The following is a 144,179-nucleotide window of genomic DNA, read 5'->3' as shown; positions in this document are numbered from 1 at the left end:
TTTTTTGTCACAAGTTAGCGGAAAATTATGTTTTTTTTTTTTTTTTTTCTTACAAAGTCTCATATTCCACTAACTTGTGACAAAAAATAAAAACTTCCATGAACTCACTATGCCCATCACGAAATACCTTGGGGTGTCTTCTTTTCAAAATCGGGTCACTTTTGGGGTAGTTATACTGCCCTGGCATTTTAGGGGCCGAATGCGTGAGAAGTGGTTTGAAATCAAAATTTGTAAAAAATGGCCGGTGAAATCCGAAAGGTGCTCTTTGGAATGAGGGCCCCTTTGCCCACCTAGGCTGCAAAAAAGTGTCACACATGTGGTATCGCTGTACTCAGGAGAAGTTGGGCAATGTGTTTTGGGGTGTCATTTTACATATACCCATGCTGGGTGAGAGAAATATCTTGGCAGAAGACAACTTTTCCCATTTTTTTATACAAAGTTGGCATTTGACCAAGATATTTATCTCACCCAGCATGGGTATATGTAAAATGACACCCAAAAACACATTGCCCAACTTCTCCTGAGTATGGAGATACCACATGTGTGACACTTTTTAGCAGCCTAGGTGGGCAAAGGGGCCCACATTCCAAAGAGCACCTTTCGGATTTCACCGGCCATTTTTTACAGATTTTGATTTCAAACTACTTACCACACATTTGGGCCCCTAGAATGCCAGGGCAGTATAACTACCCCACAAGTGACCCCATTTTGGAAAGAAGACACCCCAAGGTATTCGCTGATGGGCATAGTGAGTTCATGGAAGTTTTTATTTTTTGTCACAAGTTAGTGGAATATGAGACTTTGTAAGGAAAAAAAAAAAATCATAATTTTCCGCTGACTTGTGACAAAAAATAAAAAGTTCTATGAACTCACTATGCCCATCAGCGAATACCTTAGGGTGTCTACTTTCCGAAATGGGGTCATTTGTGGGGTGTTTGTACTGTCTGGCCATTGTAGAACCTCAGGAAACATGACAGGTGCTCAGAAAGTCAGAGCTGCTTCAAAAAGCGGAAATTCACATTTTTGTACCATAGTTTGTAAACGCTATAACTTTTACCCAAACCATTTTTCTTTTACCCAAACATTTTTTTTTTATCAAAGACATGTAGAACAATAAATTTAGAGAAAAATTTATATATGTATTTCGGTTTTCTTGCAAAATTTTACAACTGAAAGTGAAAAATGTCATTTTTTTGCAAAAAAATCGTTAAATTTCGATTAATAACAAAAAAAAGTAAAAATGTCAGCAGCAATGAAATACCACCAAATGAAAGCTCTATTAGTGAGAAGAAAAGGAGGTAAAATTCATTTGGGTGGTAAGTTGCATGACCGAGCAATAAACGGTGAAAGAAGGGTAGGTCAGAAGTGTAAAGTGGCCTGGTCTTTCAGGGTGTTTAAGCTATAGGGGCTGAGGTGGTTAAAATGCAATGCACTATCCCTATAGTGCATTGCATTTTAATGGCAATGCTATTCTAACATTGACCAGCAGACTGCGCCAGAAAAGCGCAGCCTGCTGGAAATTACTGAAGGCTGGTCTGTGGCCTACATCAGACCCCACGCAGCCTTCACATACATTGGCACCCCGCGATCGCATTGGCGGGGTGCCGATGGGAGACAGAGTCTGCTCCCTCTGTCAGCACTTTACATGTGTCGGGCGCCATTGCACCGAGCATGTAAAGTGTTAAACAGCCCGGATCGGCACTTCTGCCGGTCCGGGCTGTTAGAGCAGGGCTGCAGCTCTCATGTGAAAAAATCGGCGGCCCAGCCTAAGGCTTCTTAGTGACAGCAGTAAAAACACGTATGGGTGGTCACCAAGGGGTTAAAGGTATATTCCTTTAATTGATGAAAAATTTAAAGGGCATCTGTCGCAGATTTGTACTTATGAAACTAGCTGACCTAATACATGTGCACTTGGCAGCTGGAGTTATCCGTGTTGGTCCCATGTTCATATGTGCCCTCATTGCTGAGCATAATGAAGTTTTAATATATGCAAATGAGCCTCTGGAAGCAACGGCGGCAAATGAGCCTCTGGAAGCAATGGCGGTGTCATTACACCTAGAGGTTCTACTCTCTTTGGTTGACAGGGCCAGATGTGATGACGTTTACAGTGCCTTGTCCTGTCAATCAAAGTGCACAGTACACAGCAGTTGCAGAGAGAGCTGAGCCTCTAGGAGTAAGGGCAACGCCCCCGTTGCTCCTGGAGGCTCATTTGCATATATTAAAACATTTTTCTCAGCAATGCGGGCACATATGAACATGGGACCAACACAGATGCCTTCAGCTGCCAAGAGCACATGTAACAGGTCAGCCAGTTTCATAGGCATAGATTCCCTTTAAAAGCAGATATCATATAGTACATGACAGTATCTTTCTAACAAAGATAGAACTAGCCGGTACTTCACATGGATCCAGAGCTACTCCCATTCATTGCTCCAGTTGCTCTTCTAGATTCTCTTCAAACTGACAGAAAACACAACGTAAATCCACAAGAGACAAAGCATCTCAGTTTAAGGGTGCATTCATACGACTGCATGTATTTTGCGATCCGCAAAAAGTATGGATGAAATCCGTGTGACGTCTGCATTATTTTTTTTGTAGATCCATTATAACAATCCCTATTCTGGTCCACAAAACGGACAAAAATAGGACATGGTCTATCTCTTTTGCTGAACTGTGGGATGGACATATGGATGCGGACAGCACACAGTGTTCAGTCCGTTTTTTTTGTGGGCCTGTAGAAATAAATAGGTCTGCATGCAATTGGCAAAAAAAAAGCAGATGTGGACCAAAAATACGGTCGTGTGACTGGGGCCTTATGAACACTGGTTCAGCTGACAGGTCTACAGTCCTGCAGGGTTATCACATTTTTCTGTTATATCAGTGGAGCTTATCTAATAGGTATATGTTACGGAATTACTTTTTGTGCAATAACTAATCAGTGATACACAATTTGACTGCTCTTGATTTCACCAAGTACCATATAAAAGAGGGTGCCCATACACGGTGCAGCCTGGTAAATAGTGAAGACCCTGTGGCCAGGCCACGTACAGGTGGAGCCCAGCAATTAGCAGTAATTCACATGTGGACTTCGTGGCTGGGCAGTGCCATGTGCCCGCACCCTGAAACACATTAAATGAGAGCATTTAATTCCAATTTAAGTAAATATTATGTAACAGTACCATGATCTATAGAGATGAAGCACCACCCAGACACCATCTTTGGCCTTTGTGACTTCCTTTACATACAGGTTTCCAGAAATGTCATTGAGCTCTCCATATTTTTGTGTTTTCTGTAGAGTTTGCAGTTCTTTTATGCGCTTTTTCCTAAAAATATAAGTCAAATATCTTTATTTATTATTAAAAGAGGCAATTGTTCGCTTGTTCCCATAGAAATTCATTATTCCCGGGCAGCAGATTGCCGTTTAGACAGCATGATCTGCTGTGCAAGAACATTGGCTTTTTGTGCTGAACGACACCACCACCTGACGGAGGAGCGTTTGCTTGTTCATCAGGTGATCGCCGACACCTTTCACACAGGCCAATTATGGGAAACGGGCATTTATACAAATGCTTATCCCTGATAATTGGTCTGATTTATTGGTCCATGTAAAAGGACCTTAACATTGCTGCTTTGCAGACTGATCTGTTCCCTGTTTGTATAGAGAACTAACTGGGTAGTGATAGTATAAATCCAACTAAAATACTTTTTATTAAAAAGTTAGATTATCCAGGAAAAGATATTTATGACTTATCCTCAGGATAGCTCTTCAGTATCAGATATGCAGGGGCACCGTCCTTGGAAAACTGCCAGGAGACTGCATTGCCCACCATAGCTGCGGACGGTGTGCTCAGCGGCTCCCTGAAACTGATCGGCAAGGGTGCCGGGACTTGGACTCCCACTGATGTGATATGATAGCCTATCCTGAGGTTAAGTTATAACTGTCTTTTCCAGGATAGCCCCTTTAAGATTTTCACATTCATGCTGTTGAAACTCGAGGTAAATGTGCAGTACATTTTTTTAGCACTAGGTGGCATTACAGCATAAGCTGAACAGGGACAGCAACCCATCATACTAACTAAAAAAGGTATTTTATCACACTGCTTAGAGATAATCGATTTGTGTCATCAGCAGGACATCTTTACCTGTGAGGGGCTGTCCCCACAGGTGACAAAACACCCACCTGCCGCAGGATTGACAGGGGTGGGACATTTAGCCCAGTTTTGACAATTTCTAGCCTGCACCACTGCTCCGATTAGCAGAGAAGGCAGAGGTTCTGCTTCAGCTTCGCCACAGTTCCCCTCAGGTGAACAAACCCTGCTGATGAATCCAGTCGATTCGCTCATTTCTAAAACGTCTTTTAAAGGGACTAACCCATGAAAAATATTATATTTAAAGTTAATGAACATGTGAAATTAAATGGCTTGTGCTAAGATGAAAACATAACCTATCCACTGGATAGGGGATAAGCATCTAATTGGTGGGGGTCTGACCTCTGCGACCCCATCGATCCTGAGAACAGAGGGTTCTCTGCATGAATGAATGGGGTGGTGATCGGCATAGCGGCCCTGCTCCATTCATTCTCTATGGGGCTGCCAGATAGATTAGCCCTGCTCTATTCATTCAGGCGAATCTGGCCCCATGTTCTTGTAATCAATGGATACAGGATAAGTTTTGATCTCTTTCATCTCTCAAACTTTTTAAGCACATTTGAAATATACCGTATTTTTCGGATTGTAAGATGCACTCCCCCCCCCCCAAAAAAAAATGGGGAAAGTGGCAGTGCGTCTTATAGTCTGAATTCTACTGACCGCTTTCATTTTGGAAGCAGTCATTAGCATTCGGAAGGTACGGGGAGGTGAGGGCAGCTCTGTGCTGGCTATACTCACCTTCCCTAGTCTTTTCCTGGGTCCCTCTGTGGTACCCTGCTCACGCACAGTGCAGGACGTAGTGGACGTAGTCGTACACTATGACCTGAGGCTGTGTGCCATCAGGTCACAGTACACAGCAGGACCCGGAAGAAGCAATGGGGCAGTGTGTCCTGGATCTGCGTCTTCGTCTGGCGCAAGCAAGGAAAGATTTTTTAAAATTTGTTTGTAATGTCTGATTTGAGGTCTGATGTGGCCTGGGGTGTGCAATCTGGGGCTGATGGGGGCTGGGGGGTCCGATCTGAGGCTGGGGGGTGCGATATGAGTCTGATGGGGCTGATTTGAGTGACCTGAGGGGTCCGATCTGAGGCTGATGGGGGCTGGGGGGTCCAATCTGAGGCTGGCTGATTGGGTTTGATCTGAGCCTGAAATGGCACCATATTGTGTCAACGTCAAACGGATCCGTCCCCATTGACTTGCATTGTAATTCAGGACGGATCCGTTTGGCTCCGCACGGCCAGGCGGACACCAAAACGACTTTTTTTTCATGTCTGTGGATCCTCCAAAAATCAAGGAAGATCCACGGACGAAAAAACGGTCACGGATCACGGACCAACGTAACCCCGTTTTGCGGACCGTGAAAAAATACGGTCGTGTGCATGAGGCCTTACCTGTACAACTCTATTGCTTTCTCATTTTCTTCCTGGAATGCGTCCTCAACTTCCTTTAATCCAGCTAGGGACATTTTTTCAGAGGGTTTCACTGAAATAACAATTTCAAATACATGATAATGTGAAATAATCTGCAGACAGCATGTTATAGAGTAGGAGGAGCTGGGCAGATTGATATAGTTTTATAGGAAAAGATTCAGTATAACTTGTATTTCATTCATTTATATTCCTGCCCATTCTGGGCTTTGAAGTCCAGGAGGCGGTCCTATCAGTGATTGACAGCTATCTGTGTATACACAGTCATAGAGGGAAGGTTGTCAATCACTGATAGGACCGCCTCCTGGACTTTAAAGCCCCGAATGAGCAGGAATTTAAACATATAAAAATTTTAACATAGCTGAATCTTTTCTCATAAAACTATATATCAATCTGCTCAGTTCCTCCTATCCTATTACATGGTGCCCGCAGCTCAGACATCATGTTCAATGTGACAGGTTCCCTTTAAAACTTGTATTTTACTACTTTTGGTTCCCACAAACTTTGGTGTGCTGATATTTAGGAATCAAAGGGTTTGTCGCATTTGAGAAATTGGTGGCATATCCAGTATGGGACCCCCAAAGTCAGCGGAGTGCAGCTGCGCATGCTCAGCCACCCTTCCTTCATTTCTATTGGACTGCCAAAACTAGCCGAGAGCTGGCTAGGCTATCTCCGGCATTTCTATAGAAGTAAATGGAGCATTGGCTGCACTTGCGTGGTGTGCACTACATTCATTTCTATGGGACTACTGAAAATATCCAAGTGCGCTCATCTATTTTCGGAACGCCCATAAAATTGAACGGAGTGCATGCCGCACATGTGCTCTGTGCTCTCATTCGCTTTTGGGGGCCTATTTTAGAGATAATTTCACGTCTCAGAGGTGGGACCCGCACCTATCTGACTTTGATGGCATATCCTAGTCCCAAAGGAACCAATCCCTTTAAATCTATTAGACGTTGTCATTGTAATCAGTAAGAATGTGCTGGTGTGAGTTACATGTCACAATCATGACAATTGCAATGATTGCAGATGACTGTCCAAGAAGAGTTCATCTACAGCAGTTTTCTATTTTATGAAGTTGATTGAAAGAAATGCAACACATTCCAGTAATCATATTAAGAAGAAGCTCTGTAAGTGTCAAAAAAGCTTCAATTTATAACAGCAATAGTCTACAAACAGAACAAATCTGACAAGTAGCACAAATAATGAGCTTGGCACCACTCCTAACATGTCAGTTTTACTAAATAATTGTATTCCCTGTGGATGGATGGACCTGTGCTTCCCTGTGGATTCCCTACATTTTGGATGGTTTATTAATTAAGGTACATCTCCAGGGTCCGGGCCCTCACGGAAGCAAGCGCGAATGCGCCAGCTGTCTGTCGGAAAGAGCGAAGTGCGCAGACAGCTGGCGCATTCGCGCTTGCTTCCGTGAGTCTGCTGCCAGGACACATCACTGGCCCGGACCAGTGTAACCAGGGCACGAGATTGCGCGAGATTACAGTGCACTAGAAACAAAAAAAAAGCAAGGAGAGGAGTGAATAATTAACAGAGGGGCGGTGCTGGGCTCCGAGATACTGGGCGCGGCTGGGCTCCAACGGACAGAGGGACAGCCCCTTGGGCTCCTTATAGAGGTAATTTGCATATTAATAAAAGCGATTTTTACCCTAAATGACAAGACAGATGGGGGTAAGACTAGTATATTTTAAACTAAATCGTGGAGACTGATGTGATGATGTGAAAATCTCTGTAGCTAAAATCCAGGTGACAGAATCCCTTTAAAATAGGGGAGGAGGTATCGAGAAGGAGGAAAGGATTAGGATGAGAAATAGGATGTATAGACAGTGTCTGCAAGTAACAAAACAATAACAATAATGGTTCGCCGCGGGCATCCTCCATTGTATGCATTTTGCTGGGGATTGCCATTAGCAACGGGCCACAAGTGCAGGATTTGCTCCCCTATATATATGCACAACTGCATGTGGGTTTGAAGCACCTCCTGCTAATGCCAACCTGTCTTCTTAGTTTGTATATATAGATTTCTGGAGGTGTATAAACTCCTATTTAAATGTGCCTGTTTTCCATCTACAGGCCACATTTAGGTGCACCTGTGAGGCCTGGGACATATCAGCAAGTCTTGAGTGGGACTCACAGACTCCTCCCTCCTCCCATTGCAAGCATGGCCACATGCTGGAGGTAACTGGTGAGTTGTTTGTGAGTCGGCCTTATGCTCCTGTAATTTGCCCACTGGCTCCTGGTATTGCCCATACGGCTCAGGTAGGAGAGTGTAGGGTCCCGGGCTACTTGAGAAACCTTGTCGTGGTGTCCGGGCTTAGACATGTTCTACACCGTAGGACATGTTGACTAATCTCTCAATTTTAAAATCAGTTTGAGGATTTAGTGATTCTGCAGCGTGCACCTGTGTTTGTTATTTTGTTATATTGTTATATTAATTATTACATCCGCACTTGTTACCTTGTGTAGGATGTCTATTGTGGTACTTGTGGTTCGCCGCGGGCATCCTCCATTGTATGCATTTTGCTGGGGATTGCCATTAGCAACGGGCCACAAGTGCAGGATTTGCTCCCCTATATATATGCACAACTGCATGTGGGTTTGAAGCACCTCCTGCTAATGCCAACCTGTCTTCTTAGTTTGTATATATAGATTTCTGGAGGTGTATAAACTCCTATTTAAATGTGCCTGTTTTACATCTACAGGCCACATTTAGGTGCACCTGTGAGGCCTGGGACATATCAGCAAGTCTTGAGTGGGACTCACAGACTCCTCCCATTGCAAGCATGGCCACATGCTGGAGGTAACTGGTGAGTTGTTTGTGAGTCGGCCTTATGCTCCTGTAATTTGCCCACTGGCTCCTGGTATTGCCCATACGGCTCAGGTAGGAGAGTGTAGGGTCCCGGGCTACTTGAGAAACCTTGTCGTGGTGTCCGGGCTTAGACATGTTCTACACCGTAGGACATGTTGACTAATCTCTCAATTTTAAAATCAGTTTGAGGATTTAGTGATTCTGCAGCGTGCACCTGTGTTTGTTATTGTTTTGTTATATTGTTATATTAATTATTACATCCGCACTTGTTACCTTGTGTAGGATGTCTATTGTGGTACTTGTGGTTCGCCGCGGGCATCCTCCATTGTATGCATTTTGCTGGGGATTGCCATTAGCAACGGGCCACAAGTGCAGGATTTGCTCCCCTATATATATGCACAACTGCATGTGGGTTTGAAGCACCTCCTGCTAATGCCAACCTCTCTTCTTAGTTTGTATATATAGATTTCTGGAGGTGTATAAACTCCTATTTAAATGTGCCTGTTTTACATCTACAGGCCACATTTAGGTGCACCTGTGAGGCCTGGGACATATCAGCAAGTCTTGAGTGGGACTCACAGACTCCTCCCTCCTCCCATTGCAAGCATGGCCACATGCTGGAGGTAACTGGTGAGTTGTTTGTGAGTCGGCCTTATGCTCCTGTAATTTGCCCACTGGCTCCTGGTATTGCCCATACGGCTCAGGTAGGAGAGTGTAGGGTCCCGGGTTACTTGAGAAACCTTGTCGTGGTGTCCGGGCTTAGACATGTTCTACACCGTAGGACATGTTGACTAATCTCTCAATTTTAAAATCAGTTTGAGGATTTAGTGATTCTGCAGAGTGCACCTGTGTTTGTTATTGTTTTGTTATATTGTTATATTAATTATTACATCCGCACTTGTTACCTTGTGTAGGATGTCTATTGTAGTACTTGTGGTTCGCCGCGGGCATCCTCCATTGTATGCATTTTGCTGGGGATTGCCATTAGCAACGGGCCACAAGTGCAGGATTTGCTCCCCTATATATATGCACAACTGCATGTGGGTTTGAAGCACCTCCTGCTAATGCCAACCTGTCTTCTTAGTTTGTATATATAGTGTCTGCAAGTAGTTATACAGGTGCATCTCAATAAATTAGAATATCATCGAAAAGTTAAAGGGGATATCCAACCTCCATAATGACCCCCCCCCCCCCCTAATGCCCAGGCCCCTCAGATAGGTTATACTTACCCTGGAACCCGCTTTGCTTTTGATGCCTGCACGGCTGCAGCTGCATCTCCCCGTTGCACGGATCAAAACATCTGGCGAATGGGGGAGGGGGGTTGTGGCAGCCAAAAGCAGGCCACGACGAGGACGAGCCTTCCTAGCATCATCCGCGATGCTAGGGAGGCTTGTCCCCAACGCAGCCTGCTATTGGCTGACCCCAACACCTCCCGCCACGCACGATAGGGAGATGCAGCGGCGGCCGTGCAGGCATCAAAAGCAACGCGGGTGTCGGGGAGTGGGGTAAGCATAACCTATCCGAGGGGCCCGGACATTAGAGGGGTCATTATAGTGGTTTAATAACCCTGTTAGTTTTTTTGAGTAATTCAATTTAAAAAAATGAAGCTCATATATTTATAGATTCATTACACACAGAGTGATCTATGTCAAGAGTTTATTTCTTTTAATGTTGATGATTATGGCTTACAGCTAATGAAAACCCAAAATTCTGTACTTTAGAAAATTATATAAGACCAACTAAAAATGATTTTTAATACAGAAATATTGTCCTACTGAAAAGTATCGACGGTATATGCACTCAATACTTTGCATGAATATCTGCATCAATGGCATGGAGGCGATCAGCCTGTGGCACTGCTGAGGTGTTATGGAAGCCCAGGTACTTTGCTAGTGGCCTTCAGCTTGTCTGCATTGTTGGTGTCTCATCTTCCTCTTGACAATACGCCATAGATTCTCTACGGGGTTTAGATCAGGAGAGTTTGCTGGCCAATCAAGCACAGTGATACCGTGGTTATTAAACCTGGTATTGGTACTTTTGGCAGTGTGCTCTACAATTTCCTAGTTGACGGCTGCACTGACTTTGGACTTAATATAACACAGTGGACCAACACCAGCTGATGACATAGCTCCCCAAACCATCACTGATTGTGGAAACTTCACATTGGACCTCAAGCAACTTGGATTGTGTGCCCCTCCACTCTTCTTCCAGACTCTGATTTCCAAATAAAATGCAAAATTTACTTCCATCTGAAAACAGGACTTTGAACCACTGAGCAACAGTCCAGTCCTTTTTCACCTTATCCCAGGAAAAACACTTCTGACATTGTCTCTGGGTCATGAATATCTTGAATGAAGGCGACATTTGTAGCCCATGTCCTGGATATGTCTGTGTGGTGGCTCTTGAAGCACTGACTCCAGCTGCAGTCAATTCCTTGTGAATATCCCCCAAATTCTTGAATGCTACTTTCTTGACAACCCTTTCAAGGCTGCGTTTTCCCTGTTGTTTGTTCACCTTTTTCCACCACACTTTTTCCTTCCAATCAACTCTCCATTAATATGCTTGGATGCAGCCCTCTGATAACAGCAATGAGCTTTTGTGGTTTAGCCTCCTTGTGGAGGGTGTCAATGACTTCAGAACAATTGTCAAGTCAGCAGTCTTCCCCATGATAGTGTACAGGGGCGGATTGGCCATAGTCCCTACAGGGAAATCTCTTGGTGGGCCAATGCCCCAGGAGGCCACCCAAGTCCTCCTCTCTGCTGCTGACTAGGTACATAATGGGCTCTCAACAGAGAATCAGGTGCTCATGTACCTGGCCAGTGAGCCCACATGATGTCCTGAATTCAACTGCTGTGGCCTGCACCTCACCTCCTAAGCCCCCGGCTCCATAGACAACTGGAGGAGGAGGACAGAAGATGGTAGCTATTGATGGCCACCACAGATGGCCAGCTTTTGGGGCAGTATATTGTGCAGCACTGTGTTATTTGGTTCTGCTGGGAGGGTATTTTGCTCTATGGTATTGTTGACCCCACCTACTTGTGTTGCCCCGCCTTTTGTTAATTTGCACCTGCCTACAAAATAGGGCCACTTTTAGATTTTCTTTTCAGAGCCACTTTAAGTTCCCAGTCTGTAAACTACTGAACCAGACTGAGGGACCATTTAAAGGCTTAGGAAACCTTTGCAGCTGTTGATTAGCTAATTGGAGTGTGATACCATGAGTCTATAATTAACTTTTTCACAATACTCTAATTTTCTGAGATACTAACTTTTGGCTTTTCATTAGCCATAATCATCAACATTAAGAGAAATAAACGCTTAGAAAATGAAAATAGATCACTGTATGTAATGAATCTATATAATTTATGAGTTTCACTTTTTGAATTGAATTACTGAAATAAATTAACTTTTCAATGATATTCTGATTTATTTAGATGCACCTGTACTGCACTGATTTGTGAAATTTGGAGGTGGTCATATACATAACAGACCCCCAGGCTCCATATCTTCTCAGACTTTGCAGTTTTCTGGGGCAGTATGCATGTGACTTTTTCATTGATAAATATATTAGCCATTCATATTTTCACTTCCTGGAATGGAACTGATTGCTTTTTCCAGGAACGACCTAAAGTGATTTTAGCTGCTTGCATAACATATATGAATCGTTTAAAGGCTATGACCACCTTTTTTCTCATTGCATTTTCTCATTGGTCTTTATTACGCATTTTCAAGAGTTTCTGTTTTATATCCTTCACTTTCAGTGTATCTGCAGACTATGGTGCTTTCTGTTTTGCAGAGACGCCAATGGGCAACTGCTCCGACGGCGCTATATCTAGCCCTTATCTCTGAACTCCTGACACTTCTTCAACACTCATTATAGATAAATTCTTATCAAACTGATAAGAACATGGCTTCAATTAATATTTATGAGCTGTAAAGGAGTTTAGAGATAAGGGCTACACCTACAGCCCTCAGCCCTCAGAGCTGCTGCCTGACAGGATCTCTGCAAAACAGAAAGCAAGATAGGCTGTAGATTCCCTGAAATGGAAGGTTATAGAACATAAAGACCAACTGAATAATTGAGCCCAAATGAGTAAAATGCAATGTTAAAAAAAATGCAAGAGTTATGTGACAACTGGGTATTACGAATCGCCTTTTTCAAAGTGCCTTGTCCCTACACACACAGTCCACTTAGTACTGACAGTATCAGTGTGTAGGGACACATCCTAATGATAAGGTAACACTGCATTGTTCCAATCCTCTATTATTCCTCCTGGAAATGTATGCATAAATGAAAAACTAAGTGATACCATTCCCCTTGTCAATATTATTCATTTTCACACAGTCTGATACCATCAGCAGCTGCCCCTTTAACAAGAGGCTTGGTAACACCCAGTTGTGAAACTATTCATTCTTTTCCACGAAGACTAACAGAGGAATGGTACAGGTACAATGCAAGATATGCTGCAAATATTTCATGGGGAATACAAGTATCCATTCAGGAGAGCAGAAAAGTCCTCTTTAGTATTCTTAAAGACTAGAACATATTGTATCTTCGTGCTAATAATTAATATCAAATTTTTAAGCAGGGATGTAGCTAAAGGCTCATGGGCCCTGGTGCGAGAGTTCAGCTTGGGCCCCCCTTCTCTTAATGTTTTGTGGCCAAGGACAGGGAGGCCTGAAACAAAAATTGAAACGGCCCCCCCCCCCCCCCCCATGCCAAATTCTTGACCTAACCCCTTCCCTCTAGCCAGAGGTGTAATTTGACCAGTACTGTTGATCGCAAATATTCTAATCTAAAAATTTGATCGCGAATATCAGCACTTCGAGATTTCGCAAAGATGTAGAATATAGTGCTATATATTCGTAATCGCGAATACTCTAGATTTTTGCTTGTGGGCCAATGAGAAGGCTGCAATATCTTTGTCAGAGCTTAGCAACATCCCTGGCAACCAATAGGAAAGTTGCCTACCCCTCACTATATAAGAACCTCCCCAGCAGCCATTTTCGGATGTTTTTTTGCAGTTCTGAGAGAGAGAGCAGTGACATTGCTGAGCTCTGTGCTTTCATCTGGACCCTATTCCTTATCCAATTACATTAGATAGTTAACTCATATACACTGAATAAAAATATAAATGCAACACTTTCAGTTTTGCCCCCATTTTGCATGAGCTGAACTCAAAGATCTGAAATATTTTCTACATACACAAAAGACCCATTACACTCAAATATTGTTCACAAATCTGTCTAAATCTGTGTTAGTGAGCACTTCTCCTTTGCCCAGATAATCCATCCCACCTCACAGGTGTGGCATATCAAGGTGCTGATTAGACGGCATGAATATTGCACAGGTGTGCCTTAGACTGCCCACAATAAAAGACAACTCTGAAATGTGCAGTTTGATCACACAGCACAATGCCACAGATGTCGCAACATTTGAGGAAGCGTGCAATTGGCATGCTGACTGCAGGAATGTCTACCAGAGCTGTTGCCCGTACAATGAATGTTCATATCTCTACCATAAGGCGTCTCCAAAGGCGTTTCAGAGAATTTGGCAGTACATCCAACCAGCCTCACAACCGCAGACCACGTGTAACCACACCAGCCCAGGACCTCCACATCCAGCATGTTCACCTCTATGATAGTCTGAGGCCAGCCACCCGGACAGCTGCAGCAACAATCGGTTTGCATAACCAAAGAATTTCTGCACAAACTGTCAGAAACCGTCTCAGGAAGCTCATCTGCATGCTTGTCGTCCTCATCGGGGTCTGGACCTGAATGCAGTTCATCGTCGTAACCGACTTGAATGGGCAAATTCTCACATTCAATGGCATCTGGCACGTTGGAGAGGCTTTCTGTTCACTCGATCCACGTCAAAGTTGTGGATCGAGTGGCCCATGGTGGCGGTGGGCTTATGGTATGGGCAGGCGTATGTTATGGACAACAAACACAGGTGCATTTTATTGATGGCATTTTGAATGCACAGAGATACCGTGATGAGATCCTGAGGCCCATTGTTGTGCCATTCATCCACGACCATCACCTCATGTTGCAGCATGATAATGCACGGCCCCATATTGCAAGGATCAGTACACAAATCCTGGAAGCTGAAAACATCCCAGTTCTTGCATGGCCAGCATACTCACCGGACATGTCACCCATTGAGCATGTTTGGGATGCTCTAGAACGGCGTATACGACAGCGTGTTCCAGTTCCTGACAATATTCTGCAACTTCGCACAGCTATTGAAGAGGAGTGGACCAACATTACACAGGCCACAATCAACAACCTGATCAACTCTATGCGACGGAGATGTGTTGCACTGCGTGAAGCATATGGTGGCCACACCAGATACTGACTGGTTTTCTGACCCCCCCCCCCCCCCCCCCAGTAAGGCAAAACTGTGCACATTTCAGAGTGGCTTTTATTGTGGGCAGTCTAAGGCACACCTGTGCAATATTCATGCTGTCTAATCAGCACCTTGATATGCCACACCTGTGAGGTGGGATGGATTATCTCGGCAAAGGAGAAGTGTTCAGTAACACTGATTTAGGCAGATCTGTGAACAATATGTGAGCGTAATGGGTCTTTTGTGTATGTAGAAAATGTTTCAGATCTTTGCAAAAAGGGAGCAAAACCGAAAGTGTTGCGTTTATATTTTTGTTCAGTGTATATAATACAGATAGTTAGTGGGAGATAGTCAGTGTAGGTTAGATAGTGATATAGTTTAGCTGGTTCCAGTGCAGGGTGTTAGGTAGTGTGATAGGAGTTACTGTTTCTCTGCTGTCCATACATACATGCTGCAGACATAGTGCTGTGATGTCACAACAATACTTAGTGCACCAATCAGTAATATCTACTCAGACCTGATAAAATGTGAAGTTGCATGTATTGCGCAAAAAATATGCGCATCATTAGTGCCGATTTGCGCAATCGTGAAAATGACGAGATCACCAATTCTAGAATTTGCTAATTTATTGTGAATATTATGCGAAAAATTCACAAAATATTGCGAAAACAAATATTGCCTATGCTGCTCATCACTATTGACCATCATGCACTTTCTATAATACCGGTGTCTTCTTATGCGGCACAAGGATCTTTAGGCCCCCTTAGGCTCCTGGATGTGGTAGCGACTGCTACCTCTGCACCACCTATAGCTACGCCCCTGTCTAGCTATTCCCATGTTTTATTTATCTATTTTATAGATGTAATGGACAGCCATGATTTTATTCTGCACGTCCTTTGTGTTACTTCTGAGCATGTGTGGGACATGTTATCTTACAACACAAGAGTGCTGGGTACCCACCTGATGCTTCCTTTTGCATCTTTAAAACCAAATCTTCAATTTCATCTTTCTCTTCTATCTTGGGAGGAATAATCCCAAAATCTCTTAGGACATCATTCCATTCTGTGTCTTCATTTGGATCCTGTTTCAGTCAGTATGAAATATTGACATGTGTTTGCTTGTTCTTTTACTTATATCATTCAGTATTAATATACAATATATATTGTAGTTGTTCAGTAAAAAATAAGGTACTGAGCATGTTGGATCCATCTGAAATTTCAGTTCACTGTCACATACTTTTAAGTTAAGAAACATATTTGTCATTAGAGATTTTCAGCGCTGATTCTATCAATTCAGCTGTCAGATTAGATTTGGTCCAAATAAATTCAACCTGAATCGAGACTTCCCCAATTGCCCTGATAAGTTGTGTATTACACTCTGTGGTCTCTTAGGACTGTCACTGTATCCAACCTCTTTCAAACTCTGACAGCAATATATATGGCTATGGATAAAAGAATGGTCGCCGGTGGTAGCAGACAGCCTGTTTAAAAAAACACTGCACAGTTTTTTTAAGCTTTTTAACCCCTTACTGACTGACCTCCATAAATTTACATCCGGAGTCAAGTATTTAATTATGGCGCCCGCTTATGCAGTGGGCATCATGGCATATGCAGAGTGCAGCGGGCATTATAGCCACGGGGTGGCTGCTGTTTTAAACTGAGGCTGCTGCAGAAAGATTCCTATGGAGACTCTGCCTGTTGCGAAATGTGGTGAAATGCTCATATAATCCAATGCTAATGCATTGGAGTCTATGAGAGAAGCAAGCTAATGATTGCTTATTCAAGTTCCCTAGGGGAACTATTAAAAAGTGTAAAGAAAATATAAATAAAATGTTTTTAAATATATATTTTAAAAAATGAAAGAAAAATTGATCAAAAAGTCATATTTACTCCAACTACAGACTACCCCTCAAAAAATGAGCCCCCACACAGCCCCGTACACATACAAATAAAAAAGTTAGAGGGGTCAGAATATGGCGATGCAAATGTCTGACTGGGCGCCTTCTTTAAAGACCCGACATACGCCGTACAAATGTACGGCACATGTTGGGAAGGGGTTAAATCTGAAATACCAGTCTGAAAACTGTGTAAGGGCATCTCCAGGCAGTTCAAGGTTTTTTTTTGTTTTGCAAAAAATTGTAATACAAGTGTGCTACACGTGTTTTAAAATAAAGAAGGTAGCATTTTAAATTTCAGAGTGAAAACATGTGAAATAGCAGTCCGAAATCTGTGTCAGGGCATCTCCAGACAGTTCAAGGGTTTTTTTGTTTTGTGAAAAATAGCAAAATACACAATACATGTTTTAGGCTACTTTCACATCTGCTTTTTTGCTGGATCCGGCAGGGTTAAGCAAAAACGCCTCCATTAGGAGAATACAGCTGGCTACATCTGTTAAGAACGGATCCGGTTGTATTATCTCTAAAATGGCCATAGTAAGTCAATGGGCCTCTTTTTCTTTTGTGTCTAAGAAAACGGATACGGCATTGACTTACATTGTGCTTCATGCCGTATCCGTCTTGCTCCGCATCCTATGACGCACAAAAAAATGCTACCTGCAGCGTTTTTCTGTCCGTCATGGGAACGCAATGAAACAGAATGCATTCTGGTGCACTCTGTTCCATTCAGTTCAGTTTTGTCCCCATTGACAATGAATGGGGACAAAACTGAAACATTTTCCTCCAGAATTGAGATCCGATGACAGATCTCAATGCTGGAAAGGAAAAATGTTGATGTGAAAGTAGCCTTACAATCCAGAGGGTAGCATTTTAACTCTGAGTGAAAACATTGTAAATAGTAGGCCAAACTATTTAACATGGAGGATAATCTAATAGTAGGTTGACAACTTGGGTTTTACACTAGAGAAAGCTTTTTTCAGAATCTTCCAAGTGGGTAAGGTGGTCAGCAACAATGACCGCAAAATAGTGGACGTGCTGAACCTGGGGGGAAATAACACATGCTCCCTGCATGGTGCACTTGATTAACCTAGAGGTGCAACGCTTTTTTAAAAACGGACACTAGCTTGCGCAAGGAGACTGTCCTCACATTTTAGCCATTCTTATGTCTCGAAGAAACGCTGTCCTGGACTTGCAGCAACAGAACGGTCTACTGTTAATCACTTAATCTGTGACATTCCAACTCACTGTAATTCAGCTAGAGCATCTGTACGAGCAGTGGAAAGTCGTGAACAATTTGTCATGTACCAGACCGCCTCAGCAGGGAGCATGGTTTGTTTCCAAGTCCGGCAGTGGCAGCTCATCAGAGATGCCTCTCAGGTGCTGAAGCCCTTCGAAGAGGCCACAAAATTTGACAGCAGGGACAACTGCAGCATGAGCGATGTCATCCCCCCCCTTACTATCAAAGCAAAACGGTGCAATGTACTCCTCCCTCTAACAGGAAACACTGTGTACGCAGCTTGCCGCATCTTTCGCCTGCCACTAGCATGTCTGAAAGGGAGGCTCCTCTCCACCCCCACACAGTCACCCACCTCCCGCCACCACAAGCAGCATAAACTGCAGCAGCAGCCAGTTCAGTCTTAGCAACATGATGGAGCAGATTTTTCACATGCTGTGCGAGTCTGAGACAAATCAGCATGTGGAGACCTCCTGTCTGAACACCCAGGTTCTGGCCTGTCTCCGGCACATAACCTGTTACCTGACCCATGGACTTCTGGGCAGGCAGACTAGAACAGTGGCCAGAACTGGCTCAGCATGCTCTGTTTTCTTTCTTGCCAGCCTTCAGTGTCATCTCGGAGAGGGTTTTCAGCACTGCATACTGTGGTGACAGTCAAACGGACCAAGTTGTCCTCTACTAGTGTTCAAAACATAATTTTTGTCAAAATGAACCAAGCCTGGATTCGGGAGGATTTTCACCCTCCTACGGCTGAGGCTGATGAAGAGATCTGGCGCTGCTAATGGTGCCCCATCTTGCCACTGTTGCTGCCATAGGCTGCTGCTGGCCGCCATCATACCATTGATGCCATCATGCCACTGCTGCAGTCTGCCTGCCTGCCAACATGTACTGTATGGCTGATGCTGTCGCCACGGCCATAGCCGAAACTCCTCACTGCTAATCCCTTACTGCCACCACTATTAACGCTACATATCCGCAGCTACTACCCCTACTACTGCTACCACCTAAAGACAGCCGATCTACTGCTTTGTATCTTCCATGCTATTCTGCTTTGCTGCTGCTACTATTGTGGCCACGTACCTCTAATACACTACCCTTTCCACATCTGCACTGCACTTCTACTGCTCCCATTAAAAGGGAGAATTTTTCTAGGCTTGTTCAGAACGAACCACTTTTTCTTCTGACAATTAACACTTGTGCGTGTCATATGGGCAGGCATTCTGACCCCATCGATGCATAATTTTTGGATGCTTGGTCCCCCAACAATCCAGTTTTTTTCCCATAACACCATGTGTGTTTATACACCATCTGCCCCCGAGAAGGGACAATTTTTGAAAGCTTTGGAATATGAAAAAGCATAACATGCCACGGTGCAGTGTGTTTTTAAACACGCAGTATTATAATACAGTTAAACATGCGTTTACCCGTAGCTACAGTACAGACCAAAAGTTTGGACACACCTTCTCATTCAAAGAGTTTTCTTTATTTTCATGACTATGAAAATTGTAGATTAACACTGAAGGCATCAAAACTATGAATTAACACATGTGGAATTATATACATAACAAACAAGTGTGAAACAACTGAAAATATGTCATATTCTAGGTTCTTCAAAGTAGCCACCTTTTGCTTGGATACTGCTTTGCACACTCTTTGCATTCTCTTGATGAGCTTCAAGAGTAGTCCCCTGAAATGGTTTTCACTTCACAGGTGTGCCCTGTCAAGTTTAATAAGTGGGATTTCTTAAAACAAATTGTGTATACCACTCTTAGTGTTAGTTATACGTGGTATAAAGTTACACCCAAATCATGCAGAAAAAATATTTGTAAACTGGGATTATTTAAAACGTAACCTTTACTAGGTCATTTAAAATATAAAGTCACACTAGGTGAGAGACGACAAAGACAACAATAAATTCCTCCGCTGCATCAATTCATATTCATATTCCGTTAAGAACTATAAAAAGAAAAGATGGGTGGATCTCACCTCGTCTGGGCGGGGTCCAACTGTGAAGGATGGTCCTGGCGATGGTATAGCCGTGGACCAATGTGACCAGGTGCTGTTTGTGGTGTTGGCACAATTATATATCCTAGAAGGCCTATTGTGGCTTTCCTGCCTACCTAGGGGGATAGGGACTCAAGCCTGCCTACCACAATGGAGCACCCGCCCCGACAGGGGCGACCCCACACCGAGCCTTTCCCTCAGTATGGGTCTGTATACCTAATAAGCCCTAATTATAACGCCCTACATGCCATGTTTCTGTCACTTTCTGGACATCATCAGGGACTCCGTATGTATATTCAAGGGCAATCAGAATCAGGTGAGTTTGGCCTCGTATTCTTTGGACAAGGAAAAGGATAGCTCTTGTCCTCACTGATGCAGGGGAAGTGTCCCTTGTCAGTCCATGTCTCACCCAACATAACCTAGTGTGACTTATATTTTAAATGACCTAGGTAAAGGTTACGTTTTAAATAATCCCAGTTTACAAATATTTTTTCTGCAAGTGGGATTTCTTGCCTTATAAATGGGGTTGGGACCATCAGTGGCGTTGAGGAGAAGTCAGGTGGATACACAGCTGATAGTCCTACTGAATAGACTGTTAGAATTTGTATTATGGCAAGAAAAAAGCAGCTAAGTAAAGAAAAACGAGTGGCCATCATTACTTTAAGAAATGAAGGTCAGTCAGTCAGCAGAAAAATTGGGAAAACTTTGAAAGTAAGGGCTATTTGACCATGAAGGAGAGGGATGGGGTGCTGCGCCAGATGACCTGGCCTCCACAGTCACCGCACCTGAACCCAATCGAGATGGTTTGGGGTGAGCTGGACCGCAGAGTGAAGGCAAAAGGGCCAACAAGTGCTAAGCATCTCTGGGAACTCCTTCAAGACTGTTGGAAGACCATTTCAGGGGACTACCTCTTGAAGCTCATCAAGAGAATGCCAAGAGTGTGCAAAGCAGTAATCAAAGCAAAAGGTGGCTACTTTGAAGAACCTAGAATATGACATATTTTCAGTTGTTTCACACTTGCTTGTTATGTATATAATTCCACATGTGTTAATTCATAGTTTTGATGCCTTCATAGTCATGAAAATAAAGAAAACTCTTTGAATGAGAAGGGTGTCCAAACTTTTGGTCTGTACTGTATGTATGTCAGTGTCATTGCATTCAAGAGCTTAGGGAGGTGGAAGAGGAAAATCAAAAATTCATTAAAAAAATTAATGAAAAGAGATAACATGTTTTCTTAAGAGGGTGTTATATACTAATTTCAAGGGCAATTGGAGCCACTTTCATTTGGCCCAAATCGATTTGGGTCCGAACTGAACTTTTTTTTTAAATTAGACGAATCGGATCCAAAACTAATCTCAAAAGGTTCACTCATCTCTAATAGAGATCTATGGAAAGTTTTCATCGGTGGTAGCCTGAGCACTGAAACCCCCACTGATTGCTACAACGAGGATAGGGAAATGCTTGCTTATCTTAGTCTCTCTCCTTAATAGAAGTCTGTGGGCCCGTCTTGATTCCCTCTCCTGCAGCGAGGAGAGCGCACGATATGCAAATACATCTTTCTCGTCATTCTGGCGATCAGCGGGGGTCTCAGCACCCAGACCCCCACTGATAAAAACTTTTGATATGTCTCTGTGACAAATGAAAAGTTTGCTGAAGACCTTTAAGACTGCTACATGAAACACTACTTATAAGAATTCCCCTCATATTGTACACTTATGACATCTTTCACTTGGAGGCTGACAGTAGTAAAGACTATGGAGATGGTGCATATGGTTAAAAAGCTGGGCTGTGAAGAAGATATGTTTTGCCTCTATCTATCCTAAAGGCAATCTACAGCTTAGGGCAAATGTGTTCTAGAAATCTAAAGCCTTTGTACTATGACAACTGCTGGTATGATCGAGACAACACAGCAAGACAGCTGAAATAAAATAGATGCAGAACACGTCAGCCATAGACACAGATTGTTTGTCACAGTGCTCAGCCCGTGTCTCCAGGCTCTGAATTATCCAGTGTTACTTTCATGCTCATACATTCACCAGGGATGGTGTCTGCATGCAACTTTTTATTTCTACGTTAAATTCTGTTTCATTAATGAATAAAATGTTACCTGATCGATGATCATTTACATTGCTGTTTACAAACATTTGAATATGACTCAATTTTTTTTTGCCTGCCTTTGAAAATTTACAAAAGTACCGACAAATTTAGTGAATAATGTATCAAATATGTCGATAGACGTTCTGGTGACAGGATGTGTTCTGGTAGTGGCGGTATATTAATATTTTATACTGCTACACAATGCTATTAATAAAGTAGAGTATACCGACTGTAAAAACATACAAGCGCTGACACATACAGACAAGAAGTATCAATTAACTGTTAGTGTGTCAGCACCTATATGTTTGGGGACTGTGTAAACAACAATTCCATATATATACTGATCAACTTTTTGAAATTCCATACCTTTTTAGAAAGAAAAAAAATCACTATTTATTTTTTGCACATATTTTGCTAATTTGGTCTAATTAAAGGGAGTCTGTCAGTAATGATATCCCTGTGCCACCAAGGCCACTGCCAAATGGGGTTTTCTCACCTGATCATAATGGTGTCTTTCTTTTATCCATCCAACTTTTAAGCAATATGCAAATGAAATGTTTTTTGCAACAAGGGTGAAACCATTCCTCTTAGGGCTCTTTCACACCTGCGTTCTTTTCTTCCGGCATAGAGTTCCGTCGTCGGGGCTCTATGCCGGAAGAATCCTGATCAGTTTTATCCTAATGCATTCTGAATGGAGAGAAATCCGTTCAGGATGCATCAGGATGTCTTCAGTTCCGGAACAGAACGTTTTTTGGCCGGAGAAAATACCGCAGCATGCTGCGCTTTTTGCTCCGGCCAAAAATCCTGAAGACTTGCCGCAAGGCCGGATCCGGAATTAATGCCCATTGAAAGGCATTCATCCGGATCCGGCCTTAAGCTAAACGTCGTTTCGGCGCATTGCCGGACCCGACATTTAGCTTTTTCAGAGTGGTTACCATGGCTGCCGGGACGCTAAAGTCCTGGCAGCCATGGTAAAGTGTAGCGGGGAGCGGGGGAGCAGTATACTTACCGTCCGTGCGGCTCCCCGGGCGCTCCAGAATGACGCCAGGGCGCCCCAAGCGCAGGTATCACGTGATCACATGGATCACGTCATCCATGCGCATGGGGCGCTCTGACGTCACTCTGGAGCGCCCGGGGAGCCGCATGGACGGTAAGTATACTGCTCCCCCGCTCCCCGCTCCTACTATGGCAACCAGGACTTTAATAGCGTCCTGGCTGCCATAGTAACACTGAAAGCATTTTGAAGACGGCTCCGTCTTCAAATGCTTTCAGTACACTTGCGTTTTTCCGGATCCGGCGGGCACCTCCGGCAACGGAAGTGCACGCCGGATCCCAACAACGCAAGTGTGAAAGAGCCCTTAGGCTATTTTCACACTTGCGGCAGTGTGATCCGGCGGGCAGTTCCGTCGTCTGAACTGCCCGCCGGATCCGCCGATCTGGATGTGACTGAAAGCATTAGTGAGACGCGGATCCGTCTCACAAATGCATTGCAAGAACAGATCCGTCTCTCCGCTTGTCATGCGGACAGACGGATCCGTCTTGTATCTTTTTTGCACATGCGCAGACCGGAAGGACGGATCCGGAATTCCGGTATTTTGAATGCCGTATCCAGCACTAATACATTCCTATGGGGAAATCCGGCATTCAGGCAAGTCTTCAGTTTTTTTCGCTGGAGATAAACCGTAGCATGCTACGGTTTTATCTTTTGCCTGATCAGTCAAAAAGACTGAACTGACATCCTGATGCATCCTGAACGGATTACTCTCCATTCAGAATGCATGGGGATATGCCTGATTAGTTCTTTTCCGGTATAGAGCCCCTAGGATGGAACTCAGTGCCGGAAAACAAAAACGCTAGTGTGAAAGTACCCTTATACTCTTACAGCACCCAAGCTATGCTCCTTTCTCTGCCCTACCCCTCACTTGGACTGTTGGTTGACAGGGCCAGGCAGTAGGTACGTAATGTCAGCTCCTCCTGTATTGTTGCGCATGTGGCATTTGTTTATAAGTCAGTACATGTGCAGTGCAACACAAATATCTGCCAGGATGAAAATAAGTGCACTATGCATGTGCCAATATAAGAACGAAAGGTGTATGCGCAAGCATACAGGGCTAGTCAAGATTACGTACCTAATGCCGGGCCCTGTCAATAAACGGAAGGGACTGGGAGGAGAAAGTACTGGAGCTTGGGTGCAATGGTGCCACCTTCACTGCACTAAGCACCTAATTTTCATATTGCTTTAAAGTTGGATTTCTCTGCAAAGGAGCTACAGATGGATAAAAGAAGGGCACTATTATAACCAGATGAGCAAAGTGTATTTGGCACATGGCTTGGTTGCATAGGGATGTGGCCGCTGACAGATTCTGTTTAGTCATTTTGGTTTGTTTGGCTTCTACAGCTGATATCTATATACACCGCACAGCCAGCAGAAGAAAGCCGCTCTGGTCTCTAATCTTCTGAGTGAACTTCTAAGCTGTTTTCTGCCCACTGGAATTAATGCAAAGGTGTCAATAGCCTTTAAATTGATCAATACAGACCAGACATTGGTAATGTAGTAAATGACTATGGTTGATTTTTAATCAGATATCCACATTGGCAGACACATCCTTTGTCCCTTTTCTACTGGCCGAGCATTAGACCAGTTATGTTCACATGAACGTTCGCTCCCAATTATTGGCCCATGTAAAGGTACTGTTGATCTCCCAACTCATTTGGCTCATACTTAAAATAGCAAAAAGGATAAATGTCATGTTAGAGGAGAGATAGGTACCTTCACCTGTTATATTATCCATATTCTAATGACAGCACCTTGCATACATTGTAGTACATGTTCTTAAACAGTTTACCTCTGCTTAGGTTCTTATAAAGTGGCATTGCTGAAGCACCCCCCACAGCCGAAACCTGCTTGGTTGGTTATCATAGCTTAAAATGCCCCTATGTCTGCCTCTGTGAGCCTATAACATGTTGTTTGGCATGTGAATCCAGTCCGGGGTGTGCTCAGCGAGAAGTCTGTCTGTCAGAGTGAGATGCTAACAGCGAGGACACCATGGCTAGTCACTATGGTAGATTTGGTAAGCAGCAACTGGTGGTTTTATAATGTTACTTTCTCAGGGCATGTCTACAAAGGTAATTAATCATGGGCGCTATCTAGTCAGTGTTGCAGCGTCAGTAGGGACACACCCCTTTAACAAAGGGAAAGGTAACACCCAGTTGTCTAGTTGTATATATCTCTTGGAGGAACCGTGCACCACAGGGTTCTAAGAAAACTTGTTTCAGAATTGTTTTTTCATGGATAATGCAAGAATATTTTAGACCGTATGACTGCATGGTGGCATGGACATCTTACAGTCAGATGTCCAAGTTCAGGTCCCCAGATTAGCCTCCTACTTGCTGAAAGCTGGATAGACACAAGTCTGAAGGGACCTATAAAGTCAGAGCTAAGTATGGTGCCGCTTGTTTACCAAGGAAGTGGCATGGGATACCAATGAGCAATAAAACACAAAACCTGAATACGGTTGTACAACACGAATAAAACGTGTCAAAAATGAATAGCTCTTAGGCCTCTTTCACACTTGCGTTGTTGGGATCCGGCGTGTACTCCACTTGCCGGAATTACACTCCGGATCCGGAAAAACGCAAGTGTACTGAAAGCATTTGAAGACGGAACCGTCTTCCAAATGCTTTCAGTGTTACTATGGCAGCCAGGACGCTATTAAAGTCCTGGCTGCCATAGTAGGAGCGGGGAGCGGGGGAGCAGTATACTTACAGTCCGTGCGGCTCCCGGGGCGCTCCAGAATGACGTCAGAGCGCCTCATGCGCATGGATGACGTGATCCATGTGATCACATGATCCATGCGCTTGGGGCGCCCTGACGTCACTGGAGCGCCCGGGGTGCCGCACGGACGGTAAGTACACTGCTCCCCGCTACACCTTACCATGGCTGCCAGGACTTTAGCGTCCCGGCAGCCATGGTAACCACTCTGAAAAAGCTAAATGTCGGCTCCGGCAATGCGCCGAAACGACGTTTAGCTTAAGGCCGGATCCGGATCAATGCCTTTCAATGGGCATTAATTCCGGATCCGGCCTTGCGGCAAGTGTTCCGGGTTTTTTGGCCGGAGAAAATACCGCAGCATGCTGCGGTATTTTCTCTGGCCAAAAAACGTTCCGTTCCGGAACTGAAGACATCCTGATGCATCCTGAACGGATTTCTCTCCATTCAGAATGCATTAGGATAATCCTGATCAGGATTCTTCCGGCATAGAGCCCCGACGACGGAACTCTATGCCGGAAGACAATAACGCAAGTGTGAAAGAGCCCTTAGATGGGACACGCTCTTGGAGGTGCCACCAGCCGGGTCTGTATTGTCTATATGTTGTGAATCGTGGTCTTTTATCTAGGTGGGGGAGCCACATGGTTTGATTTTGTATTTATTTATACTTGTTTTTCCATCCCACCTTTTCCACTACTTGTAATGCTATAACTTGATGTTCCAACGTATTGTGTGCACTCTCCGTGTGGTTGTGTCTGTCTTTGCCAATTTATGCATCTATTCATTTGTTTTATAGATTTCGATAAAGATATATTGTTGGATATTATTTTTGTATTATATTTTTGTATATGCTGAGTGTCTGGGTGTGTCCTATCTAGGAGCTATACAAGGAAGTGGCATGTAGATGAATTTCAAGTTTTCAGGAGCAAAACAGTCAGATTTAAAGGGAACCTGTCATGTGGATATTTGATTATAATCTAACTAATTATATACAATCATTAACTACTAAAAAGTACCTTAGAAGTATTCACTTACTGGTGTGACAGATGGTTACCTCATAATATACACACAAAGATTCCACATGCCGCGTGCTAATGAGCTAATTTGAGTCCAGTGTGATGTCATTGAGTCCAGCGTTTATTTAATTCAGAGCTATAGCCACTCCCTTGCCCACCTGCTGCTGATTCATATGGAAAATAACTGTCATTCAGCAGCAGGTAGGCGGGGAGTCAGGAGCTCATGAATATTCATGACTCATCATTATCAGCTGGAGCTTTTCAATACAAGATGTTGGCAGATTGACTGGGTCAATTAAAGAAAGTGAATCAGTCACTTATTTATGTTGCCCTTAGTTAGGACACCATAAAACTGGTGACAGGTTCCCTTTAAGGGTGAGGACTCGCTAACAGAAGGACTATGGCTCTAAAACCCCTGCAAAGCTGGCCATATACATTAAAGGACACCTGTCACCACATACCACTATGTCAAACAGTAGGCAGCTGTCCATCCACACTTGTAAGCAGAGTCCCATGATATCTCTAGTATGTCCATATGTTCCGTCAATACCCCGAAAAAAGACTTTTTATAATATTCAAATTACCCCCTAGGTGCACCTCATTGCACCCACAGGCTCCCCTCCTTGTCTCCTATGCCCTGGTAAGCTGTTAGGTGCTGCAGTGTTCTTCAACAGCTGATCAGTTGCTGTTCTGGGTGTCAGACCCCCAATATGGTCCAGCTGAGAAACTGGAGTTTAATGCAGGCTGAATAGAAGCAAAAGAGCCAGACAGTATTGGTGGAAGTTTCCTATGTCATGGCTGGACAAATTAATTTTGGTGACTCTGGTGATGCAAACCTAAATGAGGACACATAGGCAGGTGTTGTCTTCATAAAAAAAAAAATAGGGATTAACCTCCATGTTTTTGGGTATTAGAAGTGAGGTCTGAAGATATCTACTGTTTTCCACATCCTGAAGTATACAGTAATTCAGTAAATACGGTTGTATTAGAGTTATGATTTACCTGCATGATTCTGCAGCAGTGTGTCAGGGACTGGATGTTATGTACATTAAATGTTTTAGATTAATTCCAAATGTTGGATTCTAACACTAGTATTATGATGTAACAATGTAAGATCTAGAATGGTTTATATAGTCCTATAGAACAATCTATGGTTCTAAGCTAAAGGTTAATGACATCACAGTTCAGTTATGATTAAATGGAACCTGTCATCAGTTTTATGGTGTCCTAAGAGCAACATAAGCTAGTGACAGATCCCCTTAGCAAAATGCTGGGCCACTTCCTTTAATTCACCCGGCCATTTTGCTAGATTCTTGTATAGAACAGCTCTACTACATAATAAGTCCTGAATATTCATGAGCTCCTGATTTTCTCTGCCCCTGCTGCAAATTCAGTTGAAAAAAAATTAGACAGGCAGGAGGAGGAATCCAGAAGCTCATAAATATCAGACCTCACTGGCATGTGCTGGAGCTGCTAGAACCCAGCAGAATAAAACTGGTGATAGATTCCTTTTACTAGCAGCCACCCTGCACATGTTAGGTCAGATATTTTACATAAAACAGGTAATAAAATTTAGACCATGACTGGTCATAAAAGGGTAGATAAATCATAGATTTTACCATGGATGTAATAATGAACACCATCCGTTATATATTGTTTTATAAGAAATGCTAGCATAGAAAAGAATGCAAGAGGGTTGGAAGTCAGCCTTGCCCCTCTTACAAAAAAAACTCTGTACCCTTTACAGTGACAGCCGGTTCAGACCTGAGTGTTTTACAGCGCGTTCCTACGCGCTGTAAAACGCTCAACAAGGAGAAACCAATGCTTCCCTATCGGCATGGTTCTCACCTGGGCGTTTTACAGCGCGTACGATCGCGCTGTAAAACGCCCGACGCCCCAAGAAGTTTAGGAGCTTCTTTGGGGCGTAGTGTCGCGCGTTCCCGAACATAGACTTCCGGGAACGCGCGACAATGGGCGTTCGCTTGTGGCCGCCGCGCGATTGTAAACGCCCGTACAATCGCGCATACAGAACGTACGTTCAGTACGCTCTGGTGTGAACCCGCCGTAACTCTTTGACAAGGCAGTGCTACATGCCTGCTTCCGTCTCACTATCCGAGGTGGAAACAGGCTCCACATCACTCACGTATCTCGGCAGCTGATCCCTGCTAGCTCTCCTCTGCCTTCAAGTAGTGGGAACGGACGCAGTAGTTCAGTGTCTCATTCCGGAGGCCGCAACCAGTGCCAGGCTTCCCTTAGGGTGCCTCCCAGCTCTTAAAGGGCTGGTGTTCAATTACTGCAAATCTCTGCCAGCCAATGGTTGGTGACTTTTGGGCATTTAAGGCACCTTCCACTAGAGGAGGTCACCTGAGCTTTCTAGATTTCTAGCATTCATCGAAGGTGTGTTTTCCTGTTAGTCTGCCTGTGTACCGAACTCTGCCTGTTTATCGACTCTGACTCAACATTGCCTGCCTTGACTTCTGCCTGGTTATTGTATTGACTCTCTGCTGCCTATCCTGCCTAACCTCAGATTGGTTTATAGATATGCACAAACTCTGCCTGCTTTGACTTTAGCCTGTTTCTGACAATGAGGATTGCCTGATCCCTTGGTGCTTCAGACCAGTGCCTCTGACACCTTTAGGTCAGCCACCAACTACACTGGTACTATTCCAAGAGGTAGTGGCCTGGTGGCTCCCCTGCAGCGAAGAACAGATTCTTGTGTAGGGGTTAAAGGGTGAAAACCAGGGGACCATCAGGACAGCACTCTTAGGGATAGCCCAAAGCCAAACTTTTTAGTTGACACAGTGGGTCCACATCCATGGGTTACCGTTTTACCCTGATGCAATATCAATACCACCTAGGTAAACTTTATATGTGACTGTTGCTAGAACATCCCATTATCCCATCATTGTTATCATCACTTTAAAAGCAAACACAATGCAACAACACTCTGCAAACCTAGAATATATGAACTAATGTTATATTTGCTGTATACTTATGCCCATCCACTGAATATGCTCCATATGATACCTCTCTTTGTGTCAGCAGGCCTCAAATGAGAGCAGACTACAGCTGTATACTGTACTAAGTGCAATTATCTTATGCTATGCATGCTATTATATCTCCCTATCCAGAAGAGACAGAAGGTTTTGAGCAAGCCTACATCCAGAGGTGGCTAGTTCTCCAAGATGTTTGGAACAACCTCCTTGCCGAGTTTCTTCAAGAACTGTGTGCAAGTATACCTGGAAGAATTGATGCTGTTTTGAATGCAAAGGGTGGTCACAAACTGAACTGAGTTCGTAATGTATTTTAAGGAGTTCTTAATGTGTTTTAATGAGTATACAGTCCAATCTCCAACATGTATATAGTATAGAGGGGGTATTATCTTCTAGCGCTCTATCCCAATTTGGGAAACTGAATGTCACTGAAAATGTTGTAGGTGTATTCACTGGGAGCGCAATATGTTCATAAAGTGTCCACAGGAATCCTGATAATGTGAAAAGTCTCTTATAGCATATCCTTTTAAGCTCGATATGAGCTTTGGATTGGAGAAAACTTTAAATCGATGTTTGGCTTACCGTCTAGCGTCTGCTGTCTCCCTATTGCTTCAATGGAGCTTTAAATATTTGCCGGCTTATTCAGTCACTCCATACAGCAAGCTGGTTTAAATTTCGCAGGAGTTCCAAAGATCGCAGGAGTTGCCACTCTGTTCCGCAATTTCCTTTGGTGCAGCTTTCGACGATAAGAATAGTTAATCCTTTACTGTAGAGATTTTCTTCTGTATGGCCATACAATATTATCGGAGGCTTTTCAATGCAGGTACATCACTTGTTTCACCATACGCGTTACGGGTAGATTCACTCTCCCTTCCTCAGTGGACCACTGAGGAAGGGAGAGTGAATCTACCCGTAACGCGTATGGTGAAACAAGTGATGTACCTGCATTGAAAAGCCTCCGATAATACTGTATGGCCATACAGAAGAAAATCTCTACAGTAAAGGATTAACTATTCTTATCGTCGAAAGCTGCACCAAAGGAAATTGCGGAACAGAGTGGCAACTCCTGCGATCTTTGGAACTCCTGCGAAATTTAAACCAGCTTGCTGTATGGAGCGACTGAATAAGCCGGCAAATATTTAAAGCTCCATTGAAGCAATAGGGAGACAGCAGACGCTAGACGGTAAGCCAAACATCGATTTAAAGTTTTCTCCAATCCAAAGCTCATATCGAGCTTAAAAGGATATGCTATAAGAGACTTTTCACATTATCAGGATTCCTGTGGACACTTTATGAACATATTGCGCTCCCAGTGAATACACCTACAACATTTTCAGTGACATTCAGTTTCCCAAATTGGGATAGAGCGCTAGAAGATAATACCCCCTCTTTCCCAAATAACAGCATATACTTGAAGTTTCTTGGTGTGATATATATTATTGAATTTATCGACACTATTGAGTCATATGAATATAGTGTTGATCATATCTACCACAATATATGTGATTGTAATGTTGTATATTATTGCTACATTGTTCTTATAAATTTTATTACTTGTATTTTATGGGGATATAATAAATATTTTCTGCACATGTCAATTTGGTTGCCAAGTGTATGAGTGCTCGCTCATTACTCTATTACTACATTTGCCTTTAAGAGAGGGTGGGGTGATTCCCTCTATATGAGCTTGCAGCACCATACCTTAACTACTTGCTAGTGAGCCACCACAACCTACCACTATATAGTATAGAGTTACTTCCAATGAAAGAAGAGCCACCAGTACCATATAGAGGAAAGAGACACCCACCCATCATACTCAGTCTTAAGCCTCCTGCACACGAATGTGTGCGCCCCGTGGCCGTCCTGCGGCCCGCAATGCACAAACACCGACCATGGGGCAGCCGCAGCAGATTGCGGGCCCATTCACTTTCATGGGTCCGAGATCCGCTCGTTCCGCAAAAAGATAGGACATGTTTTATCTTTTTGTGGAACGGAAGTACGGGATGAAACCCCATGGAAGCACTCTGTAGTGCTTCCGTAGGGTTCCGTTCCGCACCATTCCGTATCTCTGGATTTGCGGACCCATTGAAGTGAATGAGTCCGCATCCGTGATGCGGTCCGCAATATGGCAACGGGACACCTACGGTCGTGTGCAGGAGGCCTTATTTAAACATTTTTTCTGGTAGTAGAATATTGATGACCTATCCTCAGGATAGGTCATCAATAGGAGTCTGACTTCCAGCAGCTGTTTGAAGAGGCCTTCTCACAGGTTACCAAGCACAGAGCCGTACATTGTATAGAGCATGTGTTTGGTATTGCAGTCCAGTCCTATTCACTTAAATGTTACATAGTTAATACGGTTGAAAAATCACATAAGTCCATCAAGTTCAACCAAGGAATGGATGGGGACGCGAATCCCAGAAGGAATTGAGACTCAGATTTCTACACATTTTCATAAGCATTAATGTAATTTACTTTTAAGAATTCATCTAAACCCTTTTTAAAACTGTCCACTGTTCCTGCTGTGACTAGGTCCTGAGGAAGTCTATTCCACAGATTCACAGTTCTTACAGTAAAGAAGTTTTGACGCTTCTGGAGACTGAATTTTTTCTTCTCCAGTCGGAGGCAGTGCCCCCTTGTCTCTTGAGGGCATTTTATATGAAACAGTTTTTCACCATATTTTTTGGATGGCCCATTTTTTATATTTGTATAGATTAATCATGTCCCCCCTTAGATGTCTCTTCTCAAGACTAAATAAATGTAATTCTTTTAATCTTTCTTCATAACTAAGACCCTCCATGCCCCTTATCAGTTTAGTTGCTCTCCTCTGTACTTTTTCCAGCTGCAGTGCGTCCTTTCTATGGACTGGTGCCCAGAACTGAACTGCATATTCCAGATAAGGCCGCACCAACGCCTTGTAAAGTGGTAGTAATACATCCCTGCCCCGCGAGTCCATGCCTCGTTAGAAGCAGCTGATTGACATTGTATGCTGTAATTTAATCTACCATCCACAAGGACACCCAAATCCTTCTCTATAAGTGACTCTCCCAGTGCTACATCCCCTAGGACATATGAAGCACAGAGATTATTACTACCAAGATGCAGAACTTTACATTTGTCCACATTGAACCTAATTTGCCAAGTTGATGCCCAATCACTCAGAGTGTTCAAGTCAGATTGTAGTAATGGTGCTATTAATCCCAATCCCATCATTAATAAATAAATTAAATAATAAATGGCCCAGCACTGAACCTTGGGGTACACCTCTTATAACCCAGGACCATTCTGAATAGGAATCATTGACCACAACTCTCTGGACACTGTCCTTCAACCAGTTTTCAATCCAATTACAAACTATACTTTCCAAGCCTATAGACCTTACTTTACCTATTAAATGTGATTGAACTGCATATAGACCATGAGACCTATGACATCAATAGTCTAAGAAGAGGCCACAGCGGTCGCTGGAGTGCTGCAGCTACTTCAAAAGGCAGAGCTGTGCTATTCCATACAGAGGCATACAGTGAAAAAGTATACCACGTGGTATATGTTTTTTTTTTATCATTGAAGCCTATGGGTGAAGTATGCAATTGTATGCAATAAATAAAACTCTGGATTGATTGAAAATGCTCAAAGGGGTTCCCTGGTCATTGTACCTACTCAGTATTCTGTAATAACCAGTGGAGGGAAGATATTTTACATAGTACTTACCCTCTCTTGCTCCGCCGTCTCTGCCGCACTCCCGCCTGGTTCCTGACCGGATGTGACCACTTCTTTTCATGTTCAGTTGAATTCGCTACTATGCAGCTGAACAAGAAAAGAAGCAGCCACATTCTCCCGTAGTGTGCGCGAGTGCAGCTGAGACAGCGGGAGCGGATAAGTATCATGCAAAACATCTTCCCCCCCACAGGTTGCCAAGTAAGAAAAATAACTGGAGCTCCCCCTTAAAATCATTCACTACAACCTCTATATGGTTGGAGGCATTTTTTTTAGAGGTATACGCAAGGAAACCCTCACTACATATACTATACCTCTATCGTACACCGGAAATGCAGTGTGAATAGATCCGAATAGTTATAAAATCATGGAGGGAGGGCTACTGGATCAGGTTAACTTGTTAGAGAACAACTTCTTCTGACTCTTTAAAACAAAATGTCACTTTATTTAGCTTAATTTTTCACTACAATAAGACAAATATAAATTACATGAGCTGCATTCGTTTGGTTGACACATGGAATCTAACAGCAAATGAAACAAATGAATAAACCAGTCCAACAGATAGAAATTGTGTGTTTTAAAAACAGCAGAAGTGCATTTATGTACAAGACATAATAGATGCATCTAGCGATACTTTCGTAGCGGCAGTATTCTGCGTACAGACTTCTGCAACTGTCATTAGTCTTTCTCATTATACACCATAATAATACACCGTAGAACACTGAAAAACAATGTTTTAATATGCGTTTAATATAATTAAGAAATTAAGGAGAATTTGGCCATACTAGCCAAAAATAATTTCTGATAATATCCTTTACATTCTATTGTGAAAGATTATTACAGCTGTTTACAATACGGGTGTCCGAGTCTTTGTAGGCAGACCTTCATCAGCAATCTGTAAGAGAATATCGATGAGGTTAGAGATAGGTTTCTCAATTGTAAAGAAATGATAATAAAAATCTGTAAGTTGTACAAAGCTTATATTCAGTCAAAGAGTCCTTTTAATTGAACTTGGGGTGGGGTGTTTTTAAAATCCATTTCAATAGTGTGTGTGGGGGTCTCACTTTCATAGTGAAGAGGTCCTCCATGCTCAGGAGGCCACAGCAGGTCTAAGCATTATACAGTACAGTACAATGACAACTGTGTAATGCCTAATTTCTTCTGCCATTTAGACCGCAAGTCTAAGCCGTGACCCTGTCATCAGCTTTTTTTGGAGGAACCTTCTGACGAAAAAATTCTAGGAAATAGACATGGTATGGATTTGCTTGTGGTGTATACTGTACATGCCTATATTTATTCAATTTTATTTCCCCCAAAAATACAACAGTCAAGTCCATTATTAGTAATACTATTGGTAGTTTCAATGAAACTCTACCTTCAGACCTGCTTTAAAGGAGATTTACAGTTTTATGTTAACAAAGCTTACATTTTCCCATAAAGAACATTTATCACTTTTTCAAAGCATAGGTGATAAATGTATGATCGCTGGGTGCCTAGCCATAGACACCCTCAACAATCACGAGAATGGGGGCCCCAATGTCCCCTGTGTGAATGGAGTGAGCATAGGCAGTACCACTAAGGGTTGTATATTGATTGCCTATCCTTTGGATAGGTCATCAATATCATATAGGTGGAGATCCAACGCCCGAAAGCAGTGATGATCAACATTTAGAAAAGTGCCACAGCCTCCTAAGCTTGCCAAGCAGATGTCCATTGTATAGTGCCTGTGCTTGGTATTGAATCTATGCAATATTCACTTGAATGGGACTGAGCTCTACCTAGGCCACATGACCAATGAACGTGACATCAGTGGCCTATGAAGAGACCGTGGCGCTCACTAGAGTGCCACAGCCTTTACAAACAGCTGATGAGTGGGGGTGCAAGGTGTCGTACCCCCACCAATCTGATATTGATGAATTATTCCTGAGGATAGGTCATCAATAGGAGAATCTCAGAAAACCCTCTGTATTGTATCTTGTATGGACATCACTGTCTTTCCTAAGAAATCCGGTCTTGCATTGCATTTATCCTTCATGATACGTCAAATTATATGTTTATTAAAAATATATTACCAATATATATTATACACGATATATATATATATATATGCCATAAGAAGTGATGATACTATATCTTTAATAGTAATAAAGGGAAATCAGGCTTTTTATTCTTGGTAAATAAGAAGGGAGTACTGGCTGCTTCATTAAAGGGAGATAATACAGTTGAAAGATAATTTTAGGGTTGCAGATGAAGGGAGCCTGCTCTCAATAAGTGGTCAAACAGAACACCGCTGGCACGGTATAGACAGAGAGTCTGGATTCCTGCCCTGCTGTACACTAATCTAAATAAGAAGCTTAAATGGCCCAATGTATTAAGTGTAATGATACCCAACATCCTGTACATGTAGACAGGCTGCAAAGTCAAGATCCACTGATTTGGCCATTTTTCATCAATTTATATTTAAAAGAGAAGTATACACATTACACATCAATATAGGCCTCTGCTTGTGTCCCTATGACAAATCTTCCTATCCTTCTTGTCACTTAAGAAAATGTAATGTAGATCTGCTGAAAATTCTCCCTTAAAGGGGTATTTTAATTATAGAATGGCATATATGCAGGACATGCCATAAATGTCTGATTGATGTGGCTTTCACCTTTGGGACCCACACCAATCTCAAAAATGGGGGTCCCAACACCTTTTCCTGTTTGCTGAAGCATGCAGAATGATAGAGAAATAGTCCGGATTACAGAAACAGCGGAGCTCATTGTGCTAGGCTGTTTCTGTAACTCACATAGAAGTGAATGGGCATTAGACAAATGGTGGTGGGCTTCTCTATGGCTCAGAATAGGCTGAAATGCGTCCAGTTTTGCATCTATTTGTAGGAATTTACTGTACATTAAAGGGCATCTGTCAGCAGATTTGTACCTATGAAACTGCCTGACCTGTTACATGTGCGCTTCGGTGTTGGCCCCATACTCATATATGAAGGCTCGGCTCTCTGCGCAACTGCCACACACTCTACACTTTGATTGACAGGGCCAGGCAGTGAAAAACATCATCACACCGCCAAGGAAGTGTGCATGCAGGGAGTTGTAGTTTCACAACAGATGGAGGGCCAAAGATTGCCGACTCCTGCTCTATCCTAAGGATAGACCATCAATTCACAGCAGTCTGCAATCTACAAATGAAACACAGTTTGCTGTAAAATAAATTTGCAAGTTCTCAAGGCAAGTGTGGCAGCCTTGCCTTATTTTAGGATTTCTCCTTTTACAATTGGAACCTAGTCTGATATTAAAGAAGACCTGTCCCCTCTCCTGATACGTCAGTTTTAGTAAATACGTGCATTCCCCATGTAATAATAATTCTGGAGCATCCATTCTTATGACTCTGTGTTGTGCCATTCCTTTATTATTTCTACTAGAAGTTATGAATGAATTGCTAGCAGTCTGCCGTAAAGGTACTGCTGGGTGTTACCAATAGGGGCTTTGTCTGACTCTGTCCAATCAGTGCTGCTGTGTAGGGACACACCCCTAACTTATAACACCCATCTGTACCTTTACTGCAAGCTGCTGGCAATTCATTCATAACTTCTAGTAGAAATAATAGAGGAATGGTACAACATACAGACATAAGAATAAATGCTTCAGAATTGTTATCACATGGGGAAAGCAAGTAGTTACTACAACAGGCATGCCAGAAGAGGGGACAGGTCCTCATTAAGACTATATTAGAATATTGCTATGTGATCAATTCTCTAATATCATTTATATACTATAATTATGAGTGTAGGTATGTGCACTTTATTTTCTTGAAGCTGATGATTTTGCACAGTAAAAACCCTTATACAAAGTTCATCATGCTATATCATTCATATACAGAGAAGTCTAAATACCTCTTAGCGGAAACCTGCTGATCTCCTTCCGTTACGTGGCTGGAAAAGAGAAGCAAATTGGATCATAAGTGGAATGGTTTACATAACAAGCTTGATAATTAAACAGGTAACATACACATGATATAACTTTTCTTGAAGGAGTTGTCTCGTTTCAGACATTTAATGCATATCGTTAGGAATTTCAGATAGGTGCAGGTCCACCTCTTGGAACCGCTCCTATATCCAGAACGGTCCCTGAAAGTGAAGGAGAGCGCTCCATGCAAACCCAGCCACCCTCCATTTACTTCTGTGGGAGTTCTGAAAATATATTTCAATCAGTCTATGGGAATTCCAAGCGTGCTCACTTGGTTATTTTTGGTTATTTCTCATACATTTCAGGAGCCCAATCTGAAGAAAGGTATGGGTCCCAGAGGTGGGACCCACACCTATCTGACATTGGTGGCATATCTTATGTCTGAGATGACACAACCATTTTAAAGAGCAATTTTATTTTTACAACCTATAATGGGAGTTTATGAGCTGTCAGGAATTCATAGATAAGGGCTATACATTGAGCCATCAGAGCAGCAACCTGACAGGTTCAGTGTGAAAATGAAAGCAAGATACTCTGACTAAAACAACCCTTTAGAACAAAAACTGTTGCCAGTTTTTAATAAAGAGCAAGCAATCCTAAAAAAAAATTGCCCCCGAAGGTGTTCATAGTCTTTATCAACCAGTAACATTTTGACCTGCGGTCATAACTTTTTACTTTTTTTTATCAACATATGGTATAAGACCTTGCATTTTGCAGGGCAGGTTGTATTTTTTATAGGAGCTATTTTAGAGTATGTATAGTGTAATAACTAACTTCTGTAAATTTTGCAGGATGGTGGGGGATAAAAAATTGCAATTTCAACATTTTTGGGGGATTTATTTATACAGCATTCACTGTGTGGTATAAATAATGTGATGACTATATTCTGAGGATCATCATAATTAGAAAGATGTAAACACACGGTATATCGTTTTTTATAATGTTCTACTATTTGCACAATAAAACACTTTTTTTTACAAAATCGTTTGGTTTTGTTGTATTTCAAGACCTATTTTTTTATTTATCTGACTGTAACTGTGTGGGAACTTGTTTTTTGTGGAATAATTTGTCGTTTTCATTGGTACTATTTCTGATTGCTTTTTATTCTGTTTTTGGTAGGTTAGATGAATGGAAAATAGACATTCTGGTGTTGCTTTTTTTACTGTGTTTTCTGTGACCCATAAATAATAAGTTTATGGTATACATCATTATGGATACAGTGTATCTGGGTTGCCACCTTTCCCCAACAAAAAATACCAGCCAAGTTTAGGCTACTTTCACACGTCACACGATCTGTAAAAACGCTTCCGTTACCATAATACAACCGCATGCATCCGTCATGAACAGATCCGGTTGTATTATATCTTCTATAGCCTTGACGGATCCGTCTTGAACACCATTGAAAGTCATTGGGGGACGGATCCGTTTTCTATTGTGTCAGAGAAAACGGATCCGTCCCCATTGACTTACATTGTGTGTCAAAACTGATCCGTCTTGCTCCGCACCATATCGCGGACAGATGGGGACGCAACCAAACAGAACGGAATGCATTCTGGTGCATTCCGTTTCGTTCAGTTCAGTTTGTCCCTATTGACAATGAATAGGGACAAAACTGAAGCGTTTTCTATGACGGATCTCAATAGCAGAATTGAAAATGCTAATGTGACAGTAGCCTAACAGGGGTACACATGGTGTTATTTGACACTAATGGGTTGTTGATTTTTGTAAACTGGAGTTATTCACTGAGCTCATATGGAGAGTATTTGCCATACTAGATTGTTTTGAAAAAGTAATAGAAATTTTTATTGTTTATTAGATAGTCATTGACCGAAAATGTCTTTTCTGACTGTCAGAAAGCTTTTCTTTAGATATATTAAAAGAAAGAAATATATATTCCTCTCTAGCCATAATTGTTATCACTATTACCGCAGTTTGTAACCGGTATCTCTATAAAAGCAGTCTGCATATTTTATGCTCAAGCTCAGATATAGACAGTGTAAAACAGAATAATTGATGTTAATTGAGAATAATTGATGTTTGTGTTTGTGGGGTGAGAGTGTGTGACTTATTTTTTGCACATGATCTGGATGCTAATAAATATCTGGGCCATGGCGTCAATAAATTACATAATCAGACACAAAGGACTTATTCAATAAACAAGCATCCATCTTCTCACTGGGAAAACAACCGGGTCCATGTTACCCGTCCCGCTGTGGTCATCTACAGTTAAACCAGGAGAGGGGATCTGTGCCTCTTCTCTTTGCCCTGCAACCTGTCAGCATGTCACTTACTGGCCCCCTCTCTTCCTTCACACTGTCTGAGATCACAGCCGGCTGAAGGAGGAGGACAGGTATATCTCAGGCTGAGAAGCAGACACAGATATGAACATGTCTTGTTGAATCTAAAACTTTAAAACAAGACCATGATTGTGGTGCTAGTAGTGCAATGCAGCCAAATACAGCATCTTTAAAACCCAGGTCAGGAATGAGCTCTGCAGATGTAATCCCCGACCTGATTTCTATAGGCTCTAGCCTATTTCTAGCCTAAGAAATGCTCAAACAGGGTTCATTCAAAATAGTATTGTCCTTTTCTGCTTGTGCGAACCTTGTTTGGGATGATCTGTGATTTAAGGTACAAGGAAACTGCAAGGCCTGTAGGTAGAGACAGACAAGGACAGTGAGCACTAACCTAGAATCCCTTACGCTTTCCCTACCTACTTGCAGTATAAACCCTATGTCACAGTGCGGTTCACTGTGACATTTGGGTCCATGTAGGCTGGCTGCATGCCCTCTTGTGTACTGGCTGCAGGCTGCCTCCTGTGCAGGCTGGTTGCTTGGGGCTGCTTGCTGGCTGCGGTGTCTTCTGTGAACTGCTGCCTGTGAATGTTTGCTCTCCCCTTGTATGCTTCTCTGTTTGTCACTCTGACACGGGCTGTTTGTGTTCTGGCGTACTGGCTGCGGTGGACTCTGTGTATACTGGTTGCCAGGGGCTATGTCCTGTACTGCAGCGTGTGTGTTTTGTGGTTCTGGCACTCCTGTTCTGGTGGGGTTAACTTCCCCTGATCTGTGCTTGGTTGTGGCTTATCAGGTGCCCTCATTAAGCAGCTATTTCTACCTGTGAGCTGTGGGGCTTGTGGTCAGTCTTTCTTGTGTCTTGCTGTGTGTAGCACCTCGCTGCTCACCCAGGAGGTCAGTCTATCTTCTGTCCTGTGGCTTACTGGGTGTATCCCCTTGCTGCTGACCCAGTTTTGTTTTTCCTATCTGCCCTTGTTTATGCTGTCACTAATGCATTGTTGCTGCTTTGTCTGATGTTGTGGTTACCGGCTCTATGATGTTTTGTACTTGTCCTGTATGACGTGTAGCCTAGCAGTGCTCTACGGCATCAGATAGCCTGTCAGTGCTAAACTGCTTCTGATGTATTCTGTCCCATGTCTGGCCTGGCAGTGCCTACTGCTTCTGATCCTTGTCTGTCTGTAGTTTCTTTCTACTTCTGTTCTGATCCCGTGTTTGTCCTGCCTTCGTGAGAGGGTCCCTGGCTTCCCCGGAGGGGGAATCTCTAGTCTGTGTGAATCTGTAGTCTGTGTGCAGCTCTGCCTGAGACTGTCATGCTTCCATTCTGCTTGGGGTCCAGGCATCTGCTTATGTGCTGGTTAGCGTTTGTCTTGTTGTCTGTTCCATGTGCTGTGTGCACCTGCATGGTTCTCTGCAGGTAGGGGCCAAGTGTACCGGAACCTTCCTGGAGGTGCAACCATTGGGCCCTCGGCCCAGTTCATCCCCACAACCAGGGGCTCTGTGAAGAACAGGGCTCACTGGCTCTCCGCTCTCTGGGTTTTGCCTCTGGTCTGCCGGTGCACTTGGTTCTGTGGTAGTGCTACCACTATTGCCTACCTGCTTACTGTCATGTGCTTTTATTACACTTGTAATAAAGTTCTCTGTGGGTCCTTGGTCTGTTTTGCCGTGTCCTGTTTGCATGACATCCCGGAGGTCTGCCTTGGGCCTCCGGCATGTGACGCCCTACTTGGCAGAACCGCAATTGGATGACGGTCCCTACTCTAAATAAGTGCAGAGATGGACAAACACCAACAGACAAACACCAAAGCAGAGTCATACGGAAATGGGTCAGAGCCAGATGAGCTACGCAGTACCAAACAAGAGACAGAGGGGGGTCAGAAGACAAGCTGAGGTCAGAAGCACATAGGAATCAGTACACAAAAGCAGGAACAGGAAACAAGGAACCTAGCTAGTGAGTCAAATAAGACTATCACTGGCAATGGTGTATGGTCAGGAAGGGATTTAAATAGAGCGCTGAGTCCCTGGATCAGAACCTGATAGGTCCATTGAGTCGGCGCTTCATTAGTCAGAAACACTGGTACACAGTAAGGCCCCTTTCACACAAGCGTGACGGATTGGCTCCCGATGCGTTCAGTGAAACTCGCACCATTTTGCAAGCAAGTTCAGTCAGTTTTGTCTACAATTGCATTCAGTTGTTCAGTTGTTTCCATGCGAGTGCAATGCGTTTTGATGCGTTTTTCACGTGTGTGATAAAAAACTGAAGGTTTACAAACCACATCTCCTAGCAACCATCAGTGAAAAACGAATTGTATCCGCACTTATTTCCGGATGCAATGTTTTTTTCACTGAAGCCCTATTCACTTCTATGGGGCCAGGGCTGCGTGGAAAATGCAGAAAATAGAGCATGCTGCATTTTTCACGCAACGCAGAACTGATGCGTGAATTAAACGCTCATGTACACAGACCTATTGAAATGAATGGGTCAGGATTCAGTGCGGGTGCTATGCGTTCACATGACGCATTGCACCCGCGCGGATAACTCGCTCGTGTGAAAGGGACCTAATAGAGCAGCTGAGCTAAGCCCACTGCTAATCTCCCCCGGCACACACCGTCTGAGGGATGAAACAGAGCATTGCATCCTGTTGATAAGGATTCAATCACATGCTCAGCAGTGCAAATCTCCTGGCGCGGCCTTGCTGAGACTGAGTATCGCACTGCTGGAGCCCGGACAGGTAAGTTTATTACAGAAACAGAACCAGACAGAGTGTCTCACTTTTTATTAGCTTTTTGTACTGTATAGAAGCAGAATATGACTGTTTTAGATACCTGTCTTAATAAAGCTGGATGAGGATCTGCCAAAGTTATGAGGAGGCGCCAGTCTCTCCATAACTTCGGCACATTCAGTTCTAAATGTAAGACAGCTTCCTTGCTGTCTTACATTTAGACCTTTTTCTACGCCTAAAACAGGCATAGAAAATGGTAAATGAGACAGGCCTGCTGGCCCATCCCCTTCCCCGCCCACGCCCGCAATTTTAAACCTGGAGTAAGCGGGGCAAAGTTGCAGATAGATTAGATAACTAACCATTGCGCCGCCATCTGCGCCTGAAATACACCTAATTCAGGCGTGTTTCAGTATAATAAATAAATAAATTAGTTCTTATTTAATGCACTCCTAATCAGTTTTAATTGGGATGTCAGAAGATAATTACCATCTGACACCCTTATAGTAATATGTACTAATTTAGAACTAGGTCTGTTCGCCATATCCCCCGAGAAGCAAACATTTTGCTATACCAGGGATCAGCAACATTCGGCACTCCAGCTGCTGTGAAACTACAAGTCCCAGCATGCACGCCGTTCTTGTAAGTCTCACAGAAGTGAAAGGAGGATTCTGGGAGTTGTAGTTTCAGATATACCTTCATATTATTACATTTTCATCCTGTAATGTTATGGCATATTGCTTATGATTGGGCTTTTGACCTGTGGGCTTTCCTGTCCACCAACTGTGCAGGGATTTGCAACACTGCTATATTCAAGTGATTGTGGCTGTATTGCAATTCCCTGCACAGTGGGTGGACAGGAGCACCCGTGTAGAGGAAAAACTTCAACTAAGCATTCCCGTAGACTACATTTAAATGGCCGTAAATGTTTTGCAGTCCGCAAATTGCGGATCCACAAAACACCGTCCGTGTAAGTTCCGCATTTTGCGTTACGCACAGGGCTAGCCCTATATAGAAATGCCTCTGCAAGTATAGGACATGCTCTATATTTTTTGAGGGGCCACGGAACTACGGATGCAGACAGCACACTGTCTGCTGTCCACATCTTTTGCGTCCCCATTGAAGTGAATGGGCCCACACCCATTCCACAGTTATGCGGACCCAGAAATACGGCCGCCTGAATGAGCTCATAATTCATATTGTCCCAGGCAGTAGGACCATCCCACTGATCAAAAAGAAATGTCTTCACAGTGAGAATTCCCTTTGAAGTCTGTAAATTACAGATAATGGCTATTAAAAATTCCAGTAAATCTGAGTTCTTCGGGAAACAGTTTTGATATCATAGACCACAAACATTTTTCTATTTTATTTGCATTAAAAATAATGTATTGAATAACATACCCTGAACAAGAAGTACCCCCTGCTTAAAACTCCTCCTGGTCCCTGGACCTCCTCCTAGAATCAAGAAGAAAAATCACAATAGCTTATTTGGGTTCGCTTTTAAAGCATCAGGTTCACAGTAGAGTAGAGTGGTTGATGTACCATCATAGAGCTGTGTAATTCGCAAACTAAATAGGCAGGAAAAAACTGAGAGCCACCTGTTATTTGTATTGCCAATACTATACCACCTGGGAAGATATCTCATATCTTCACCTCCTCAAATGTATAGCAGCAAGAGTTATCAGACAATGCACAGGAAGGTCATGTACTGTAGAATCATGGAGATGCAACACAAATGAATATGTCAATGAGATAAATCAACTATAATGTACATAACATACAACATTCAGATGAGAATTTTTATCTTTAGTTACAAGATGAAGTTCAAATGAATATGTAAGGTGGCCATCAACATATGATGACCGTCAGCTCAGTGATCACTGGGCTGACTCTAGTCCTGGCTCAACCGAAGTTCATGGTATCTCAATGGTACGGGGATCAAGCAAGAGAAAAAAACAATCCCGTCAGAATCTTGTCTTTAAGATGGCCGTACACACTTGTCTAAAGTTGATCGAAATGTACGACTTCAAGCAAAACAATTGCTCTTTGGATGAAATTGACATTGATCGTTTTAGCATACCAATGACATACCATCATTGTCTGGAAAGAAGGCGGCCACGTTTTGTTTGCCAGACAATCATTCATTCAATGGTTGTTCAATATTTTTACCTAATGTGTATGGTGACCTTAAAGGGGTTGTCTCACTTCAGTAACTTGCATTCATCATGTAGAGAAAGTTAATAGAAGGCACTTACTAATGTATTGTGATTGTCCATATTGCCTCCGATGCTGGCTGGATTCATTTTTCCATCACATTATACACTGCTCGTTCCATGGTTATGACCATCCTCCAATCCATCAGTGGTGGTTGTGCTTGCACACTATAGGAAAAAGCATCAGCCTCTCTGGGGGCCGGGACCATGGGAGCGCACATAGGCTAGTGTTTTTTGCTAATTGTGTGCCAGTACGGCCACCGCTGATGGATTGCAGGGTGGTCGTAACCATGGAAATGAGCAGTGTATATTGTGGCAGAAAAATGAATCCAGCTAGCCAAGGAAGCAATATGGATAATAACAATACATTAGTAAGTGCCTTGTATTAATTTTCTCTACATGATAAATGCCATTTACTGAAGTGAGACAACCCCTTTAAGACTGCTGCTTTTAGTCAATGTTATTGCAAATACAATCATTAAAGAACTTTTTGTGAAGTAAAAGGTTGATTATATATGGATATACACATCACTGTCTTCAATATGCCATTTTTATAGTTACATTACAGTGCAGCCTCCTTGACACTCAGGATTTAACAGGGGAAGGAGATGTAAAAGTTTCTTAAATATTTACTATCCCTTTTCGACCCAAAGTGCGGAATGAACACGTCCGGTATCCATGTTATGTGGAGCCACAATTTGCGGACCAAAAAAACACAGTTGTGTGCATGAGCCCTAAGTCCACACATTACAGCATGAAGTCTGTGCTTTGGGACAATGCACTTCCAGTCTAGATGTTACCTGTAAGTTAATAGGAATAAATACATATGAGATCTATTTAGGACACTCAATTGTTTCCATGACTCCCATTAGGTATGGAGTGTATATTTACAATATAAACTGGAAATGGACATTTTCCATTCTTAAATCTCTGCATAATGACGTAACCAATGGCTTCCTAATCTGGCACTGAATGTTTTGTTATAGTATGAGAATAACCAGACATTAAAATGCAATACGTTCAAGCTGTAAACATGAAACAAAACAATAACTTATGACAAACAATGTTAAAAAACAAAACAAAAAGAAAAATAACGTTACATACTTCAGATTTGAATCTCTTCATCCTCCTGTCATGAAGCTGAGGAACGAGTTGCAGCAAAGGATGCAGGACAGACGACTGAGAGGACATGAAGACAGACAAATGAGCAACAATGGACTCCTGGATGCACAGGATGTCTTCATCACCATTACATGGACAGACCATGCTGAACAAAAAGACTGAGAAACCAGAGACCACACAAATCCAGAGCTTTTACACCACGCATGGCTGTACCCTTAAAAGGTCTCCAATCTACCATTTATAATTCTGGTAGCTTCTTATGTGTGACTACCACCTCCGCACCCCATATAGCTATGCCCTGCCTCAACTACAAAAGTTACTGCAGAAACCAAACCAAAAACTCCCAGCCTCAAGTGCTTTAAGTGTTTTTTGACTTTGAGGAAACTATTAAAATATGTTAAGCCACATATATTAGGCTGACGTTTCACCCAGGATGGATAATTCAAATATAGGGAAAAGGTTATCACTCTGGACTCAATCACAAGCAAACCTCCAGGGACGTAACCAACCATGAAGGATCTGCAGCACTACCTCGTTGAGCTCCATTGATTCTTCTTGGTTTTTAATTTAGGACATTTTAGAAGATTATTTAATTCACATTTCCTTTAGAATACTTTATTAACCGTGATGTTATCACTTACATGTGGCCACTGAGGCCAGTCATTATGGGCTGCTGCAGTCACATGGATGCACTGGAAATAAACAAAGACCAGTGAGGACCACTGACGCATCGACACTTGAGAGGCAGGGGATTTAATAGAAGGTTATGTTTGTTTTCTATTTTATATTGTTTCCTGCAGCTACTTAAATTTGAAAATTCTCAGATGACTTTACATACCTAAGGGCTCTTTCACACTTGCGTTGTCCGGATCCGGCGTGTACTCTATTTGCCGGAATTACACGCCGGATCCGGAAAAACGCAAGTGAACTGAAAGCATTTGAAGACGGATCCGTCTTCAAAATGCGTTCAGTGTTACTATGGCAGCCAGGACGCTATTAAAGTCCTGGCTGCCATAGTAGTAGTGGGGAGCAGTATACTTACCGTCCGTGCGGCTCCCGGGGCGCTCCAGAATGACGTCAGAGCACCCCATGCGCATGGATAACGTGTCCATGTGATCACGTCATTAATGCGCGTGGGGCGCCCTGACGTCACTCTGAAGCGCCCCGGGAGCCGCACGGACGGTAAGTATACTGCTCCCCCGCTACCCACTACACTTTACCATGGCAAACAGGACTTTAGCGTCCTGGCAGCCATGGTAACCATTCAGAAAAAGCTAAACGTCGGATCCGGCAATGCGCCGAAACGACGTTTAGCTTAAGGCCGGATCCGGATTAATGCCTTTCAATGGGCATTAATTCCGGATCCGGCCTTGCGGCAAGTGTTCAGGATTTTTGGCTGGAGCAAAAAGCGCAGCATGCTGCGGTATTTTCTCCGGCCAAAAAACGTTCTGGTCCAGAACTGAAGACCTCCTGATGCATCCTGAACTGATTTCTCTCCATTCAGAATGCATTAGGATAAAACTGATCAGGAAGAAAAGAACAACGCAAGTGTGAAAGAGCCCTAAGGATCCTCTGGTGGACCAGAGCTCTGCCATAATAATGGGGTGAAAAAGTCCAGCAGCATTTTGTGCTGACTTCAAAGCCAATCGCTTGGCACAAAGGGACAATTATTTTGAATTTATCACCTATGCGACCTTACTTGATGATATGTACTGTGTGTGCGCGCAGTTATAAACAATGAAGACTAGTTTTCGACTTTCAGGTTTGTTAGTGCAGTTTTTGAAGCTAAAGTCGAGTGGCTTCAAAAACAATTCATTTAACCATGTCCTCAGTCCATGAACCATTCCTTTTTGTGGCTTCAAAAAATGCAGTGTGAAAACTCGTCCTAAGGTTGCTGACACACATTCAGGTTTTTTTATGCAGTTTTTGAAGCAAAGACGAGAAGTGGATTTTAAAAAGAGTAGCATCTGCCGTTAGTACTTTCTCTCCTTTTATGACTAGTGTTGATCATGAATATTCGAATCGTGAATATTAATTGCGAATATCGGCACTTCGAGAATTCGAATATTCTAGATTTTTTTTTTTTCATCAGTAACCTCCCTTCTTGCTTGTGGGCCAATGAGAAAGCTGCAATATCTTTGTCTGAGCTTAGCAACATTCCTAGCAACCAATAGGAAAGTTGCCTACCCCTTACTATATAAGAACCTCCCCAGCAGCCATTTTCTGCAGTTTTTTTAAAGTTCTGAGAGATAGAGAGAGAGAGTTGCTTTACACACTACATTAGATAGATAGTTAGATAGCTTATAGATATATATATTACAGATAGTTAGTGGGAGATAGTCAGTGTAGGTTACATCCTGATATGGTGTAGCTGTTCCAGTGCAGGGTGTTAGGTAGTGTGATAGGTTCTTCTGTCCATACATACATGCAGTCCTGCTAAAATGTGAAGTTTCACGTATTGCGCCAAAATATTTGCATCGATAGTGCCGATTTGCGCAATCGCAAATATATTGGAGCACTCTAACTGCATATGAAGCCGTTTTTCTGCCATGCCACCCATTTTCTCTAGTTTGAGGAAACTTCTAGCAGCTTGGAAAATGTAGCCTGTATTTTGCGTGCATTACGTGAATATTACGTGGCTGAAAAAGGGGCGGGTAAAGGGGTGTGGTCAATGGGCGGAGTCAAGGGGCGTCAAAATTAGCTTTTGCCTAGGGTGGCAAAAATCCTTGCACCAGCCCTGAGTACAGATATTCTAAATTCCCTACTGGGATTATCTCTACAGCAAGTAGTGGAGGAGCCAACCCGGAAGGAGGTCATTTTAGATTTAGTATTCACAAATGGGAATTTGGTATCTGATATTACTGTAGGGGAAAGCTTGGGATCTAGTGATCACCAGTCAGTGTGGTTTACTATAAGTACAGTGACTGAGTCACACCACACAAAAACAAAAGTTTTAGATTTTAGAAAAACTGACTTTTCTCAAATTAGATTTCTGGTATACGAGTCCCCATCAGACTGGAACAGTTTCAATGGAGTCCAGGAGAAATGGGACTACTTAAAAGTGGCACTATTGAAGGCAACAGATAATTGCATTAGGCTTGTCAGTAAAAGCAAATAAAGGAATAGACCACTGTGGTACTCAGCAGAAGTGGCCGAAATCATTAAAAACAAAAAAATTGCATTTAGTAATTCTAAAAAAAAACTAAACGAGAATGACAGGAAAATTTTTAAGATTAGGCAGAGAGAGGCCAAGCAAGTTATTAGAGCTTCTAAATCACAGGCAGAAGAGAAATTATCTCAGTCAGGGAAAAAAGGTGATAAGACATTCTTCAGATACATAAATGAAAAAAGGAAATTAAAACAAGAAATTACCAAATTAAATACAAAAGAAGGAAGGTATATGGAAGAAGATAAAGAACTAGCTGACTGCCTAAGAACCCTAATGTAAAATACACTCTTGTGAGTTCACCGAAGCTGGGGGTACTCTGTAAGCAGGGGCATAGCTATAGCGGATACCAGTCCCACCTAAACCCTGGTGCTTGTAGGGACACATAAGAATACACAGTATTATAACTGTCATATGGTAGCTGGAGTTCCTGTTACAAATTTTGCATAGGATTCCAATAGTATTTATTTGAATACAGGCTTCTAAGAAGATATGAGAAGCAATAACAAGAATTCTGCTGATAATGTGATGGGATATAAAACAGAAAAATGCAGAAAACTGTGATAACCCATACCTCAAAAATGGCAAAAATATCCTAGTCACAAAATACATAGTGGCTAGTTTATTATGATTTTATGCAACATTTATATTCCACATATATTAATGACTTCAGGTCATTGGGAGGTATAAGAAGGTGCTATGAAAGTATTTTGTGCAAGATTTAAATGTGAACATGGGCTCCAGAGCATGCATATGAAAACCGACTGCACCTGTTAATTCTTCAGAGCAGCAGATGTTTAAAGGATTGTCGTAGGGTACGACCACACGGTTGTGACGCGGCTGCACTGCATTCGAGTACCGTGCGTGGTATTCTGTCACGTGATATTAAAGGTGCCACACGGCCATTAACAATACAAACCCTCTGAACAGTCTGCATTTTGTCGCGCAGTACTCAAACGCAGCACGGCTAAGTCACAACCAACTGTGACACGACTGTGCGGTGTGGTCGTACACTTAGCTGATCCCTGCAGGTCTGGCAGGTGAAACCCCCAGCAATCACCTGCTGGTGACCGCATGTTTCTCCTCCAGCAGCCACTGCAGAAGAAATTTGTTGTTCTGTACTCGCATTAATAAAACGTAGCATCCCACTGAAAACTATGGGAAGCAGATTCCACGTGGCCACCCCACCTCTTTTGGCAAAGAATCCGTGCCAGATTCTTCCTGCAAAAGATTCCAAGTCATATCTCATCCTCAAAATGTTCAGTACAATACCTGACATTACAAGTTATAGGAGTGAGAAAACGGTGACCTAGCAATGTTTTAAATATGTGCTCATAATAGGCCACTAAATATATAGATTAATAAATATATAATAATTATGTTATTTTATTATAGTGTTAGACAACTTTACATTTTAGCTGCTGCTAAGTAAAGAAATTCAGTGGATAGATATCAAAATAGTACAAATGCATAACAATGAATTTCTAATAATGAGTACCTAACTTTGAATCCGAAATATTCCAAAGCCCAAAGTTCATCTCATTAGACAATGCTCAAAGCACAGCAAAAAATATTTCAAAACGAAGGTCATAAATAATATTCATCTGGATATTGTGATAAAATCATTGGCAATAATAAGGCACAGTCTTAGTCATTTTAAACAGTTGGTTCAGTAAATCAGATATTCATGTGTAGACAGAATATAATTAAATTATTCTGTATGTATTTATTTTTCCCACTATGCTCTGTCACATTGTGTAAGGGTTTCAGTTCTAAGAATTCTAATCCTCTCAGCTCTCGGCAGTATTAATATTTAGCATTGTGTGCACTGAGCAGGTGTCACGGGGTTCCGAAGGTGCACTCGGTCCCCCATTGCCCGCAGAACTGTTGCTTAGCTTTTGGAATGAGGTTCTGTGTTTGACCTCATTCCCAGGGCGGCTTTACTAGCTGGGTGGCTCCTTGCTCCTAAGTCTGCCTTGAGCGCCGAGCTGATCACTCGGTGCTCGACTGGTTGGTCTGTCGGTCATGTGATGCTGGCCACGTCACATGACCCTCACTCCCCACTATAAATACAGGCAGCCTGCTGGCTACAGGTTGCCTGTTAATTTCTAGGTTCCTGGCTATTTGTTGGACTGCTGAATACTTACCTGATCCTGTTCCTTGACCATCCTTTTGCCTGATCCTCCTGTACTGCGCATCCGTCCTGGTATTGTGACCTCGGCTCCCACCTGACTACTCTCTTAGGACTCCTCTTGTACTTCTCTGCTCTCCTGGTATTTATGACCCCGGCTTCTCCTGACAATTCTCTGCTTGCTCCATTTGTACTTGCAGCTTTCCTGGTATTGACTCGGTCCGTTCACATCCTGTTGTTTGTCTGTCTGTCATCCCTGCACTTACTCCAAGTTAGGGATTGCCGTCCAGTTGTCCCCTGTCATTAGGACTTGCGAGGCAAGTAGGCAGGGAAAGGGGTAAGGGTGGAGCGCAGTGGTCACTTCCCTCCCCCCTGTGTGTGTGTGTACGCGACCGTTGACCGACCTTACTAAGAAAGGGGCGGATTTGGAGAATTGGTCTACTGAGGCCATTTCTTCATTTGAAAAATTAAAAAAGGCATTCAGTAGCGCTCCCATTCTGATCCAGCCTGATCAGGAGAAACCTTTTATTGTGGAGGTGGATGCGTCCGAGGACGGCGCAGGAGCAGTCCTTTCACAAGGTCCTGCCAGCCTCACTAATCTGAGACCATGTGCCTTCTTCTCCAGGAAATTCTCTCCCACAGAGAGAAACTACAACATAGGGAATAGGGAGCTGCTGGCCATTAAATGGGCATTTGAGGAGTGGAGGCATTTTCTGGAGGGGGAAAGGCATTGTGTAACTGTTGTCACTGACCATAAAAACCTTATGTTTCTCGAGTCTGCTAAGAGGTTGAATCCCCGTCAAGCCAGATGGGCTCTGTTTTTTACTCGTTTTGATTTTTCCATCACGTTCAGGCCGGGAAGTAAAAATGTGAAGGCGGACGCATTATCTCGGAGCTTCCAGGCTTTTCAACCTACTGAGGTACCACCTGAATCCATCCTACCAGCAAAAATCTTCTTAGCAGCTCTTACCCAGGATATCTCGGCTCGCATTAGGTCGGAACAACATCTGGCACCGGTATCCACCCCAACAGATAAGTTGTTTGTTCCCGTACAATTTCGTCTCCAGCTGTTGGGTGAGTGTCACGATTCTGCCTTTTGTGGACATCCGGGTGTTGAGGGCACTAAGGATCTGGTTTCTAGATCTTATTGGTGGCCCACTCTAACTAGGGATGTCAAGTCCTATGTGTCAGCCTGTGAGGTTTGTGCCAGGTCCAAGACACCTAGGACTCGCCCTGCTGGTAACCTACGACCCCTACCCATTCCCAGTAGACCCTGGTCCCATATCTCGATGGACTTTATAACTGACCTACCGCTGGCGGAGGGTAAGACTGTAGTGTGGGTAGTGGTGGATAGGTTTAGCAAGATGGTCCATTTCATTCCCCTGTCTAAACTCCCGAATGCCAAAACCCTGACGTCTATTTTTGTGAAAGAAATTGTTAGATTGCATGGTATCCCGGAAAATATTGTTTCGGACAGGGGTGTGCAGTTTGTGTCCAAATTCTGGAGGGCCTTCTGTCAAAGATGTAAAATTTCGTTGTCTTTTTCTTCTGCCTACCATCCTGAGAGTAATGGGCAGACTGAACGCCTTAATCAGTCTGTGGAACAATTCCTGAGGTTGTATGTTGCTGATGACCAGCAATTATGGGTCAAATTCCTTCCGTTGGCTGAATTTGCTCTGAATAACCGTGTCAATTCTTCTGCTGGGGTCTCCCCTTTCTTTTGTAACCATGGTTTTCATCCCCGTTTTCATTCTGGGTCGTCCGTCTCCTCCTCTAACCCTGAAGCTGATAAACTCTCCTCCGAACTGTGCACAGTTTGGGCCCGGGTTCAATCGAACCTAGAAAAGGCTCAATGTTCTCAAAAACTCAAGGCCGATAGGAGACGTTCAAGGGGGGTAAACTTTCAGGTTGGGGATAAAGTATGGTTGTCCTCCAAGAATCTATCTCTCAAGGTAACTTCTAAAAAATTTGCTCCTCGTTTTATTGGACCATATAAGATCACGGAAGTGATTAACCCGGTATCTTTTAGGTTGGAGCTGCCTGAGTCATTCCACATTCATAATGTGTTCCATAAATCTCTGCTTAAAAAATATTTTGAACCGGTAGTACCATCAAAAGCCTCGCCTCCGCCAGTTCTTGTTAATGATGCTGTCGAGTATGTGGTGTCTAAAATAGTGGATGTCAGGAAGGTGCGTAATTCCTTGCAGTACCTGATTCACTGGAAGGGGTATGGACCTGAAGAGAGATCTTGGGTACCTGCCAGGGAGTTTCATGCTCCTAGACTTGTTCGTAAATTTCATTTAGAACACCCTGAAAAGCCATCGCCTGAAGTCTTGGGTCCGGTGGCCCCTCGTAAAAGGGGGGGTACTGTCACGGGGTTCCGAAGGTGCACTCGGTCCCCCATTGCCCGCAGAACTGTTGCTTAGCTTTTGGAATGAGGTTCTGTGTTTGACCTCAATCCCAGGGCGGCTTTACTAGCTGGGTGGCTCCTTGCTCCTAAGTCTGCCTTGAGCGCCGAGCTGATCACTCGGTGCTCGACTGGTTGGTCTGTCGGTCATGTGACGCTGGCCACGTCACATGACCCTCACTCCCCACTATAAATACAGGCAGCCTGCTGGCTACAGGTTGCCTGTTAATTTCTAGGTTCCTGGCTATTTGTTGGACTGCTGAATACTTACCTGATCCTGTTCCTTGACCATCCTTTTGCCTGATCCTCCTGTACTGCGCATCCGTCCTGGTATTGTGACCTCGGCTCCCACCTGACTACTCTCTTAGGACTCCTCTTGTACTTCTCTGCTCTCCTGGTATTTATGACCCCGGCTTCTCCTGACAATTCTCTGCTTGCTCCATTTGTACTTTGCAGCTTTCCTGGTATTGACTCGGTCCGTTCACGTCCTGTTGTTTGTCTGTCTGTCATCCCTGCACTTACTCCAAGTTAGGGATTGCCGTCCAGTTGTCCCCTGTCATTAGGACTCGCGAGGCAAGTAGGCAGGGAAAGGGGTAAGGGTGGAGCGCAGTGGTCACTTCCCTCCCCCTGTGTGTGTGTGTACGCGACCGTTACAGCAGGTTCCCATATGAACAAATACGAACAAGGTTGCCTTCAGATATCTGTAGCGTATTATACAGACAGAAAACACTTGTTTCCTGTTATACAAATTTTAAAGCGACAGAAAAAAATTGTGTAATAAGCAAAACAATTGTCACGGCCTCTGTTGTTTTCGCCGTGACATGGTTGCCATGCATGCTGTTGCCTGCAGCAACGTGTTTGTTTCAGCATGTAGGTGCTTCCCCCCCCTGTTTGGTGCTGGAGGGATTAATTATCTGACTGGTGAGGATCTAGGTGTGTCCTGGGTGTGGCCTCTTGGCTCTTTATATCCTGGTGTTGTGAGTCTGAGGTCAGTTGCCTTCCAGCCTTTGTGTTAGCTGGAGTGTTGCTCCTTTCCCGAATATACCATCTGTCCAGTGGGAGGGCCTCCTAGCTACATATCGATGTCACCATGATGTCTCCCCTTTGTTCCCTCTTTCTTTTTCCCATCCCCACTTGATGTATTGTTTGGTGTTTTGGGTATGTGTTTATGTCTAGTTCGGTGTTCCATGTCTGGTTTGTTTGGTGTTGAATTCTAGCATGGTTGCTAGACATTTGCACTGTCTATTTGTCATCCCTCTGGAAGGGGGTTTCTGGGTTCCCCCGGAGGGGGAATCACAAGTCGGTGAGCAGCTCTGCCTGGGGCCGCCATGCTTCCTGTCTGCATCAGGGTCCGGTGGTTGTTGTGGCCGCGGCAGGTAAGTGCATGTTGTTTCTGGGCTCTTACCTGCCGATCCAGTGGCTGTTTACTGGCTGTCCCTTTCCTTGTAGCTAGGTCAGTGGAGACTCCTGTTCACCTGCGTCTGGGATAAACAGGTCGTCTCCTGCTTCTAACCTCATTGCAGGGATCTTCAGGGCCACTCAGGGTACGAGGCTCCTGTGTATGAGCCGACCTACCATCTGGGTCTGCTCATACGATTAGGAGTAAGGGCCAGGATTAGGGCAGTATTAGGAGGTGACCTGCTTCCTTTTCCTGGTGTCCAGGCCTAGTTGCTCTTCCCATTTACCTACGTACACAGTGGGGAGTTTTCCCCCACTTCCCACTGTGACAACAATATTTGTTATAAATGGAATTCTAGGTCTTCTCCTTCTTATAGTAGCTCATATCTCCACAGAACCTGTTTTGTTCTTTCTTCCAATGCAGCCATGAATAGTTTTAGGTAGAATTCTCAATATATTATATTTCAGGATTCTTGAAAGTTTGGACACCTCCCTAGTGGAATATTAGCAGGCATATGTTAGCAACACCTACATTTGTTGGACAATGGTCCCAGGTTAGATGCACATGCACATCCTTTTGCCTGGAGTTGCTCCTACCTGCCATTTGCAGAACCAGCTATGTTAATAGGTTGCCTGCTTCAGACTACACTATGTTATATGTCCAGTTATATCACTTTGTGCAAATAAAGACAGGGTGGGGTAAGTGTAGATAAAACTCCAGCCATTAGTTATGTTATCCCCTATCTACAGGATAGGGAATAACTAGCTTATCACTGGGGGTCCGACAGCTGGAACCCCCAGTGATCCTGAGAATGGGGATCCTGTTCCCACTTTATGAGGGAGCTGCAGGTCAAGAATGCAGCCTGCCGCTCCATTCATTCTCTAGCCAAGCACTGTAGTCGGTTATCTCCGGCATTCCCATAGAGAAGGAATGGAGTGCCAGGCGGCATGCTCGACCTGCTGCTCCATCAGAGTGGGGAAACAGGACCCCCATTCGGTGGGGGTCCCAGCAGTCAGACGCATGTGATCAGCTACTCTACCCCTATCCTGTACATAGGGGATAACATAAACTTGGCATTACACATTTTAACTTAAAGTGTAACTGTCATTTCAGGTACTTTTTTCAGAATAAGCTGTAATATAGCTGTACATGAGGAATAATACTATATCTAACCACTATATGCCTTGTATCTATAGCTAGTGGGTGGGGAATAGCTGCTTGATGTCTTCCATACAGTGTACATGAGGAAAACAGGAGATCCTGCTCCAACAATCAGGACATTATAGAGAAGCACTCACGGAAGGCGAGATAGAAGACTCACAATTAGGTGCTCCAGAAGTGTCTATATTTGTGTCTCTCTTCTTCCCCACTCCTCCTGCCTTCTCCATAGACTATAGGCAACTGTAATCTGATCCTTCAGTGAGGTGGCAGATCGTCTTGGTCTCTCAGAGTCAAGACAGATTTATTACTGAATTGAGTGAGTGTGGATGTTAGTTTAGGAATGTGGGAGGGGAGAGCTGATAAGTGAAAGTTTTTGAAAGGACAATGACTATTTATGCATAAATCAACAGTACAGATGAATTTATGAAACTTAGGCATCTTTCTCTGATAAGATATATTACATTCTCTCCACTTATAAAGCTCTTCACTCTGAATTATCCTCTTAATCCATTAGGAGAGACAAGACGTACTGTCAGTTTACATGTGGATTAGAATACAAGCTGCCCATAGAAGTCTATGGAGTGGGGAGGTGGGAAGAAGAGTAAGCTTCTAGAGTGAGAAAAATGCATTTTTCTCTGATAAGATACAAATATAATCATCCATACTATTGATTTATATATGTGAAAGGTTAGCTACTATTTAAGTGTCAACCACTGTTTTCAATGGATAGGATGAAAATGTTTCCACTGCTGAAAGCTGCAATGAATAGGGCTCATAAGTGGTACCATAGCTAATACATGGGTTCCAATTTGCAAAACCCTCTAATAAACTACCAATGGCCAAATAGAGCAACTAGCAAAAGGAATGTCTAGCAGCAATAATAAAGCGGGATATCTGCTGAAGCTGCTGCCTTCACAGGTATATTAACATGAGTTTAGCATACCAGTAAGTCTTTTTTTTTGTTTGTACAACACTGGGAGCTTGTAATGAATTCAAAAGCTGTAAACTAGATTAGATTAATGTGTGTTCCATCCACATAATAAAACCATGAAAAGAGAATTTAGAGTAAGTGGTTAATTGCACCCAAGCTTGCCACCACCATGCTATCTACACTACAGGCAATTAGTATATGTGACCTATCTGGGTCATCCATATTATATGTGACCAGGAACTATTCCTAAAGGGGTGCTTTGGTGCCCAAAAATGTTGAGCCATATACACTCATTGACAAAAAATAATACACAAAGAAGGAGTTGTTGGAATCAAATAAAACCTTTGTTGTGTAAATGTAATATATGCAAGTGATTACAGTGATACACTGAAAGGATACGTTTATTGGGGAAAACTGTAAGGAGGCTCTAGTGTGTAATTAAGGTGCCTCTTGTGCAGGCTCGGACTGCACACGTGGCACGTAACACATTATATTTACTGCACTACATACATATATTCATTGTACAGCACCTCAACTAGCCTATGTTTATATAAAAAACTTGTTAGATTATTTATTATATTTGAATGTATCTGTACGGTGGGCCCCCAAAATAAATTTTACTGTTAGGGCCTAAGCACCCCAGTCCGACACTGCTCTTGTGTTTGAATGGTTGGCAATGAAACTGTGTGAGCTGCTAATGCTTGCTGGCAGATCAAACTATCTTCTCTACTAGTGGTCTGTCTGGGCCATCCAGTTCTCCATGTGTGTGCCCTCACGTAACTACTGCTCCCAACATCTCTTAACAGCTAGGTCCGAATGGTCTTGATGGCGGGTTATTCATTGAAACGACCATCGTTCTTCTCTCATTATAATAATGTGCCCCCTCTCAAAATTTAACTGTAAAAAATGTCTTTGAGTGCATCATAGAGGCATGTCTAGCAGTCAACGATCTTTTACCAAGAGGTACCCTACCCAAAAGTAGCTTCTGAGAGCCTTTTTATAGGGCAGCAGGGGAAGTGCTTCCACACCCTCGTGTGGTCTAATCAGACCACACCCGTAATCATTTATATATCTACATATGGGTGTTTTCTCCCTCTCAGGTGCACAATGGGGCATACTTTCTACCTTTTGGCTATTTTCATCATATACCTCATGTGTTGATGGTAATTATTTGGTTTTTGCCTATTGTATTATTATTATGTTCCTTCTTGTCTACCTGCATTGACTTTGGGGAATGGTGAGAGATAAGTTTTGTATTGTACAACTCCCAATTGGGTTCTTTAATAGTTTTTTATGGGTCTTTGTAATACAGGGTATGACTTTTTTGGATATTTCAATAAAGCTGAATATTGTATACTGTTGGTGTGCACAAAATTTTTTGCCTACCATCTTTCTTGAGTGTTTTGATATCTGCTTATGGCATAACTGCATGCCAGGAATCCAATATTTCTATCTGGATGCATTATCTTATTTTTATTTTTTTTGTTAATGAGTGCGTATGTGATGGATGACAATACACTTTAAGTGCTAGCAAATGTTGACAAGTGCTGCCTCTACATTTTGAATATTTTCTACTTAGTTGAAAAGACAAAATGAAAGGTGAGAGGTACTGTATGTCTTGGAACCTTTTTTTTACACTCTCGAGGCAATTTTTAGTTATCCTTTCTGTATACCAAGAGTGAAATACATTTGGTATGTTGCGAGCAGTAAGTGGGAAGAACAATGTCCTGTGAGAAGTGGGTAACGATTTCTAATGTGCAACTTGTATGGAGGAACCAATTGTACCAATGATCGCTCATTGCCAATACAGTTTGCATCAGTCCTTGTAAAAGGACCTTGAAGGCATCCGGCCGGCACCCCCATAGAACTGCCTATTCTTGTCCGCTATTGCGGACAAGAATAGGACATGTTCTATTTTTTTCCAGGGCCGCGGACTAGAAGTTCGGGGCCGTGCTCCGGAAATGTGGATGCATCCATTCCTGCCCCATAGAGAATGAATGGGTCTGCACCCGTTCCGGATAATTGCGGAACGAGTGTGGAAACATTTTACGGACGTCTAAATGGAGCCTAAGTTTTACATCCGGATGCCATGCGTATTGAGAACGGATAGCATCTAGACTGAATACTGACCCATTAATTTCAGTAGTCTGTGTACATGAGCGTCGTTTATCACTGATCATCTCTGCATTCAGGAAAAATTGCAGCATCTTCTATATTGTGAATTTTTTGACGAAGTCCTGGCCCCAAATAAATAAATGGGGCTTACATGAAAAAAGAAGGTATCTGGATGCAATACGTTTTTCACTGATGTTTGCTAGGAGATGTTGAGTGTTATTCTTGAGTTTTTCTTCAAGAATGCATCAAAACTGATTGCATCCGCATGGGAAAAATTTAAACACTGAATGCAGTCCCAGACAAAACTGATTAAACTTATGTGCAAAACCACCAGTTTTTCCCTGTACAGAGCATGACTCCTTCTGTATATCTTGTATGAAATAAGCCTAAATGTGCACTGATCGCCTTGTTATATTGTCAAGCGGCGCTCATTCCATGCTGAAATCGTCCCATGTAAAAAAAAAAAACCCTAAGGGTAAGTTCACACCTCCCTTTAATCCAGTTTAAAAGAGTCTGATAGAGTTTACCAGATCCAGCCTAGCAGCATACTGCCGTTCACCACGGACCCCATTGAGTATAATGGGATCTGGCCAAAACCTGCCAATCATGCAGGAAACTGGCCAGATCCTATTATAGTCCACAGGGTCTGGCGGTGAATGGCAGTATCTTGCTAGGCCAGATCCGGTGAACTCCGGCAGGCTGTTCTCTGCCAGATCAGTCAAACGGAGATGTGAACATATCCTAAGTTAACAGTGCCCAAAGTTAACAAGTTCTATACTGATAATCAGTTGAGATATATCTGTTATTAAGCTATTAGGCATTTTTGAGTTATAAAAGGCTATGTACACCTTTGGAGGCAATTTTTGCTTATGATTGCATTTTACTCATTTTTGGCTAAAAATCATATTTTCAATTGGCCTTTATTAAAAAATATTGAGTCATTCTGTCACAAAGGGTTAACTGTTCTAACTGCGTGACTGGTAGTTTCACTTGTGCTGGTCATTTACACTGAACAAAAATATTAAAGCAACACTTTCGGTTTTGCTCTCATTTTGCATTAGCTGAACTCAAAGATCTGAAACATTTTCTACATACACAAAAGACCCATTACTCTCAAATATTATTCACAAATCTGTCTAAATCTGTGTTAGTGAGCACTTCTCCTTTGCCGAGATAATCTATCCCACCTCACAGGTGTGGCATATCAAGGTGCTGATTAGACAGCATGAATATTGCACAGTTGTGCCTTAGACTGCCCACAATAAAAGGCCACTCTGAAATGTGCAGTTTGATCACATAGCACAATGCCACAGATGTCGCAACGTTTGAGGGAGCGTGCAATTGGCATGCTGACTGCAGGAATGTCTACCAGAGCTGTTGCCTGTGCAATGAATGTTCATTTCTCTACCATAAGCCGTCTCCAAAGGCTTTTCAGAGAATTTGGCAGAACATCCAACTGGCCTCACAACCGCAGACCACGTGTAACCACACCAGCCCAGGACCTCCACATCCAGCATGTTCACCTCCATGATTGTCTGAGGCCAGCCACCCGGACAGCTGTAGCAACAATCGGTTTGCATAACCAAAGAATTTCTGCACAAACTGTCAGAAACCATCTCAGGGAAACTCATCTGCATGCTCGTTGTCCTCATCAGTGTCTGGACCTGACTGCAGTTCGTCATCGTAACCGACTTGAGTGGGCAAATGAGTGCCATCTGGCACGTTGGAGAGGCCCATTGTTGTGCCATTAATCCACGACCATTACCTCATGTTGCAGCATGATAATGCACGGCCCCATATTGCAAGGATCTGTACACAATTCCTGGAAGCTGAAAACATCCCAGTTCTTGCATAGCCAGCATACTCACCGGACATGTCACCCATTGAGCATGTTTGGGATGGTCTGGATCGGCTTATACGACAGCGTGTTCCAGTTCCTATCAATATTCTGCAACTTCGCACTGCTATTGAAGAGGAGTGGACCAACATTCCACAGGCCACAATCAACAACCTGATCAACTCTATGCGATGGAGATGTGATGCACTGCGTGAGGCAAATGGTGGCTACGCCAGATACTGACTGGTTTTCTGACACCCCCCCCCCCCCCCCCGGTAAGGCAAAACTGTGCACATTTCAGAGTGTCCTTCTAATCAGCACCTTGATATGCCACACCTGTGAGGTGGAATGGATTATCACAGCAAAGGAGAAGTGCTCACTAACACAGATTAGACAGATTTGTGAACAATATTTGAGAGTAATGGGTCTTTTGTGTATGTAGAAAATGTTTCAGATCTTTGAGTTCAGCTAATGCAAAATGGGGGCAAAACCGAAAGTGTTGCGTTTATATTTTTGTTCTGTGTAATAAACCTTATCTCTAAACTACTAAGAGGTCATAAACACGTCTTCAAGCCACATTCTTATCAGTAAGATAAGGATTTAGCTTTAATGAGTGTTAGTAAGGTCAGAGAGCAGAGATAAGGAGCTCGTCTGCTCCCCAGATGACGGAAAAGACAAAAAATCCACAGGCTGCTAGTACAGCATGTCAGCTATGTACACAAAAAAGGATTCCATATTTTTAATAAAGACCAATTGAAAATATGATTTGTAGCTCAAAATAAGTAGAATGCAATAATAAAAAAAATGACCCCAAAGGTGTACATAGCCTTTAAGGTGTTTCGACAACCAAAGCACCATTTGAAACATTGCATTTGAAGCCTTTCTTATTATTTTTCACTATGGAAATTAAAATACATTTTCCGATTTACAGTCTCTTGTTCCCTTTAAACATATTTCTTTCAGAGTGTTATTGATCATTGTGTTTCTTATCTCATGTTTTGTAGCCCCAGGTCAGAAACATTTCCTTCCTAGTCCTACCAATGATCCTCCATTTTGGTAATATTGCTACCATGCTTCTGCATTGCACATGTTTCCAGATGTGTACAGGACACCGTAGAACTTCTATTATCTAACACGGCATAGGATGTGAAGCTGATGTGAAGCTGATGTGAGCTATAGTTTGGAGTTTTTTCTCCCCAAGACTGCAACTTACCGTGATGTCTGAGTTTCCTGAGTCATGACTCTTAGAATAATGAAATAAGAACTGCGCAGAAAAGAAATTAAAATGCTATTTTACTTCACAAAAAGTTCATCAGGAAACGACATCTTCATAATTTTAGTGCAGTATAACAAAACTCACCCTTTTTGAGTCATCTTTTTCCTCTAAACCCTGCAAAAGAGAAATAACCAATAGTTCAATCTAAAGGCTATTTTTTTTTATAAATCGTATTTACTATATACAGTAGACTTAATCAACCTGCATATATCAACAGGGTAGGAAACCTCCACCTAAATGTATTCTTACCAAATTGTTATTAATGCTGCAGTAAGAGTTATAGAAAAGTATGGAGTACTTCTATGCCCACAGCTCAGTATCCATTCAGCCTTAAATGGGTTGTTCCCAATAATCTGACAACAGATGATTGCCAAAGGTCTGATTGCTGTAACCCCTAGCTTTTAGCTGTTTGTTAGGATATGCTACAGATGGCCATAGACCCAAGTTCTCGTACAGTCCCATTGGGCACAGGGACGGGTACTAATGTGATTGATGGCAGTACCTGTCCCAAGTCCCTGTGACTAATGCTTGTACTGTTGCATGGTGTCCTTTAAATGAGTCCCCTCAAACTGTGCCAATCTTTGCAGTGACTCTCCCCTCTGCCTAACAGAGGTGGTCCAGAGCTGGGGATACCCGTCTAGAACATCCATAGTTTGTGCTGTAATAGGGAAATCGACTGAATCTCAAAACCTAACATGTATTGTCCATTAAAAATGTATCCAGCCCCATGTATATCTTCTGCTTTAGACAGTCCTTGGTATGTCTTCTGCTAGACTTAGCTACTTCACAAAATATCACCCCCCTGGATTGTCCCTGGCTCCTCACTGTGGTGTGGATCACTGTGAGACTGGACACTTAGCACCTAAGTGGTATGGATTGAGGAGGAACCTATACAGATGTAGCAATCCTCATTATTACAGTGGAGAATGACCACACATGTAAAGCCTCTCTTCATTAATAGATGGCTCCAGCATTCTCCTTTTTTAAGGATCAAGCAGGTCCACATACTGGAACCTTTTGACTTTTCTATCTAGGATAACTCATTTGAGGAATCTTGCACCTTAGACATCATACTGAATATTACTATCTGTTTTATACATAGTTTTAACTAGCTCCTAGTAATAATGAAGATTTATAAAAATGTTACGTACCTGAGATTTCTGCAGCATTCCCATTACCATGAAGCACAGTTCTTCTAGAGCACTTGGTACCTGCACCATACAAGACAGGAAGCTCCATCAACTTACAGATCTATTTTTATACCATAGTAAATGGAAAAAAAATTCATAAGGACTTACCGCAGGCTGGGAATCTGACAGCACAGCAGAACATGCATCATCGATCTGTAGGCATAGGGAAATCACAAAATAAGAATAAAACATGTAACCTGCTGACTGTCAGCAGTTCTGTTCACAGCGATCCTAGGAAAATACACACTTTTTATTTAACAGCTGAACACATTAACTCTGTACAGTAAAACAGACCCATGGAACAGAAGGAGCGGTGCTTCCAAAATAAAGATACTAGGCCCAAATTACTTATCCTAAACATGGCGTAAGCTTAGACCGGCTGTCTAGACTTGCACCAGATTTATTACAGTAGCTCCGGCTGTATGATAAATGATCATCCAGGCTGGATGATAAATGTGGCGCACTTTTCTTTGATTCTATACCAACTATTGGTTGGCTTACTTTCAAACAGATTTTTACACCAGAATTGTGGCACAAATTTAGTGAAAAATGGCGCATATTAGGCCATGTACTTATTCCATCAAACCCTGCCCCCTTGTCGGAAAAAAGTGTAGAAACCCCTGTGCCAATCTGTGCCACTTTTTGCAAAGATTTTAGTAAATCTAGGCTTATTTTGGTATACATTGGCCCAAAGTGCATTTGCTACATGGCATACTTCAGGTCTGCTAAAATGTAATAAGATAATTTATTCTCTAGAACCAAAGCTTCTTTTTCAACCCTAGTAAAAATATTACCAGTAATTTACAGTACCGCTAAGAAAGTTGCTTTGGTCAGCAGTGATATACAGCACATAGGGTAGCACTATTGTTACACTGGTGGCCGATGTCTGCTACTGTCTCGCCCTCCTGGGCAGGCATGGGTGCTGCTTTACTTATCCCGTGTCTGTGGTAGTTCAAGCACTCTGGCATCAGGCCAGGGCATTAGTGTCCTGTGTGCATTAGGACGTGTATTCTATGAACCTCAGTCTGCAACACTGCAAGAGTTGGTGTTCTCCTGATCTGCTGCATGGCTGTGTCCAATTACTAATTAGCTGCTCCTATAAATACCTGTCTGTTTCCTTCAGTGGTTTCCTGAGCAATAGGTTTATAATGCCACATCTTCTGGTCTGCTTGACCTAGGAAAAGAGCTACAGTATCTGTTTGTGTGACTGTGTACTGATGTCTGCCTGTCTCCTGAACTCTGATTGTCTGCTGTCTGACCTGACCCCTGCCCATTTACCATGTTGACCTTAAAGGGAACCTGTCACCGGGATTTTGAGTATAGAGCTGAGGACATGGGTTGCTAGATGGCCGCTAGCACATCCACAATACCCAGTCCCCATAGCTCTGTGTGCTTTTATTGTGTATAAAAACCGATTTGATACATATGCAAATTAACCTGAGATGAGTCAGAGCTTGAAAATATGACTCTTCTCTGGTTAATTTGCATATGTATCAAATCGGTTTTTATACACAATAAAAGCACACAGAGCTATGGGGACTGGGTATTGCGGATGTGCTAGCGGCCATCTAGCAACCCATGTCCTCAGCTCTATACCCAAAATCCTGGTGACAGGTTCTCTTTAAGCCACCTGCCCTGATCTCTGGACTGTATCTGTATTTGCATGTAGTCTGCCTGCCCCGAACTTTTTCATGACTATGAGTATAGCCTGATGTTCTGCACCAGTGTCTCTGACTCCTGTCAGTCAGCTGCCAATTATATCTGGACTATTCCAAGAGGTAACGGCCTGTTGGCTCCCCTGCAGTGAAGACCAAATCCCTATATAGGGGTTAAAGGGTGAAAACCAGAGGAACACCAAGACAATGCCCTCAGGAATAGCCCAAAGCCAAATTGGTTAGTTGGCAAAGTGGGTCCACACCCATTGCTTATAACAACTCTGAAGCATTTGCTGTTTTGGTTCTGGACTTTTTTCCATTTTATGATCAGGATGACCTCTTCAATTTTTGTCACAAATGATATATAATATTACACATGGAGCTTTCTATATTTGATGGGCTTAATACATGTATTTTTAGGTTTGCATGAATGCACATAACATTTGATACTAGTAATATTTATATAGCAATGACCGTCTTATTTGTACTGTTTGTAAACTGGTCCATATATACCTAATCATGGGTTCATAGCATCGTGTGACCACCCTGCTAGAATGATTCTCCGTTTGGTGTTTTTTAGTTGATTTTATCATTATATAATAAAATATAGGTGGGGAGATTTCTGCGCTGGTCTTGATATTCCTTCCGTTGCCAGAAGATGCATCCAATTTATGATAAGACCTTGTCATAATTAAGGTGTATCCTCCGGCAGTCCATGCACCTAAACGAAAATCTACGACAGCTCAGAGCTGCCATAAATTTCTGGATTCATTTGAACCAGAAAGCTGGTGTAAATGAAGATAAATTTGTTGCAGTTGTTGTAAGCACCTCTTTCCCGCCCTTGCCACATCCCCTTTTGAAAAAGTGCAGAGGCATTTGTGACTTTTTTCCCCCAAAAATTTGCATTTAAAAAGTTACAAACATACAGCTTGTAACTTTTTAAAGCCACTTTTTTGGCACAAGGGATATGATAAATCTTTCCCCATGGTACTTTGCGAATCTGTAGGTGTGCACAATTTCTACACATCCTTTTCTTTGTAGCATAGCCACAATAGTTTCTATTTCTCTGGCACCTCTGTCTTGCATCTATTCCTTCCTTGCCAAAGTCTCTTGGCGTGCGTCACATGTTTTTTTCTTCTTCTACTTGTAATGGTTGCTGGCTGAATCCTGTTCCAGTGCTCTATCCTACTGTCAGCAGTACAGAGCACTTTTTCTTGTCTGTCACAGACAAACAGTATCGCCATCTTCAGAATAGTGATACAGTTGAATAGTGCAGCGGGGCACAAGAACCATCTAATGGTGCTAGAGGCGCATAAGATAGATATGAACTTACCCCATTCCACAATTGCAGTGCTTCATCTGCTCTAAGCACAGGGGATGAAAATGGCGCACCTATAAGACAAAAACATAAAAATAACATAAAATATTTGAAATTGTATAATTTAATATATGTTTTATTTAACTTGTACAGTAAAATTATGCATGAGCTGGTATGGACTGAGTAATAGGATGCATTCTGATACAATTTTTCGTGATAAAATGTGTTCCAACCAGAGCCCATTTATCTGTCTGACAAAAAAATGTCACAATTACACCAGACAATATGTGCCATAGCTATCAACATGTACTCCAATATTTGTATCATATATGTTATGACCTTCTAGATCTGCTTCACCTGGTTTACCACAAGTTTAGGTAACATGTGAGATAATGCTGTTTTTCTATATGATGCAACACAGTATCAATCAACAGTATTCATACACTGCACCATTATTTCAAGCAGTTGTATTGTGACAACCTGTACTTGAAACATTGCCTAGAATAAGAGAGAGTAGAGTTAAAAGGGTAACACTACAGCTGCCTTTATGTTTTTAGTTTTTAAATAAAATGACATTAATAAGATTTTATGTAAACAGGACAACAACACATACAGGGAGTGCAGAATTATTAGGCAAGTTGTATTTTTGAGGATTCATTTTATTATTGAACAACAACCATGTTCTCAATGAACCCAAAAAACTCATTAATATCAAAGCTGAATATTTTTGGAAGTAGTTTTTAGTTTGTTTTTAGTTTTAGCTATTTTAGGGGGATATCTGTGTGTGCAGGTGACTATTACTGTGCATAATTATTAGGCAACTTAACAAAAAACAAATATATACCCATTTCAATTATTTATTTTTACCAGTGAAACCAATATAACATCTCAACATTCACAAATATACATTTCTGACATTCAAAAACAAAACAAAAACAAATCAGTGACCAATATAGACACCTTTCTTTGCAAGGACACTCAAAAGCCTGCCATCCATGGATTCTGTCAGTGTTTTGATCTGTTCACCATCAACATTGCGTGCAGCAGCAACCACAGCCTCCCAGACACTGTTCAGAGAGGTGTACTGTTTTCCCTCCTTGTAAATCTCACATTTGATGATGGACCACAGGTTCTCAATGGGGTTCAGATCAGGTGAACAAGGAGGCCATGTCATTAGATTTTCTTCTTTTATACCCTTTCTTGCCAGCCACGCTGTGGAGTACTTGGACGCGTGTGATGGAGCATTGTCCTGCATGAAAATCATGTTTTTCTTGAAGGATGCAGACTTCTTCCTGTACCACTGCTTGAAGAAGGTGTCTTCCAGAAACTGGCAGTAGGACTGGGAGTTGAGCTTGACTCCATCCTCAATCCGAAAAGGCCCCACAAGCTCATCTTTGATGATACCAGCCCAAACCAGTACTCCACCTCCACCTTGCTGGCGTCTGAGTTTGACTGGAGCTCTCTGCCCTTTACCAATCCAGCCACGGGCCCATCCATCTGGCCCATCAAGACTCACTCTCATTTCATCAGTCCATAAAACCTTAGAAAAATCAGTCTTGAGATATTTCTTGGCCCAGTCTTGACGTTTCAGCTTGTGTGTCTTGTTCAGTGGTGGTCGTCTTTCAGCCTTTCTTACCTTGGCCATGTCTCTGAGTATTGCACACCTTGTGCTTTTGGGCACTCCAGTGATGTTGCAGCTCTGAAATATGGCCAAACTGGTGGCAAGTGGCATCTTGGCAGCTGCACGCTTGACTTTTCTCAGTTCATGGGCAGTTATTTTGCGCCTTGGTTTTTCCACACGCTTCTTGCGACCCTGTTGACTATTTTGAATGAAACGCTTGATTGTTCGATGATCACGCTTCAGAAGCTTTGCAATTTTAAGAGTGCTGCATCCCTCTGCAAGATATCTCACTATTTTTGACTTTTCTGAGCCTGTCAAGTCCTTCTTTTGACCCATTTTGCCAAAGGAAAGGAAGTTGCCTAATAATTATGCACACCTAATATAGGGTGTTGATGTCATTAGACCACACCCCTTCTCATTACAGAGATGCACATCACCTAATATGCTTAATTGGTAGTAGGCTTTCGAGCCTAGACAGCTTGGAGTAAGACAACATGCATAAAGAGGATGATGTGGTCAAAATACTCATTTGCCTAATAATTCTGAACGCAGTGTAATGTTAACAGATGGGCAAAATGACGCAAATTCAACACTTTTTTCAACACATTTAAAAATGCAATAGGATACAGTATTTGGAAGAATAAAATGCTAAAGATAGAAAATACACAAAATAAGAATAAAAAATCTCCCTGTTTATCCTCTCTTAATCTCATATTTTCCTTTATTCCTATTTTGTCTCATATTACAATGACAACTGAGAAGTATAGAAATCTTCTGTATGTGCCCCAGGAGATCAGCCATGCCCCATTCTCCTCCTCACAATTCTGTGTCTTAGCTGTAAGACAACTATCTGGAGCAGGAGCCTCCCTGAAGATGCTCCTTAACCACCTCAGCCCCCCTAGCTTAAACACCCTTAATGACCAGGCCACTTTTTACACTTCTGACCTACCCTACTTTCACCGTTTATTGCTCGGTCATGCAACTTACCACCCAAATGAATTTTACCTCCTTTTCTTCTCACTAATAGAGCTTTCATTTGGTGGTATTTCATTGCTGCTGACATTTTAACTTTTTTTGTTATTAATCGAAATTTAAAGATTTTTTTGCAAAAAAATGACATTTTTCACTTTCAGTTGTAAAATTTTGCAAAAAAAACTACATCCATATATAAATTTTTCTCTAAATTTATTGTTCTACATGTCTTTGATAAAAAAAAATGTTTGGGTAAAAAAAAATGGTTTGGGTAAAAGTTATAGCGTTTACAAACTATGGTACAAAAATGTGAATTTCCGCTTTTTGAAGCAGCTCTGACTTTCTGAGCACCTGTCATGTTTCCTGAGGTTCTACAATGGCCAGACAGTAGAAAAACCCCACAAATGACCCCATTTCGGAAAGTAGACACCCTAAGGTATTCGCTGATGGGCATAGTGAGTTCATAGAACTTTTTATTTTTTGTCACAAGTTAGCGGAAAATGATGATTATTATTTTTTTTTTTCTTACAAAGTCTCATATTCCACTAACTTGTGACAAAAAATAAAAACTTCTATGAACTCACTATGCCCATCAGCGAATACCTTGGGGTGTCTTCTTTCCAAAATGGGGTCACTTGTGGGGTAGTTATACTGCCCTGGCATTTTAGGGGCCCATATGCGTGAGAAGTAGTTTGCAATCAAAATCTGTAAAAAATGACCGGTGAAATCCAAAAGGTGCTCTTTGGAATGTGGGCCCCTTTGCCCACCTAGGCTGCAAAAAAGTGTCACACATCTGGTATCGCCGTACTCAGGAGAAGTTGGGCAATGTGTTTTGGGGTGTCATTTTACATATACCCATGCTGGGTGAGATAAATATCTTGGTCAAATGCCAACTTTGTATAAAAAAATGGGAAAAGTTGTCTTTTGCCAAGATATTTCTCTCACCCAGCATGGGTATATGTAAAAAGACACCCCATAACACATTGCCCAACTTCTCCTGAGTACGGGGATACCGGATGTGTGACACTTTTTTGCAGCCTAGGTGGGCAAAGGGGCCCACATTCCAAAGAGCACCTTTCGGATTTCACCGGCCATTTTTTACAGATTTTGATTTCAAAGCTGCCTCGAAGACGCAGGCTGGTGTGTGTACGCAGGCGCGATCTAACGGCACGGCGGGGCACAGGCGCAGAATATTGGGCATGAACGATGCCCGGAGTATTGAATTGCGCAGGCGCAGGATCGGGACTGGGGAGAGTTCTAGCCGCCGCCCAGCGAAGTGAATAATGATGAGCTGGGCGGGGCTTAAGAACGGCAGTTGGGAAGGCTGGCTGGGCGCATTTTCACATGAAACGCTGCCCCTTGGGCAGATTGCTGACAGGAGAAGCAGGTTATAAAACTTTATATTTCGCTCTTTATAAGGTGGACAGGGGGGATACTTATATGCTTTTAAAAGACTGTATAAGACCTGTAATGTGATATATCTAACTATATATGCTGTTTTGGCCTGTCAGTGTCCCTTTAAGTACGGTAATAAAAAAAATGTAAAAACTTTAAAACTAGTAAAAAAAAAAGAAAAGTAGACATATCGACCGGCTCTATAAAAATATTATATGATCTACCCCGTCAGATGAATGCTGTAAAAAAATATTAAAAACTATGCCAAAACAGCAATTTTTTGGTCACCTTGCCTCACAAAAAGTGTAATACCAAGCGATCAAAAAGTCTTATGTACCCTAAAATGGTACCAATGAAAATGTCACCTTATCCCGCAAAAAATGAGCCCCTACATAAGACAATCACTCAAAAAATAAAAACCAATGGCACCCGCAAACCAATCCATCAAAATCTGTGCTGCAAAAGCCATGTGATGCTCCTTCCTTTCTAAGTCCTGCCATGGGCCCCCACAGCAGTTTACCACTACATTTGGGGTGTTGCCGTATTCAGTAGAAAATGGGTAACAAATTATGGGGTGCTTTTTCTCCTGTTACCCCTTGTGAAAATGAAAAATTTGGGGCTAAAGCAACATTTTATTGGAAGAAATGAAACTTTTAATTTTCACAGCCAAGTGTTTCCAAATTCCGTAAAACGCTTAGGGGGTCAAAGTGCTTAGTACCCCCTTAATATATTCTTTGAAGGGTGTAGTTTCCAAAATGGGGTCACTTTTTTGAGGGTTTCCACTGTAGGGCTACGTCAGGGTCTCCTCAAATACAAAATGGTGCCTAGAAACCATTCTAGCAAAATCTGCCTCCAAAATCCATATGGCACTCCTTTCCTTCTGACCACCACACATGGGGTATTTCTGTAAATTGCAGAATCGGAGTAATATATATTGAGGTTTATTTTGCTGTTAACCTTTGCTGTGTTGCAATAAAAAATTGATTAACATGAAAAATATGCATAAAAAATAATATTTAGAAATTTTGCCTCCATTTTCCATTAATTCTTGTGGAACAACTAAAGGGTTAACAAAGTTTGTAACATCAGTTTTGATTAATTTGAGGGGTGTAGTTTCTAAAATGGGGTTATTTATGGGTGATTTCCATTATGTAAGCCCCTCAAAATCACTTTATATCTGAATTAGTGCTTAAAAAAATGGTTTTGGAAATTTTGTTGAAAATAAAAAAAATGGCTTCTAAACTTCTAAGCCTTCTAACGTCCTAAAAAAATGAAATGACATTTACAAAATGATGCCAACATAAAGTAGACATATGGGGAATGATGATCGATAATTATATTATGAGGCATTACTATCTGTCCTAAAAGTAGAGAAATTCTAATTTTGAAAATTGCGAATTTTTCCAGATTTTGGGGAATTTTTTTGTAAATAAAGGAAAAATATATTGACTCAAATTTACTATTGTCATGAAGTACAATGTGTCAAGAGAAAAAAATCTCAGAATTGCCTGGATAAGTAAAAGTGTTCCAAAGTTGTTACCACATAAAGTGATACATGTCAGATTTGCAAAAACTGGCCTGGGCAGGAAGGTGAAAACTGGCCCGGGGTAGGAAGGGTTAATGGAAATCACTGACCAAAACACTGCCGTGTGAATGAGGCTTTATTGTTTGTGTGTCTGCACCTATAAAATAGAACAAATTGGCACTACAGTGGAGGAATTTGGTGCAAATAGGGTTTTTACACTTTTTCTGACTTGGTAAAAAAGGGGACAAGGCTTATCTGAAAGGGGCATGTTCTAAGGTATGCCTTTTGTGCCAAAATTGCCCCACAATTCTAGCATAAAATTTTGTCTCAAAGAAAGCCAATGAACAGTTGGTATAGGGTCAGAGAAAACTGTGTATCCATGCACCATATGTATCATCCTGCCTGAGCCACCGTGATAAATCTGGGGCAGGTCTAGACAGACTGTCTAAGCTTCCGTCATCTTTAGGATTAGTAAATCTGGGCTGGTGTTTTTAAGAACATGCAGAAAATTCTGCAGATTGACAAACAGTGGGAGAAATATAACCTCCTGTTTACTTTGATCATTCTCCTTTAACCCCTTCCTGACCTGCGGAATGTGAGTTTCCAACCAGCGGCATAATAGTATAGTGCACTGATCAGAACAGCCATTTTTTGGTCACCTTGCCTCCTAAAGAAACATAAAATCAAGCAATCAAAAAGTTGTATCTACCCCAAAATGGTACTAATGAAAATGAGCCCTCACACAAGATCTTCGTCCCCCCCAATTTTTTTTTATATATATATATATATATATTTTAATATAAGATAACATATACAGTAATTTTTCCCGCAGGGTGCACAGTGCAATAACAAAACCCAAAAACCAGTGGCTTCTCAAAATGTAAAATAAAAAGTGATCAAAAAGTCATATGTACCCCAAATGATGATGGCAACTCATCCTGCAAAAATTAAGCCCTCTGTCGAGAGAAGAAAAAAAATACAGAAAATGGCTTTACTGCTCCCACAGAGGCTGTTTGACAGCAACACGGCGCACATAAGCCAATCCATCAAAATCTGCACTGCAAAAGCCAAAAAGTGGTCTTTTTCTTCTGAACCCTGCAGCATACCCAAACAGCAATTTATGTCCACATTTATGCATTTCGGTACCCAGTAGAACCCACCTATCCATTCAAGTAGTGTAAGTCTCAGATGGCACCAGCTGGGCACAACATATTGTGCACTGAAATGCTATATCTGTTGAAAACTTACAATTTTCACTTTGCGTGGTCTACTGCACATTTAATTTCTACAAAATACCAGTTAAAATGCTCACTTCATGCTTTAATACTTTGATGGGCAGAGTTTCCAAAATGGGTTCTTTTCTCGGGGGTTCCATTTAGTATTTCACCCAAGATACCCTATAATTGTCAGCACAAGCAGTGTAAATCACCACATTGTGCCTCAAATGCACATGGTGGTATTTTACTCCTGAAACCTCTCATACATTCAGGCAAAAGAATAAGGTCACATGTAGGGTGTTTCTAAAACCAGGAAACACTAACAAGAGGTCCTAGTCTTAACACTGGCACACGATGGCCACAACTTATTAGGAACTGAAATGCCATATTTGTGGATTTTCACTTTGCACTATCTACTGTGCATTACATTTTGCAAAACACCTGTGGGGTCAAAATGCTCACTCCACCCCTTAATAAATACCTTGAGGGGTGTAGTTTCCGATATGGGGGGTCACTTCTCTAAGATTCAATTATTTTAGTCTCTACAGTTGTCAGCACAAGATGCATAAATCATGACAGTAGACCTCAAATACGCATGGTGCTCTTTTGCTCCTGAGCCCTGGCGCATTTCTAGTCAAAAAGTTATGGCCACATGTAGGGTGTTTATACAACCAGAGAGCACAGTATTATAATAAGAGGGCTTGCCTTTGACACTGGCATACGCTGGGGACAACATATTGGGGACTGAAAACGTATATATCTGTGGAAAAATTGCGATTTTCACTTTGCATTATATGTTATGAATCAAAATAGGCAAAACAGCTGTGGGATCAAAATGCTCACTAAACCCCTTGGTAAATTATGTGAGGGTTGTGGTTTCTAAAATGGGTCTCTTCTTGGGAGTTTCTTTTTTTATTTAACCTCAGAGCCTCTGCAGTTGTCTGCCAGTGCTCTATAAATCACCAAACTAGGCCTGAAATACACATGGTGTTCTTTCTCATCTGAACCCTGCAGTGTGCCCTAACAGCAATTTCTGATCACAAATGGGTCGTGAAACGCCTGTTGGGTCAAAGTGCTCACTACACCCTTGAAAAATTCCTTTAGGGGTGTGGTTTCCAAAATGGGGTCATTGTTTGAGATTTTGCCCTCCAAAAGCCATATGGTGCTCCTTCCCTTCTAAAACCCTGAGGTGTGCCCATACAGCAGTTTACTACTACATATTGAGCATTGCTGTATTCAGGAAAAAAGGTGTAACAAATTGTGGGGTAATTTTCTCCTGTTACCTATTGGGAAAATGAAAAATTTGGACCCAAAGCAACATTTTATTGTAAAAGAAAGTGTAATTTTTCATTTTCACAGCCTAGTGTTTTTAAATTCTATGAAATGCCTATAGGGTCAAAGTGCTCACAGCACACATAAAAACATTTATTGAAGGATTTATTTTCTAAAACTGGGTAACTTTTTGAAGTTTCCCTCTAGAGGGGCTACCTTAGGGTCTCTTCAAATGCGACATAACCGCAAAAAAACCACATTCCAGCAAAATCCAAAAACCATATGGTGCTCCTTCCCTTCCGTACCCTGCTGTGTGCCCATACAGTATAGTGGTTTATCACCACATATGGGTTGTTTCTGTAAACTGCAGAATCAGGGTGATAAATATTGAGATTTGATTTGCTGTTAACCTTTGCTGTGTTACAGACAAATGGATTAAAATAGAAAATCTGCAAAAAAAGAAAATTTTAAATTTCACCTCTATTTTCCTTTAATTTCTATGGAAAGTTTCTAAAATAAGCTTTTTGGAAATTTTCTTGAAGATTGCTTCAATAATTAAGCTTTGTAATGTCCTATAAAAATAAAATGGCTTTTACAAAATGATTTCAACATAAAATAGATGTATAGGGGCACATTTATTAAGACCGGCGTTTTAGACACTGGTCTTAATAAAGCCCCATCGCTGGCAGCGAATCCGCCAAAGTTATGATGAGGATGGCACCTCTTCATAGCTTTGGCGTATCCAGTGCCGCTTCTAAATGTAAGACAGCTTAGGAGCAGGCATAGAAAATATAAGACAGCTTCCTGAAACAGGCGTAGAACATGGTAAATGAGACGGGCCTGCCAGCCCATCCCTGCCATGCTCACTTTTTCAAGATCTAGCGTAAGCTGGGAGAAGTCGCAATCTGCATCTGAAATACGCCTAATTTAGAAATTTTTCTGCATGATAAATTACCCCTATAGTGTATGTTAAATAATTATTAACTCAGAATCACTAACTATACAATTATCACACTAAAAAACTATTTCAAATTGTTTTACTGGTAACCTTGCCTCTAAATAAAGTGCAATCACAAAAGTTGTAGCTCAGTGGTACTAAGCATCAACCCACTCGCAAAAAACAAGCCATCATACCACTGTGTTGACTGAAAAGTGAAAAATGTATAGGTGTTAAAATATGATGACACAAAATCAAATATATTTTATCCTTTATCAAACTGGCTCAGTTGCCTATAGCAACCAATCAGATTCCTTCTTTCATTTTCCAAAGGAGCTATGAAAAATAAAAGGTGGAATCTGATTGGTTGCTATGGACAACTAAGCAAGTTCTTCATTACACTAGTTTGATAAATATCCCACAGTGTTTTTATTGACCAAAAGTAGTATAACATAAGATACTACAGTTGCAAGAAAAAGTATGTGAACCCTTTGGAATGATATGGATTTCTGCACAAATTGGTCATAAAATGTGATCTGATCTTCATCTAAGTCACAACAATAGACAATCACAGTCTGCTTAAACTAATAACACACAAAGAATTAAATGTTACCATGTTTTTATTGAACACACCATGTAAACATTCACAGTGCAGGTGGAAAAAGTATGTGAACCCTTTGATTTAATAACTGGTTGAACCTCCTTTGGCATCAATAACTTCCACCAAACGTTTCCTGTAGTTGCAGATCAGACGTGCACAACGGTCAGGAGTAAATCTTGACCATTCCTCTTTACAGAACTGTTTCAGTTCAGCAATATTCTTGGGATGTCTGGTGGGAATCGCTTTCTTGAGGTCATGCCACAGCATCTCAATCAGGTTGAGGTCAGGATTCTGACTGGGCCACTTCAGAAGGCGTATTTTCTTCTGTTTAAGCCATTCTGTTGTTGATTTACTTCTATGCTTTGGGTCGTTGTCCTGTTGCAACACCCATCTTCTGTTGAGCTTCAGCTGGTGGACAGATGGCCTTACGTTCTCCTGCAAAATGTCTTGATAAACTTGGGAATTCATATTTCCTTCGATGATAGCAATCCGTCCAGGCCCTGAGCAGCAAAGCAGCCCCAAACCATGATGCCCCCACCACCATACTTCACAGTTGGGATGAGGTTTTGATATTGGTGTGCTTTGCCTCTTTTCTCCACACATAGTGTTGTGTGTTTCTTCCAAACAACTCAACTTTGGTTTCATCTGTCCACAGAATATTTTGCCAGTACTGCTGTGGAACATCCAGGTGCTCTTGTGCAAACTGTAAACGTGCAGCAATTTTTTTTGGGACAGCAGTGGCTTCCTCTGTGGTATCCTCCCATGAAATCCATTCTTGTTTAGTGTTTTACATATCGTAGATTCGCTAACAGGGATGTTAGCATATGCCAGAGACTTTTGTAAGTCTTTAGCTGACACTCTAGGATACTTCTTCTCCCCATTGAGCAGTCTGCGCTGTGCTCTTGCAGTCATCTTTACAGGACGGCCACTCCTAGGGAGAGTAGCAGCAGTGCTGAACTTTCTCCATTTATAGACAATTTGTCTTACTGTGGACTGATGAACAGCAAGGCTTTTGGAGATACTTTTATAACCCTTTCCAGCTTTATGCAAGTCAACAATTCTTAATCATAGGTCTTCTGAGAGCTCTTTTGTGCGAGGCATCTTTCACATCAGGCAATGCTTCTTATGAAAAGCAAACCCAGAACTGGTGTGTGTTTTTTATAGGGCAGGGCAGCTGTAATCAACACCTCCAATCTCATCTCATTGTATTGGACTCCAGTTGGCTGACACCTCACTCCAATTAGCTCTTGGAGATGTCATTAGTCTAGGGGTTCACATACTTTTTCCACCTGCACTGTGAATGTTTACATGGTGTGTTCAATAAAAACATGGTAACATTTAATTCTTTGTGTGTTATTAGTTTAAGCAGACTGTGATTGTCTATTGTTGTGACTTAGATAAAGATCAGATCATATTTTATGACCAATTTGTGCAGAAATCAATATCATTCCAAAGGGTTCACATACTTTTTCTTGCAACTACATTGCATAGTAAATGACATGACTTATATCTCCAAGATAATAGAGGAATAACAGTTTTTTTCATTCCCTCTCATCAAAAATGTATAAAACATTTAAATACAACTCTGCCCAGAGAAAATAAGCCTTGATATATTGAGGGGAAAATGAAAGTCATGGCTTTTAGAACACAGTGATGAAAACATGCTTGCATATAAGAGATTCATGATGAAATACTGTGGACCTGAAACCACTTATAGCTTACTAAAGAAATTTTATTTTTACTTTATTATTACGTTTAAAGGGAGCTCCCTCTAGTGGATGATGTAGGTAGTATAGTGGCTGTGTGAAGATAAGCAGAACATTTGAAATCTGGGGGGAATTTAGACCACAATTTATGATATCCCCTACTCTGCTGGAGGACTGAGTGCCTCCCCCTCCCCCTTTCCCCCAGCTTTCCCACATTCCCATTTTGGGAAAGTGGCAAGGGCGGTGTACAAACGCCACTTGCACCTAGATTTACACAATTTTTGCAACTTTTTTTTTACACCAGATAAATCAACCTCTCTATTAAAAAAAAAAAAAAAAAAAAAACAACAACCTCTGTGAGGAATATGGATTATTATTTCATGTCAGCCATGTTCCCTACTCCATGTCAGCACCACCTCCCTGCGAAATTCTCGTCTGGAGCCATGAGCCCTAATCAGTTTTGTGGCTCATTTACTGCCAGCCCCAGAAGAGGGGGAGTGGACTCCTCCCAGAGGACGGGAGGGGAGAGGCCGGCTACAGATCAAAAGACTCGTGCCATACTACCTGTATTAGCAAACACAGACCACTGTATATATTCTTTGTGTGTATAGTGTTATTTCTAGTGAGCCCTTAAGGCGATTAATAATATATATATATAATTTAATCTTGTGCTGTCTTGTATCTTGGTCACGAACCCCACGTCCGTGTTTCGGCCTAGTTATACGCTACTGCAGGTTGGTTTCTTACCCTATATAATCCTGTTAGCGGAACGGGCTTATATCAAACAAGAAACTGGCAGTATACCCGGGATGAGGAAGCGCTGTTTTACTGGGGCAGTGAAAAGGCTCCCTTAGCTTGTTGCCCCTGCTGTGCCTGTGTGGACAGGAGTCTGTGAACATTGTACCAAGCTGACCTTACCTGCTCCTCAGGGACGGCGTAACGTCACGCCTTGGTAACAAGTGACTATACCGTATCTCGCTGGCTTTACGTATTCGACGTCCGGTGGCAGCGAGGTGCGGTATTCGTCACAACCTCTATGAACTAAATCATCAGAGAATTTTGTATCCATTTAGAAACATTTAGATAAGAAAAAAAATCTAATAAAAAACATAAAGAAACTTGAAATAGCATGCCACACCGAAATCCTGTCTCTAAACTCCTATGCAGAACCAAAGACAGAGACTTTGAACTTAGGTCATATTCTAAAGGTCTGAATTTCTATACAGTGATCCCTCCAGATTCAATGGCGTCAGGATACAATATTTTCAACATACAATGGTCTTTTCTGACCCATCGTAAGTTGAAACTAGACTCAACATACAATGTCTCACACTCAGATCCAACCGATCAAGGTCACTTCTCTGCAGTGGCGTCTCTAGCTTTGAAATTTTGGGGGGGCAGCTATAATAACGATACATTTACACAAGTATGCTTAGAAATCTGCAATACTTTACCCAATACCTAAAACCGCAAGAGGGAAGAAAAGTCCCGCTGTCTGTGGTTTAAAAAAATAAATAAAATGAATCACTCAGATTTCAACATGTCCTAGTTCCCTGTGGATGACAATTTTATAGGGAGAGGGATCTGTGGATGACACTGCTATGGGGGGGGGGGGGATCTGTGGATGACACTGTTATGGAGGGGATCTGTGGATGACACTGTTATGGAGGGGGATCTGTGGATGACACATACCGCATATAGCATCTTATGCTATATGTGTCATCCACAGATCCACCCCATGACAGTGTCATCCCTATTTCCCCCTCCATAACAGTGTCATCCACAGATCCCCCCCCCTATAACAGTGTCATCCACAGATCCCCCTCCCTATAACAGTGTCATCCACAGATCCCCCTCCCTATAACAGTGTCATCCACAGATCCCCCTCCCTATAACAGTGTCATCCACAGATCCCCCTCCATATAACAGTGTCATCCACAGATCCCCCTCCCTATAACAGTGTCATTCACAGATCCCCATCCTTATTACAGTGTCATCCACAGATCCCCCTCCCTATAACAGTGTCATCCACAGATCTCCCTCCCCACCTCTCACAGGAGTGTACATTTGACATTTCTAAACTGTAATCCATATCCTGCAGTAACTTTAACTTTAAATCAGGATTAAGCGGCCGCTCATCTCTACTAGTACCTTAACCTTACACCACTCGGCTAGCTTTGGTAACAGGGTCAGGCTACAGCCTACAGGCACTGCCTGTTAGTTGTTACCGAGCGAGTGCTGATTTCTGCAGGTCAGAGGATATGGATTACAGTTTAGAAGAAATGTACACTCCTGTGAGCGGTCCAGTGGCGGATCCAGAGCCTGGTCTCGGGAGGGGCACTTCCAGATTATTTTCTGTCCGCCGCCACAAAACAATGGTGCTTATAGAACAGACTACACAGTGTAGAGGTATACTGTATATTGTGTGGCACAGTGTAGGCTATATGTGTATAACATAAACATATTTCACATGAAAACTTACAATTACTTGGCTTGGCCCTTGGGGATCTCGGACACCACTTCAACACTTGGCCACGGGCTCGGCGGAGCTGATGTGTTTTATCCTAATGAGAAAGATTTCATAATAAGGATTTGGAGAAGGGGCAGAGGGATAGCAGAGCAGGGAGAGGCTGGTGCTGCTACTAGGGGGTCATACCATGGGGGAGTAATAAAGCCCACTATTATGCCCCCCCCAGTAGAAATAATTCTCCTTATAATGTGACAATGCAAAAAATACCCCCTTGTAATGCCTCCAGTTGAGCTAATGTACCTATAATGTGCCAGTATAAAATACCCTTATATAGTGCCCCCAGTAAATGCCCCCATAGTGCTCCTCTCCCCCCTTCCTCCTAGTGCCCCCCATAATGTACCAGTATAAAATGCCCCATATATCGTGCTCCAGTAGATGCCCTCAGTGTCCCCCATAATTTGCAAGTATAAAATACCCCTTCTTAGTGCCCCTCGTAGATAACTCCATAGTACTCCTCTCCCCCCTTCCCCTTACTACCCACCATAATGTGTCCCAGTATAAATGCTACTGTACAGAGCCCCCCATATAAAATACCCCTTCTTTGTGGCCTCACCCCCACCAATAATGTGCCAGTAATAAGTGCCCCCAATAATCTGCCAGTAATAAGTGCCCCCAATCACGTGCCAGTAACAAGAGCCCCCCATCATGTGCCAGTAACAAGAGCCCCCCATCATGTGCCAGTAACAAGAGCCCCCCATCATGTGCCAGTAACAAGAGCCCCCCATCATGTGCCAGTAACAAGAGCCCCCCATCATGTGCCAGTAACAAGAGCCCCCCATCACGTGCCAGTAACAAGAGCCCCCCATCATGTGCCATTAACAAGAGCCCCCCATCATGTGCCAGTAATAAGAGCCCCCCATCATGTGCCAGTAATAAGAGCCCCCCATCACGTGCCAGTAATAAGAGCCCCCCATTACGTGCCAGTAATAAGAGCCCCCCATTACGTGCCAGTAACAAGAGCCCCCATCATGTGCCAGTAATAAGCTCCCCATCATGTGCCAGTAATAAGCCCCCCCATCATGTGCCAGTAATAAGCCTCCCATCATGTGCCAGTAATAAGACCCCCATCATGTGCCGGTAATGAGCCCCCCCCCATCATGTGCCAGTAACAAGAGCCCCCCATCATGTGCCAGTAATAAGCCCCCCATCATGTGCCAGTAACAAGAGCCCCCCATCATGTGCCAGTAACAAGAGCCCCCCCATGTGCCAGTAATAAGAACCCCCATCATGTGCCAGTAATAAGAGCCCCCCCATCATGTGCCAGTAATAAGAGCCCCCCTATGTGCCAGTAATAAGAGCCCCCCTATGTGCCAGTAACAAGAGCCCCCCATGTGCCAGTAACAAGAGCCTTCCCATGTGCCAATAACAAGAGCACCCCCATCATGTGCCAGTTAGAGCCCCCACATCATGTGCCAGCCCAGTAACAAGAGCTTAGAGCCCCCCTAATGTGCCTGTAAAACTATTGTACATATAAAAAAAAAACACTTATACTTACCTCCATGTCAGCGATGCGATGCAGGCCTCTTCCGGCCTGTGTCCTGCGCTGTATGGCTCAGGCGGCGCGATGACATCATCGCGCCGCCTGCGCCGGCCTCTGATAGGCTGCCGGCCTAGTGCCTGCAGCCTATCAGAGGAAGGGGAAGGGACACGCCTCTCCCTTCCCTGCCCCGCCGCTTTAGCACAGGCAGATGACTATGGAGATGAGCGCAATGGAAGCGCTCATCTCCCGATGCCCAGCTGCGGATGCTCAGTTGGGGGGGCACAGCGTGATGTAGGGGGGGCCGTGGCCCCCTCTGGCCCCCCTTCCCCTTGGTGACGCCACTGCTTCTCTGGTAAAATAGTTGTATTAGTTGCTAGTTATCAGCTATTCCTGACTGCTATATGTAAGGACTTGCTTTATCTGTCTTAGTTATCTGCTTATTTTTCTTAAATCTTTAATTTTCACTTATCTTGGATGACATTTTGGGGCTTTGGAACTAATTACTCAACTTACAATGGTTTCAACAGACAATGGTCCTCCTGGAACCAATTAATATTGTAACTTCAGGGACTACTGTATTTTTTTTTAGTTTTTTCTTGTCCATTGCTATGTAATGAAGCACAGCAGTAATAAACAATTCCAAGTATATTGGAAAAAATGCAAATATCCAGAACATGTAGGATAATTTAACAAATAGTAGTTATACTTTACTAAAAAAAAGTCTCTTAAAAAAAGAAAGGAAAGTAATATATCAGTTTGTTACTTCTTCCTAAGCTATACTGTACCACAATCATGATATGGGATGTTAGAAATTGTACACCTCATACAGAATATACTCTTGAAAGGCAAGCCTTGAATCGTACATTAAAGGGATTGTTTAAATTCACAAAATAGCATTTATCAAGTAGAGAAAGTTAATACAAGCCACTTATTAATGTATTGTAATTATCCATATTGCTTCCTTTATTCATTTTTCCATCACATTATACACTGCTCGTTTCCATGTTTACAACCACCCTGCAACCCAGCAGTGGTAGTCATGCTTGCACACTATAGGAAAAAGCATCGCCCTCTCTGTTGGCTGGGACCGTGGGAGTGCACATAGGCTACTGCTTTTTCATATAGTGTGGAAGCACGGCAAGCAAACACTCTGCAAACATAGAAAATATGGACTAATACTATATTCACTATCTAAAATCGATATGAGATACTTAGCAGTGACCCAGCAGGGACGTGCCATCTGGGGACACATCACCTCTGAGGCCAGTCATTCTGTGTAGTGCGCACATGACCCTGTCCATGCCACAATCTTACATGCAGGGACCAAAGTGCAGTGAAGATAGCCCCCAAGCCCCAATGTTGCTCTGTCTTATCTGCTAAATAAAGGATGAGATCCAAGGATTCCATATTGGGGGAAAAAGGCACAACAATTCCCCCTTGTTTATAGAATTACAGTTGTTCATATATCAAAATCTTCAAATTGAAAGATAACCATTCTGGACGTGGAGGAAGATATAATGAGATAGCTAAGATACAGTGCCTTGAAAAAGTATTCATACCCCTTGAAGCTTTTTCAATTTACACCCACAAGCTCAAATATATTTTAATGGGATTTTATGTGGTACGCCAACACAAAGTAACAAATATTTGTGAAGTGAAAAGAAAATGATACCTAGTTTTCAAAATTTGAAAAGTGTGATGTGCATTTGTATTCAGCCCCCTGTACTCTGATACCCCTAAATAAAATCCAGTGTGACTAATTTCCTTCAGAAGTCACATATTAGTAAATAGTGATGAGCGGGAGGTGCCATATTCGATTTTGCGATATAAGGCAACTTTCCTATTGATTGGCTATGGCTATGGCTAATATGTGTATTTAACGAATATTCGCTATATTGCTATAACTTCATTTTTACAATATTCGTAATATTCTAAAAAACGAAGTTATAGCAATATAGCGAATATTCGTAAAATACCTATATAGACTATAACCTTTTTTGTTATAGTCCAATTTTTTTTGTCTCTTCTGAACTTCAGTTTTGGAAAAAATTTACACTACTAAAAATAAATACTATAGCACTATATTAGCTAAATTACAGTCTATATGTGTATTTTACGAATATTCACTATATTGCTATATATTCTTGTTTTAGAATATGAAGAATATTCTAAAAAACAAAGTTATAGCAATATAGCGATTATTCGTAAAATACACATATAGACTGCAATTTAGCTAATATAGTGCTATAGTATTTTCTTTTATAGTGTAAATTTTTTCTAAAACTGAAGTTCAGAAGAGACCAAAAAAATTAGACTATAAAAAAAATGATTATAGCACTATATTAGCTAAATTACAGTCTATGTGTATTTTACGAATATTCGCTATATTGCTATAACTTAGTTTTTTAGAATATGACGAATATGACGAATATTCAAAAAAATTAAGTTATAGCAATATAGCGAATATATTCGTTATTTAGAATATTCGTCTTTTTTGTACTGTTATATTACTTTGGCATACTGCTCCCCGACAAGCGTCCCCGTCACCATGGGAACGCCTGTGGGTTATAATATACCATCGGATCTGAGTTTTCACGATCTCAGGGAAAACTCAGATCCGATGGTATATTCTAACCCACAGGCGTTCCCATGGTGACTGGGACGCTTGTTGGGGAGCAGTATGCCAAAGTGGAATAACAGTACACATTGAAAAAAAAAAGACAAATATTCAAAATAACAAATATATTCACTATATTGCTATATACGGTATTCGTTTTTTAGAATATTCGGCATGATTCCTTCCTGCTTAAGTTGCTTGTGGGCCAATGACTCATTGACCCACAAGAAAGAAGCAGGGAGGAATCATGTTTTCAGATGTAAAAAAATGACGAATATTCGATATAGCAAATATATAGCACTATATTCAAAATATTCGTGAATTAGCGAAGTTGCGATATTTGCTGTTAATATTCGCTATTCGAATATTCGCGCTCAACACTATTAGTAAATAGAGTACACCTTTGTGTAATTTATTCTCAGTATAACTACAGCTGTTCTGTGAAGGCCTCAGAGGTTTGTTAAGAACATAAATGATCCAACAGCATCATGAAAACCAAAGAACACATCAGACAGGTCAGGGATAAGGTTATGGAAAAGTGTAAAGCAGACTTAGGTTTTAACCCCTTGAGTACCGAGCAACTTTTCACCTTAAATCCCAGGCCAATTTTTGCAAATCTGACATGTGTCACTTTATGTGGTAATCATTTTGGAACTCTTTTACTTATCCAAGCCATTCAGAGATTGTTTTGTCGTGACACATTGTACTTCATGACAGTGGTAAATTTGAGTCAATATATTTCACCTTTATTTATAAAATAATCCAAAATTTACCAAAAATTGGGAAAAATTCTCAATTTTCTAATTTAGAATTTTTCTACTTTTAAAAGAGAGTAGTAATTCCTCATAAAATAGTTATCAATCAACATTCCCCATATGTCTGCTATATGTTGGCATCATTTTGTAAATGTAATTTTATTTTTTCAGGACGTTAGAAGGCTTAGGCTACTTTCACACTTGCGGTAGTGTGATCCGGCAGGCAGTTCCGTCGTCGGAACTGCCCGCCGGATCTGCCGATCTGGCTGTGACTGAAAGCATTTGTGAGACGGATCCGTATGCGTCTCTCTGCTTGTCATGCGGACAGACGGATCCGTCTTGTATCTTTTTTCACATTTTTACCAGTCTGCGCATGCGCAGGCCGGAAGGATGGATCCGGCATTCCAGTATTTTGAATGCCGGATCCGGCACTAATACATTCCTATGGGGAAAATTCAGGCAAGTCTTCCGTTTTTTTTCGCCAGAGATAAAACGGTAGCATGCTACGGTTTTATCTTTTGCCTGATCAGTCAAAATGACTAAACTGAAGACATCCTGATGCACCCTGAACGGATTACTCTCCATTCAGAATGCATGGGGATATGCCTGATCAGTTCTTTTCTGGTATAGAGCCCCTGTGACGGAACTCTATGCCAGAAAAGAAAAACGCTAGTGTGAAAGTACCCTTAGAGGTTTAGAAGCCATTTTTAAAATTTTTAACAACATTTCCAAAACCATTTTTTTAGGCACCAATTCAGTTATAAAGTGATTCTGAGGCTTACGTAATGGAAACCACACATAAATGACCCAATTTTATAAACTACACTCTGCTCTGATTCTGCAGTTTACAGAAAAACCCCATATGTGGTGGTAAACTGCCCTATGGGCACATGGCAGTGGTCAGAAGTAAAGGAGCGCCATATGGATTTTGGAGGAAGTTGTTACTAGAATGATTTTTAGGCACCATTTTGTATTTGAAGAGACCCTGACGTACTGTACCTCTACAGTGAAAACGCTCACAAAGTGACCCCATTTTGGAAACTACACCCCTTAAAGAATATATTAAGGGGGTACTGAGCACTTTGACCCTGTAAGCGTTTGACAGAATTTGGAAACACTTGGCTGTGAAAATGAAAAGTTTCATTTCTTCCAATAAAATGTTCCTTTAGCCCCAAATTTTCATTTTCACAAAAGAAAACACCTCATAATTTCTTACCCATTTTCTCCTGAATACGGCAACACCCCATATGTGGTAGTAAACTACTGGGGGGGCTCATGGCAGGACTCAGAACCCAGACCTAAATCCCATTGAGAATCTGTGGCAAGACTTGAAAATTGCTGTTCACAGATGCTTTCCATCCAATCTGACCGAGCTTCAGCTATTTTACAAAGAAGAATGGGCAAACATTTCAGCCTCTAGACGTGCAAGGCTGGTAAATACATACCCAAAAAGATTTACAGCTGTAATTGCAGGGAAAGGTGGTCCTAGAAAGCATTGATTCAGGGGGGCTGAATACAAATGCACGCCACACTTTCCAGATTTGTATTTATTAAAAACTCTGAAAACCCTGTATCTTTTTCTTTTCACTTCACACATACTTGATACTTTATCTTGGTCTATCATATAAAATCCCAATAAAATACATTTAAGTTTGAAGGTGTAATGTGAAAAAATTTGGAAAACGTCAAGGAGTATAAATACTTTTTCACCCCTTCTGGATACAGGAAGGTTTCATCTTAAAGGGATTCTGTCACCTGTTTGTACCCTATAGAGATGCGAATCACCGCTAGCATGTCCGCAATATACCTGTCCCATATCTCTGAGTGGTTTTATTGAGTGTAAAAAATGATTTTATATATATGTAAATCAGCTTGGTAAGGAACCCTGTGAAGGAGCCCAGCACCGCCTGTAACCAGGAATCTCTTCCTTACTCACAAAGTCAGATCGCCGTAATCTCGCGGTGCGCGAGCTCCGCATCTCTATAGGGTAGAGGTGACAGAATCCCTTTAACCACCTCAGCCCCTATAGCTTAAACACCCTTAATGACCAGGCCACTTTTTACACTTCTGACCTACACTACTTTGACCGTTTATTGCTCGGTCATGCAACTTACCACCCAAATGAATTTTACCTCCTTTTCTTCTCACTAATAGAGCTTTCATTTGGTGGTATTTCATTGCTGCTGACCTTTTTACTTTTTTTGTTATTAATCGAAATTTAACGATTTTTTTGCAAAAAAATGACATTTTTCACTTTCAGTTGTAAAATTTTGCAAAAAAAAACGACATCCATATATAAATTATTCTCTAAATTTATTGTTCTACATGTCTTTGATAAAAAAAAATGTTTGGGTAAAAAAAAAAATGGTTTGGGTAAAAGTTATAGCGTTTACAAACTATGGTACAAAAATGTGAATTTCCGCTTTTTGAAGCAGCTCTGACTTTCTGAGCACCTGTCATGTTTCCTGAGGTTCTACAATGCCCAGACAGTACAAACACCCCACAAATGACCCCATTTTGGAAAGTAGACACCCTAAGGTATTCGCTGATGGGCATAGTGAGTTCATAGAACTTTTATTTTATGTCACAAGTTAGTGGAAAATGATGATTTTTTTTTTAATGATTTTTTTCTTACAAAGTCTCATATTCCACTAACTTGTGACAAAAAATAAAAACTTCTATGAACTCACTATGCCCATCAGCGAATACCTTGGGGTGTCTTCTTTCCAAAATGGGGTCACTTGTGGGGTAGTTATACTTCCCTGGCATTCTAGGGGCACAAATGTGTGGTAAGTAGTTTGAAATCAGAATCTGTAAAAAATGGCCGGTGAAATCCGAAAGGTGCTCTTTGGAATGTGGGCCCCTTTGCCCACCTAGGCTGCAAAAAAGTGTCACACATCTGGTATCTCCGTACTCAGGAGAAGTTGGGCAATGTGTTTTGGGGTGTCATTTTACATATACCCATGCTGGGTGAGATAAATATCTTGGTCAAATGCCAACTTTGTATAAAAAAATGGGAAAAGTTGTCTTTTGCCAAGATTTTTCTCTCACCCAGCATGGGTATATGTAAAATGACACCCCAAAACACATTCCCCAACTTCTCCTGAGTACGGAGATACCAGATGTGTGACACTTTTTTGCAGCCTAGGTGGGCAAAGGGGCCCACATTCCAAAGAGCACCTTTCAGATTTCACCGGTCATTTTTTACACATTTTGATTTCAAACTACTTACCACACATTTGGGCCCCTAGAATGCCAGGGCAGTATAACTACCCCACAAGTGACACCATTTTGGAAAGAAGACACCCCAAGGTATTCCGTGAGGGGCATGGCGAGTTCCTAGAATTTTTTATTTTTTGTCACGAGTTAGCGGAAAATTATGATTTTTTTTTTTCTTACAAAGTCTCATATTCCACTAACTTGTGACAAAAAATAAAAACTTCCATGAACTCACTATGCCCATCAGCGAATACCCTGGGGTGTCTTCTTTCCAAAATGGGGTCACTTGTGGGGTAGTTATACTGCCCTGGCATTCTAGGGGCCCAAATGTGTGGTAAGTAGTTTGAAATCAAAATCTGTAAAAAAAATGGCCGGTGAAATCCGAAAGGTGCTCTTTGGAATGTGGGCCCCTTTGCCCACCTAGGCTGCAAAAAGTGTCACACATCTGGTATCTTCGTACTCAGGAGAAGTTGGGCAATGTGTTTTGGGGTGTCATTTTACATATACCCATGCTGGGTGAGATAAATATCTTAGTCAAATGCCAACTTTGTATAAAAAAATGGGAAAAGTTGTCTTTTGCCAAGATATTTCTCTCACCCAGCATGGGTATATGTAAAATGACACCCCAAAACACATTCCCCAACTTCTCCTGAGTACGGCGATACACATGTGTGACACTTTTTTGCAGCCTAGATGCGCAAAGGTGCCCAAATTCCTTTTAGGAGGGCATTTTTAGACATTTGGATCCCAGACTTCTTCTCACGCTTTAGGGCCCCTAAAAAGCCAGGGCAGTATAAATACCCCACATGTGACCCCACTTTGGAAAGAAGACACCCCAAGGTATTCAATGAGGGGCCTGGCGAGTTCATAAAATTTTCTTTTTTGGCATAAGTTAGCGGAAATTGATTTTTTATTTTTTTTCTCACAAAGTCTCACTTTCCGCTAACTTGGGACAAAAATTTCAATCTTTCATGGACTCAATATGCCCCTCAGCGAATACCTTGGGGTGTCTTCTTTCCAAAATGGGGTCAGTTGTGGGGTGTTTGTACTGCCCTGGCATTTGAGGGTCTCCGCAATCATTACATGTATGGCCAGCATTAGGAGTTTCTGCTATTCTCCTTATATTGAGCATACAGGTAATGAGATATTTTTTTTCCGTTCAGCCTAGCGGCTGAAAGAAAAAAATTAACGGCACAGATTTCTTCATTCGCATCGATCAATGTGGATGAAAAAATCTCTGCCAAAAAAAAAAAGGAGGGGAGAGGCGTCTGCCAGGACATAGGAGCTCCGCCCAACATCCATACCCACTTAGCTCGTATGCCCTGGCAAACCAGATTTCTCCATTCACATCAATCGATGTGGATGAATAAATCATTGCCGGGATTTATTTTTATTTTTTTTATATACAAAGTGTTTGCCAAAGCATATGAACACCGCCACCTCCTCAGCTCATATGCCTCGGCAAACGTATCTTTTACTGCAGAGGAGAAATCTCGTCATGCAGCGCCGCATACACCGACTTGCGTGTAATCTGACAGCAGCGCAATGCTTCTGTCAGAATGCACATCAGTGCTGCAGCTAGTCGATCGGTTGGTCCACCTGGAAGGTAAAAAAAAACAAAAAACAGGCCGCAACGCAATAATTTTATTAACTTTGGAACAGAACATATAAACTTTAACTTTTTGAACTGAACATTAACCTTTTTGCTCACTGGTGTTTTTTTTTTTTTTTTTTTACCTTTATAGAACAAACCTCTCCTTCCCCATGGGTCAATGTGCAAAGCGCAAATCGCCCAAAGATGTGGCGAAGTGCGTTATGCACTTTGTCCCAGGTGAAAGGAGACGTTTGCAGCAGCTGTGAGTGAATGGGCCCTAATAGACCTGTGTGCCTGTCCTGGTGAGATGTGATCCCTATGCTAGGTGTACCTGTGTGTGGTACTTCCGGAAACACTCCCCTAAGCATAGGGCAGGGTGGTCAGGACAGAAATAGCAGGTGTCACGCCTTATTCCACTCCTGCTACAGACACAACATCTTTTTCGGGGTGACGGTTGGGTTGAGGTACCGGCAGCGACATTGGGGAAATGTCGCTCGTGTAGACGGCTAACTACACTGGTGGATGGGGCCACGGAACCTCCTGGGTACAGGAGGTTCTCGATGATCTCTTCCTGAAATTTGAGGAAGGATCGTGTTCTCCCAGCCTTACTGTAGAGAACAAAACTATTATACAGAGCCAATTGAATCAAATATACAGACACCTTCTTATACCAGCGTCTGGTTCTGCGGGACACTAAATACGGAGACAACATCTGGTCATTGAAGTCCACCCCTCCCATGTGAAGGTTATAGTCGTGGACTGAGAGGGGCTTTTCAATGACACGGGTTGCTCGCTTAATTTGGATTGTCGTGTCTGCGTGAATGGAGGAGAGCATGTAAACGTCACACTTGTCTCTCCATTTCACCGCGAGCAGTTGGGGGAAGCCCGCGCGACTAGTTCGCGCGGTGCCACAGGCGCCAATCTGTTCTAGAAGCAAATGCCTAAAGAGGGCCACACTTGTGTAGAAATTGTCCACATAAAGATGGTACCCCTTGCCGAATAAGGGTGACACCAAGTCCCAGACTGTCTTCCCACTGCTCCCCAGGTAGTTAGGGCAACCGACCGGCTCCAGGGTCTGATCTTTTCCCTCATAGACACGAAATTTGTGGGTATAGCCTGTGGCCCTTTCACAGAGCTTATACAATTTGACCCCATACCGGACACGCTTGCTTGGGATGTATTGTTTGAAGCCAAGGCGCCCGGTAAAATGTATTAGGGACTCGTCTATGCAGATGTTTTGCTCTGGGGTATACAAATCTGCAAATTTCTGGTTGAAATGGTCTATGAGGGGACGAATTTTGTGGAGCCGGTCAAAAGCTGGGTGGCCTCTGGGACGGGAGGTGGTGTTGTCGCTAAAGTGCAGGAAACGCAGGATGGTCTCAAATCGTGTCCTGGACATAGCAGCAGAGAAAATGGGCATGTGATGAATTGGGTTCGTGGACCAATATGACCGCAATTCATGCTTTTTAGTTAGACCCATGTTGAGGAGAAGGCCCAGAAAAATTTTAATTTCGGAAACTTGGACTGGTTTCCACCGGAAAGGCTGGGCATAAAAGCTTCCCGGGTTGGCGGTTATAAATTGTGTGGCATACCGATTTGTTTCTGCCACAACTAAGTCTAAGAGCTCCGCAGTCAAGAACAGCTCAAAAAATCCCAGGGCCGAACCGATCTGAGCTGTCTCAACCCGAACTCCAGACTGGGCGGTGAAAGGGGGAACTACAGGTGCGGCTGAAGTTGGGGACTGCCAATCAGGGTTTGCCAGCACCTCAGGGATTTTAGGGGCTCTACGGGCCCGTCTTTGCGGTGGCTGCGACGGGGTAACTACTGCACGTGCCACCGTACCAGCTTTAACTGCCCTTCTGGTGCTCGCTACTTCACCATGTTGATCACTTACAGATACTATAAAAGTACAAATGCTGATTAGCGATACGCTAATCAGCGAATAAGGGACTGCGGTGCGGTGGGCTGGGCGCTAACTGATCCCTAAACTACCTAACCAAGGGGCCTAAACTATCCCTAAAACCTAACAGTCAATACCAGTGAGAAAAAAAATATGACAGTTTACACTGATCACTTTTTTCCTTTCACTAGTGATTGACAGGGGCGATCAAAGGGGTGATCAAAAGGGTTAATTGGGGTGCAGGGGGTGATCTGGGGCTAAAGTGTAGTGTTGGTGCTACTCACTGTGAAGCCTGCTCCTCTGCTGGATCCAACCGACGAAAAGGACCAGCAGAGGAGCAGACAAGCCATATAACAGATCATATTTACTAATATGATCTGTTATATGGCTTGTGATTCGATTTTTTTTAAATCAGCAACCTGCCAGCCATGATCATTGGCTGGCAGGTTGCTGACGAAATACTCCTTTAACTTTTGCCGGCCCGCGATGCGCATGCGAGGGCCGGCTCTGACCGAAATCTCGCGTCTCGCGAGATGACGCACGGATGCGTCCAGGAGGAATGAATCAACCACCTTCCGGACGCATCCGTGCGTTAGGCGGTCCGGAGGTGGTTAAAGGATAACTGTCATATTATTTTTTTTTTGGAGTATTGGATTGTGGTATTTAATATCACCTTGGTGGCCCTATTTCAACTTTTCACTGTGTATTCAATTACCCCTTAATTCCACAGTTTGTTCCCTGTACTCCCTACTTTTACCTGTGCTTAAAATAGGGTTGCTATCTGTTGAAGGACGGAGCACGCAGCGTGCAGGGTCACATTACTGACAGCCAGGGACTGTAAGTAAATGATTAAAGCCAGGTCCTCCCCAGCAGCTGATAACAGTGCCTGGGCTGTGTGCACTTCTCCCTGTCCCTGCGCTTGGTAGATGCTCCCTCACTCAGCAGAGCTGGAGGATGCAGAGTTGAAGCAGCGCACAACAGGGAAGGGAGATCTGCCATCTGCTCAGTATATAAATGAAAGCAACATGTGGTATGAGGACCCCTTTGTGCTGCAGAAGATTAACCCTTTAGGGGGGAGGGCTCTGGTTACTGACACTTTTGGGGGGCTATTGTTACTGGCTAGTGAGGGCAGGCGGGATTAGCCTCAGGGTGAGGGCAGTGGCGGCCATCTTAACTGAATAGTAAAATTGCAGTTTTATGCAGACTGGTTGCTAAGGGCTGAATCTTATTAAATATGGGGTAAGTCAGTCTAATAGTAACTGATTCTGGAATATCATGTTATTAGTAACTACATATATGAAAATTGAAATTAGGGTCTAAATGTGACAGTTATCCTTTAAGCACAGAGCCTAATTTTGTAAATCTGACATGTATCACTTTATGTGGTAATAACCTTGGAACGCTTTTACTTATCCAAGTAATTCTGAGATCGTTTGTAGTTTACGTTAGTGGGACTTCACGTTGTACTTCACGTTAGTGGTAAATTTGGGTCAATATTTCTTACCTATATAAAAAAAAAACGCGCACTATGTGCATTTGAGACCAAATAAAATCATAAAGTTTTTAGACCCTTTTCTCTTTTTTCACATTTTATATTGCAGCCTTGTGGTAAAATAAAAAAACATGTTTTCCTCCATCAAACTGCACTCAATACCCCATAATGACAAAGTGAAAACAACATTTTAGAAGTGTTTTCAAATGTATTAAAAAAGGAAAAACTGAAATTTCTCCTGGACATAAGTATTCCCATTTCTCTTGATTATCACTGAGATGTTTCTACACCTTGATTGGAGTCCACCTGTGGTAAATTCAGTTGATTGGACATGATTTGGAAAGACACACCCCTGTCTATATAAAGTCACAGCTGACCTTACATATCAGAGCAAGAAACAAGGCATGGGGAGGAACTAACTGCCTCTAGAGCTCAGAGACAGGATTGTGTGAAGGCACAGATCTGGAGAAGGGTACAAAACATTTCTGCTCCACTGAATGTTTTTAAGAGCACAGTGGAGAGAATGTGGGTGCTATTGATTAGCAGGTGTGAACCTACCGTACCAACCAACAGGTTTGACTTTGGGCTGAACCCTAAGTGCATTATTCTGGCACTCCACTGGTATTCAGACTCTAATCCCTATACAGAGAGTTTTCAGAGAAATAAGACTATGAGGAATTATTCATAAATGCGTAGACACTACGATGCTAATGATTCATTCCGTGCAAGACTATTACAATGACATAAGAAAAATAAAATTAATTGTCCAGAAACCTATGTTATAAGAATCCTCCTATGGTCTGGAAATGTCCATAAATGAACAATGTATTTGGTTTCTGTTTTTACTGAATACTTGTGTTACATTTGTAATGTACAAACTTTATTATGACGTATGGCTGAAATAATTAGTTAGACCGACCAATAAGAGAACTCTAACAAACTGTATACAATACACTGGGGTCTAGCATAAATAACTATGACCAAAAGAACCAAACCAATAACCCCACAAAAAATGAGGAAAACACTCATAAAATATATGTAGTTTTATTAATACATGAGATAGTTATACAATAACATAAGGCACATGGTCATGAGAGGAAGGGACGCCCTGTGTATCGGAGCAACGGTCCCCACCCTCACATGCACCGCACTGACAGGGGAACAAACCAGAACATCCAAAGTGCTAAACCACACTCTGGTAGGTCTTATGTAAAATTAACCAGAGTAACATATAGCAAAATGAGTATCCTAAGTTGATATCATATAAGCTGCCACCTATGCCGTGTCTACCAGCCCATAAAGATAACAGTGGCCAGCCTGCAATGATAAAAAGAAGGCTAGGTCACAAGTATAGGATGTAAACAGAGCGAGGACACGGCAACGGTAGCATATAAAAAAATAATAACTTTTTTTTTTTTTTTATATGCTACCGTTTTTACTTCCTTTGCAGTAAGTATGGCCACCAAGCAGTTATTTTTTATTCAGTATTTGCTTATATCTTTGTGCAATTGACTAGCAGTGTGCTGTTACCTGTAGTTCTACTAATTCCATTGTATTTCAGCCAAGGTAGCGTGCACCTGCGTTCTCAAATTTACTTATTATGGAGGTGCTGGTTTGTTTATTTTTCTTACCTATTGTCACTAGCGCCCCCTGGTGGTGAGTTTGAACCGTGCACCACCGCCCATTTACCATGTGCTTTTAATTAGATAGATTGTACAGCTGTATTCTACTTTGCCCATATTGCAGGCTGACAGCCTGGGAGAGGCATGTGTAGGGTATAGCTGGGTGCTACTTTGCCCAGATTGTAGGCTGTAAGCCCAGGAGAGGCAAGTTAGAGTAGGCCCCATCTGATTAGATGGGCCCGACATATTTTTGATCAATTATATGCGCAAAGAGCTTCTAACTGACCTTGCAGTAAGTATGGCCACCAAGCAGTTATTTTTAATTCAGTATTTGCTTATATCTTTGTGCAATTGACTAGCAGTGTGCGGTTACCTGTAGTTCTACTAATTCTATAGTAATAGGGTTGTAGCGGGTATCGAATTATTAATACCCAATCGATACTTTTGTACCGGTATCGATTCGATAACAGGATTTGACATTTACTGATACTCAGAGATACTCTCAGCGCATCCCATGTTCCCTCAGCAGCACAGGGGAGAAGGACTGTCTACCTCCCTCCCCCCTGTGCCGCTGCTGCCGCCAATAAGAAGAGAGAGGGGCAGAGGAGGGGAGGGGCTGTGGCCACTGTGCCATTAAGGAAGATAACTCACCCATTAATTCAAATATAGGTGGCGGGTGCGGTGGCAGAATCACATAGCCGGCACCCGTCCTCTATGACAGGGAGCTGCAATCCGCGGCAGATCGCAGCGCCCTGTCATAGAGGTTGGGTGCCGGCTATGTGATTCTGCCGCCGGCACCCACCGCCTATATTTGTATTAATGGGTGAGTTATCTTCATTGGTGGGGCAGTGCACCCCCCCCCCCTCTTCCCCGAGTAGTAAAAACATTGGTGGCACAATGCGCCCCCCCCAACCTCCCCAGTATTAAAGTCATTGGTGGCAGTGGCCACAGGGTCCCGTCCCCTCCTCCTCATTAGTGGCAGTGACAGTTGTGATCAGAGCCCCAACAGTATAATCCTGGGGCTCCGATCTCTTACCATGGCAGCCAGGACGCTACTGAAGCCCTGGCTGCCATGGTAATCTCCCTGCTGCTGTGTGTACTATGCACAGGGCAGCAGGGAAAGTGTGAAGTCCTATTCACCCTAATACAGCTCTATTAGGGTGAAAAGGACAAGGGATCAAAAGATCCCAGGTTCTATCCCCTACGGGGGCTAATAGTTATTAAATAAAAAGTAAAAAAAAAAAAAAAAAAGTAAAAGAATATTACACCATTAAGTTTAAATCACCCCTTTTCCCAATTTTACATATAAAATATATAAACAATAAATAAACATATTACATATGCGGTGAACGCCGTAACAGGAAAAAAATAAATAAAAACCGTGTGATTCACCACTTTTTAGTCACCTTGTCCCCCCAAAAAATTGGATCGGACTGTTCAATTATGGGCCGGACTTTCCATAAAATGCGGCATGCACGCTGCTTTTTGGTGTTTTATTTTTTCGCGTGGTATCGAATGGTATCGAGTATTGCAATACTTTTTTATGGTATCAAAATCGAATCAAAATTTTTGTATTGCAACAACCCTAAGTAGAACAATGAAAATCAATGGCAGTTCTATAAACTGACTCTTACATGCATATTGTTATGTATCAATTTTTTTTTTTTTACACAGTCTCAGAATGCTGTAAAAAAATATTAAATAAGTCATACTCACCTGACCATTCCCTAGCCACTCCAGTTCTGAATCCATATCTTTTCCTGGTCCCTCTCGACATGCAGGAAATGACTGCTCAGCCAATCCCTGGTCACAACAATGATCTGCTTCAGCCAGTGATTGGATGAGCATTCATTTCCTGTTGGTTGGTGTACCGGAATGGTGGAGGATAGATGAGATATGAATTTATTTATGTTTTACATTTACATTGTGAGCCTTTTAATGTGATTACATCGTCTACCACAGCAACAGGTGATGGCATGCACATACTTGTCAACAGTCCTGCAACTGAAGCACAAAAGGGACTGTGTTTACAAAAATTTATATGGAAATACAGTGTTTCCTGCATTTTTTAGGTATTCGAAATGAAAATTAACGAGGATTAGAATTTTGGAATAAAATGTTGCTAAGTATTCCTGACTAAAAGGGGTTTTCCAGTCAACTGAAAAAGAGTAATGTTGTTTTAGCTTCAAATGATACTCTCAACCATTAGACTATATCAGTGTTCGGCAAAGTGCGACTCGCGAGCCACAAGCGGCTCTTTAGATCCTTGAATGCGGCTCTTTGGTGCAGGCTGGCGGGTGGGCGGCCGCGCAGCCATATCGCGCCGCTCAAGCTGCTTGCAAAATGTCCGTCATGCGCCTCCTGCCCCATCTGTCTGCTCCTTCCACTTTATGAATGAAGCAGGCAGGCGGGGCAGGAGGCGCATGACGGAGGGTGAGATGTCACGCTGCGCACAGCAGCAGAAGGGCGGGCAGCGGCGGACTTTCGGCAGAACACCGGCCATGTGAGGAGTGGTGAAGAGGCCGCCGCTCAGGAGGAGCGAAATGTCCTGCAGCAGAAAGGTAGGAGCTGCCCCCGGTGTGTGCACAGCGCCGGGCACTGCACCGGCCCCGCCGCAAGTGTCCCTGCCTCCTCCCTTCCCCCCACTAATACATTACTTTACTTACTGGAGGGCACTTATGGGGGATATCTGTGGAGGGCACTTATGGGGGATATCTGTGGAGGGCACTTATGGGGGATATCTGTGGAGGGAACTTATGGGGGATATCTGTGGAGGGCACTTATGGGGGATATCTGTGGAGGGCACTTATGGGGGATATCTGTGGAGGGAACTTATGGGGGATATCTGTGGAGGGCACTTATGGGGGATATCTGTGGAGGGCACTTATGGGGGATATCTGTGGAGGGCACATATATAGTTTCTTATGCTATATATGTGTCATCCACAGATATCCCCCCATAAGTGCATCATCCACAGATATCCCCCATAAGTGCATCATCCACAGATATCCCCCATAAGTGCGTCATCCACAGATATCCCCCATAAGTGCGTCATCCACAGATATCCCCCATAAGTGCGTCATCCACAGATATCCCCCATAAGTGCGTCATCCACATTACATCCACATCTGCAGACAAGTTTAATAAAAGTAAAAAATGATAAAGATAAAATGAAATAATAATTAAGATCCAAATAAAAGAAAGTACATATAAAAGTATGTAAAAACACACTCTGGGCTCATGCCCACGAATGTAAGGGCGCCGTGCCTGTGCTGCGGACCGCAAATAGCGGTCCGCAATGCACGGACACAGACCATGGGGCAGCTGCATGAGGATCGCGGACCCATTCACTTTTCACCAGCTCCATCTGTGTTCCCGGTTGAGACGTTGGTCTGCAGCCACAGCTATCTATATGGCTACAAGGATGTTGTGTTCCTACCACAACTCCCCAAGGTCAGCATTATATATCGCACACCCATCTTTGTGTTTTTATTGGGATAACGCCCTACAGTATGTTGCATCATTGTGTATCTTTTTTCTAGAAATTTCCACACCAGTTATGTAGGCATATTGGACCATTTACTAACTTCAGTGCACCTAGACTGTGCCATAAAGTGCATCAAAGTGTGGCACAAATTGGTGACTTAAACTGAGAGGGGATGTAGTCTAATATGCAACATTGTGCACCTAAATTGTGGCACAATTCTGTCTCAAACTAAGTGAACCAATATTTGGTATAAAGGGGTATTACCAACTTGATGTCATGTAGTTAGGATATGCCATCAACATCAGATAGATGCAGGCATGACCTTTGGGACCCGTTCCTATCTCCAGAATGGGGACATAGAAATGAAGAGAGAGCAGCCACTCATGCATGTCCGCCCTCTGTTCATTGCTGTATGAGTTCCGAAAATAGCTGAGAGCACCTGCACAGTTATTTTTTGGAATCTCATAGCAGTGAATACACCTTCTCTTTGGGGGCCATCTTCTGAAGATAAGAGTTGGGATCTGCACATATCTTACATTGATTGCATATCCTAGCTATGTGATATCAATGTCCCAGATGGGAATACCCCTGTAAGGCCCTGTTATACAAGCTAATGACTGGGGCAACTATCTAGAAGAAGCGTTCCTAAGAATGCTCATTGTCAATACTGTTGATGCAGACATCAAAATCATTGCAGATTGCTTGTGCCCACACAACCGAGCTGATTACTTATGTAAATCCAACTGTCACCTCCTCTGACAAGAAGGCAATTATCGGGAACAAATGGCTTCTTCCCAATAATTGCCTACTACTGAGTCAGGTGATGTAAAATGGCATTTAGACAGGTGTCTATACTTATTGTCCAGCCTGAGCCCCTGTAATAAATCTTGTGCAGGTCTAGACAGCTTGTCTAAGTTTATACCATCTATAGGATTAGTAAATCTGCCCGACTGCCTGCTCATTTCTTCAGCACAGATCCGCTCAAGTGCCAGGCACTGTATTATTCTGACGGCTACATCACTGATCACATTCTGTCTAAGGGCATGGGGAAATCCTGTGGTGAGGACACATGATCCACAGATGGGTAGTCTTGTAGCATCAATAGACACAACACTACTGGTGGCATGACCGTTGGGGATAACTGGAAATATAGTCTGATAGGTGTTTTTTATGATACCAACACAACATTGCTCTATCTTTTTACTTGACCTTTTAGATATTGATAACCTATTCTTTAGACTATGTGATGACAGCAAATTCTACATGTTCAAGAATACAACCTACCCCTATGTGCTGTGAAGAAAGGGGAAGCCCTAAAGCTGTTGTCCAGGTAAAGATATTTATGACGTATCCTCAGGATATCAGATCAGTATCAGATCTGCAGGGATACAAAACCCAGGACCCCTGAGCACTGCAGAGGCCTTGAGCTCTTCCTAGGCCAGTGATATTGGTCATGTGGCCTAGTTGCAGCTCAGCCCCATTCAAATCAATAGGTCTGAGCTGCAATACCAAGGACTGCCACTATACAATGTACTGCACTGTCCTTGGAAAGCTGCGGGGAGCCTGCATCGCTCAGCAGAGCTCCAGGGAGAGAAGCAGCTCCCTGAAACAGCTGATCGGTGGGGATGCCGGGACTTGCCACCCCCCTGATGTGATAATCATGACCTATCCTGACGATAGCTCATTGTTATTATTTCACAGATAACACCTTTAAATAGATTGTCCACCCGTGATTACGTACTCTCCAACAGGTCACCAGTATCAGATCAGCGGGTGTCCAACACCCACCGATCAGCTGTTTGCAGCAGACATCGGTGCTAAGGACAAAACAGTAGATTGAGCTATAAGCAAAAGACTCTGTGTAGTTGCCCTTGTGCAGGTCATCACCTATCCACTCTTTCTTCATTGCACATAGGAGTAGGTTGTATTCCTGAAACTTCCACCTAGATGGCAGACATTAGCAGAGCCTAAAGCACAGAAATTAATGGATTGGATGGCAGAGTCACCCATTTTATAGTGCAGCATGAGGGTCAAAAGAGGCAACAGGTCAGGGACACCCAAAAGATTTACTATATGAGTTGTTATTCTAAGCTTTTCTTAGATGGGGAATATTTATAAGCAGTGTGGGGGTGAATGGATTTATGAATGATTAAAAATGACACCTATTGCACTAACTTATGTGTTAAAGGGCATCTGTCGGCAGATTTGTACCTACGACACTGGCTGACCTGTTACATGTGCGCTTGGCAGCTGAAGGCATCTGTGTTGGTCCCATGTTCGTATGTGCCCACACTGCTGATAAAACGTATGTTTAAATATATGCAAAATAATCTGTAGGAGCAACGAGGGCGTTGCCGTTACACCTAAAGGCTCTCTTTTCTCTGCGAGTTCCATGCATTGGACTCGCAGCATGTGTCAGCGAGAGAACCCGTCTTGATCTCCCAGTACTGACGGGGTCGCATAGCATTATATTGATTTATGATGCTATGCAACCCTTAGAGGTCTGGAATGTATTGCATAACACTGACATAATAATGTCAGTGTTATACAATACATTCCAGAACTGTCCAATGTGTGGAATTAGCTTGTGTGAAAGGGGCCTTACACTTCCTGGCCCTGTCAATCAAAGTACAGAGGGCGTAGCAGTTGCAGAGAAAGCAGAGCCTCTAGGATTAATGTTAATGCCCCCATTGCTCCTAGAAAGCCATTTGCATATATTAAAACATCATTTTTCTCAGCAATACGGGCACATATTACCATGGGAACAACACAGATGCCTTCAGCTGGCAAGCACACATGTTAGGTCAGCCAGATACAAAATCTACTGACAGATGCCCTTTAAGCCAGAAAAACAGGAGTTTACTTTTTGTGTCCTCCTCTTCTCCTGCTAAACAATATTTTGAGCCACATAATGTTGCATGTCTAACCCTTGGTGCATTGTGTGACTTCTCCAAGTAGTAGTGTGTGAAGCATATACTGTATACTTCACTTTTTGAAAAATAATTCTTGTGCATTTTGGAGTAAACCCCCCCACTACCCCCCCTTCGTTCATTTCTGCATTCAAAACATTCTCCAGTCTAGTAACCGAACATCCATTTTACATGAGGCTCATTTTACTAATTATCCGGGAGCTCATTATTGCTTATCCCATGATCATTTTATTTTGGTATACTGTTTACTTGATTATTTTTGCATCTTTTATAAGTACACAATATACATATGCTGGATGTATAGATGAACCTGATGATAACAAATGAAAGCTGACACTTTAATTGAGTTACCAATGTGACTAGAGAAGAACTATATATCGCTACCCTCACCACTGCCTGGACAAAGCGCACTGGCCAGATCCCAATTTATATTATGATTATAACTAATTCCCCTGGGGGCGTACCTGGGGGAACCTTCAACACGCTGATGTGCTACACACTGCCAAACTTAAGAGGATAATTATGTAAAGTAAAGCGGAGGTATAAATCCTGCACTGATGCCCTTAATTAATTATTTGATTTGGTTACAGCTTATTGCTGAGATTATTTTAAAGATAATTACATAAGCGCATGCTGATTTTATTACGGACGTGATTAGCTCTGTTCCTGGAAGCAACGTCTTACACCATTTCCAGGTTCTACAAGCCAAAAGCAGAAATTACCATTTGAGCACTGGTGATTCATAGGTTGACACGATAGTTATAAAAGCACATTATATTTGTTAACTGGCTACATACATATCGCTGCCTGTTGTAAATCCAGATTATGGCTGTCAGAATTTTATTGTATAGATTGTAGCCATGATTTTCGTACTTTTTAGTGTTGTACCACAGTGTGCATTACCACAGAAGACGATGCCACTTTATACATAGAATTTTATATAAGCCCCATGGTGTCAGGGGTCCATGTGCCTTGTCCATACTATTTCGATACAGGGCTAGGGCGCTAGAATGGTAGCCTGACTTTGAAAGTGTATGGGGGTAGCACAGCTTTTGGCATACATTGGTTTGAAAAGTTAGGACTGCTCTGTGAAAAAGTTACAAAGCAAAGAAAAAAGTTTTGTCTACTTTGTTAGGATTTTGAGTTCTTAAAGGGAGTCTGACACCAAGAAATTCACCGGTGAACCAGGCACAATGCTTTGTGAGGCTAGATCAGCTGGATGGAATGTTTTCTCTTAGTGATCCATTGTTTCATTCTTGAGAAAAAGTACTTTTAATCCATATGAGCAGTTAAGTGCACCAAGGGTGGGTCCAAGCCACTCTGTGCACCCTTGTTCAGTGGCATACCTACCATGGAAGCAGACCACGTGATTGCTATGGCGTCTGGGGTAGGGGGGGGGGGGGGGGGGCTGCAGAACTGGACTACTGCTCTTGATCCCAACATAGATTCACTGCATTCAACATCAGCCACCACTAGGGAGAGCTCAGTACAAAGAAATTATTTGCAGCTTTGATGTTTTCTTTATTTTGCTTACTTATATAGCGGTGACATATTCCGCAGCGCTTTACAGACATTATCATCACTCACTCTACTTGGTAGAGCTCACAATCTAAATTCCGTGTTAGGATGTCTTTGTAGTGGGGGAGGAAACCCACTCAAACAAGGGGAGGACATACAAACTCCATGCAGATGTTGTTCTTGGTCGGATTTGAAGCTCGGAAACCCAGCTGTCACCGCCAGATCTCTGAGGAGTTCTGACAGACGTTCTTCAGTACCTTCTGCATGATGTTCTTTTGTTTTGCTTTCGCTTTGACATCTCTTCTCCCTCTCCCAGCTGTCATCTATTAGCAGTGATTGCCTCCCTATATATCTCCTCCCATACTGCCTCACCTTACGGTTTATACTACTTCCTGGATTGGTTTCACTGCTTGAAGTTGCTACTGCTGGTTCCTCAAGATAAGTCTATTTCTGTATTGTGTTTTCCTGTTGACTTGATTCTAGATGACCCTGACTCCCTCCGTATTAAGTGCAGGGAGCCGGTGGTCATGTCCCCTCACTATTATAGGGTGTTCAGGTGTCACACAGTCGAGGTACGTGGACATGCAACTTTCTATCATTGAGATCTTTGCATGGGCAGAGCAGCCAGGGAGAGCTCTAGGGCTTTAATAGGGCTTACCCTTGTGTTCCTTATTTTGGGATCAAGTTAGTCGGATCTTTATTTGTTACTTCTTGTTTTCTGCAACACCATCCGTGACACCAGCGTTGCAAGGTGCAAGTGCTAACCACTGAGCCACTGTGATATAGATGGTAACTGTATAAACTCTTATGCACTGAGCTCCTTCTAGTGGTGGCTGCAGGCAGCCAGTTTCATAATACACAGTGTGGAGGGAAGCAGGAAATGTATCTATGTAATATACCAGTTGTCTAGTGTAAATAGATTGAGAAGTGGTTTTCACAATGAGCACCATATTCATATTAATGAAGCACCTGTTCTACTCTTTCCAGATAAAGTGGGTGAGGCAGGGGTGATTTTTTTCTTCATTACAATTTTTTATAATAAAAATGTCTTCCTCTTATTAAAAAATCTAAATTTGTCAGGAATCTAGGGAATTGCGCTTTACGTTGTGTGTTAGAGTCGCACATACTGGGAAACTGAGTGGGGCAGGGGCTCCCATACTAAGTTTTGCAATGGGGCCATATGAGATCTGCGTACCATTCCCCCCCCACCACCTTGCTTTCTCTGACAGTCCCTCCCTGGACCTGTCAATCAAGAAGGAGAAGGGGCTGGCAGAAGAAGCAGGAGGAGTAACGGTGCACAGGGTAGACTGGGGCCACTCTTCAGTTCAATTAACTGCAGCTCTGCATATGTATTGAAAGCACTTTTTCTCCAGAATGAAACAATGGATTTGTGGTGTGTTTTTTTTGTGAGGAAAAAACCCAACGTAATACACTGCTAGCAAAATGTATGGAATCAGACAAATCTCATGTAAACTCTGCTTTTTTGACTTGCCATGCTGATTTAGAAATGTCATTTGTTTGTGCAATTTTTGTATGGCCAAAGGGTCTATGGACAATTCAACATTTGCTGGGCTTTGCAAACTACTACAGGCAGTTCATTCCTCACTTCCTTACTTTGTTCTCAACAATGCAGGAACTTATGAACATGGGACCAACACAGATGCCTTCAGCTGCCAAGCGCAAATGTGACAGGTCAGCCAGTTCCATAGGTACAAATCTGCTGACAGATGCCCTATAAACAGGTTTTGATTTTGCACTTGATCTTCACCATCCTGATGTCACTAAGAAATTATTTTTGGAGGTGGACGCATCCCCCTTGGGAACTGGAGCTATTCTTACTCAAATTTAACTTATCTCCAGTCTGCTCCACATCTCCAAATCCTTCTCTTTGCCTGTTTTGACTTCTTGCAAAATTTTCATTCTGCAGACAAGAACATTTAGACTGATGCCTTATCCCTGTCCTTTGATCCAGCTTAGGGCTCTTTCACACTTGCGTTCTTGTCTTCCGGCATAGAGTTCCGTCGTCGGGGCTCTATGCCGGAAGAATCCTGATCAGGATTATCCTAATGCATTCTGAATGGAGAGAAATCCGTTCAGGATGCATCAGGATGTCTTCAGTTCCGGTACGGAACGTTTGTTGGCCGGAGAAAATACCGCAGCATGCTGCGCTTTTTGCTCCGGCCAAAAATCCGGAACACTTGCCGCAAGGCCGGATCCGGAATTAATGCCCATTGAAAGGCATTGATCCGGATCCGGCCTTAAGCTAAACGTCGTTTCGGCGCATTGCCGGATCCGACATTTAGCTTTTTCTGAATGGTTACCATGGCTGCCGGGACGCTAAAGTCCTGGCAGCCATGGTAAAGTGTAGCGGGGAGCGGGGGAGCAGCATACTTACCGTCCGTGCGGCTCCCCGGGCGCTCCAGAGTGACGTCAGGGCGCCCCAAGCGCATGGATCATGTGATCACATGGATCACGTCATCCATGCGCATGGGGCGCTCTGACGTCACTCTGGAGCGCCCGGGGAGCCGCACGGACGGTAAGTATGCTGCTCCCCCGCTCCCCACTACTACTATGGCAACCAGGACTTTAATAGCGTCCTGGGTGCCATAGTAACACTGAACGCATTTGGAAGACGGTTCCGTCTTCAAATGCTTTCAGTACACTTGCGTTTTTCCGGATCCGGCGTGTAATTCCGGCAAGTGTACACGCCGGATCCGGACAACGCAAGTGTGAAAGAGGCCTTACCAGGAGGAGGTGCAACAGCATATCATTGATCCTGCCACAATGACGGTGGCTCCTGTCCGATTGAAAGACATCTTGCTTGGTAAAATATTTGTTCCATTGTGCAAGAGGAAGCAGGTTCTTTCTTGGGGTCATCATTCTAAGATTACCGGTTACCTTGGCAAGGTAAAACTGCCAACCTGATTACTAGACATTATTGGTGACCTACTATTTCCAAAGATATTCAAGACTATGTCTTTGACTGCACAACGTGCCCAAAACAAGACTCTGAAACAAAAACCTGCTGGATTTCTTCCTCCTTCGCCCATGCCTAAGGACCCATGGCAACATATTGCCATGGACTTTATAAGTGATTTGCCTGTGTCTTCTGACTGCTCAGTCATCTGGATAGCAGATAATTTCTGTAAAATGGCTCACGTTGTACCCCTGTCTGGTCTACCCTTCACCAGCCTGCTAGCTAAATTATTTGTTGAACACATCTTCTGCCTTCATTGAATCCCTCTTCACATCGTGTCAGACCAGGGAGTCTAGTTTACTTCCAGATTCTGGAGAGCAGTCTGCAATCTTATGGATGTCAAACAGGACACCTTATCTGCTTACAATTTGCAAACCAAAGTGGAAATGGGAAATGATTCAATATCACATGTCTGGGAGTGACAAACGTATGTGAACCTTTGCTTTTAGTACCTGGAGTGACCCCCTTGTGTAGCAATAACTGCAACTACAAGTCATGGCTGAACGTTTTGGCACCCCTGAAATTTTCCAGAAAGTATTTATCCCAGAAAATTATTGCAATTACGGTACACGTTTTGTTATATATATATATATATATACACATACTGGAACAAAAAAAAAAAACTGAGAAAAAAGACAAATTTGACATCATTTCACACAAAACTCCAAGTAACAGGTGTGGGCAATATAAAAATCACACCTGAAACCAGATAAAAAGGGGAGAAGTTGACTCAATCTTTGCATTGCGTGTCTGTGTGTGCCACACTAAGCATGGAGAACAGAAAGAGGAGACGAGAACTGTCTGAGGAGTTGAGAACCAAAATTGTGGAAAAATACCAACAATCTCAAGGTTACAAATCCATCTCCAAAGATCTTAGTGTTCCTTAGTCCATGGTGCGCAACATAATCAATAAGTTTACAACCCATGGCACTGTAGCTAATCTCCCTGGACGTGGACGGAAGAGAAAAATTGATGAAAGATTTTAAAGCAGGATAGTCCGGATGGTGGATAAGCAGCCCTAATTCAAGTTGTCCTGCAGGCTCAGGGTGCATCAGTGTCGGCGCAAACTATCCGTGGACATTTGAATAAAATGAAACATTATGGCAGGAGACCCAGGAGGACCCAATTGCTGACACAGACAAAAAAGTTAGACTGCAACTTGCAAAATGTACTGTACGTGAGTAAGCCAAAATACTTCTGGGAAAATGTCTTGTGCACAGATGAGACCAAATTAGAGCTTTTTGGTAAAGCACATCATTCTACTGATTACCGAAAATGAAATGAAGTCTACAAAAAAAATTACAGTCAAATATTGTGGAGGTTTAAAGATGTTTTGGGGTTGTTTTGCTGCCTCTGGCACTGGGTGCCTCGACTGTGTGCAAGGCATCATGAAATTTTAAGATTACCAAATGATTTTGGGTCGCAATGTAGGACCCGGTGTCAGAAAGCTAGATTTGCGTCATAGGTCATGGCTCAGCAGGAGAATGACCGCAAACATACTTCAAGAAGCACCCAGAGATGGATGGTAACAAAGCGCTGGAGAATTCTGAAGTGGCCAGCAATGAGTCTGGATCTAAATCCCATTGCACACCTATGGAGAGATCTTAAAATTGCTGTTGTGAGAAGGCACCCTTCAAATATGAGAGACCTGGAGCAGTTTGCAAAAGAAGAGTGGTCCAAAATTCCAGTTAAGAGGTTTAAGAAGCTTGTTGATGGTTATAGGAAGGTATTTATTTCAGTTATTTCTTCCAAAGGGTGTGCAACCAAATATTAAGTTGAGAGTGCCAGTAAATTTGTCCGGCCCATTTTTGGAGTTTTGCGCCAAATTCTATAATTTTGGGCTTTTTTCAGTTTTTTTGTGTTGTTCCAATACACACAAAGGAAATAAACATGTGTATAATAAAGCATGTGTAATTGCAATAATTTTCTGGGAAAAATTTCAGGGGTGCCAACGCTTTTAGTCATGACTGTAAATGTCTCCAGTAATTGTTGATTAGTCTTGTACATTGGCTTGTATAAATTTTAGCCCATTCCTCCATATAAAACAGCTTTAACTCTGCTGTGTTGGTGGGTTTCCTCCCATGAACTACGGGCTTCAGGTCCTTCCACAGCATTTCTGTTGGATTAAGGTCAGGACTTTGACTTGGCAATTTCAAAACAAAACTTTATCTTTCTCTAACCGTTCTTTGGTAGAGTGACTTGTGTGCTTAGGGTCGCTGTCTTGCTACATGACCCACGTTCTCTGGAGATTCAGCTCACAGACAGATGTCCTGACATTTTCCTAGAATTTGCTGGTATAATTCAGAATTCATTGTTCCACCAATGATGGAACGCTGTTCTGGCCCAGATGCAGCAAAACATCATGATACTACCACCACCATGCTTCACAGATAAGATGAGGTTTTTATGCTGGGATGTAGTGTTTTCCTTTCTCCAAATATAGCATTTTTAATTTATACCAAAAAGTTCTATTTTGATTTCATCTGTCCACAAAACATTGTTCCAAAAACTTACTAGCTTTTCCAGGAGATCTTTACCAAGCTGCAGATGGGCAGCAATGTCCTTTTTTGAGAGCAGCAGCTTTCTCCCCCTTGCTGTTCAGTGTCTTCCTGATGGTGGACTCATGAACATTAAATGGAATGTGTCACCATGTTTTTCTGCTAATTAAAACCATATAATGACACATTTCTTTTTTTCTAATCTGTATATACCCGTATACTGCTCCTGGGAACAACTATTTTTAACATATCTGACCGACATGATGAATCTGATGAAAAAAGGGAAATGATGGCTTTACATTCCACCTGGAAATAATCTTAGTTATGCAGGTAATTTTATCCTTCGTAATTCCCATTAATGCTACTCAAAGCTAGAACAGCTGACAGTATACATGGCTTGACAGTACAAGTATACAGTAAATCATTAATACGGTAATGCATTCACATCTTTTTTCTATTAATACATAGATCTGACAGTAAATACAAAATATCAGTCCAATCAATTACATTTCCATAATGTTGCATTATAACTTAATAATATATTTACATAGAGGCTGAATATGTACATATAAACTAAGGTGTTACATTAAAATTAATGTTCAAAAATGAAGATGAGGAAAATAAGATCTATTGCTTATTTATAAAGGCAATGACAGTCTCAAGGATTCCAGAATTGATTTTAAGAATGGATAAGGTCTCATCTCTGTGACAGAGTTCTTATGCCCCGGTGATGAAGCTTATCTGGGCTGATCATTGCATTGCATGGTATGCAGTGGCGTGCCCAGGGTGTTTGGCACCCGGGGCGGGTCATTTCTCTGAATCTGATTGGCTGCTATGGGCAACTAAGCCAGTTCTACTTTACACCAGTTTGATAAATTACCCCAAATGTCCCTATAGTGTCTACAGCAGTTATAATGTCCCCTAGAGTGCCCCCAGTAATAATAACACCCTCTATTATGCTCCAGGCAATAATTCCTGTATAGTCTCCCCAGAAATAATAGAATGGCCCCTACATTGCCTCCTCAATAGAAAGGCCCCCATGTTGCCCCCCACACAGTAATTTCCCCCACACAGTAGTGTCCCCCACACAGTAGTGTCCCCCACACTGTATTGTCCCCCACACTGCCCCCATACAGTAGTGTCCCCCACACTTCCCCCCACACAGTAATTTCCCCCATACTGCCCCCCACACAGTAGTGTCCTCCACGCTGCACCCACACAGTAGTGTCCCCCACACTGTAGTGTCCCCCACACTGCCCCCCACAGTAATTTCCCCCACACTGCAGTGTCCCCCACACTGCCCCCACACAGTAGTACCCCCCACCCAGTAGTCCCCCCATGCTGCCCCCAACACAGTAGTGTCCCCCACGCTGCCCCCAACACAGTAGTGTCCCCCACGCTGCCCCATATAGTAGTGTCCCCCACACTGCCCCCATACAGTAGTGTCCCCCACACAGTAGTGTCCCCCACACTGCCCCCATACAGTAGTGTCCCCCACACAGTAGTGTCCCCCACACTGCTCCCATACAGTAGTGTCCCCCACGCTGCCCCCCACACAGTAATCCCCCCACGCTGCCCCCCACACAGTAGTGTCCCCCACGCTGCCCCCCCACACAGTAGTGTCCCCCACACAGTAGTGTCGCCCACGCTGCCCCCCACACAGTAGTGTCCCCCACGCTGCCCCCCACACAGTAGTGTCCCCCATGCTGCCCCCCACACAGTAGTGTCCCCCACGCTGCCCACCACACAGTAGTGTCCCCCACGCTGCCCACCACACAGTAGTGTCCCCCACATTGCCCCCACACAGTAGTGTCCCCCACGCAGCCCCCCACATAGTAGTGTCCCCCATGCTGCCCCCCACGCAGTAGTGTCCCCCACGCTGCCCCCCACACAGTAGTGTCCCCCACGCAGCCCCCCACATAGTAGTGTCCCCCATGCTGCCCCCCACGCAGTAGTGTCCCCCACACAGGAGTGTCCCCCACGCTGCCCCCCACACAGTAGTGTCCCCCATGCTGCCCCCCACACAGTAGTGTCCCCCACGCTGCCCCCCACACACAGTAGTGTCCCCCACACTGCCCCCCACACACAGTAGTGTCCCCCACACTGCCCACACACAGTAGTGTCCCCCACACTGCCCCCCACACAGTAGTATCCCCCACACAGTAGTGTCCCCCACACTGCCCCCACACAGTAGTGTCCCCCACACAGTAGTGTCCCCCACATTGCCATCCCTCCCATAATAATTTTCCCTCCACTGTGCCACACAGTATCCCACCATATCCCCCCCACGTCCTCCTGTGTGCACCCCACTCATGTCCCCCAAAATTGGCACATTATGAAATAAAAATAAAGTTTGCCCCCACACAGTATCCCACCATATTTTCCCCCCACATGTCCTCTGTCCTGTGTGCACCCCGGCCCCCTCATGTCCCCCAAAGTTGGCACATAAAAAAACTAACTAAAAGCTAAATACTTACCTGCGCTTGCTTGCAGAGTCCCAGCACTGTGCTGCTGAGTCCCGACACAGGCGCGCGCGATGACGTCATCACGTGCGCATGCGCCGGGATTTAACTACCGCCTAGGCTTCAGGCCCACTAGGCCTGAAGCCTATGGCGGTGATCGGCGGCGGGGCAGGGAACTATGCCCTCCGCTCCCTGCCCCGCCGCAGTATGTGGGACTGGGTCACGGGTGTCAGCGCTTCAGCAATGAGCGCTTCCATCTGTATTGATGAAAGCGCTCATTGCTTCTGGGCCTGCTGGCACCCCCGTCACAACCGGCACCCGGGGCGCACCGCCTCCCCCCCCCCCACCCCCCCTGGGCACACCACTGATGGTATGTCATACTATGCTATTAGTTTTTGTAAATTGCTGAGCCAGAACAGTAAAACCACTGGTTATATTTTGTGAAGGCTCCCCTCATGCCTACAAAATAGCTCTGACTTGTCAAGATCTCTGAAGGTGGCTGGTGGTATCAGGAACCAGGTTATTAGCAGCAGATATTTGAAGTCTTGTAAGATGCAAGGTGGAACATCCATGGATTGGACTTGTTTTTCCAGTACATCCTACATAAGCTTAGGCTACTTTCACATCTGCATTTTTGCTGTCCGGTTTTGAGATCCGGCAAGGGTTCTCAAAACTACAGCAAAACACATCCGTTTGAATAATACAACTGGTTGCATCCGTTGAGGACGGTTTTATTATATTAAAAAACATTGTAAATCAAAAGGGGCCGGATCCGTTTTTTTCGGACATCTGGCACCACTGACTTACATGGTTTTTGGTGCCGGATCTGGCTGCATCAGTTTCCCATGCCGCACACAAAACACTGCTTGCGGCAATTTTGTATCCAGCATGGGAACACAACAAACTGGAAGGGAATGCATTCTGGTGCACTCTGTTCCTGTTTCTTCATGTTTGTCCCCATTGACAATGAATGGGGACAAAACTGAAGCTTTGTGTTGCGGTTTTGAGATCCTGTGCCAAATCTCAAAACCGGCCAGCACAATGCAGATGTAAAAGTAGCCTAAATCTCATTGAGATCTGGGTAATTTAAGGCCAACTCAATATATTGAGCTCTTTGTCATGTTCCTTAAACCTTTCTTGAACCATTTTTGCAGTGTGGCAGAGCACTTTATCCTGCTGAAAGCCACGCACTGCCATTGGGGAATAATGTTGCCTTGGTAGGTATACATTACCCAGAGTGTTACATTGCCTCCGCTGGCTTTCCTTTGTTCCTTACTGCATCCTGATGCCATCTCTTTCCTAGGTGAGCAATGCACACACCTGACAATTCACATGATGTAAAAGAAAATGTGATTTCATTAATCCAGGCCACCTTCTTCCATTGCTCCATAGTCCAATTCCGAAGCTCACAAGCTAATTGTAGGTGCTTTTAGTAGCCATGGACATTAGTCAGAATGGGCACTTTGACTAGTCTTCTGCGAAGTCCTATGTGCTCTGACACTTTTCTATTATAGCCGGCAGAACCTTTTTCAGGAATTTTTGCTACAGTAGACTTTCTGTGGGATCAGATCACTTGGGCTTGCCTTCACTCCTTGATTGTATGAATGAGTCTTAGATGTCTATAACCCTGTTGCTGGTTCACTTGTTGTCCTTCCTTGGACCACTTTTGGTAGATACTATTCACTGACTACCAAGAATACCCCACAAAACCTGCCCTTTCGGAAACACTGCAATCCAGTCATTTAACTATCACAATCTGGCCCTTGTCAAAGTCGTATAGATCCTTATATTTGCCCATCAACTTCAAGAACTAACTATTCACTTGCTAGCTAATATATCCCACCACTTGACACATCAGTGTCACGCAGTGACAAAGTGATTTACCTGTCAGTGGTTTTCGACTATGTCCACACATGACTGAAATGCTACACATTGTGGATTTTTGTGTGGCAAATCCACAGCGTTGTACACTACCAGCAAAGTGGATGAGATAAGAAATCTCAGTCACACACTGTGTGCAAAAACACTGTTTAAATTGACCAATGGTGTGTATTTGAGATCTGCAGCAAGCCAATTTATGCTGTGGATCTCCCTTACAGATTTCTTTTTTTTTTTTTTTGCAATGGAGAGGGTGAAGTCCACAGCCATTTCCGCAGCAAAAATAGCATATAACATATAGGCCTCTTTCACACGGGCGTTGCAGGAAAAGGTGCGGGTGCGTTACGGGAACACGCGCGTTTTGCACTCGCGTGAGAAAAATCGCGCATGTTTGGTACCCAAACCCGAACCTTTTCACAGAAGTTCGGGCTTGGAATCGGTGTTCTGTAGATTGTATTATTTTCCCTTATAACATGGTTATAAGGGAAAATAATAGCATTCTGAATACAGAATGCATAGTAAAATAGCGCTGGAGGGGTTAAAAAAAATAAAATAAAAATTTAACTCACCTTAATCCACTTGTTCGCGCAGCCGGCATCTCGTCTGTCTCCTTCTTTGCTGAACAGGACCTGTGGTGAGCATTCATTCCAGGACCTGTGGTGATCACATGATCCATCACATGACCCATCACCATGGTAAAAGATCATCCCGATCGTCTCCTAGCAACCGTGCGTGAAAATCGCAGCGCATCCGCACTTGCTTGCGGATGCTTGCGATTTTCACGCAATCCCATTCACTTCCATGGGGCATGCGCTGCGTGAAAAACGCAGAATATAGAGCATGCTGCGATTTTCACGCAACGCACAAGTGATGCGTGAAAATCACTGCTCATGTGAACAGCCCCATAGAAATGAATGGGTCGGTATTCAGTGCGGGTGCAATGCGTTCAACTCACGCATCGCATCCGCGCGGAATACTCGCCCGTGTGAAAGGGGCCTTAATGTTATAGTTGTATGTCATTGTGCATCCACAAAACCCACATATACAGTACAGACCAAAAGTTTGGACACACCTTCTCATTCAAAGAGTTTTCTTTATTTTCATGACTATGAAAATTGTAGATTAACACTGAAGGCATCAAAACTATGAATTAACACATGTAGAATTATATACATAACAAACAAGTGTGAAACAACTGAAAATATGTCATATTCTAGGTTCTTCAAAGTAGCCACCTTTTGCTTTGATTACTGCTTTGCACACTCTTGGCATTCTCTTGATGAGCTTCAAGAGGTAGTCCCCTGAAATGGTTTTCACTTCACAGGTGTGCCCTGTCAGGTTTAATAAGTGGGATTTCTTGCCTTATAAATGGGGTTGGGACCATCAGTTGCGTTGAGGAGAAGTCAGGTGGATACACCACTGATAGTCCTACTGAATAGACTGTTAGAATTTGTATTATGGCAAGAAAATAGCAGCTAAGTAAAGAAAAACGAGTGGCCATCATTATTTTAAGAAATTAAGGTCAGTCAGTCAGCCGAAAAATTGGGAAAACTTTGAAAGTAAGGGCTATTTGACCATGAAGGAGAGTGATGGGGTGCTGCGCCAGATGACCTGGCCTCCACAGTCACCGGACCTGAACCCAATCAAGATGGTTTGGGGTGAGCTGGACCGCAGAGTGAAGGCAAAAGGGCCAACAAGTGCTAAGCATCTCTGGGAACTCCTTCAAGACTGTTGGAAGACCATTTCAGGTGACTACCTCTTGAAGCTCATCAAGAGAATGCCAAAAGTGTGCAAAGCAGTAATCAAAGCAAAAGGTGGCTACTTTGAAGAACCTAGAATATGACATATTTTCAGTTGTTTCACACTTGTTTGTAATGTATATAATTCCACATGTGTTAATTCATAGTTTTGATGCCTTCATAGTCATGAAAATAAAGAAAACTCTTTGAATGAGAAGGTGTGTCCAAACTTTTGGTCTGTACTGTACTTGCTGCCATTTTCTTCATAGCTGCTGGGATTTAAATGGATTCTGTCACCTCTTTTTACCCTATAGAGATGCGGACATGCACGGCTAGATCGCCGCTAGCATGTCCGCAATATACCTGTCCCATATCTCTGTGTTGTTTTATTGAGTGTAAAAACTGATTTTATAGATATGTAAATCAGCTTGGTAAGGAGCCCAAGGGGCTGCACTAACCGTTCTGGAGCCCAGCCATGCCCCCTGTGAAGGAGCCCAGCACCGCCGAGATTACAGCGATCTGACTTTCTGAGCAAGGAGGAGATTCGTGGATACAGGCGGCGCTGGGCTCCTTCACAGGGGGGCTTGGCTGGGCTCCAGAACGGTTAGTGCAGCCCCTTGGGCTCCTTACCAGGCTGATTTACATATATATAAAATCATTTTTTACACTCAATAAAACCACTCAGATATGGGACAGGTATATTGTGGACATGCTAGCGGCGATCTAGCCGTGCATGTCCGCATCTCTATAGGGTAAAAAGAGGTGACAGAATCCCTCTAAGGCCCAACCAGGAATGCAAACCTAGTTGCAAATGTTACACCCTCTATAGTCTGTCCACTGCACATTGTTATGTCTATCTGTCTATGTATATGACATCTGTCAGACAGAGGATCATTTTTTGCCTGAAAAGAGGGACATTTTCCTATTAGCCCTCAAGATCTCTGGCCAGGACATTTGTGGAAGAACCAAGCAACACAACCAAGCTCATTATATAAATACTGTCCTAGAATCAAACACATTGCACAAATACAGCACCAGAACTAAGCACAGTACAGTGTGAAACTACAGCTCCCAGTATGTCTTAAACAGGTAGAAAGGTATACGTAGAGTTGTTTCACAAAACAGAATGCTACCGCCCATCATCAACTTGTAGACCAGTGATGCCCAACCTACGGCCCACGGGCCACATCTGGCCCGCAAAGCTGTGTCATGCGGCCCGTGCAGCAGAGGTCGCGATTTTACACCCTGTAAAAAGTCTAAGACGTACCGATACGCCTTAGACTTTTCCCTCACATTCATCAGCGCAGTGAGCGCTCTGAATGGCACGGGGCAGCGCAGCGATGCTGCCTGTGCTTGAAATAACCAATAGCAAAGCTCCTCACAGCAAGAAGCTTTGTTATTGGTTATTTTGGGCGGGTGTGGAGAGATACATGTCCTATAGGAGGGGAAGCCGGCGGGAGCTGGAAGGAGGAGGGTCCGGCTCCCGGGGGTGGCTGCAGCAAGGAGTGACCATGGCCCAGTTTGGTAATCAGCATAACATGCTGTGACATGAAAAAGGAAGATAATGCCACCCCAGGCTGAGATAAGATCCTGGAAGCAAGCAGAGCAGCTGATGACGCCGAAGTTACCAGGTAACCGTGTCTCCTTCCACCCACCGCAGCATCCAAGTTTGTTCAGAAACAGATTGTGCCATTCAAATTAGTTGGAAGAGAAGCAATAGTAGCACTGGTCCAGAAAAGATCAGCCCCATCTCAATGGTAAAGGTTTCATTTAATCCTGGCTCCTTTCATATTCTAGTAATAACCCTATAATGGACCTAAGTAACACATTCCCTCTCCAACAATATTCTGTGTTATGGCTTCATTAAATCTAACAGCATCCATAAACCTTACATTTCACTTATGCCGCTCCATTCTCCTGATCATGACCTTAACCACACACTGCGCCAAATACATCGCACTGATGTGTGGAATGCCAAGTGATATAGTACAGGGAAGATCCGCCATATTGGACTGGACTTTATCACTTGGCTATAATTGTCTGCTGTTATTCAGATCAGTAATGGTCCCCCACATAAATACTCCCCTCTTTGGCCCCGTTCACACCACCGCTATTTATTTATATTGTTCTGCTCAGTTACCTGCTGGATGTGCCCCTTCACAGTGGTAATGCCCAGAGGTGCCCCCTTCACAGTAAAAATGCCCAGATGTGCCCCTTCACAGAAAAAATGCCCAGATATTTGCCCCTTCACAATAGTAATGCTCGCACGTGCCCCTCACAGTAAAAATGCCAAGATATTTGCCCCTTCACAGTGATAATGCTCACATGTGCCCCCTTCACAGAGGTAATGCCCAGATGTGCCCCCTTCACAGGGGTAATGCCCAGATGTGCCCCCTTCACAAGGGTAATACCCAGATGTGCCACCTTCATAGTGGTTATGCCCAGATGTGCCCCCTTCACAGGGGTAATCCCAAGATGTGCCCTATTCACAGGGGGTAATGCCCAGATGTGCCTCCTTCACAGGGGTAATGCCAGATGTGCCCCCTTCACAGTGGTAATGCTCACATGTGCCCCTTCACAGTGGTAATGCTCACATGTGCCCCCTTCACAGTGGTAATGCTCACATGTGCCCCCTTCACAGTAAAAATGCCCAGATGTGCCCCTTCACAGTAACAATGCCCAGATGTGCCCCTTCACAGAAAAAATGCCCAGATATTTGCCCCTTCACATAGTAATGCTCGCACGTGCCCCCTTCACAGTGGTAATGCTCACATGTGCCCCCTTCACAGTAAAAATGCCCAGATGTGCCCCTTCACAGTAACAATGCCCAGATGTGCACCTTCACAGAAAAAATGCCCAGATATTTGCCCCTTCACATAGTAATGCTCGCACGTGCCCCCTCACAGTGTTTGCCTTTCTTTCTGGCAAAGCTACCTGGTTCCGGCCCGCAAATTTATACCATGTCTAGTGCGGCCCTCAGACGAGAAATGGTTGGCACCACTGCTGTAGACCATATGAGCGACTACATCACTCAGACGCAGCCTGTGGCGGTAAAAACATTTACATGTAGTGACTTAAAGAGCACCTTTCACCTCTCCTGACATGCCTGTTTTAATAGCTTCATGCATTCCCCATGTAATAACAATCCTGGAGCATCTATTCTTATGTCTCTATGTTGTGCCATTCCTTTATTATTTCTACTACAAGTTTTGAATGAATTGCTAGCAGTCTGCAGTAAGGGTACAGAGGGGAGGTAACAAGTTGGGGATGTGTACCTGCACAGTCTTACTCTATCCAGTCAGTGCTGCCATTTTCATATTGTGCAGGTTCCCACCCCCAACTGGTTACCTCCCCTCTGTACCCTTACTGCAGACTGCTAGCAATGAATTCATAACTAATTACTGCTCTTGGCTTAATACTGGGGTGTCTGGTGACAGATTCCTTTTAAACTATAATATCATGCAATAAGATACAGCATTGTACAGATACAGTAATGGAGGCCACTCCAGGAGCCAAGCTGACTTTTATTGACGACAATAGGTAGGTGCTTGCTTGTAACAAATTATAGGCACATTGGGGGTCATTTACTAAAGACTGGTGTTTCGCACTCCAGTCTTAGTAAAAACCCAGCTGGAGGAAAATCAGACTAATTTATTAAGAGGCGCAGGTCTCTTACTAAATTTGCTGCATTTTTTGCTGTCTGTGCACCAGAAACTGAAATCTACCCCAACCAGAATCTGGAGTAGATTTCTGGTGTAATATATGGTAGTTTTTTTAAATGTAAATTATAGTAAATTTGTCAGGTCGCGATGGCCCAGACTGCTAAGTTGCACTGAGAGCGACAAAAAACACAAGTCAAACAATGGGGCGCATGTCTTTGTATTTTTTTTAGTCGCATTTACTACTGCAAATGCGCCTGTTTGCCTGTTTTGGAGGCACTTGCGCCTCGTTCGCCTATTTTGATCTTTTTAAACTAATTCAGAAGTTTTCTAACTTTTGTGCCTATTTTCCAATCTGTTTATGCAGGTGTGCCTTTTTTTACCTTGTAGATAGAACAAAGTCCAGCTCTCAAGTGGTAAAGGTGCTCTGACCTGCTCTGCACGGATCCGGGCTGTGTTCACACCCAACGTTGATGCAGCAAAAAAGTCCAAATGGATCCAGCGAGTAAAATCAATGATTCTTTATTCTTTATTTATTTATGTGGAATTATGGAATGAATTATCATACAGATATTGTATTACATTATTAATATATGATTGTTTCTCATTCCTGCATTATTGTACATCATGTCATTACATTATTTACTCATATATATTTTTTAGTGCAAGTCAGTCTTCAGCCACAGGCATGTACATTAAGAGTTAATATTATCTACATTTTACCCTATACCTGCACTGGGAGCGTTCCTTGACATTTTCAATTGATTTCATTCCTGTCTTTTTGCTTAAAAAGCAGTTACATGCCTGTATCTGACTACTTTATGCTATGAATCCATGAAGAAGACCTGTCTTATGGTTGAAACACGTTGATTTTATGCAGGAGGATTTCTTGTTTATACATATTTTTTAAATGAAGAAATAAAGAATCATTGATTTTACTCGCTCGATCCATTTGTACTTTTTTGCTGCATGCCTTTTTTTTACGCCTGTTTTAGTCTCAAAAACAGTCTAATTTCTACTCCACTCCAGGGCTGGCGTACTTTTCGTCGTCTGTTTTTAGTGGTGAGTTGTGCAACATTTTGCCTAAAAAGTTTCATTTTCATGGAGGCGTGAGCTTCTTTTCAGCTCACTTGTACGGCATTTTCATGCGCATACTAATTAGATCAGTCTTAGGCCTCAAGCACACGGCCGTGTTTCCCGGCCGGAATTCCTGCTGACAGCAGGAGCGCACGGCGTCATTGGTTGCTATGACGCTGTGCGCTTCATGCCGCCGCTGCTGTACAGTGATACACTCGTATGATCTATACCAGTGTATCACTGTACAGTAGCGGCGGCATGAAGTGCACGGCGTCATAGCAACCAATGACGCCGTGCGCTCCTGCTGTCCGCAGGAATCCCGGCCGGGTTACCACGGACCGCTCTCGGCCGCGGAACACGGCCGTGTGCATGAGGCCTTAGTGAATATAAACCTGGCATACTGATAAAGAACTACTAGAGGTCAAACTGATGCCAATACCCCAGTCTAATTTATGAAGCGCTGTGAGAAGTTTAATAAATAGTCGGCAAAAGACCGACAAGTGAAGCGAATATGCCTGTCTAATTGTACATCTAAAAACAGGTTAGCTTGATAAATGTGCCCCAATTACTTTTTTACACCACAAATATAGTATAAAGTCTTGGTAAATATCTCCCATTGACCACCTCGAGAAATTTGCCAATAATGCCTGATAATAATGGTTTTATGATAGTAGTTGATCTACTTATTGCTTCATTCCAGGAATACACAGAAATATTAGAAGTCTGGAAATAGGTAAAAACTATTGAATATTAGACATTGTAATAGAATAAGTCTGCTTATTTTCTTACTGCATTTTCAAATGGACAAGAATCAAACAATTAGCAGCAATATACCTAATCTTACTAATCTTACTATACATCTGATGAGGGTAATCAGGGGCAGACTGGCCATAGACCTTACTTGGAAAGCCAGGGGGCCGCCTGAGCCCTACCCACAGCCACCCGCCGGGTACATATTCTGATGCTGTCAGTATTAATTAATGCTCGAAGCATCAGGTACTTACGTTCCTGGCCAGCAGCCACAGGCACCCTCCTGAACTTAACTGTATCACTGTCCTCAGGATGGTGATACAGTTGAACACAGTGAAAAGGGGGGCAGTATTTTTTGCTGCACTATGATATTGCAAGCCCACTTACTACTCTTGTCCCTGCTTACTTGTGTTGCCTCGTCTTCTGTCAAGTCAGAATAGCGTTCTCTTTTGATACACAGTACAGGGTGACACAAGGCCATAAGGGACGTTGTCAGAATGTTCAATGGGTCTTACCACAATAACCGCTTTCCATATTTAGTATTAGTGCATATGGTTGTATGCTGAGGACTAGTGTTGAGCAAACTTCACTGTGGCGGGAATCAAGATATTTATGGTAAAATAGGCACCAATATCAAAAGAGTTATCTTTGATGAGACAACCCCATTAAGTGATTGTCCTTTGGACAGTCATATCTAATTAGGCTTAACACCATCAAAAGGACCCCCACAATGAGCCCATTGAAGGCTGATCATTTCTCCGGCAGAGGAGCACTGCATAGTGCCCATACGAATCAATGCAAGTAACTCAAACTCAAGCCTTTCTTCAGAATGAGATCTATTACTGGCATTTACTATCATAAATGCCAATTCCATGTGTCCTGCCGTTCAATAAAACCAATTACTATGAGGGAGCAAGTTCTCATAACGGGAGGAGAAAGAGTAAGCAGTATAGGACGTACTTAGGGCTGACAAAGAGTGGGTTTGCCCACAGTGTCCAATTAGGTTCTGCTTTAGTTGCTTAGCCTGCCCTATAGGAAGCCAAGGCCTCAGGATAGTTCATCAATATCTGATCGGCGGGAGTCCGACACCCATGACCCCCACGACCCCTGACAATTAGCTGTTTAATTAGGAGTGCTCCTAATTGGTGCTCCATACGAGTGTCACTTTCTCGTCATTACACTACGCGTCGTCTCCTGTGGAGCGGTGGTGTAGTGTAATAACAAGCACTCGCTCTGTTCATTTGAATGGAGTAAGCACTTGTATTACACTGCACTTCCGAGACGAAGTGCAGCGTAATGAACAGGAATCTGCGCTCGCATGGAGCGCCGCCTCCTATTCATACAGCTGATCGGTGGGAGTGCCGGATGTTGGACCTCCACCGATCAGATATTGATGACCTATCCTTACAATAGCTCATCAATATATCTAGCTGGACAACCCCTTTAAATATTCAAAGGCGATAACCACCAGCTGCACTGGCACTGCATGTGGGTACCATACATCAACTAGTTCAGGATTACTATGGCATCTGCAAAAATAGGAAGGAGGCTCATTCCCCTACAAATTATAACCCATCTTTTATATCTTTTGTGACTTTATGGTAACATTTCTGTTACTTGTTCTCTTTTTTCTTTAAAGCGACATCTAGTTTAAAAAAACATTATGCTTTTTGCGCCGGTCTTGATATCCCCTGTACTTCCGGAGGGTGCATTGTTAGTCCAAGACGTCCTTCTTGTCCAACCCTTGGATTGACCGGCACTGTTCACGTGAGCAGTGCCGGCCAATCTGAGAGCCGCAGGAAATATCTTGGAGTGCCAAATGAGCAGTATGCACCAGGTAGAGTAAAAAGCAGTGTAGCCAAATTGGATGACTGAAAAAGAGCCTGGGAATTGGCGGATCTGCAGATGATTTTTTGTGATTTTTTTTTCTTGAACCAGAGGTTGGCTTTAATATCTTGATCCATTAAAAATGCTGTTGGAATCAGCCACAGCTCTCATCCAATGCAATCGGATTTATCACTTTATAATATACAGAACTTGACTAAGACATCTTCTATGCAGCCAGATCTATTCACCACATTTCATTTGGCATCACAATAAAATCATATATAAATGACCTGTTTGCACATTATGTTTTATTGGAGATGCAAAGCAAAATATAATGTTTAGGAGACATCATATTAAATGGGTTCAATACATTTTAGTACCATCACATGCCGAAGCTGAAAACATTATGTTATATGCCAGTTGTCCCACATTCAGAGTTATATATTAAACATTCAGTACTGTCTCCTGGGCAAACAGCAGTAAGGATATTACAGGGCTTTTCTCTTCTCTGACGTTTATGGCATATCCTATGACTGGATCCGCCAGATGAGGTGGTTGCATTCAACCATGAGCGGACTGGCTATAGACGCTACAGAGAAATTTCCTAGTGGGCTGATGCCAAGAGGGCTGCCCAAGCCCTCCTCTTGGCCACCATGCAGGTACATAAAGATCTCATGCTCTCAGCATTAGGAGCATTAGGCACTTACGAACCTGGTGAACGGCCACAGGTGCCCTCCTGAATTCTACTATATTGCTATCCTCAGGACCATGATACAGTTTCATACTGTGGCGTGGACAACAGTATTTTGTTCTGCACAGTGGTAGTCGGTTATACACTACAGTATTACTGGCCCTGCCTACTTGTGTTGCCCCAACTATCAATTTTTGGACTCACCTACTACATGGGGCAACTTTTTGCCAGGACCACTCTCAGTTCCCAGTCTGCCCCTTTACTCAACCAAATCCATTTACTTGCTTGACTCTTTCCCTAACTTCTATAAGATTGCTTGACTTCCATAGAGCTCAACAGAGAGTGGTACAGGTCAGGGGACCTCCTTCCTCTCCCAATAAAGGACTTTTTAATAAAAGGAGCTGCATGGTTGAATGTAACCTAAAATGGTTCAACTATAGATTGTCCTACCAGAACCAGAAAGTCCAAAAAGCTATTAGAGCTATGCTTGATCCTGGGCAGCTATTTCCCGGGATGTCTGTGAGGTTCCAATACACACAATAGATACTGAACGGTTATCTACAGGAACCACATATTATGCATATTGCGCAGTATACACAGCAGTATACTTGCTGACTTGTCCTCTTAAACCAGGAATAAATGCAATATAGTTTTTCTTCTTTTATTTGCTATGTTTCATCTTGTTACCATGAACTTTTAATTGTTTAAATTTCACCACTAATTTAATACTGTCCTCTCTGTCTACCAATTATTTACTTGTGCTGAATGCACTGCAGTCATTCATATTAAAGGCATTTCCTTCAACTTAATTCAGTCCGGTGTAACTCAATTGGGGAAATTACAGAGAAATATTGAGTGCTTTGACATGACCTGGGTGAAAAGCTCAGTCCATTCATCACATTATGAATTTTAACATTAACCAATTATTCCAATATCCTAAGATCCAGGAGGACTGAACTAATGTAGCAGAATGGAGTCTGTTATTTGGCATATATTGTAAAATACTTAAAATGGCCAAATAAATGCAGTTCCAAAGAGGTAAGTGGCAAACCTGATATTATAATTTACAGTTCATCTTATTGCAGAAATAAAGTCATGCGACTGCCAACTATATATATATATATATCACACTGTGCTCTTCATATTTGTGTAAAGTTATGGATAGATAGATAGATATTAGAGATAGATAGGATTAGGTAGATATAGATAGAGAGGATTAGATGAATAGGTGATAGATATGATATCTATCAAACCTCATATCTATCTAATATGAGATTAGATAGATAGATATGAGATTAGATAGCTGATATATGTTAGATTAGATAGACGATAGATAAATAGATAGATAGATGATAGATATAAGATTAGATATATGATAGATATGAAGATAGATAGATATATAGATAGATAGAAAGATATGAGGATAGATAGATACAGGTCAAACTCGAAAAATTTGAATATCGTGCAAAAGTCCATTTATTTCAGTAATGCAAATTAAAAGGAATTGCATTAATGCAGCTTAAAATTAGAATTTTTTGAAAAGGTTCAATATTCTCGGCTCAAAGTGTCTCACTCTAGTCAGCTAATTATTCCATATCCCCTGAGCAAAGGGGACCTGAGATTGTGACTTTGGGGTTTCATAAGCTGTAAGCCATAATCATCCAAATTATAACAAATAAAGGCTTGAAATATCTCGCTTTGCATGTAATGAGTCTATCTCATATGTTAGTTTCACCTTTTAAGTTGCATTACTGAAATAAACGAACTTTGCACGATATTCAAATTTTTCGAGTTTCACCTGTAGATAGATCGATAGGACGTTAGATAGATAGATATGAAATTAGATAGAGATTAGATACACAGTAGATATGACGATGGAGAGATAGATATGAGATTAGATAGACTATCCATAACTTGAGGTTTGTATAAATATCATTTTACATACAGTAAAACATACACCTTCTTATGACACAAGACATGCATTATTTCCACTCAGTTCCAATGATCCTATATATATATATATATTCTCAATATATATTTTTTCGATCTTAACTAAATTTCCCTGCTCCAGTCCGCACAGTGCTGGCCTCTAATAATCTCATTCTGGCCAGCTGTCAGCTGCTGCTGTCTCTGATGCATAGCATTTTAATGAGCAGTATTTGGAGAAAACCAAATTATGAGAGCAGACAGGAAAGAGGAGTTCTCCGTGTATCTATTGAGAGGTCAGTAGGTTGTGCAGTCAGGAAACCCAGCAGCAAACATGCGGGGCATCTGACTGATGGCATGTGGACGCCACCAGACAAGACAGGCACAACAGGCTGGCATTTACATCAGTACATTTTTGGGGGTATTAGAAAACTGTCAAGAAGTAGACTTAATATGAAGAGGGGCACGCCAGTCAGCGACCGCCAATCCTGTTCGACACACACCTGGGGCATCGGGTAAGAGAGGAATAGATTGAGATACCACATTCCTTGGACATAGTTTAGAGTTGTGTCGTTATTGACTTAGATGTATCTATTGTGTTCCAGTTCATTACTTGGAATGTATGGTTATTAGTCAGTATGCACTGTAGTATGGGATTCCCGTATGCATGCCAGGTATGCATCATGTTTGGCTGTCAGGACAATCTGAGAGGAGATGTATATAGATGTGTAGATGGTCATGCTCTCTAGATGATAGTCCATGCCATATTTAGTACGCGGTCTTACAGGATATACATGAGCTGTCGCTCCTGGCACTTTATGTTGTTTCCACATGTTTGTATATGTGTATGTATGTTTTTAATGTGAATTTAATAAACTTTGATATATTGGGTATTTTGGTACTTGATCTCTGTGTTGATTATATTAATATGAAACAGTATGTATAAAGAGCACCGACCGTGGGGATGCCGCATGTGGATCGCGACCCCATTCACTTGAATGGGGTCCGCGATTCATCCGTCCCGCAAAAAGATAGGACAAATTCTATCTTTTTGCGGAACGGAAGCACGGAACGGAACCCCACGATAGCACTCCATAGTGCTTCCATAGGGTTCCGTTTCGTGCTTTAGTTTCGCATCTCCGGAGCCCCGTGTATTGCAGACCCGCCGTATGCGGGCTGCAATACCGCCACAGGGGGCGCACGTTCGTGTGCAAGAGGCCTAACTTTAATAATATCCACAGGTTGTATAGGGTTGCACTACAGAACTAACTTGAGAGCAAAATAAGCATGCTGAGACATGCAGTTCCACTTGAGAAGTGCACAATCTGATTATAGAACACTTTATTACACTCTCAGACATCTTTGACTGAGTCGCCCAATGCCACATTGCACAGGCTGCATAGTTTTATAGTACAGTGATGACACATGCAGTCTATCAGGGCATGCTGAGATTTGTAGTTCCAAGGAGATCTACAGATCTGATTTCGTGTCCCTCAATTTCTAGTCCTGCAGTCAGCCACTTTGTCAGTCCTGTCTACCTCTTATCACATTGCACACATGTCTCTCCAGCTCTTATGTGACTACCAGTCCCAGCAAGCTCCAGAGTATCCTAATAAGCCACAGGTTTCATAGTGCAGAAGAATATATGCTGGTAAGGACACACTGAGATTTGTAGTTCCACAGAACATGTGGACTATGGACAGTATTGCAAAAATGAACTGAAGATGTGTTAGTTCTGATCCTTACCTTCACAGATGCTGGTCCAGGATACTAAGATGATGAGAAGGAGCAGCCCACAAGTAGAATGCCCCCTGATGCTGTGCTGGTGGCACCTGTCCTGGGCTGTGTCTTCATGGACCTTCTCCATAGCCAGCTGCCTCTTACAGGAGCTGGGGCTCAGCATGGCACTTTCTCCACTCAGTCTGCTGATGATAGTACCTGGCTTCTTGATCTGTGAACTCCAGCGCTGCGCAGGATGCTGGCATTTTATAGTGTGACAGACACAGGACTGTACAAGGAGGAGGTCTTAGACTGCAAGAGACTTATTAGGGTGGAGATGTGAAGGGGTTAATAGAAAAGCAGTCCTCCCCGCAATGTTTTCAGAAGAGATCATCAAGCAGGGAGGGGTTGGGTGACAAAAGGAGGGAATGAGAATAGGCTGGAAAAGGGTAGTTTATCCCTCCTCTCCTCAGCAGAAAGCAGGAGTGGCTCCTTCCCTGTTCTCCTCCCCACCTGTGCAGGTTTAAAAGCAGAGCCAACCTGGGGAGCAGCAGTCAGGAGCCTTATCCTGCAGGTATGGCTGATGAGGAGCTGTCCTCAGTTCTCATGTGCAGTCTGAGGGCATGAGGCTTCTGTCCCACCTGTTGGACAGGTTGCAGGATCCCTTCTTGCCCCCTGCATCTCCCGGTCCTTCTCATTCTGTGCCTCTGCCCACCGCTGCCACGGTGCCCCTTAGTGCTGCAGCTTCTGCACCCTGCTCATTACTAGTGTTGAGCAAATAGAGCTTTGGATCCAAACTTATTTTTAATGCTGTACAGAGACGGGACTCTGTACACCGGTGAGGTGAACAGAGTTATCACCGAAGTCTCACGACTTCAGCCGTCGATTTTTAAACTTTAAAACCATTTTAAAACATGGATCCGAAGTCGGCTTTGGTACCGAAACCGACTTCGGATCCATGTTTTAAACTGGTTTTAGAGTTGAAAAATTAAATCCTGAAGTTATTCACTGAAGTCCCGTGAGACTGAGATGATTTGCCTCACCGGAGCCCATACTCTTGAATGCTGGACAGAGACCAATCTCTGTACAGCATTCAAACAAAGTTTTGAATACATCAATTTCGGATCTAGGATCCAAAGCTCACTTCGCTCAACACTACTCATTACCCCACAGCGCTGGCTTACTGAGATGGGAAACAATAATGTCTCATCTTCTGCTCCTGAAGAGCCTATCACCTCCCCTACTCCTCAGCCTAGGATGCCCACTTGTAGAACCCCCAAAAGGAGGACATCACACCCCCAAGAGGAGGACATCGTACTGGGGACAGTGGCACACGATAGTTCAATACTACAGCAGGCATAATACTACATTATACAGAATACATATACAGATACTATTATGCTATATGTTGGTATAACCTGGGTATCTCCTGTATATAATTATATATGTACAGCTGGTATAAGTTATACATCTTCCTGTATATAGTGATATGGAGCCTGCTGGTTTATCTGGGCATCTTCTGTATATAATTATATATGTAATTATATACAAGAAGATGTATAACTTATAGCAGCTGTACATATATAATTATATACAGGAGATACCCAGGTTATACCAGCATGATCCAGATTACTATATACAAGAATATTTATAACTTATAGCAGCTGTACATCTATATTTATATACAGGAGATACCAGGTTATACCAGCATGGTCCATATCACTATATACAAGAAGATGTATAACTTATAACAGCTGTACATATATATTTATATACAGGAGATACCCAGGTTATACCAGCATGATCCATATCACTATATACAAGAAGATGTATAACTTATAACAGCTGTACATCTATATTTATATACAGGAGATACCCAGGTTATACCAGCATAGACCATATCAATATATACAAGAAGATGTATAACTTATAGCAGCTGTACATATATAATTATATACAGGAGATACCCAGGTTATACCAGCATGATCCAGATTACTATATACAAGAATATTTATAACTTATAGCAGCTGTACATCTATATTTATATACAGGAGATACCCAGGTTATACCAGCATGATCCATATCACTATATACAAGAAGATGTATAACTTATACCAGCTGTACATATATAATTATATACAGGAGATACCCAGGTTATACCAGCATAGACCATATCAATATATACAAAAAGATCCAGCAAAAAAACTGAAAACGGAGCTCACACAGTACCATTATAAAAATATGTAAATTTTATTGTAACATGATTACAAATTTTTATATAATAAGCCATTAAAAAGTGAAGGAGAGTGATAGAAAAGACGCCATCCTGGCGCTGCACACACATCAAAGAAGTAATAGACGTATCTCAATACAATGTAATTACAACATATTGAATAATATTGAGTAAGTTATTTATATAAGTCTCAGTAAAAAAAATCCTACCACAAAGGAATGCCTAAGCTGGGGTAAGTACAGAGTGATTACCAGGTATAAAAATAACATTAGCCCGGTACCAGCAAGACTAGAAAGAGGAGACTTACCTAAAATTGGTAGTGTGCAATACCAACCAGGATGGCGCTACCCCGACGTGAGTCGGTGTGCCTTCGTCCGGGGGTTAAGAGCCCAGCCCTTAACCTCCACAGCATCCTGTCCCCTTAACAGTGACCTCCACAGTGATCCACCCCTTTAACAGTGACCTCCACAGCGGCCGCCCCTTTATTAGTGACCTCCACAGTACCCCGTCTCCTTATCAGTGATTTCCACAACACCTCGCCGCCTTAACAGTGTCCTCTATACAAAAATCTGCCCCCTAACACTGACCTCCATAGTGGACCGTCCCCTTAATTGTGACCTCCACAACAGCCTGCCCCTAGAGAGGCCAAAGGTCCGGTTTTAGGCAGGACAGTCCGGCTTTCAGACTCCCTGTCCTTTTAAACAGCGCACTGTGCTGTCTGAGCGTGAGCTGCAGTGAGAAAGTTACCCTCCCTCCCACCCCTACAGCTGACAGAAGTAGATTTTTACCTTCATTTTTTCAATCTCTGTCGGCTGTGGAGTGGGAGTGACCTAACCGAGTCGGGGGCGTGGCTTAGCGGGACCTGGGGGCAGGGTTTTTAAGTCCGTCTTTTGAGGGTGGCCTGAATGGCCACCCTACCTGCCTTTAGAACTGTGACCTCCACAGCACTCTGCCCCCTTAACAGTGTCATCCACAGTGCCATGCTCCTTTAAAGCTGACCTACAGCAGTGAAGAAAAATGGCTGGGTTGTTATGGAAACCTGTTGTAAGGGCCTGCGAGCTTCTATTGGCTGGTAAGGGTCATATGACCAGGCTTCTATTGGCTAATGCATTTTTTGGGAATATCTCGCGCAGGGATGTCCTTTTGAACAGCTCACTCTCAGACAGCAGCACTGTGCTGTCTGAGCATTAGCTGCAGGAAGAAAGTCACCCTCCCTCCCACCCCTGCAGCCGATAGAAGTTGATTTTTACCTTCATTTTTTCAATCCAGAACAGCTGAAGAGAGAGGGGCGTGGCGTAACTGAGTCAGGGCGTGGCTTAGCGGGACCTTGAGGTGCGGTTTTTAAGTCCATCTTTTGAGTGACCTCACAGTACTCTGCTGCCCCTTTAATAGTAGCCTCCACAGTCCCCTCCTCCCTTAACTGTGACCTCCACAGTGCCCGCCCCCTTAACAGTGACCTCCACAGCGGCCGCTCCTTTATTAGTGACCTCCACAGTAGCCCATCTCGTTAACAGTGATTTCCAAAATAACTCGCCCCCTTAACAGCGACCTCCACAGAGCTGTTTCCTTAAAATGTGACCTCCACAACACCCCGCCCCCTTAACAGTGACCTCTACAGCACCCCGCCCCTTAACACTGACCTCCATAGCGGATCATCCCCTTAACTGTGACCTCCACCGTTCCCTGCCCCCTTAACTCCTTAAGGACCGGGCTCATTTTCACCTTCAGGACCAGGCCATTTTTTGCAAATCTGACCAGTGTCACTTTATGTGGTGATAACTTTAAAACGCTTTGACTTATCCAGGCCATTCTGAGATTGTTTTTTTGTCACATTTTGTACTTCATGACACTGGTAAAATGGAGTAAAAAAAATTCTTTTTTATTTATAAAAAAAATACAAAATTTGCCAAAAATTCTATTTCTCTACATCTATAATACATATTAACCACTTCAGCCCCCCTAGCTTAAACCCCCTTAATGACCAGATCACTTTTTACACTTCTGACCTACACTACTTTCACAGTTTATTGCTCGGTCATACAACTTACCACACAAATGAATTTTACCTCCTTTTCTTCTCACTGATAGAGCTTTCATTTGGTGGTATTTCATAGCTGCTGACATTTTTACATTTTTTTATATTAATCGAAATTTACCAAAATTTTTGCAAAAAAATTAAATTTTTCACTTTCGGTTGTAAAACTTTTCAAATAAAACGACATTTCTATATAAATTTTTCTCTAAATTTATTGTTCTACATGTCTTTGATAAAAAAATGCAATAAGTGTATATTTAGTGGTTTGGGTAAAAGTTATAGCGTTTACAATCTATGGTACAAAAATGTGAATTTCTGCATTTTGAAGCAGCTCTGACTTTCTGAGCACCTGTCATGTTTCCTGAGGTTCTGCAATGCCCAGACTGTAGAAACACCCCACAAATTACCCCATTTCGGAAAGTAGACACTCTAAGGTATTCGCTGATGGGCATAGTGAGTTCATAGAAGTTTTTATTTTTTGTCACAAGTTAGCGGAAAATTATGTTTTGTTTTTGTTTTTTTCTTACAAAGTCTCATATTCCACTAACTTGTGACAAAAAATAAAAACTTCCATGAACTCACTATGCCCATCACGAAATACCTTGAGGTGTCTTCTTTCCAAAATGGGGTCACTTGTGGGGTATTTATACTGCCCTGGCATTTTAGGGGACCTAAAGCGTGAGAAGTAGTTTGGAATCCAAATGGCTAAAAAATGCCCTGTGAAATCCTAAAGGTGCTCTTTAGAATTTGGGCCCCTTTGGGCACCTAGGCTGCAAAAAAGTGTCACACATGTGGTATCGCCGTACTCAGAAAAAGTAGGGCAATGTGTTTTGGGGTGTATTTTTACATATACCCATGCTGGGTGAGAGAAATATCTCTCTAAAAGTCAACTTTTCCCATTTTTTTATACAAAGTTGTCATTTGAGAGAGATATTTCTCTCACCCAGCATGGGTATATGTAAAAATACACCCCAAAACACATTGCCTTACTTCTCCTGAGTACGGCGATACCACATGTGTGATTTTTTTTTGCAGTGTAGGTGCGCAAAGGGGCCCAAATTCCGGTTAGGAGGGCATTTTTAGACATTTGGATTCCAGACTTCTTCTCACGCTTTAGGGCCCCTAAAATGCCAGGGCAGTATAAATACCCCACAAGTGACCCCATTTTGGAAATAAGACACCCCAAGGTATTCCGTGAGGGGCATGGCTAGTTCATAGAAGTTTTTTATTTTTGGCACAAGTTAGCGGAAATTGATTTTTTTTGTTTTTTCTCACAAAGTCTCCCTTTCCGCTAACTTGTGACAAAAAGTTCAATCTTTCATGGACTCAATATGCCCCTCAGCGAATACCTTGGGGTGTCTTCTTTCCGAAATGGGGTCACATGTGGGGTGTTTGTACTGCCCTGGCATTTTAGGGGCCCTAAAGCGTGAGAAGAAGTCTGGAATATAAATGTCTAAAAAATTTTACGCATTTGGATTCCGTGAGGGGTATGGTGAGTTCATGTGAGATTTTATTTTTTGTCACAAGTTAGTGGAATATGAGACTTTGTAAGAAAAAAATAAAATAAAATTTTTTTTCAATAACTTGTGCCCAAACAAAAAAAGCTTCTATGAACTCACCATGCCCCTTAAAAATGATCTTTTTATAGCGCCGCAGCGATTTTACAGTGTTTTTGCAGTGATCAGAAAAAATAAAATTTATGTCACTGCGGTGGGGCGGACTAAACTCAAGTGTGCGCACAAGATCAGGCCTGATCGGGCGAACACTGCGTTTTTTGTAGAGCCTATAGAACATGTCCTTTTCTTGTCCGCAATTGCGGACAAGAAAAGGCATTTTCTATATAGTTCTGGCAATGTGCGGATCCGCAAAATGCGGAAAGCATATTGCCGGTGTCCGTGTTTTGCGGATCCGTGGATCCGCGGAATCGCAAAACACATACGGACGTCTGAATGGAGCCTTACAGGGGGGTGATCAGGGAGTCTATATGGGGTGATCACCCCCCTGTCATTGATCACCCCCCTGTAAGGCTCCATTCAGACGTCTGTATGTGTTTTGCGGATCCGTGGATCCGCAAAACACATACGGACGTCTGAATGGAGCCTTACAGGGGGTGATAAATGACAGGGGGGTGATCATGGAGTCTATATGGGGTGATAACCCCCCTGTAAGGCTCCATTCAGACATCCGTATGTGTTTTGCGCATCCGCGGATCCATGCATCCGCGGATCCGCAAAACACATACGGACGTCTGAATGGAGCCTTACGGGGGGTGATCAATGACAGGGGGGTGATCAGGGAGTCTATATGGGATGATCACCCCCCTGTCATTGATCACCCCCCTGTAAGGCTCCATTCAGACGTCCGTATGTGTTTTGCGGATCCGCAAAACACATACGGACGTCTGAATGGAGCCTTACAGGGGGGTGATCAGGGAGTCTATATGTGGTGATCATGGGTTAATAAGTGACAGGGGGGGTGTAGTGTAGTGGTTGTAATGACCGACGTCACGCACAGGGAGGATAAAAGGGAAAGCCCTGCCCAAGGGAGAGGGAAAGGTGGTGACCCCTAACTCACCTTGCGGCTGGCACCTGACTGCCCTGACGTCCCTAGACGGGTTCCTCACCCGTGCGGCGATCACGTGCCTAAACCCTGGCTTTCCCTAAAATGAGCCCTAGATAGTGAACGGGCCGGTGGGATCGCTAGTCCGCACCACTATCACTAAGAGGGAAACACCAGGGAGAGGACAGACAAAACAGACAAACACATACACCCAGGTGGGCGATCACAATAGACCACAAAGGTCCAACAGGGATCCGGAGGGTAGCGTTCTGGACCAACTACCAGAGAACGCAGCAACACAGCTCCAGAGGGTCAGAATAGATGTCCAGGCAGGAAGTTCTATATCTGGCAACCAGAGAAGTGTGAGAGGGGAATATAAGGAGGTTTGGGAGTGCTGGACAAGGAACAGCTGAGGAGAAGGAGCTACAGATCCCTGAGTGAGCCAAAAGGGTTTGCAAAGCAAACCCAGAAAGCTACCATAAGGAAACAGCCCTATCTTACATAGAGCGTGCAGCCAACCGCTGCGACTTCCTGACCCCGGGTATAACGGAGTCAGGCGTGGTTCTCGATACCCTCGTGACAGTACCCCCCTCTCTACGAGGGGCCTCCGGACACTCTGGACCAGGTCTCTCAGGATGAGAGGCATGAAAAACCCGAACTAGCCTGTCGGCGTTTACCTCAGACGCAGGAACCCACATTCTTTCCTCGGGACCGTAACCTCTCCAATGCACCAGATATTGAAGAGAGCGGCGGACCCGATGAGAATTTTGGATATCTGAAATTCTAGATTACCATCCACGACAACAGGAGGGGGTGGCAGCGGTGACGGTTCTAGAGGTGGAACATATTTTTTGAGTAACGACTTGAAAAACATTATGAATTTTAAAAGTCTGAGGTAACTCCAGGCGAAAAGCCACGGGGTTGATGATGGCTACAATTTTGTAAGGACCAATAAACCTAGGACCCAGTTTCCAAGAGGGAACCTTCAATTTAATATTCCTAGTAGACAACCACACATAGTCATTCACTCCTAGGTCCGGACCTGGCGACCGTCTCTTATCAGCCATGCATTTGTATTTACCTCCCATATTTTTCAAGTTAGCTTGCACCTTCTGCCATACCGATGAAAGAGATGACGAAAACCGTTCCTCTTTGGGAACCCCAGAAGACCCCCCCTCTTTGAAAGTACAGAATTGGGGATGAAAACCATATGCACCAAGAAATGGTGACTTGCCAGTGGATTCCTGACGACGATTATTTATGGCAAACTCAGCTAACGGTAAATATGATGACCACAACTCTTGGTTTTCAGACAAAAAAAAATCTTAGATATGTCTCAAGGTTTTGGTTGGTACGCTCAGTCTGTCCATTCGACTGAGGATGGAAAGCTGAGGAAAAGGACAAGTGTACCCCCAAACGGGAACAAAAAGCTTTCCAAAATTTAGAAATAAACTGGGTACCCCGATCCGAAACAACATCGGAGGGGACCCCGTGAAGCTTCACGATTTCACTAATGAATACCTGAGCAAGAGTCTTAGCATTAGGTAGTGCGGGTAACGCAATGAAGTGTACCATTTTGCTAAACCTATCCACTACTACCAAAATAACAGTTTTACCCGCAGACAAAGGTAAGTCAGTGATAAAATCCATTGACAGATGTGTTCATGGTCTATTGGGAATGACGAGTGGTAATAGAGACCCTGCAGGACGTGTATGTGAAACTTTTGCGCGCGCACAGGTAGAACAAGAAGACACAAAATCCAATACATCCTGACGCAACCTTGGCCACCAAAAACGACGAGACAATAGCTCCAAGGTTGCTTTACTACCCGGGTGCCCAGCAAGTGCCGAACTATGATGTTCCTTTAATAATTCGAAACGTAGGTTCAACGGTACAAACAATTTCTCTGAGGGGCAAGAGACCGGGGCGTGCCCCTGGGCCTCTAACACCTTCCCCTCCAAAACAGAGTGTACCGCAGAAACAACCACTCCTCTTTGAAGAATGGGCACCGGATCACTCACATTACCCCCTCCAGGGAAACAACGAGATAGTGCATCAGCCTTGGTGTTCTTTGCCCCAGGACGATAGGTAATCACAAAGTTAAACCTGGTAAAAAATAGCGACCACCTAGCCTGTCTAGGGGTGAGACGCCTAGCTGATTCGAGGTACAGAAGATTTTTGTGGTCCGTAATCACAGTGACGGGGTGGACTGCCCCCTCTAAGAAGTGACGCCACTCCTCAAACGCAAGTTTAATAGCTAACAGTTCCCTATTGCCAATATCGTAGTTCTTTTCTGCTGCAGATAGTTTTTTAGAAAAGAAAGCAGAAGGACGCCATTTGCCAGGAGACGGACCCTGAGACAGCACCGCCCCCACTCCCACCTCTGACACATCGACTTCAACAATAAAAGGCTGAGAGACATCAGGTTGGACTAGTACAGGTGCTGAGGTAAACCTCTCTTTTAGAGAGGAAAAAGCAACTTTAGCGGCGTCAGACCATTTAGAAAAATCAGTCCCCTTCCTAGTCATGTCAGTAAGCGGTTTTACAATAAGTGAATAATTTTTAATGAATTTCCTATAGAAATTCGCGAAGCCCAAGAACCATTGTAGTGCTTTGAGGTTCTCAGGAAGATCCCAATCTAAAATTGCCTGGACCTTCCTAGGATCCATACGGAAACCTGAAGCAGATAAAAAATAACCTAGGAATTGTATCTCCTGAACGGCGAAGACACATTTTTCAATTTTAGCATATAATTCATTCGTCCGTAGGACCTGCATTACTTGTCTGACATGCACCTCATGTGTTTTCAGATCAGACGAATAAATTAAAATATCATCTAGGTATATTACCACAAACCTGCCGATTAGATGACTAAAAATGTCATTAACGAAATGTTGAAAGACGGCAGGAGCATTGGTCAGACCGAAAGGCATAACTAGATTTTCATAATGCCCCTCAGGGGTGTTAAACGCTGTCTTCCACTCATCCCCCTCCTTAATACGAATCAGATTGTAGGCCCCCCTAAGATCAAGTTTGGAGAACCACCTAGCACCCGCAATCTGGTTAAACAGGTCAGGAATGAGAGGAAGAGGGTATGGGTCTCGGATGGTTATCCGATTTAATTCGCGAAAATCTAGGCAAGGACGCAGGCCCCCATCTTTCTTTTTAACAAAGAAAAACCCTGCAGCCACGGGTGAAGAAGAGGGTCTGATGTGTCCCTTAGCCAAGCTCTCGGAGATATAATCTTTCATGGCTTGTCTCTCTGGACCCGAAAGATTATATAACCTGGTCTTGGGTAATTTTGCGCCGGGAATAAGGTTAACCGTGCAATCATAAGGACGATGAGGTGGTAACTTCTGACAACCCTTTTCAGAAAAAACATCCTCAAAATCCGAAATAAATGTAGGTAGGGTAGTTATGGAGGCGACTAAGCAATTGCTATTTAAGCAATTTTCTCTGCACTGCTCACTCCACTCCAATATCTCCCTGGCCTGCCAATCCACCACTGGATTGTGCGCTACCAACCAGGGAAGACCCAGCACTACCGGAGTGGGAAGCCCCTCCAGAACATAACCTGAAAGCATCTCGTTATGGTGGTCCCCTACCCGAAGGTGTAAATTATGAACAATGTGGGTGAGGTTTCTCTGAGACAGGGGAGCAGAATCAATAGCGAATATGGGAATGGGTCTCTGTAACGTACAGAGAGACAAACCCATAGTGCGGGCAAAATGGGCATCTATCAAATTTACCCCTGCTCCACTGTCTAGAAAGAAAGAAATAGTCTCCATCTTATCACCAAAAATAATAACCGCTGGCAACACAAATTGCGATGTACGTATGGAGGAAACGTATACCCCCCGGCTGACATCCTCCACACAGCCTGGGGTTAGTAGTTTTTCCGACGGTTTTTTGTTTCTGAGGAAAGAAGGACAGACATTAATGAAATGACCCCTCTCCCCACAAAAAAAACAAACCCCACGCCTATGGCGAGCCTCAGGAGGACGGACCTGACAAGTAGTTCCTCCTAGCTGCATAGGCTCGTCTAAGTCCGTACAGACTAACTGCTGCTTGGGAGGGGTTACCAATTGCTCCGGTTTTTTCAACCTGTCCCTAAGGCGTCTCTCTATACGGATAGAAAGGGACATAACCGCATCAAGGGAAAAGGGGGTCTCATATAATGCAAGCGCATCCTTAACCTTTTCGGATAACCCAGAGCAGAACTGACTCCTGAGAGCCGGCTCGTTCCATTGGGTATCCGTAGCCCACCTACGGAATTCAGAGCAATACTCCTCTACCGGCCGCTCTCCTTGTAAGAGTCTCCGTAATCTTGATTCAGCCAGTGCGACTCGGTCAGGGTCGTCATATATAAGACCCAAAGCCCCGAAAAACTCATCCACTGACCGGAGAGCCTGGGAATCAGTGGGTAAAGAGAACGCCCAGGACTGCGGGTCCCCCTGCAGCAGGGAAATAACAACCCCCACCCGCTGATCTTCATTACCAGAGGAGTAAGGGCGCAGTTTAAAATATAACTTACAGGCCTCACGGAATGTCAAAAACTTGTCCCTTCCCCCAGAAAATCTGTCAGGGAGAGGGACCTTGGGTTCCGCAACAACCTGGTTACCAGTAGCAACCACTGGGCTTGCGGTCAGTTGTAATCGCTGCTGTTGCTGGAGGACCGACGCCTTCAATCCTGCCACCTCAAAAGACAGGCCATGAAATTGTTTGGACAGAGCAGCAATTTGATCCATACTGGATTCTAAGTAGGTAAAAATGTATTTTTTTTTTTTACCTACACAAAATAAGGGCCAGAGATAATGTAATGACCGACGTCACGCACAGGGAGGATAAAAGGGAAAGCCCTGCCCAAGGGAGAGGGAAAGGTGGTGACCCCTAACTCACCTTGCGGCTGGCACCTGACTGCCCTGACGTCCCTAGACGGGTTCCTCACCCGTGCGGCGATCACGTGCCTAAACCCTGGCTTTCCCTAAAATGAGCCCTAGATAGTGAACGGGCTGGTGGGATCGCTAGTCCGCACCACTATCACTAAGAGGGAAACACCAGGGAGAGGACGTGATCACCCGTGCGGCGATCACGTGCCTAAACCCTGGCTTTCCCTAAAATGAGCCCTAGATAGTGAACGGGCTGGTGGGATCGCTAGTCCGCACCACTATCACTAAGAGGGAAACACCAGGGAGAGGACAGACAAAACAGACAAACACATACAACCAGGTGGGCGATCACAATAGACCACAAAGGTCCAACAGGGATCCGGAGGGTAGCGTTCTGGACCAACTACCAGAGAACGCAGCAACACAGCTCCAGAGGGTCAGAATAGATGTCCAGGCAGGAAGTTCTATATCTGGCAACCAGAGAAGTGTGAGAGAGGAATATAAGGAGGTTTGGGAGTGCTGGACAAGGAACAGCTGAGGAGAAGGAGCTACGGATCCCTGAGTGAGCCAAAAGGGTTTGCAAAGCAAACCCAGAAAGCTACCATAAGGAAACAGCCCTATCTTACATAGAGCGTGCAGCCAACCGCTGCGACTTCCTGACCCCGGGTATAACGGAGTCAGGCGTGGTTCTCGATACCCTCGTGATAGTGGTGTTTGGTGCTACTTTACAGAGCTGCCTGTGTCCTCTGGTGGTCGATCCAAGGAAAATGGACCACCAGAGGACCAGGTAGCAGGTATATTAGACGCTGTTATCAAAACAGCGTCTAATATACCTTTTTGGGGTTAAAAAAAATCGCATCTACAGCCTGCCAGCGAATCATCGCCGCTGGCAGGATGCAGATCCACTCGTTTACCTCCGCTTACTGTGAACGCGCGCTCCTGTGTGCGCGCGTTCACAGGAAATCTCGCCTCTCGCGAGAGGACGCGCCAGCCCGTCCAGGAGGAATAACAGGGCCGCCGCCAGGATGCAATCCTGCGTACGGTGGTCCTGGGGTGGTTAATACCTACAAAAATAGTTATTACTTTACATTTCCCATATGTCTACCTAATGTTAGGATCATTTTAGGAATGACATTTTATTTTTGGGGGACGTTACAAGGCTTAGAAGTTTAGAAGTAAATCTTGAAATTTCTCAGAAATTTTCAAAAAACAACTTTTTAAGGACCAGTTCAGGTCTGAAGTCACTTTGTGAGGCTTACATAATAGAAACCACCCAAAAATGACCCCATTCTAGCAACTACACCCCTCAAGGTATTCAGAATTAATGGAAAATAGAGATACAATTTCAACCAGCAAGGGTTAACAGCCAAATAAAACTCAATGGCCCTGATTCTGTAATTTACAGAAACACCCCATATGTGGTCATAAACTGCTGTATGGGCACACGGCAGGGCGCTGAAGGAAAGGAATGCCATATGGTTTTTGGAAGGCAGATTTTACTGGACTGGTTTTTTTGACACTGTGTCCCATTTGAAGCCCCCCTGATGCACCCCTAGAGTAGAAACTCCATAAAAGTGACCCCATCTAAGAAACTACACCCCTCAAGGTATTCAAAACTGATTTTACAAACGTTGTTAACCCTTCAGGTGTTCCACAAGAATTAATGGAAAATAGAGATACAATTTCAAAATTTCACTTTTTTGGCAGAATTTCCATTTTTATATTTTTTTTCCAGTTACAAAGCAAGGGTTAACAGCCAAACAAAACTCAATTTTTATGGCCCTGATTCTGTAGTTTACAGAAACACCCCATATGTGGTCGTAAACTGCTGTACGGGAGCACGGCAGGGCGCAGAAGGAAAGGAATGCCATACAGTTTTTGGAAGGCAGATTTTGCTGGACTGTTTTTTTTGACACCATGTCCCATTTGAAGCCCCCCTGATGCAACACTAGAGAAACTCCCAAAAAGTGACCCTATTTTAGAAACTACGGGATAGGGTGGAAGTTTTGTTGGTACTATTTTAGGGTACATATGATTTTTGGTTGCTCTATATTACACTTTTTGTGAGGCAAGGTAACAAGAAATAGCTGTTTTGGCACCGTTTTTTTTTTGTTATTTACTACATTCATCTGCCAGGTTAGATCATGTAGTATTTTTATAGAGCAGGTTGTCACGGACGCGGATATACCTAATATGTATAAAATAAATTATTTATGTAAGTTTTACACAATGATTTCATTTTTGAAACAAAAAAAAATCATGTTTTAGTGTCTCCAAAGTCTGAGAGCCATAGTTTTTTAAGTTTTTGGGCTATTATCTTAGGGTCTCATTTTTTGCGGGATGAGATGACGGTTTGATTGGCACTATTTTGGGGTGCATTTTTATTTTTTACGGTGTTCACCTGAGGGGTTAGGTCATGTGATATTTTTATAGAGCCGGTCAATACAGACGCGGCGATACCTAATATGTATACTTTTTATTTATTTATGTAAGTTTTACACAATAATATCATTTTTGAAACAAAAAAAAAATTATGTTTTAGTGTCTCCATATTATGAGAGCCATAGTTTTTTCAGTTTTTGGGAGATTATCTTAGATTTTACGGTGTTCATCTGAGGGGTTAGGTCATGTGATATGTTTATAAAGGCGGTCGAGCCGGTGATGTCACCAGCAACACGGACAAAAAAGCCCTTGCCCTGCGCTATAAATGTTCAGATGCTCATATTAGGGGGTCTGGAGGGGTAAAGAAGGGAATATGTCCAGGTTCAGCTTTGAACCCGGACAACACCTTTAAATATGTAATCCTGTTCACTTCCCATCATGTAATGACAGGTACTAAACCCAGCATTTAGGGAGTGAATTCTACTTCTTTATACATGACAAAGTTAGGCTTCTACTAGTGCAATTAGCCACAGTGAACAGCCATTCATACACCTACCATTCAGGAGGAGAGTGGTGGGTTGTTAGTATGATTGTGTACAGCTAAGTTTTCTATCAGTTACCAGTCACACTTTTACAGTATACACTACTCACAAAAAGTTAAGGATATCTGGCTTTCGGGTTAAATTTATGGAAAACCTAAAAAGTTTACAGTATATATCATGAAAGTAAGGCATTCCTCATCTCAAACAGCTACGGAACTACAAAACAAAAGCCAACACCAGTGGTGAGTATACCCCCAGAAAAATGTCAATGTCTCAATAACTTGTCATGTGGCCTTAAGCATCAATTACAGCTTGACAACGACGTCTCATGCTGTTCACAAGTTGACTTATTGTCTGCTGAGGCATGGCATCCCACTCTTCTTGAAGGGTGACCCTCAGGTCATTGAGTTTCTTGGGTACAGAGTTACCACCCTCTACAAGGCGACTCAGCTGATTATATAGGATTCAAGTCTGGAGAAAGTGCAGGCCACTCCATTTGAGGCCCCCCAGTCTCCAGCAGCCGTTCCCTAATGATGTGATCTCGATTAGCTGCTTCTGCATTTTTGTTTTTCCTTCCTGCATTTCCAGAGCCATAAATAGTTTTCCATTAATATAGCAGTATGAGGGCTTGTTTTTTTTATGCTGAGTAAGGTGTACTTTCTAATGGCAGCATTTAATATTGCATATGATGTAGTGGGAAGCTGGAAAAAAAAATCTAGTTTTTACGGCGTTCCCTAAGTAACACTGACCTTTGCCATTCATTCTTCGGGTCAGTATGATTACAACAATACCACATTTATATAGTTGGAAAAGAAAATACTTTGGAAAAAAATATATTTTCTTTTCACCATATTCTGACCCCCCCTAACTTTTTTTTTAACTATGTTTACGGAACTGTGTGTAGGCTCATTTTTTGCAGGACGATCTGTGGTTTTTGTTACAATTTTGTAGTGTTTATGACTTTTTATTCTTTTTTTTTTGGGTGGTTAAACGACGAAAAAATGGCAAACCATTCATGTTGTTTTTTTACATTACGCCGTTCACCGTATAGGATAAATATTTTTATTTTAATAGTATGGGCATTTTGGGATGCGACGATGCCTATAATGTTTATTTTTCTGATTATTTTCTTTTTATTCTGAGGAAAGAGGGATGATTTGAATTTTTATATATTTTTATTTTAATTCTATAAATGTTTTTTAGGCCCCCAAGGGCCTAACATCATGCAATCATCAGAATAGGACCTTTGATGACGTCACTTCGCTCATCACATGATCCATCACCATGGTGATGGATCATGTGATGGACCATGTAATGAACGCAGTGACGTCATCAAAGGTCCTATTGCTCACAGTTAAAGACAGAAGAGATGCGGGCTGTGCGAACAAGTGGATTAAGGTGAGTTAATTTAGAAAAAAATTTTTTTAACCCCTCCAGCCCTATTTTACTGTGATCAGAATGCTATTATTTTCCCTTATAACCATGTTATAAGGGGAAATAATACAATCTACACGACAACTAACCCAAACCTGAACTTCTGTGAAGAAGTTCAGGTCTGGGTACCACAGTGGGTACAGCGATAAAAACTGAACATTGGAACGCAATCGCAGTCAAAACTGACTGCAATTACATTCCTACTCACGCGGGTTTGCCGCAATGCACGGGGACGCATCCGGACCTAATCCGGACACGCCCGTATGAAAGAGGCCTAAGGCTGGTTTCACACGGGCGTTGCGGATTGGGGCCGGATGCGTTCAGAGTGCGTTCAGTGAAACTCGCACTATTTTGCAAGCAAGTTCAGTCAGTTTTGTCTGCGGTTGCGTTTAGTTGTTCAGTTTTTTCCGCGCGGGTGCAATGCGTTTTGATGCGTTTTTCATGTGCGTGATAAAAAACTGAATGTTTACAAACAACATCTCTTAGCAACTATCAGTGAAAAATGCATCGCACCCGCACTTGCTTGTGGATGCAATGCGTTTTTCACGCAGCCCCATTCACTTCTATGGGGCCAGGGCTGCGTGAAAAACGCAGAATATAGAACATGCTGCGATTTTCACGCAACGCAGAACTGATGCGTGAAAAACAACGCTCATGTACAAAGCACCATAAAAATGAATTGGTCAGGATTCAGTGCGGGTGCTATGCTTTCACGTCACGCATTGCACCCGCGCGGAAAACTCGCTCGTGTGAAAGGGACCTAAATGTCTGAGTGATTAAATGTCTGCAATCAGCATTATTGCTGATCACAGACATTCACCCTGGGTGTCTGCTATTTAAAACAGCAGAAACTTGGTGGCTATGGCACTCACTGTGCTCACGAGGGGTCGGCAGTTTTAACGACCAGATTTCCATCGTATATGGTAAAGGTCTGGAAAGGGTTAAATAATTAATAAAAAAAAAGAATGCTACCACAAGCCCACACTGCAGGTTCTAGCCCCCTTCTGGTGACCGCAAACTGTATACACCTTATATCAAAATGACTGTAATGGAAAAGGGACATAATTTAAAAAAAAGTTTTTTGTTGCACTTTATACTATTAAAAAATAATTGAAAAAAAAATTCTTTTTTTTTAACCTGGGTATAAAAAATAAAAACAAATAAAAAATAGCTTAAAAATAGAGCCAATATTGCCAAAAATGTGGAAAAAGTATTTACATAACTGAACAGAAAATAAGTTATGGCTTTTGAAGATGCAAGTACTAAAAATAAAAAAAAACATGAAAATATATCTGGTCAAGAGGGGGGGGTCTAACCAGTTTTGAACTGGTTAAGCATGACAGGGTCCCTTTAATGATTACTGCATCACGGTATGTCATCAAGTTAAAATTTGCTAAATTATATACAGAGAGAGAGAAGGAAAGAGATTTATCAAAACTGGTGTAAAGTAGAACTGGCTTAGTTGCCCATAGCAACCAACCAGATTCATCCTTTCTGTTTCACAACTCCTTTGGAAAATGAAAGGTGGAATCTGATTGGTTGCTATGGGCAACTAAGTCAGTTTTCCTTTACACCAGTTTTAATTGTAGATTCATATTGAAGACATGACAACGATGAAGGAACACATATAGAATTAAGTAGTAAATAAAAAGGGGTTAATGGGGTTTTCTGAGATTTTCTAACTGATGACCTATCCTCTGAATAGGTCACGAGTATCTGATCAGTGGGGGCCTCAGCTATTTGAGAAGGCACCAACACAGTGGCCTTCTCCATCCTCGCCAAGCACAGCGCTTGCTCTATCTTTTTGCGGAAACGGACGGATGCCGACCCATTTAAGTTGAATGAGTCTGAATCCGTCCCGGCCGACTCACAGAGGTTGCCCGTGGATTGGGGACCGCAAATTGCGGTTCCCAATGCACGGAACGGAACGGAATTAATACGTTCGTGTGCAGGAGGCCTTAGGCCTCTTTCACACGGGCGTTGCGGAAAAATGTGTGGGTGCGTTGCGGGAACACCCGCGATTTTTCCGCGCGAGTGCAAAACATTGTAATGCGTTTTGCACTCGCGTGAGAAAAATCGCGCGTGTTTGGTACCCAAACCCGAACTTCTTCACAGAAGTTCGGGCTTGGGATCGGTGTTCTGTAA

General features: G+C 42.9%; 3 protein-coding genes and 1 long non-coding RNA gene across 8 annotated transcripts in view; 1 reads left to right on the top strand and 3 right to left on the bottom strand.

Moving 5' to 3' along the window:
- PDCL2 (phosducin like 2) overlaps positions 1 to 17,245 on the bottom strand; it is a 25,668-nt gene extending 8,423 nt beyond the window's left edge. The window contains exons 1-4 of the mRNA XM_040419910.1: positions 17,234 to 17,245; positions 15,703 to 15,823; positions 5,537 to 5,627; positions 3,180 to 3,323 (exon numbers count right to left, since the gene is read on the bottom strand). Of these exons, the coding sequence (XP_040275844.1) occupies positions 3,180 to 3,323; positions 5,537 to 5,627; positions 15,703 to 15,823; positions 17,234 to 17,245 (368 nt within the window). The remainder of the gene's footprint in view (positions 1 to 3,179; positions 3,324 to 5,536; positions 5,628 to 15,702; positions 15,824 to 17,233) is intronic.
- Positions 17,246 to 33,895: 16,650 nt separating this feature from the next.
- Positions 33,896 to 63,471, bottom strand: LOC120990201 (neuromedin-U-like). 5 transcript variants are annotated; one of them, XM_040418843.1, is made up of 7 exons: positions 63,355 to 63,470; positions 62,288 to 62,317; positions 62,141 to 62,191; positions 45,763 to 45,837; positions 43,847 to 43,900; positions 37,362 to 37,400; positions 33,896 to 34,361 (listed from the first exon to the last, which is right to left on the bottom strand). In XM_040418843.1, exons 1-6 carry the CDS (start codon positions 63,421 to 63,423, stop codon positions 37,365 to 37,367), a joined length of 315 nt encoding a protein of 104 aa, XP_040274777.1. In that variant the 5' UTR covers positions 63,424 to 63,470; the 3' UTR covers positions 33,896 to 34,361; positions 37,362 to 37,364. The 5 variants fall into 5 exon arrangements, with proteins under 5 accessions (XP_040274777.1, XP_040274776.1, XP_040274780.1 ...); XM_040418842.1 differs by having other exon boundaries at positions 62,141 to 62,215; positions 63,355 to 63,446; XM_040418846.1 differs by lacking the exon at positions 45,763 to 45,837 and having other exon boundaries at positions 63,355 to 63,471.
- On the top strand, positions 49,221 to 54,241 carry LOC120990202. Its single transcript, XR_005776384.1, has 2 exons — positions 49,221 to 50,782; positions 54,144 to 54,241. It is a non-coding gene; the product is annotated as an uncharacterized LOC120990202 (long non-coding RNA).
- Positions 63,442 to 126,218, bottom strand: LOC120991020 (neuromedin-U-like). The gene is made up of 3 exons (XM_040419909.1): positions 125,987 to 126,218; positions 66,382 to 66,440; positions 63,442 to 63,546 (listed from the first exon to the last, which is right to left on the bottom strand). Exons 1-3 carry the CDS (start codon positions 126,141 to 126,143, stop codon positions 63,442 to 63,444), a joined length of 321 nt encoding a protein of 106 aa, XP_040275843.1. The 5' UTR covers positions 126,144 to 126,218.
- Between the last annotated feature and the right edge of the window lie 17,961 nt (positions 126,219 to 144,179).

The sequence above is a fragment of the Bufo bufo genome, chromosome 2 (genome assembly GCF_905171765.1).
Source record: "Bufo bufo chromosome 2, aBufBuf1.1, whole genome shotgun sequence".
Classification (NCBI taxonomy): Eukaryota; Metazoa; Chordata; class Amphibia; order Anura; family Bufonidae; genus Bufo; species Bufo bufo.
The sequence above is the reverse complement of the archived record's forward strand: the minus strand, read 5'-3'. Positions and strand labels throughout refer to the sequence as shown.

Coding starts and splice junctions, on each gene's coding strand:
- LOC120991020 (XM_040419909.1), bottom strand. CDS start 126,143: ATGCTGAGCCCCAGCTCCTGTAAGAGGCAGCTGGCTATGGAGAAGGTC. Junction 66,441..125,986: donor CTGGACCAGCATCTGTGAAG/GTAAGGATCAGA, acceptor TTTGTCTTATAG/GTGCGCCATTTTCATCCCCT. Junction 63,547..66,381: donor CACTGCAATTGTGGAATGGG/GTAAGTTCATAT, acceptor CTATGCCTACAG/ATCGATGATGCATGTTCTGC.
- LOC120990201 (XM_040418842.1), bottom strand. CDS start 63,423: ATGGTGCAGGTACCAAGTGCTCTAGAAGAACTGTGCTTCATGGTAATG. Junction 45,838..62,140: donor CAGGAAACTCAGACATCACG/GTAAGTTGCAGT, acceptor ATGTCCTCTCAG/TCGTCTGTCCTGCATCCTTT. Junction 37,401..43,846: donor GGGGGTACTTCTTGTTCAGG/GTATGTTATTCA, acceptor TCTCTTTTCCAG/CCACGTAACGGAAGGAGATC.